The sequence below is a fragment of the Micrasema longulum genome, unplaced genomic scaffold (genome assembly GCF_059751315.1).
Source record: "Micrasema longulum isolate JH-2025_06_02 unplaced genomic scaffold, ASM5975131v1 h1tg001962l, whole genome shotgun sequence".
In the NCBI taxonomy this organism is placed as follows: domain Eukaryota; kingdom Metazoa; phylum Arthropoda; class Insecta; order Trichoptera; family Brachycentridae; genus Micrasema; species Micrasema longulum.
The window spans coordinates 1-102,403 of record NW_028279135.1 but is presented as its reverse complement, the minus strand read 5'-3'; the positions used below and the strand labels follow the sequence as shown (position 1 = coordinate 102,403).

Below are 102,403 nucleotides of genomic sequence, written 5' to 3'. Positions count from 1 at the left end.
ACTAATACATGTACATATGTACACAGCTGGATACAACCTTTAACTATACCGTAGATCCTGGGCTGTCCTATATAAAATCTTTTGCTTGAAAAGAAATCAATTATTTATTCTCAAATATTACCATACAGTTTTTGCATAAAGTAATAAAACATGGTAAACACGGATCACGATCCGCAATGCATTTCATTCGTGAAGCATAATAGTTTATCTCATAGCTTGATGTGTTTATTAATGATCAAACGAATACATTCAATAAATATCATATCGTTAAATAAACTTAGCTAAACTTATAGTTTAAACCAATATACTCTTGTAAGAGTTCAAAATATTTGTTTAAGATACGTTAACTTTGAACTCGGAATCTAATATAAATTTATTAACTATGACGTTATATTTAATACTTTAAACTTGTTAAAACTAGCTGAGAAATAAAAAATATTTGTTGAATTCATTTAAGATTGTCAACTTTACATGGGACTGCCCAAATTATAAGCACTCATTAAATTCAAGGTGCCTATGCCCGGACGAATGACTCGTCAAGTACTTCCTAGTACCTCCGTTTAGTTGCAACAATTCTCGAACTCTCATAATGCTACATTGAATCGACTTCATTTACCTACTCGGCAATAACTATTCTGACGTTGCCCGAAATTTTAAGAAAAAATATAGTTTATGCGAATCAACTCTATTTGATTATTTCAAAGATGGTGAAAAGTAACTTATATTTCTGTTAGGCTATAGTTATGTACTTACAATATATATTTTTAATTTTATTTTGCTTTCTATTAACTTTTATCCACTTTTTATATATTTTTGTGAATACATTTAATATTATGTTTTTTGGGTTGTTATTTTTAAGTTGAAAAAAAATGATTTTTTTCCTCATTAACTTTGTATCATTAAATTTTTTAGCTTTTTTTGTTGAATGTACTGTTCCTATGATTTAATATAGGCCTATCTGTCCTTTTTTATAAAAAAAAAAAACATTTTCTTACTTTTAAATGTTTATTCAATTCATTTTTTCAAATATTACATATACATTACAAATATATATTAAATACGTACATATTATAAAAAAGAAAAATATACCTGAAAGAGACTCATGTCAAAACAGTAGGAGAATCCTGCTCCGGAAAACCCCTTCGGATCAAACCCAACAGATCAATATCCAGAGCAATGTTGTTCAGTATAGCGGTAGCCCTTCCAACAGGCATAACCATGGGCAGGTTGGTCTTGTATATCGGAATATGAAACAATCTATGTTGACGCTGTCTTAGGTAATTATCAGGAACATACAAACCAATGATCATCATAATCTCAGAATTATCGATCACACCGCGCAACAATCGATAAAAATGTGTAGTTAAATACACATTCCTTCTAGTCTCTAAACTTTTGTAGCCAAGCATACCCTAGAGAAACTCAGTCGGGTAGAGCCAAGGATAATACCTGCACTCTCTCATGTAGAGATAACTCAAAAATTTCTTTTGGATTTCCTCTATCATAAGAGAGTACTTCAGTTGATGTGGCCCCCAAATCATCGATCCACTCTCGACTCTACTTCGCGCCAAGGAGTTGTAAAGGGTTCTCAGTATGCGGGTATTTTCGAAAACCCTAGCAGTACGCAGAACAAATCCTAACATCTTCAATGCATTACCACTGATTGTCTCTATGTGTTCATGAAATGTCAGGGTGCTCACAAATCTAACGCCCAGATCTTAACATTCGATGTTCGTATCAGATTCTGGTTATTCATTTTGTGGCGAAAAAATAGAGTTTTTTGACCACAATAAAGGACGTGACTGAACACTTGAAAACATTAGATCTAAGTTTGCTTCGCCTTCCCCATTCAGATATATTAGATTTATTCGCTTGGAGATAACAAAAATCGTCAGAAGTTGTCACCTTTAAGAATAGTTTTAAGTCATCCGCAAACAACAGAAAACGCGAGTTCGAAATTACGTTTTTAATATTATTAATGGAAATTGAGAACAACAATGGACCCAGGTTAAAGCCTTGCGGGACACCTGAGAAAATAATGAAATACTCTGACGCAAATAGACCGTAGGAGGCATATTGGTTTCTATTTTGGAAAAATACCACCCGAAAAATCGATTTCAAAGAGCTTATTTAGTAAGACATCATGGTCGACAGTATCAAAGGCCTTGGCGAAGTCATTATATGAACAGTCTACCTGATGTCCTGCGTCCAGAGCTTCCGTGACGTAGTTTGTAAAAACCATTAGATTGGTTTCAACCAAGCGGCTTTTCCTAAACCCATGTTGTTCATTAATAATAAACTCGGGAAGTGACGATTCTACATATGATAATTTCAAATACCTTCGCTGGTGCAGAAAGAACAGCTACATTTCTGTAATTTTCTACTGATAACTTCAATCCACTCTTATGTATAGGTGTTATTTTTGACGTCTTCAATGTTTCTGGGAAGACCCTCGTATTAAAAGAAATATTATACAAAAAACAGAGTGGTTTTTTGATCAGTTCCACACAACCTTTTAGGAAGAATGTTGTAATAAAATCTGGTCCGAGAGAGTAAGTATTACTTAATGTTTTAATAGTGTCAGCCACGTCTTTCTCATTGATATTTTGAACATCATCAAACTGTTCACCGGTCTGTGAACATTGCTTAGCAATATTAACATCCAGAAGCGGAGGTTTATTGCTATAGATTGTTTTAAAATGACCTGAAAACGCCTCAGCGTTTGTACCCCGAACCAATTTTTTACCCCAGTCAACATTCCCACCATCCGCCCTTTGTGACCTTATATAGTCCCAAAAGATATTCGAATCATGAAAAATGTTGCTTTCCATGTTGGAAATGAACTCACGGTACGCCAATCGAATTCTACGTCTTACGACAGATCTGTAACACCCAAACATTACATAATCACCGGACAGCCAGAAGCTTTCCACTGTTTATGATAGAAATGCTTAGTATGTATGTCTATAACAATATCCTCAGAAAACCACTTCGGATATCGCCTCCCCCCAGTAGCCTGAAATTGTCTAGGGAAGCAGGAATTGAATACACCTTCGACAATACAATAAAAATATTATACCGCTTCATTTATATCTGATATCTTATACATTTCGCCCCAGTCGATACCGTCCATGAAAGAGTACAGCCGGTCAAAGTCGCCTTTATGAAAGTTCCATCGACTCCGACTAACCGTACCCTCAGCGAGAACTTTGGATCGACGGCGACGGGGGGAATCTGCAATCAGATTGTAACAAAATTCAAGTGCGGGGTGATAATTTATATGCCCTTTAATGATTTATTTTTTACACAATATGTAAGCGTGATCATTGTATGAAACCATGTGTATAATATGTCCATGTAAACTTTTTATGCTATTTTTTTTTTCGTTTATCTACTAGTGTTTTTTTTTTCTACACACATTGTTTTTTTGTGTAGTAAAAGTGTATATAAATAAATAAATACTTTTTTTAAATTCATTTATGCTGGTTGCCCTAGTAAAATGCATTGTTCTCGAAAATATCTAACTTTTCGAAAATATGTAAAGTACTCCGCGAGTGGTTCTTGATTTGGTGGTTCATTACTCCGAAATATCGCCTATTACAAATATGTACAGGATATTTTACAATAATTATTCCATCCTTTGAAAGTTTTCACCTTCATCATCCCATTTCGCCGCAAGACCGTAAAAACTGTGCGTGGAAGGTTTTAATGGGTGGGAGAGGGGACGCTCCCTAGGTAGAGGGGGTGTATTTCAAATCTACACCCCCAAGGATTATTTCAAAAAACTTTGTATATTTTGCCTAGTTTTCCACATTAATTACGAAATCTAGAATGACTCACCTAACAAGTAGGCTGAAAATTTCAACATGCGTAGAGAAGCATTTGGTTGAAGTAGTTGAATTTGTTCTTCGGAATGTCTTTTAAGAAAATAATTATTTTATTATTAAATATTATGAATAATGGGTTTCGCCAAAGATCATTAGAAATTTCTTATTATAAATGATACAGAATTTCAGTCATGTATGTCAGTGGAAATTTGAAAAGGAGGTTCGTAAGTTTTGTCTGTGCCAGGCGGATAAAGAAAATATATTCAACCAGAACGCTGGACAAATTTTTTCGACGTAACGGCTACACTTCGGTAAAAATCCTGAAGAAGAAAATTGAGTTGAGATATGTCGGCTTTATAGTGCCTATAGTGGTTGTGTATGGAATAGAACCAGAATCCTGGACGAGTGTTTTCAACTCGATGGCTACAGTTCAGGCAAAAATTGTGAGAAAGAAAATTGAATGTGGATATGTCGGCCTCGTAGGGCAGTGATTACTTTAACAGGTTTGACGTGAAATATTTGTTAAAAAAGTGATTCAACACTACAGTATTTCACTATCCCTGGACTGGTGCCTGAAGCGTAAGACTGATCACCTTGCCTTTTTTTAACGGATCATCGAAATACACTTCATCTGGTGTTCCATTGTAGTGCCCTATCTATCATCGATTGCGAATAAGGAAAATACTTAAAAATTCAATGGGATATAATAGGGAAATACGCATTCAATAACTCGCCTGTCTCGGTTTCTGGCAAAAGTTGGTAACTTCATTTTACGAGTTATAAATAACACTTTTAAAGTTAAAAGATCATCTTAAATCAACAATTCAAATGAAACAGCAAGTTAAATATTATAATATAATCTTTTTTGCATTTATTAAATACGAAATATTTGTATTCATTTTTAAAAATATATTTTTTGATGCCTTTTACAAAGTCATCTCAATTTTCCTCAATTTGTAGTTACCAACTTGTGCTAGAACCCTATGAACTTATTATGAACTGATAAACTAATTAATTTTTATTCTATGAATTACAAAGTTCCACCGAAAAAAAACTTTTATTTAAATGTTTTCAATATTATGACGTAAAACTTTAAAAATATTTAAGTAAAAATCTTCTTCTATCAACTGATCAAATAAATGGGTTCTTTGCGGTTACTTAATGTTAAGTAAACTTTTTCACATTTTTTGGATATTCACAATAATTGAAATTATTTCACTTCTAATTTTAAATTTACCTTAAGATGTTCTTACTAGCCGAATATTTGAACTTAATTAATTAAATAATCCAACAGAATCCACTTTCTCAAATAATAAATACATCCAATTACGCTACAAAAGCAAACTCTCTAATTACCTAAATCTGAATTATTTTGGGTATACCCTAAGGGAAGGTTCGATATTGATTTCAACACACTTTCATTTCTAAGCTGTTTGACTTGCCAACTCGTCCTTTCGCCTTAGTTAAGTAATATTACGTGAGTTTGGCTTTCATCTTTATCAAACTAATACCAACTTCTGGTATTTACTATACATAAATATGGTATTATAATTAAAATAATGGTTAGCTGTGTATACAATACTTTATTCAGTATACCTAATAAACGAAAGGACATTGATTTACGCGCATAATTTGTTTTTGTCGTCCTTTAAATAATACCTGCTTACTCGTAGCTATTCGTGATATAAGATTTGGTATGCACGTACATATTTGGCCTTAGAAAATATGACCACACATATCTGCAACTGAATTGGCTCAAAATCAGATTGCGAAGAGACCATCACAGCACCTCACTTCTATTCACTGTACTTCATAGTCCTAACGCTCCAATATACGTTAATGAAAAGTGTCAACGCTTATAAATTTATGGTTTACCTTTTCGTTGTTGTTTCCATGCATGTTTTTAATTTCGATCCACAATTTCACATTCTTCTCTAACTCATATAGGATAACTAGATTTTCCTTAGTTGAAACTCCTTGATGGTTTTTTGAATATATGAACTCCTTTTTTTTCTCTCTTTTTTTTATTAAATGTAAACCAAATGTTTGAGTTTGCTGTTAAGTTTATTGATGGGCCATGTATTTCGTTTTTTTTTTATTATTATTATTTATTTATTTATTTTTATTTGGGAAAAAACAACAGTTTTACATATATTGTATACAGAAAATAAGAATACATATGAACAGCGGTGTAAGATATTGATATTGATTAAGTACATTATCGGTATCAAAATAAAAGCAATTAGCTAAAATTATGTTTCTGATCCTTTATAATAAATGTGGTGATATACCCATATGTCTGTTTATACTAATTATTCATCCTTACTTAACAAAGGACTTTTGGTCCCATGGAGTTGAAACTTCTCCCTCAAAAAATGTGTAATAAACTATTTATAAGTCAATAAATATAGTGTCCATGCGACTTAACTGTGAAATAATTTCCCATCCACTATCAAATATGTTTATTTACATACAGTAGCTCTCTTTAAATGACGCCTGAGTTAACATCTATATTCCCTTTCTTAATCTTTCCTTTTTCCTCTTTCTTTTTTTCTCTTTTTCCCATCAATATCAATTCATTTATATACTATACACAAATTAGCAGCTCTATTTTTTTTCTCGGTTTCGTTTTGAAACCTTAGTTTATATTAATAGGATTATATTAATAGGTTGGAATAAAATGTAATTTAGCCATAAGCCCGCCACTGTGGATATATGTGTGTATGTACAAAAAGTTAAACAAGTAAACCAAACACATTATTTGGTCGTTTATAAAAAATCGAATTTTAATTAAATTTATTTTAACAGAGAGGGAAAACATTTTAAAAAGGGAATATTGTGCAGAAAAATTAATGTTTCGCTGATGTTTAAATCGAATCAAGACCATCAAGTTTAAAATAATGTTTGGAAAGCACCTAAGTAACTACCTTGAAATAAAAACTAAAATAATTGAAATTCAACAATGTTTGATTATGTCCAAATGCTTGCAGACTGACTGGATTTCCTCCCTAGGGAGTTGTTCATATTTAAATTTATTTCAACAGAGAGGGAAAACATTTTTGAGAGGGGAATATGGAAGTCTGGGCATTTACAGGGCTTATGACCTGTCATTGGCTGGTTTAAGTGGTTTAATAAATCATATTATACAAAGTATTTTGCAAAGAATAATATATGTGAATTACATTACCAGGAGTTACTACAACTCAATTCGGGACTCGAATAATATTATCATTTTTTTTAAATCACATATTTAGAACAACAGAGATACAAAGCAGACTTTTACAACTAAATAAAACAGAACGTATGAGCCAAAAACCTTTTCTTATACAAACGAAATAAATAAATAAAAACGTTTTGAAGAATGGAGGAAGGGGTAGATCTAGAACTAAAGGAGATAAGCTCGTTAACATTACATACTGCGCAGATGATGCAACCATATTATATTTAACCTGAACGAAACGTCCTCATTTTAGAAAGAAAGACAAACGAGCATATTCATTTTTAACACTTCTTCGACTGGAAAAAATATAAAAATATAATACTTGCATCATCTTGAAGACATCAATGTGGAAAATAATATCGTAGACATAATTGAATACATTAGTCGTGCAGAACGGAGGCCTTAAGGGTACCGAGGTTGAGGATATTTTAAAACAATTGAAGGCACACGATGAGCCAATGACCAACGAAGAGCTGGAAGAAATAATCTGCACTAATATTACGAGTATCCCGCCCAAAATCAATTTACCGTAAAAGCAATTGAAAAGGTTCATTCTTTTTACAATATTTGAGTCAATAAATACATTGTGTTTTTAATGTTAAAAAACATTTTTGTTTTTTTATATTTACCATTGGCGTGATTGTATTGTTTTATTTTTTATCTCAACTACCTGTTTTTCTTATTGTATTTAGTACCCACCAACTCATTGTCGAAAAATCGATTTTGTGAACTAGTACACCATACCTTTAATATTTCACGAGATAACTTCAGTTTTCCTTAATTTTTACACAAATTCAAAGTCGATTTAAGGTTTTAAAAGTTTTATTTTTATTATAATTATTATAAAACATACAATACATGAAAAAGATATGCTCTCAGGATATAAAAAAACTCATTTAGGATGGTTTCTAAAAAAAAATGTGAGAATAGATAATATCAGTATATTTTATTGTTACGCGTAAAGTAAATCAATATTAAAAATATAAAAAAATTCGAACGGTATAAAGTATTTCTTTCATTAAAATCTTTTAATATGAAAAACATTGAAAATAAAATAGTTGTCATTTACAGAACTTTTATATCTTAAAACTGTATGAAATATGCTTCACGGGTTATTTTTGTCTATAAATGTTGTTTTAATCAAACTAATGTAAAATATCTCATGTCAATATAAAAGGAGAGCTAGGAAAGCACTTTTTCATATGGGTTTAACATTCAATATTGAAACTGATATTAAATGTCTGTGTCCAGGCGTATAAAGAATACAGTTCTGCGTTTGAAATAGAACCAGAATCTTCGAAGAATGTTTTTGACTCGTTAGCTACTCTTAGGTAAAAATCCAGAAAAGGGAAATAGTGGATTACGGACAATAAAATGTTTCAGTTTAAAATCACCCATTAAAACAATGTTTCATTTTATTATTTATTGACTCGGCGTTAACATTGTGGAATAACATATTGAATTGTATAAATAAAACAACTTTGTTTTAAGTCCACTGAGTTTATATATTTAACACGACATGTTTCGGACACGCAGTACTGTCCATCTACAGGTGTATTTAAAAACGTTTTTAAATACACCTGTAGATGGACAGTACTGCGTGTCCGAAACATGTCGTGTTAAATATATAAACTCAGTGGACTTAAAACAAAGTTGTTTTATTTATACAATTCAATGTTTCATTTATTTTTCAACCTAAAGTATGGTAGGCGAACGCGCCAACCACTAAAGTACGGAGCGGATTTATTTCAACTCAATTTTGTTTTTTATTTATTTAACTTTTTGTACATAATATTATTTGTACATTGGCGGGCTTATTGCCAAATGGCAATTTCTTCCAACTAACCAATAAAATAAAAGTTTTATTTTTATAATTCAAGTTACAGAACATATTCAATAGAAAAAGATTAAAAAGCAAAATATATATTAAAATAGAAATAAACGTAATAAATTACCTTAAATCAAAACTATTACTCAATGGGAAAAAGGAAAAAAAGAGGAAAGAGGAAAGGAGGAAAGGAGGACAGATTAAGGAAGAGAAAGGAGATGTTTCTTCAGACGTGATTTAAACAAAGATAATGTAGTAACATCTTCGATGGTGGATGGAAGATGATTCCACAGTCGAGCCGCATGGACACTATATGAGTTAGAGAAGAAAGAGGAATTCTGGATGGGTATTAAGAAAGTGCCTTGAGAATTAGAACGAAGAGGTAAACCATGAACTGATAAGCGTTGAAATTTTTCACGCAGGTATATAGGAGCGTTAGACCTAGAAAGTAAATTGAACAATTATTTGATTGGTTTCGGGATTACCTCAGAGTAGCCATCGAATCGAAAACACTCGTCAAAGGTTCTATTTTACATACAAACCTGTATTTTTATTGCGCTCGGACACGGGAAGTAAAAAAAGAAACACGTAGATACCTACTAGCTTATTTTCTAAAAACTTTAGTAAATTTGTTTTTTTAATGTTACATAAATAAAATAATGAGAAATAAAAAACCTCTTTCATCATTATTTGTAAGCTCATTACCTACACGTTATTTCCATTACTCTCAACATGTAAACACTTCTGAGAAGAGTCAGTACAATAAATTAAGACGCTTAGAAATGAGTTATAATATCAAAGAGACGGTATTTATATTATTATAATATTACATTAATGTTCATCTCGTAATTAGTTCACAGATATCATATTTCCAGAAAACATTAATTTCTTGAAAACGTATTAGGTACCGACTACTTGTGTTTGAATTAAGGTAGGCACTTACCTAGTTTTTGGCACTAACATATCATAAATAAACCTGTTACTCGTGTAGGTACTACATCTGAGGTATGGCAAATATTGGGTTGCCCTCAACAATTTGAAAAATATATTATAGAAAATCACGATACACATACAACTATTCATGTAAAAAGGTACACTTATTTCCTTAATTCATATTTATTCCTCTGTAACTTGTTACCATATATACGACACTAGCTAGCAGCTGTCAAAATTGAGGAAAACCTACTTCAAAATATAACTAATTGTCTACTTATTCGATAAATTATATTGTGTTTACGAATGAAACGATATATTTGTTCTGTTTCTCACGGTTCCGATGTTATCAAAATAATTTTTAATCACATACGACGGTATTATTTCTGCGTAGGTACCTGACGCGTCGTCGACACTCTGAGCAGGACGAAAGTTCATTAGGAAACGAAGACAAGGAAGGCAATTCCCCACCAATTTATGCCGCTTGTAACGTGTGTATTTAATTATACGTCACAGGTATTTTCCGAAAGAATTTATTCACAAAACTTTTGCTGAAAAATGTTTTAAGGGTCAAGAAATTTAATATATTTTATCATGAAATACGTTATTTCTTTTCATTTATAATCGTTTCACCCCATTAAAATTTTAGTATCTTAAGCTGTCATTTTATGACGTCATATAATGTACTTTACTAGCGCACGTGTTATAAATGCAAGCAATAGCTTGTGCATTAGAGGTTATTATTATGCCACCAAATTTAATAGGATTCTTCATACAAGCTGGTTACAACATTTGTAAAATTAGTTTCTTATAGTCAGAATATTAATAATAATAATAAAATATAAATATATATAATACATATCTAAATAATTTAAAAATATAAGAGTATCTGTCTTTTTTATTGAGATATAATATATAGATGTTACACTCTATACAAATCCGAGGTAAAAATGACCAGCAGAGGAAGCAAGTATCGTCACGTCATATCACGTCGACTTTGACAAGCAAAACAGTACAGTAAAAAGCATGGACTTTTTACATCGGTCCACTGTAAAGCTAGGGTTTCTTAGGACAGCGGTGCCCGTATTTTAACGGCCATAGTGAACGGTGATGCGGTGGACAGACGTCGTAACGATGACTAGAGTGTGGTTTCCTAGGAAAACGGTGTTATCAACACCGTTTGATCAGTTGTAAATAATCTTTTTTATGTTCCTGATTTGGTCAAATGTATCTATTTTAACATTAATTCTCTGTTCCTGAGAATTTACTCTCTCGGGAACAAATACAGTGATGACCAAAAAATAGATGTATTCGCTACAACTTTGTCAAACTTGAGTCAATTATTCCTAAAAACTTTTGAATAATAATTGAGTTTTTAGTATTTCCATTTGTTGTTTATGTTTTTTTTTTTCATTTTCAATTGTATTTTTATATTTGTAAATAACTTATGTAAATGCCCATTGGGCGTTACTAAATACGATTGATTTCTGCTCCTTTCTTCCTTTGTTTGCCTTAAATGAGTGAGATCACAATATTTACGTAAATTTTTACGTTTATCGTAATTTGAAGCTTGATTATAATGAAACAGTCTAAACATAAGTCCGTCAAATAAATAAATAAATAAACAGGGTAATAAATTTGAGACGAAAATACTTACGTTAAAAAACGTTAAAAATCTTTCACTATGTGTGATCTGCTGACATTTAATAAAAAATAAATTACGAAGAGAAATAACATAATTTTAATTCATCAACTTTAAAATGACTCATGCGCGGAAGGTTCCGGGTTTGATTTCAGGTAAGAATACAAAAATTCGAAATGTAATTTTTTAAGCCCGGGTATTCTGTGCTGTAATTCACCATTATAATTTGGCCTTCTGGCCTGTTGTGATGTTTTATTAAAAAATAAGATAGTTATAATATTAAAAATAAACAGATGGCAGAAAATGTAGCTTACTGAACAAACAGAAAAAAGAGAGAATTTGGTTTATTAATTTATAAGTGGATTGTCAATTTTGGGGACGAATAAATAGTAAACAAAATTCTATGGAAAAACTTAAAATGTTTAATAATCGATAAAACTTCGATGAAATTCAGTAGATCGATAGATTTTTTTCGCACTTTGATTTACAGCACAGCACACTCAGGATTAAGAAAAATCACATTAAATTTTTGTGTTCTCATCTGGAATCGAACCCGGAACCTACCGTGCGTGAGTCATGCATCTTAACCACTACACCACGGAGGCCGCCGGGATATTTAATATAGTACATCTGCAAATTTTATGTGGTTTTGGTAGCATTATTCTGAGTGACTGATTATTCTTTTTGTTATTTTTTTTTAAATAAAAATTTATGTTCTTATGATTAAGGGGGAGGGGCCTGAAAAATATGATATTTTGATGGGATATTTAAAGTACTTGTAGTAGTTTTAGCCAAATTTCAAAAATACTTCGTCAAAATTTAAATCTTTTTCTAGGGCTTAAAATCTTTTGTTTTTTTTTTATCTTGTAAGTTAGTGAAAAAAATTCTCAAAGATCATGAAACCACTGAAAATAGTCATCGTTCGAATAGGTATTTAACGTATTTGTAAATATAATACGACCTTATTATGTATATGGTACGGCCATTTTTTGTATCGTTTGATACTATTTTTATTGCGTTAGAGTGAGATGGATATATGATGAACGAACGAACTTACGAAACGAAATTGTGACAGAATAAGCCTTCTGTTTTTTTCTTCATGAATTATAGTTATACAGGTTTATCAAAGATTTGTTTTTTTATTTCATTGTATAAAAAAAAATCCCCTGTAAATGTTTTTTTTTTTTTACATTATTATTATCAAATAATTCTAAATACAGCGATGTTTTCTTAATTTTGTTTCGTTCCCGCAAAAGTGTCAATTGAATACATAAATACATCCATCTCTATTGTTGTGTGTTTTCTTGGAATTGGTGACCGTAATTCTCTATACAATAAGTATATCGTAAAATGAATCATGTTAATTAATTATGCATCAAAATGAAAAATTCGTTGTTACTTAAAAATCTCTATGTGCTTAAATAGAAATAGGATGTTATAATAAGAAAATTGAAAACGAGTCAATTTTTGACTGAATCTTTCTATGATTTTATTTTGAAAAATACATGCGTTTTTTGTAATTAAATGTGAAAACTCGATAAAGAACAAGCATAGAATTTAAGTTTCGAAGGTTTAGGTATTTAAATGATTAGGGTAATCCAATTTCATTCTGAGTTAGAAATAATTAATTTGCCAAGTATCTATGTGACCCTCGGTGCAACGTGAAACAGTGTGTGTTCAAAAATTATATGCGTTAGTAGTCTGAAACCATTCTGACGAATTTTTTTTTCCACACGCGGGTGATGTGCCCTTAATACAAATATTTCAATTTTGGTGTCCATTAATAATTCACTATAGAAAATGGGAATCAAGTTGTGGTAGAGCGTTAAGTCTAGCTTTTCCTTTATTCTGTGGAGATACAAAACATCAGATGCAGCATAACTTTTTTGTTTGTCTGTTAATTTAATTTCACCAATGGGTGAAATTTTCCATTGCCGAAATCCTAATTAATCATCTAAGACCCAAAAGGCCGATCATCTGAAGCCCGCAGGACCGATAAACCGGGGTTCGAAGGGCCGAATACCCTAGCACGTAACAGTTGGAGATAGCCGTCGGTTGCCTGCTACTAAAGCTATAAAAGGTTAATTAAACTAAAATTTAATTCCAAGTACCTACTGTTACAGAGCAGTTGTTTATTTTTCTAGGTGCCCCCTTCAACTCTGGAGACTTTCTTGACCAGGATAGAGGAAGGGTATTGCCGACACAGGAATCCATACCACAATAATCTCCATGCAGCGGACGTCGCTCAAACAGTTCACTACATGTTGTGTCAAACTGGACTTATGGTAAGCAGGTTTTGTTTGCAATAATTAGGTTCATTTTATTAAATTTTTATTTAATGACCATTATAAGGGTTAAATATTTATTTACAAAATTTTCATAATCCCATTCAAATTTATACACCTTTCCAGAACAAACATCCTTAATTTCAAACTCCAATTCAACGTAAAATCTTCATTCTTTATGTAAATTTCTTCACTGTACTCGAGTAGAAAACTTCTTTACTACACTGCACTACTTTAACCTTCTTTAGCCAAAAGTGTTATTTGATTCAGATTTACAGGTTCTAGCGTATCTACGGCATAGACAATCATCTACAACTTAAACATTACATTCCCAAATTTCAACATTTCCGTGCATTCGCTATCATATGTTTCTTAGCATATTTAACTTTACGCCCTACTTTGTTATTCCGATAGATTGTAACCGACTTGTCAACCAGAATTTTTTCTCGAGTATTGATTAGGTCCATCCATACTGCGATTAAGTAAAATAATAAAATAACATTGTAGTATGAATGGAATCATTGACTAAATCAATTATATTAGATTACATCAATAAATTACCGCGGTCTGCCGTTTTGGTAATAATTAGGTACCTATATTGATTTACTTAATGAGTTTGACTATTTTTTCGATGGCAACGAACTCCATTGAATCCTACAGTCCCCAATTACCTAATATCGATTCAAAAAAATTCGTTACTCATTTTCTGAAATATGTGAGCGGTTTATGATAGTCATTGAAGATGGGGAGAAATTTTCTTAGAAAGTAGTAGAATGAAAAGGGTGTGAGTATTTCAAATTGAAACTTTTTACTGAAATCCAATGATGACTTAAGGTTATCTTTTATTTATATTCTATTGCAAAAACGGAAATTTTCATCTAAAGTTGACAAATTTTCTTTGACACTTGACTGGTTTACATTTAAATAACAATGATAACAATTCTATTATAAAATTATTCACGGCTTCTTTATTAGAAAAAATAAGAAATCTTTAATTTGACTGAAATATGTTTTTTAATGGCATTGATTTCAGCTATATTTTCGTGTTTATCTTTTAACATTTTTATGTTAGATCATCGTGAGTATTGTATTATTAGAATATTATTTCACATTAATACTTCAACTCAGATTACAGGTTAAATAACACGGGTTACCAGTGGTAAAACAGTAATATGATATGACTTGACTTGACTATTTGCGTAAAAAATAAACAGGAAAGTAATTTTGTTATTATTTTTATTTAACTTAATTCAATTTATTAATAAAAATATAAAACCAACTATTTCCTACTGTAATCATTCTTAAGATTTGATTTAATTATTTGGTATTCTTCATTGCTTTGAAAGTCTTTGTTTCTATTAAAAAAAGGCACCTTTAAAGGTTACTGAAACAATAAAAAAACTATACTTGCCTAAATGCAAAAAGAAGCTTTGTCCTCGGGCAATAAAATTTTCCGAGAATAATAGAACATTACAATGAACAAAGTAATGAACCTTTTCTTGAGAATCTCTCTTTAATATGAGAACTAAATTTTGTTGTTCTTTAATATTATAATGTTTTTAAAATAGCTTAAAGCTTAAAACGATTGGAATTATTAACTAACTTTAATTAAGAAACCTTTTGAATTCAAAGTTCTTGCTAACAACCAGAAGATTAAATATTTATTTGAAAAAAAATGTAATACTGCCGTAACAGGACTAAAGAGTTTCATACTTAAATATTTAAACTACACGCAACTATTACTTAGGGTATCTCTCTTCATGTTTTCTACGTCAAAAACTTTTTGCAACAAAAACATAGGTGAATTGCGTGTTACAAACTGTTGCAAAATTTACTTCATAAATATTATTTAATATTCTTCTTAGTATTTTTTACACATTTTTGGCATAAATCTATCTTTTTAACATCAGTAATTGTTCCTTCTGTTTTCTAAATAATATGTTCCATAAAAATGTATTACTGAACCAGCATCATCAAAAAACCTTTTTTTTCAGAATTGGTTAACAGATTTGGAAATTTTCGCCACTCTGGTAGCAGCCATAATCCACGATTTCGAACACACTGGAACAACCAATAACTTCCACGTCATGTCAGGATCTGACACGGCTCTTCTATACAATGACAGAGCTGTTTTAGAAAATCATCACATTAGTGCATCTTTCAGGTAACTATAAACATATCTAACAGTGACCCTTATTTTCTTGACCCTATTCAACAAACTCCATAGGATAATAATCGTACAAAAAACAATGATGTTTCAATTTCATTTTCCCATGCGTATTGAATTCAATCATTGTATACATTTATTGCTTAACGAAATCGGTTATTGATGACACCGTTATTTTTCCAAGTTAGGCGTACGTATTCGTGAGGTAAATAATTTATTAGATTCAAATTCGAAGTCGATTTCGCGTCTAGGTAAAATTTTTACCTAGTAATAAAAAAATAATGTCATTTTAAATTCGATTCGTTTATTTTGCTGTGATATGTGTGAGTATTGCATAGGCGGTCAAAATTTAACGCAGTTATGCAGAAAGCAACCAGCCATAGAAAAGTGAAACTGAGATAATAGTACTTTTGTGAAAAGAGTGAATTATCAAATCTACACAATGTTTTTGATTTTAAAAATGATAAACAATGAAAACATAAGTTTTTCTATATTACAAACAATAATCTAATTATGTATTTGACCAGTTTTAATGATTTTTAAAGTAACATAAGATTTTTCTAGTGCTATTGGTGTTTTCTGCAAATTAAGAAGTGCCGTTTTTGTGATCGACACCATTTTCAGAAGGTGATTAATACAGTTCTTTTTATGAAAGCGGTCTAGTTGGTTTTAGCAGAATATAGAATTGACCTTCCTGCACCCGATAACATCGATATCTCATTTTTCCAAAATTGTGGACTGGCTGCTTTCTGCATAACTACGTTCAATTTATCATCTGAATACTTTATAATTTCATGTAAGTTTTGTCTAAAACAGCAAATTCGCAATTCCGTTGTAAAACAAGACGAAACATTAAATGATGTGTATGAAAATTATTGATTTTTACCGAAACTAACTACATTGCGTACATTTTTAAAAACAAATAAAAGACAATTGTTTTCCGTAAAGTAAAAAATGTTTTTCAAATGTTACTTTTTACATTGTAAAGGTGACTTATGAATATTTAAGTGTAGGTACTTTTTATGAGTTTGTGTCTTTTATACGCCACGTTCATTCCACTACCACGATCATAAAAGACACCATATTAAAAATGAGCTTACTACTCAAATCTAGACAAGTTAATTGCTTTCTTTGCGATCTCAAACTCGTTAGCTACGAAAGCTTATAGGATAATTTTTAAATACCCTAAAAACGTGAGTGGAATGTCGCTATACCAAATGCTTTAATGTTTGTAAGACGTAAGAAAAAAAAGCTCTTGGTGAAGAGAATATACGAAATGTTAAAAAAATTAAGTCTTTCATTTCAGGTTATGGAATAAATACGAATAAATAGGTACGAAAAAAACTTAATTTAAATATAATATTTGTCGATCATAAACTGAAAATTATTACAAGACGTTTAATTTAACTATTGATTTTTTATTTCCCTTTCTTTATTTTTCACCACGACAGGCCAGGAGGCCCAATCACAGTGGTGAATCACAGCACAGAACACGCAGGCTCGAGAAAAATAACTTTTTTTTACATTTTTAAAGTAATAAAGGTCTATGAAATACTGTCCAGTAAAAAAATATTGATAATTATTAGTGGCATAAAAAATACTTTTAAATTTGTAATTTTTAACTCTCGCAAAAACGGTGATTTTACTGGCCACGCCCCTAATACGTCACGATTTATGTTTTTTTATTCCTGCCATTGAAATTTGTGTAGAACAATATCACGAATCTTGATGTCACAACAACCATGGCCAAACACGTCGCGTTTTTCTACGAACGTATTTTTATTGATTTTTTTTTTTTCATTTATGTATGAAAACATTTCTCCACAATATCCATATTGATTTTTAAAATACAATCAATTATTCTAAATCCATTTCATATATTTTTATCGGTATTCGTAGTAGTAGTATTCCTTTATTTTGTGTGCTCATCGGGAATCAAACCCGGAACCTTCCGTGCGTGAGTCAAGCATCTTAACCACTACACCATAGAGGCCTCCAAATCTGTTAATAAACCTCGTGAAGCACATTTGGCTACCGTGTATGAGGTCACGGGTTCGATTTCCGATGATCCCAACAATTTATTGAAAATATGTTTTTGTTCCACTACCTCCTACACTTTTTCCACTTCCTATCTATTTCATTGTTTCTGAACTAACACCTAAATCGTAAAACTGATGATCTTGCCTTCAAGGAACAAATTATTATGCCGCAATTAATGTAGGTGTCAAAGCAGTGCCTATGAACTATTGGGAATGAATAATAGTGAGGTGATATGTCTATTACTTACGCTTCAGGTGTCAGTCCTGGAATAAGGAAATACAGTTAAAAAGCACATTTTATAATGACAACTTAATTTCTTCCTTGTTGGTATCGTACTCGGACCTTATGCATGAGAGTCAAACGCACTAGCCACTGCAGAAACAGGTGGACTATTATTATAAATTAGTTTTCAATATACTATATTATCATCACCATTATTAAACTCCTGTGCGCACCCGATGGTGCAAAAGCCACAACATTTATAAAATAAATGCAGCGTTTCACAAACATCTCTTACAAGAAGGTAAGGTGAACAGTTTTTCACTTCAGATTAGAGGTGGTAAAAAAATGTAACTGCTGTTTTTAAAACAGTTACCCTCCCGAAACACCTAAAACATTTTCACAAAAATAAATTAAATCGTTTAAAAAAAAACAAAAACCAAATCACCAAGCGTAGAAGTAAACAAAAAAAACATTTCACTTCGCGAGAAAAATTCGACGCCCCGCCGCACTCCGTATTGAGCTTCACCTTAACTTCAAATCTTTATCCATAATATCTATCTACTCGTATTATAATATCCCAAGGAAGAACTAAATACATACACGTATCGCTAGCCTAAAGCAACAGTGAGACATCTTTGAAGAACATATTCTGACATAATCGGACTTTAAGGTGTGCAAAGGGTCTGAACTGAAACGGTCAAAACTGAATAAAATTATTTTAAGTTGATTATGAATACTATATATTTTATATGTTAACTTCAATATAAAGTTCAATATTTTATTATTTGAAAACATTGATTTATTTTATTTACTAACATATCTGCGTATGTATTTCAAAATCAGAAATATCAGATTTATCTCACTGTTGCTTTGTACTACTGATATATACCCATGAAATCTCCTCAGCCCGTCTCCACTTCACCCGACACACAGAGTACCGTGCCCGTGTTCATCCGTGTCTTAAAAACAAAATTTTAAATAGCACCAATTTGTTTCCGTTATAAAGGAACACTAAAAACTGAAGGTGTTTCCACAATGGAGTAGCAAATTAAACTGAAACAATGTCATAACCAGTTTTAATTTTTAAGATATTTTTTAAAAACCGGAAAACTTCACTGTTTTATAAAAACTGTGAACCTACACCGTTTAAAAATAACTGCGTTTCATAGAAACCCTGTTATAATTTTGCTGGGTGTTGATTTTTTTTAGTTTTTGACCCATCCATCCAGACTCCATTCAAAATTATCAGAGTTTACATACAGTAATGAGGCACTTAATCAGCTCACAATTTCTTTAAAATGCTGACCCTGCCGTTCGATCTTTTTTGACAATTATTCATAATTAGCACGTGATAAACACATGCCTTGAATAATAAATACCATATTTAAAAAAGGGTTTTATATTTAATAAGATAACACACGACGAAGTAATATAACAGGAATGCCAAGTTTACTAAGTGGCTCAATGTTAGTATAAGCCCCCATTAAAAATATAAGTAAAGTAGCCCACCCAATTTAAATAACACATATTCACTTGTTTGCGCTGACAATTTTTTGCATATATAGGTACAATATTGATAATTTAGCGTGGGTAATTTATTATAAATGTTATATTAAAATTAATGTACCTACATATACATATAATACGTATATAATCCGAATGAAAACATAATTATAGGTATAAATAAAATGGCATTTTGTGAATTTAAATGTCTTTATTTGCATTTACTAAAAGTTTTAAGCTGAAAAATAGTAATTTTATTATATAAAATAAGGTTTCTATAAAATACATTGAAAAATAACTAAAATATTTTTTTTAATATTTTTTGTTTCTTAATTGACGAAAACTGAGCAACGGAAAAACTTTAATAAATGGACTTTTTATTCACAACAAAATATTTAAAGTGATAAGAGAAACGAGAAGCCAAAAAAAATAATTAATATACTTTAAGTTGAGAGAAAAATATGGGGGGGGGTGAAGGTTGGGGTCGCACACTACACTAAACTGTTATTTTTTAAACGTCTTTACGAAACAGCTTAATTTGTGAAACGGTAGCTGTTATTGCTACTTTTATAATAAAACCAAAATGCCTATCTCTACTTCAAATGCCAGTCCAGGGACAATCAAATATTGCACGGTAAAACCACCTTATCGACAAACATTTCATGTCGACCCTCCCAGGAATCGAACACAGAATTTCGAGCATAGTAGGAGAGTGCGCCAACCACTTCACCGGGAGGCGTAGGGAAAGGTGGTGTGAGATGGCATGGTAATCGTAATTCCGCAAATAAGCACGCGGCGCCGGCATCGCTATTGATGTCTGGGTTGTGTCCTCAAATGGTTTCTTGTCTGAACTTGTCTGACGCCAACATGTGAAAGAGATTTGGAATAGAACCATGTATGTTTGCTTAAAACCAGTGCTTTCATAATCATGTACCTACTTACTGTAATTCGTTTAATCCTTTTGGTAGATAATTAGCGTAAGATATAAGAAAACTGGTAATTTGATTTAACGAGCTTGGAACTTAAGTTATACTTTTTTAAGTGGTTATAATGTAAAGGTTAAAAAATGTTAATGATTAAAATAATATAAATTATTACAGAGTGAGATGGCATACGAGTATGCCATCTAGCATCCGATAAAAACGAATCCGTTTATCATAATCCTTTTGCGTAGAAAACGGTTAGCTTTACTCCAAAGATGAAGATCCTTGCATTTATTGCTTAGAGCTTTTTAGTCATTTTAGATCAAAAGAATGGTGGCTTAGCTGCTAGCTCTGCCATTTGCGGAATGTACTAGGCTACAAAAAACGAAAAAACTTTTTTAAAATTATATTTGCGCTCCGTGTGCGTAAGTTTGCTATACCCAAAGGTCTTGGGTAAAAAATGATTGCATAAGATTTATAATGTTCTTAATAGTTGCATTTTTCCCAGAATAAAATACTTATGGCATCTCATCCCTGGGCGTTGGGTGAGATTGTTTTTTAAAAGGATAATATTACGGTATTACTGTAGATAATATTCCACTTAAAATAATATTTTTAATTCATTATTTTACTGCGTTATTATTAATAATTTATAATAACCAATTACTGTCGTTTTAATTGAATTTATGTTTTTGAAAAAAGTTACATTTTCAAAAAGCATGCCATCTCAGACCACCTTCCCCTACTATTCTCATCTTTATATTTTTTCAAGAGTATTACCTGAGAGTAGCCATCGAGACGAATCAAACAATCATTCAGGATTCTGGTTCTATTTCACACACAAAATGCATTCTTCATCTACCCGGACACAGACTAATTTTTTAAATTATTATTATTGTAGGGTAATAAAGGACGATGAGTGCAACATCCTGCAGAATTTATCGCGAGACGAGTTTCGTGAGTTCCGCACTCTCGTTATAGACATGGTCCTGGCTACAGACATGTCTTTCCACTTCCAACAGATCAAGAATATGAGGAACATCCTCTCCCTGGCGGAACCCAGTGTGGACAAATCCAAGGCAGTCTCTCTCGTACTTCATTGCTGTGACATCGCTCACCCGGCCAAGGTATATTTTTTTTATAAATTCTTAGGTTTATTCAATCAATTACAAAAAAAAAATAGGGAAATATCACTTTTTAAATTAATAAGTGTCTACAAAATAGTGTCGAGTAAATAAAATATTATCATAATTTTGAATTCCACCGAAAACGGTCCATTGCATTGGCCACGCCCCTAATACGTCACGATTCGTGTAATTTTTTAACATTGTTTGTAACCGTTTAAATTTAAATAAAATATCGTCATGAATATTGACGTCACAATCATCAAGGCCAAACATATCCCGTTTTCGTAAGGACGTATTTTTTAAAGTTGAGTGAAAACATTTCTCCAGAATTTCCATATTGATTTTGAATATACAATCAATTTTTCTAAATCTATTTCAAATATTTTTTTCGGTATTCTTAGTATAGTTCCCTATTCCGGTATTAACTTTTTATTTGGAATTTAGTTAGTGGAAACCATTTTAATAACGGAAATCTTCAAGCAACGAACAGAGCATCATTTGAATTCTGTAAGTCATTTTCATCCACTAATAAATAGATATATTTTTTCCGTAGGAAAATTCAGTTTTGACCTTTTTATTCGCCAACAATGCACAGCCGAGTAAATGGTTTTATTAATATTTTAGTAAAAAAACTCTTATAATCCACCATTTTATTTTGTAATTTCCAGAAAATGTTAACGTTTCTCACAAAAACGGTGAAATGATATTAATGCAATGTTCACAATTTTTTTATTTTTGAAATACTGAATGTTCTTTTAAAAGTATCATAGACGGGTAAAAAAGAACGATTTCGTATGATACATTTTTCTGTTATAATATAGGTAACCAAGTAGTTTCTTCTCAAATACGTTAAATTCCGTATTCTCGTTTGATCTGGAAAATAAACTGAAATGGGGTTCAGCACATTTCACACCCTCAAGGAGTACGAGTGGGTGGAAGAGGTACTATCAGTTTTATGTATTTTGTATAAACCGTAAAGTCCAAGACTCCCTAGACTATATCTGTAGTCTAAATTGAAACTTAACGAAATCACTGATCCTATACGACAGCTCGCTATCTTAAGAATCTCCGATATTTTTCCGAAACGATTTTACTGCATTTTCTCTACGTGCTTAGACATCAGAGTGGGCCGATGATGTATGAAGTTTTTTTTTTTAGATATCAAAGTGAAAAGGTTTTAAAAAGTTGCCTTTTGGATCGCATTGAACGTAAAAATTATTTGAAAAAATATTCCATACTACTTTTGGCCCTCAACAGAAGTTTGAAGTTTATAACTGTCTGAACATTTTTTAATTATCTATATTAATAAAATATTTTTTTTGTTCGTAAAGATATAACTTAATCACATTACAAATTCAAACAAGTTTTAAAACTACCGAAATGCAAAAAGTTTACACTCCGCGGAACTGATACCGTTAAGTGCCTGACGAATATTGACGAAAACAATGGCACATTAAAACAATGCTACCCATTTATTACAAAACAAAGTGCAACTCACGCCCTTGGATGCTTATATAATAAGATTTAATGCAGATTATACAATTTAATTAGACTGATTTTCTTACTTAAATACGAAATGACAGCCGGTTTAGGGCAAAAAATTTACTTTTTCTAAAACTTCGAGCTCTGGTTGAGGGCCAAAAGTAATATAAAATATTTTTTTAAATATTTTTTGCATCCCGAGTAATCCAAAAGGCAACTTTTTGGACCCCTTTCATTTCAAAATTCGGAAAAAAAAATATCGGGCCACCCTATTAGACATACAGTGATAATGGGCACCGTTAATTATTTCTTGAACGCAAATGGCTTTATATTGTCTACTTTTCGACAACATATAAGTCTCTACTGATATGCGGTTAACCGGTCTTTTAAAAGAGTATTAAAGGCTTATTCGATGGTCAACGAATTTAGCATATTTATTTACGGTAATATTTTATAAGTTTTTGAGGTTTAAAAAATACAATCGTTTACCTTTGTCCAACAGCAAAAGTGCTTAAAAAATATATCACAATACCTCCGTCCGCACACGATGGTGTAAAGTGCATTGGTACACTAAATGCAGTGTATATCTATCATCTGTTACATGGAAATAAAGTGTTCCGTATTACGCTTCCGGAGTTAGACCAGGGTCGCGATTATGAACAGCTATCTTCGACGACATAAACTAATATCGATATTTATGAACCAAAGTGTGTATATTTACACGAAAATTTAAAGCATCTTCGCCGGTAACCGGTAATTGAACACGACTTTTCTATGTCTATCGGTTTCAAGACATACCCGTCTCTTCGTCAAGACACCAATTAAACCAACATGCAAACCAACATGCAAAACCCACTCTACACCTTCACCACAAAAATATAAAACCAACACGACATGCATTTTAATAAGCACGTGCACTGATCAGGACAAACATGCACTGATTAAATTATAAAAATATTCTCTTGTTTGAGAATTAATTAAAAAAGTAGAGGGGATGGAGGGAGGGGATAAGCTTAATAGGTTTTATAGGGTGACCATTACAGTGGAACATCGTATAAAGGACTATATTGGAAGTTTGTTTGATTATTGATCAAAGGAACATTATTTTTTAAAGCTTTCCTAATGTGAAATTTAATCAGTGCATGTTTGTCCTAATCAGTGCACGTGCTTATTAAAATGCATGTCGTGTTGGTTTTATATTTTTGTGCAACAACTATGGTAAAGGTGTATAGTGGGTTTTGCATGTTGATTTGCATGTTGGTTTGATTGGTGTCCTGACGAAGAGACGGGTACGTCTCGAAATCGGTAGACATAGAAAAGTCGGTAAGTGGTTATTTACAAATATTTAATAACATTTAGTTAAATGTTTGACCACAAAGTTAATGCTTTAAATATTAATAATAAAATATCTATTTAGAAATTGTTAAAAACCGAACGACATGTTTTTTTAGCGTTGGGATATCCACCACCGTTGGACGATGCTTCTTCTCGAGGAGTTCTTCCGCCAGGGAGATATGGAACAGGAGTTAGGACTGCCGTTCAGTCCACTCTGTGATCGCAACAATACCCTGGTGGCGGAGTCGCAGATCGGGTTCATTGACTTCATCGTGGAGCCGAGTATGGGCGTCTGTTCCGACATGTTGGAGTGTATCCTGGGGCCCCTCCACTCAGGCTGCAAGGGCCAACCACCCCCCCAGGGCTCCCCCGGGGGCCACGAGCCAATACACGAGGAAGCTGATCCGCCCAGACCGAAAAATGGTTATTATACAAAATAAGAAATACCATCAGTATTCACAAGTGGAAAGTCGTAACGTCACGAAATTAGTTATTTAAATAGCTTCTTCTAGATAAACTGTGCTATTCAAAATATGAATCTTATCTGGCATAGAGCAGCACTATCCTGTTATCAGGAACTTCTCTCCAACGATAAGGGGTCGAAGCAAAGTGAATATAAACCAACTTTTATGTGTTTTTTTCAGTCAACTTTACCTAACATAATTCGTATAGATATCAAAAAATTTAATAAGAAATGATCAGTTTTTATCTTCAGAGTAATGCGGGTGCATTTTCACTTTGGTATCTCCCGTGAGAAGCTAGGTAAAATGGCTGGTTATTTATAAAATAAAACCAAATTTTCACCTTACAAGGATATTATCAAACTGTTATTTGATATTTATTGCAACAAAGAGGAAAAATATTTTTGAGAATGGAATATGGAAGTCTAGTCTATTTACAGTGCTTATGACCTGTCATTGGCTGGTTTAAGTTGGCACTTTACAAACTGTGTAACATTCATATTTTATCAACTCTTCCATCTGTTGACTTTTGTGAAGTAAAAGAACTGTTACTTTAACAATGCCCTTATAAGCAATGCAAAACGGTTGTCAAGTTACAATAAAGTATTTATTTTAAAGGTGTTTTTAAACTTACAAATAGCAGGGCTCAAATATAAGTAGAGCTACTCACCCCTTTAAACTTTATGGCTAAAAACTACCTTTATCAGTAATATTGTTTATTTTTTGTTGTCCTTATTTCTCTTTTTTATTATTATTTTAATATTTTACACTGATTATCATGTTTCTTTCAATTTCATGTGGGTACTTTTTTATATTCGTGCGCTTTATAAATATGAATGGGTAATTAAACTGACTGAAAATCACCTGCCATTTTTCATAAATGAGTCATTTAAGTATCAAATCATCATGTTTAAAGTATTTTATTTTTGTAATTTCTTCATTTTTGTTTCAATATAGTAATGTTATTGTTATTATAATATATTATTATAGTGTATATATAGTAAATGCAGCTTTAGAACAGGTATTTTTGTATCTAGTGAAGCTGCTAGGATTATTTTCTTGCAATTCAATTCAATGTCTAATACATATTTTGTTTTATTTTGTGATGCATGTATGTACTTTTATTTTTTGACAATAAACGCCATATTTTGGCACTGAAAACCTGAAATAGTTTTAGATGTAATGCAGCCTTACAAAAAAATACTTTAAATAATAATTGCAATAATTACATACATACTACGGTTTTTGCGAAAAAGTTGCATACTTGATAAATGTATTTAAAAGTTTATAATATCACTAGAGTAAAAAATATGGGTAAAATTTAATTTTCTAGAAGTAGTCAGAGAAATAACATTTACAAGTTCTATAATGTTCAACATTACATGTTTTAAAAGCCTTTACTAATCAACTGTATTGTAGCAGGTCAAACCAAATTCAAGATAAAAAAACCATGGGCAACATGCCTGGGAGAAAATAAGAAAATTTGGAAGGAACAAGCTACTAAAGGTAAAAAATATTTTTATTTGTGTATAAATAAAATACGTATTCACATGGTATTGCATATTGCATTTAAATTTGGGAAATCATCCTGACTAGGTAGTTGAACGTAGTTATGCGGAAAGCAGCCACTCCACAATTTTAAAAAACAAATAGATATTGGTGTTATCAATTTCAAGAAGATCAATTCTATATTCTGCTTAAAACAGCCAGACCACTTTCATACAAAAAACTGTAATAATCACCTTCTGAAAATTCCATGATATCAAAAGTTTCTATGAGATTTCATTCAATATTAGATCTGGCTGTTTTCTGCAACATGCATAATTGAGGTTGTGTAGTCAGCCAGACTTTAAAAAATCACCAAAATTATTTTAAAACATAATTAAATTACTTTCTAAGTTATTTTTTTTTTTTGTGATTCTTTACAATTAAGTACCCTAATATTGTAATAAAATAATATGATCATACATAATGACATAACACACATCAGAGTTTTACAAGGGTTGACTGTTTTCTGCAATATGCACATATAAGGTTGTGTGGGCAACCAAACTTTAAAAACCATTCAATCTGGTATACATATATATACATACATATATAATTGAATTCTTTTTTGGATTATTAAAAAACGAATGCATGCATTATTTATCATTTTTCACAGTAAAAAACATTCCAAGTTGTGTAGATTCGATTATTCACCCTTTTCACAAAGGTGCTATTATCTCCGTTTCACTTTTCTATGGCTGGCATAACTACGTTCAGTTGGTTCTTGGATCAAACTAAGCTGATTTAGCCCGGTAGGCAGTGTTTTCGTTCCCGCTGATAGGTTTGAGGAGGGGCATCAAACTCTCTATTCGCCACACCTCAGTTTGAGCTTTAAAATTTTATCAGTTTAGGTACTAGATCAAGTTTAGTATCATTTTATTTATTTTTTCAAATGTCATTTTAGTAAAAAAATATGAAAAATATTATTATTAAATAATTAACTCTCCTTGTTGCTTTTATTTATTTTATAAACATCGCAAAAATGTTTTTGAATTAGAGGTAAGGATAAGCAAAAATTATTTTTTTCTTTCTGTTTTTTACTATAACAGGTTGGAAAAGTGTATACAAAAATGAATTCAATTAGTTTATACGAAAACGATACTAAACTTGAACTAGCAGCAAAACTGGCCAACTGAGGCGCGACGGATGAAAAATTTGAATCAGTTTGGTCTATCTCAAGTAAGAATTTATTTTCAAGATTGGAAGCACTTTCCTTCAAGATAGCGTCTTGTCATGGAAAGAAAATGTTGTTTTTATGGAAGCAAAAATAAAAGTTAAATGTCTTAAAGCAGTCAACGGAAAGAGCTGTGAAACTAATGCAAGATTTTCACGCCGAAATGATGGCTAAGGAAGAACAGAAGCTGTGTTCAGGAACACAAAAAACTGTATCCTGATGATGAAGTTCAGTATCTTTTTTTTATTTGTAAATACACTACTAAACTGAGCCAATTTTTTTTTTAACCCAACCGGATATCCTTCACAGTTCTTATATTATTGGTTTGTTCATATGAACCAGTGACATCGATCAAAGTAGTGCATTTTTTGTATATTTTTAAGAAACTTTGCCGTACAATTTAATGCTCCAATTTTTACCGCACGCAAGAAAATATTTTTTTTATCCAATTTCCCGTGGGGCTGAAGTTCATCATTAAATTAGATTTTTTTTTTAGATTTAAATATATTTCTTCATTATTCATAGATGTTTTGGTTTATTTTGTCACTTCAGAATAATAAAACATTGTGAACTATCATCCTACCTAGAAGGGGGGAATTTCTCTTATTTTGAAAAACTTTGGGGCTTTGCCGGTACGGGTTAGAATCATCGTGCAGGGATGAGGATACCCATTTTTGGTGTATAAAAGTTATTTTTTACATGATTTTAACTAACATTTATTGTGTTTTAAATACCTATTCCTATCAGTGCATCCCTGTAAGTAAAAAGAGCTTCGCAATTGCGCCGCTAAGCGTAGTTTGATGTTTTTAAAAAATAATAGTTTTATTTGAATATTCATTATTTTAAGCTTTTTTTATTACTCATGAACAAATATTTACCAATAAAAAGTCACACATTATTTTTTACAATGTTTATCTAAACACACTGAACACTCTTTCATAACACAAGCAAGCATTTTGGTTTCGATTTTAATTTACACTACTGGCTTGCGGCCGAAGAACGACTAAATACGCATTGGGAATCACTGAGCGTTTGGGCATCATCTAAGTGCCTTCATTTTTGAGGAATCAAGGGTGATATTCCAAACGCTCTCGCGGCTGTAGAAAACACTTTTATCTCTCGTGTTTCGTATGTAAATAAAAATGTAAGTGTTTGCTACGGCTGCGAGAGCGGTTCAGAATAGCACCGCATAATATAATTTTTTAAATAATTTTGTTATCTGTCATTTCAAGTTTAACGCTCGTAAAATATGTAATTTTTTCATTTTCACTAGCTATGCTAAATATATTTTAGCTTCTCAATGCACAAATTCCCCTGTATGTAATAATATACAAGGTGTATTTCATTTTAGTGGCATTAGATCTAGGTATTGAATGCCATTTTATTGACCATGTGTATTTCTAATGTTAAATTAATCTGGTCCGATTCAATTTCAGATGCTGAAATCCGTGCACAACAAAGTCAAGCTCAAAAAGAAGAAGATCCGCCTGTCGCTTCTGAAGATTGATGTTCAAGTTTCTTTCCTTCCTTCCTTAAAAGATTTTTGTTTAAATAATACTCATATTCATATAATCTGCTAAACAAATACATTATTTTGATCTACCGATGTGAAATGTAAATACAGATCAAGCAACATTGCAGAAAATATGTTATTTCGATTAATATTATTCCTTGCATACTTCATAGAATATTTTGTAAACATTTTATATGTTATGTCATTAGAAGTCATGATTTCGCACAAGCTATAGCCTAAGAAAGTAACACACTTTTAAGAATATTATTCAAAGTTACCAGTTGATTTGTTTTCTTGTACATAGTATTTAAGATGTAAATCATAGAAAATTGTTTCCATAGGAAGTTGTAAAGATAAATTGATATTTACTTTCACAATTGGCGAGCTTTGTAACCTTGACTTAATCATTAAAATTTACATTGCGCCTTATAAGTAGCTAGAAAATATTAGGATTTCCAAATTTCAATTGTATGTATTTATATGATCCAAATATATATTGTTCGCTTATGGAATGTCCATTTACAAAAATGCATAATATGTATGTCATATAAGGTATGTAATATTAAGATTATCACTTATCTCTATTTTTCACACAAAGTATAATAATAAAATATTAGTGATGTACCTATGTCATACCTATGTGTTTATTTTTTAAGTATGAAATTCATTGTTATACTTATTTATAATCCAAATATTATCATGTATTATGGTGTACAATTTACTGGTATTATTTTTGTCAGCAGGTCTGCAAAAACTGTATATTGTACTATTTTTAATTTAAAAATAGCATTTACATTAATTTTTAAATCCTTATGAAAATTCAACTATTGTTACAGTTTATGTATTATTTTATGAAAATTTTCCTTAGATTGGGTTATCCTTATGACCAAGTAAAATATACTATATACTCTGTAACATACCTATAAACTAGATCTCTCATTTTAAATAGATTAATTGCTCATGAGTATATAATATGTATTAAAAATAGATACTGTTTAATATTGAGTACCAACTAGAATGCCTGGATAGAGCTTAAAATAAAATACCTTTAATGTATAAAAAAATGTATACTTATTCATTTTTAAAGTAAGTACTTGTTCATATTACTTGAAATTTAGTTTTTCTTACTGAATCAAATGATCTGTTAGATTGTCTTAAGTGCGAAAATAAATTATTTTCAATAATGATGACTAAATCTTGCCAATTTGCCAAAAGCAAAGAATGTGCTACATAATATATCTTTATTTTATGTGAAAATTTATTTAAGCTGCTTAATTTTTGTATACCCATATACTGTATTTTTTAAGAAATTTATTGACTGCATTGTGGAATCTCTAAGTATAAATCCAATCCATTGGCATTCTTACTATTCTAAATAATTATTATTTTAAATTCCAATAAAGTAGAAATTCAATCTTCAAACCATAGATGTAATTAGCTGTTGTCAATTCTGTAAACACAAAAGACCAGATATAATAATATTACATACATAAAGAAAAAGTTGTTAAAATGTTAATTGATCATTTTTCAGGTTATTCAAACTGAAATATTATAGTAAAATCTCAAGTCACACATTTTAACCTCATTACCTTAAATATGAACATAATAAAAACTGTAAGAGACTAATGAATGAAACGGCATAAAAAAATCATCAAATAATCAAAATAAGTCTTAAATTCAAAATTAAGATTCCTGAAATTCTTAGATTATCCTCGACAGGTAATGATGGCTATTTCCAGTATCATCATCCAATTTGCAGCTAATTTCCTGAAATGTTACTATGAATATAAAATATTACAATGAGGCTAATAAAATAGAAAACCTATGATCAAATGAACCCGATTCCTATTATCACCCTTTAATATCACAATAAATAATTCACAAATTATAATTATGTTAATATCATTTTGTAGATGTGCCGTCCAAATTCTTCATAAAATTTATTGTATTGTTTAGTAATGTCCGTGCTTTTGTGTAATAACGTTCAGATTGAATGTGGTTTATGTGTAATTTTATTTAATTTTTGGCTTGAGGGACCACTCTTACTAACTTTATCTATCAGCGCATCTATTCCTATTTGGCCTTTTAGTGTAGATGCAAGATTATATTTTGTAATACTATGGGTAACCCAGACGAGTGGCCCAAATAGAGACGCGATGTGTTGGTAGATGGTATAGTCTAGTTTAGGTACCGCCAGCTGATCGGGAACATAGCTTTATCAAAATGTAGTGTGTACAAATATATATATAAATATATGTATATTTATAGGTACATGTCTAATTATTATCATTGTCAATGTATGAATAGGTAACTTTATATTCCACAAAGTGGATATTTATACTAACACTTGTATTTGAACATGCAATATATGTAATAAAGGAAGTATACAAAAATAATAATATACATAATCTTGTTACACACATTGTTACAAAATTATGTTTTTATGAAAATGCCAATATTTTTATGGAGTGCATATCATAGCCATACAATGCAAATTGACTAACTGCATTATCAATAAATTATTGAGAAAATTATTTACTTATACAGTCTAAAGCTCTCGATGTTTTTTTTTTGTCCAATATTATATTTAATAGAACCTTAACACAACACTTACAATTGAGTGTAAGGAAAGAGTGAATAATAATATTTGTTTCTGTTGATATCTAGCTGATTGTGAGAAATAAATGTATCTTAAATAATAAGAAGAAAATCTTATGCTTTTGTAATGATTACTTAATTTTTAACAGTAAATCAGTAAAATCACTGAACTATCTTTATATATACCTTTTCTTATTCGCACTTGCAAAAATTTCTTACAAAATAATAATACTCTCTCACCGACTCTTGGTATACAGTCGAACTTGGTCATTGCAAGAAAGATGGGGCCGCTAAATTTGCTCATTGTAAGCATTATTCGTTATACCAGAAAAATGTTTTTTCAAATCCAATTGCCATTACATGTTGAAACTAAGTAAATAAATATACATACAATTCATACAAATAATTTAAAAACAAAATTATTAAGGAAAATTACAATAAATGCTTACAAATAAACCACTTTATAAATTTAAAATGCAGCTAAATTAACATTATTATTTTTCCACAATATTGACACTATGGATAAGGATGGAGAAAACTTTTCACACACTTCAGCATTTTTCGTGCCACGTTCTATTTCACAAATAATTGCCACTTTTTTTACAAATTGTGAGTCACTTCCTCTTGTTTATAATTCAAGGGTTAGTTTTTAACTGATCTAACATCATTCACTCATGTTTATTGTGCGTTAACCATAGAACATTTTCTAAAAACTGAAAAACATTGCAAAAACTCCCAAAACAAGGATGTCATTCATAAACTACAAAATAAGTTGTGAATTGTAATGTAGTGCCAAGCCGGTACTTACTGAGTTCACAAGGGTTGGATTTTTACACGTAATTTCGACCATATGTGTGGTATTTTTTCAATGTTGTAGGCGGAATCATCAATTAGGTACTTAGACACTTTACATAGCGTCATAAACGTAATCCGATCCCGACACTCAGCGGCATCAGACCTAAAGTAGTTGCCCGTTTGGGTTTTACTACTTAGGTTTTTATTTTGAAAATTATGTTTTTAAACAATTGAAGAGTTTTTACTAAACTGTTGACAATATTGTTCGGTATGTCTGAGAAGTAGATTGTTTTAAAAGTAAATTAATGTATGGAGAAAATCATAAACCAAAATGAAAATGTCAATGAATGTTTCCTCATTACATCCGAGATCCCTCTGTTTCCATGATTGTTATAACCAAACTCGACTGGATTTTATTTTCTCCAATATATTTGTTCAATAAGGATTTTTATTAATAGGGCAAAAATCTCATTAGCAAAATATGATTTGTGATTTCAAAAAATGGCTCAAAAATCAGCAATTCATCAAATCAACTCTTCCCTATGTCTACTCTGATTTTATTTTAAATACTGATAACTTTTCAAATGGCATATTAAATTATGGTATATTAATGTGACTGACTTGTTTTGTATACATTGTTAATTATTTCATGCTGAAAATACATTCAAATAATTACAACAGGTCTCAAAATAACTCGTTTGATATTGTGTCAAATATAAAAAAGCAAGTAATAAAATATGGTACTGAGGCCATAATGACCAAAACACATATCCTATATATTTTAAAGTATATAAAAAGAAAATTTAAAGGAATATAAAGGCCTAAAACAGTTTTGCGGGGAATGCATAATTTAAATTGCCATGACAATGTTTGAATATTTTACAAAGCTAATGCATTAAATTCTAAACAACCACATTATGTACTTAATTTAAGTATACGTTTCTGTGTAAAATGTCCAACAATTTGTTTATTTAAAATATTAAACTACTAATAAATGCGTAATCTAATTGCAAATATTTATCATGTATATAAAATAAATTATATGTAAAATAAAATCAAATTTTATAAGTCGTTTTTTTTATTTCACATTTGTATAAAAAATACATAATAAAAATTTAACCCAACATATATTTGTGTGTTTTTCCTAAAACATTAATTTCTATAACTAAGCTCCGGATATCATATTTGTTCCGAGAGCAGTTTAAGGATCCGGATAAGCAATCACCTTTCTTTACAGGGATAGGCTCCCTCAAATAAAACACAGTCTGTTTCCAGTGGGTAGATGTTACTTCCGGGCCGGTAGAAAAGCTAATAGGACAAGGCAGATCAAAAAATGTATCAAAATAGCCGACAAAAAATGATAATTCACCGTCCCTTAAAACACTTAACTTAAATTCAGATGAGAAATTAACAGTGTTAACTGTACAAGTGTTCAAATCAATATTACACAACTCGCAAGATGATGTTAATAAATGTGCCGGATTCACAATGTCAATACTGGCTTCTCTTATTACTTCACTTTTCATACAGTTCATTTTATATCCGTACACATCCGACCAGCAGCTGATAAATTTATGGTGTGTTTCATAATCACCACTGCCCATGAGACTAATATTACATTTATTGGGCAGCAAGATACCCCCAGCCTTGAGGTAATTATCTCGAGCATAAATAAAACTATCTAACATGCCTTCGAACAGCAAAAAGTATCCCATCCATTCGGATACAATAATATCAAACTTTTCAGTTAATTTTGTATCTTCTAGTCTGCCTTTTATGATGTTTATTTTATGTTGGAGGTTATTCTCTTGCACAATATCCATCGCATTGTAAACTATGTCAGACTGGTCTATGGCGATAACTTTTTTGGCACCGGCGGAAGCAGCAAACATGGACAGAATTCCAGTCCCACAACCTAAATCCATCACCACTTTATCTTGAAATGTTTGAGTATTGTTCATAATTGCGGATTGATAAGATTCTGTCCGAACTTTATCAAACAGCATGTCATGGTGTATTCCAAAATGAGCGTAAGTATGGAAGTAACCTTCATCATCATCTATATTTACTTTTGATACGCAATCAGCTTGAGCTGTAGAACCTGATGTATCTCCACCTCCTTCGTTAATAATTTTATGCATGGACTTTTTCATGGTTTCCATGTCTTCTTTAGAAAGAGAGAGAAACGTGTGCGCCTCATTAAGTTTGGCAGTGAGTGACTGAATAGTTCTTTGCAACTCAGTGAAATGAGCTTCGGATAATGTAACCAACCCATTCTCAACGTTGGCGTGAAAAGTTGCTTTTGGAGATTCGACTCCTTCATTCAAAGAATCGAAATCAAATGTAAGCCAATCTTCTTCTCGGATAGGTTTTAAATATATATCATCTAACCAGAGGGGTTTAAGGGCACTGGTAATGGAAATAGCATCGCACTTCGTTGTTCTGATGTAAGTTATTAGTTTTATGTAAGAATAAAAATCCATGTTGTGTTTTATTTTAAGGAATGCAATATCAAAGTTATGGGCAGATTTACAGTGATCATATCCGGCATTTACATTTGGAAACGTTTCTTTGCAGAAAAGACAAACCAGTTTATCGTTGTTTGTTACTTCCATTTCTTCCCATTCGTCTTCTCTGGTAGATTCTTCATCGCTGCTCAGATCCGGCACGTCTTCCATTTTAAATACGGAATCACTATTAATTACTAATTACTTTAATCAGATAATATATTTATACTTAATACACTTTAATGTTTAGATAGTTACTTTTTATAAATACAAAAGTCGAGCTGCGGTATGTCAGGAAATTGAGGTTAAGAACTGCTGACATAAACACATGTGATGAAATGCCTTGCCATAAGGAAAAACTATAATAAAAATCCGTTTTTAGTGGTTTTTCATAGTTATATTTTTGCATAAAGCAACATTGAACTTATTACCATAGCAACAATAATATATGACAATTTACATTTATACAAATGTTAAACATAATCAAATTTAAAATTACTATCATTGTTAGATTGTAGTTTTTATTTATTTATCAAAACTATGAAGTTAAAAATATCGTTTTCAGCCGAATCAAAACACAGCGACATTGTTTCTTGTGTTGGCTGGAACAACCCAGAGGAATTATATTCGTGCAGGTAACAAAACTATCATTAAAATAAAAATTGTAGACAAAATAGAATATCGCATTTTTATTAATTAAAATTATGATTTGTGTCAAATAAAAAAAAATCGTCATCATTTGGTACATATTACATTATCTTCTTCTATTATTATTTAAGTTACCCCATTGGATATTAAATGCAGCATATAGGCATCATCTGTAATATACTTATATTTACATGGAAGTAAGATGATCATATTTGCGTTTCGAGTATCAGCTCGGGTACATTGAAATGCTGCAGTGGAAAATTACTAATCGAATAGATATTTTACATTGACCTTTTGCAGGGAATTAAATCCAGAACCTCAGATATAATATGCTAACCAGTAAACCAAGTTTAGATATTCCAATTTTTGTGGTCAAAAGTTTTGTAAATGCCTAGACTTCCCATCTCTGTTGAAATATACGGAACGAATTGAAGTAAATGTCATATTAACCCGAATAAAACGCAGTGTATATGTTTGGAGGAGGAATGAAAGGAAAAATTCACTAATCTTTACTGCCGAATATAAAGCAAATGGTTTTTTTTTTTAAAAACATTTTGAGTAAAAACATCGCATTGTATTTTTTAATAAATGACAGGTTGACTTTTAAATCCGCATAGTTTGATGGGCCAAAAACCGGTTTCATCACCCTTCCCACAGTGCCATCCTGTTGTTTATTATTTTTAAATCTTATCAATGATAATGAATTTTCCCCAAGAAATTTCAGAGTATTTGAAGTCTGTAAATTAATACTTACATAGATGGGCTAGTTGTCCCTAAATTCTGTAAGTAAATGAGTTATTGATTTATTAGATAGGAAAACTAATACAAGAACCTGTTTACTTTAGATGTAAGTATTATTATGCAAATATTTTCAACAAATTAATAAACAATCTGATTAAATTTTTACAGTGACGACCACACGCTGTTAAAGTGGAATTTGGTTATGGGTGAAGCAATATTAGTGACAACTTTACCTGAAAATTTATTTCCAACATCTATTAATTTATTTCCCAAAATAGGAACTGGACTTACTGGAACTAAACAAAGCCAAGAGAGCATTTTGCTTACTACGGCAGATGGAAGGTAAAAAAATATACATACATACTTCTTTGGCATAGTTAATATAGTCTGTTTTTTTTAAAAAGTAAAATCACCTCTAGCCCTTGTCTTTGTCCCTTGCCTCGTGGTTACTGTGACCATTACATTACAGAGGTCGCTGGGAACTTATGATACCGAAACTAACATTTCTATTAAACTAACCCACAGATGAACATAACATAACACCTTCTATCAAATTATGTATTTCATGAATGAGTGACATATATTTTTAGGATATAATTTAGTGAGAAATGCATGATTAAAAACCCTATTAAACTAACGTGTTTGTACCTCAACAAACATAGAGATACAAATTAACAAGACACCATGAATTCATCTACATTTAAAAAATCAGTCAAAAAATATATTGAATTTATAATTAAAGATCATAAAAGAACATGTTTATTGAATTTTTGATAGATTCCATATACTAACTCAAAATGGGCGCATAGAAAAATCAGTTAATGCCCATGAAGGGGCTTGTTTGGCTGGTCACTGGAGTCCGGATGGAGCAGGTTTTTTAACAGGTTGCTTTTTCTCTCTGATTTTAAATTTATAAAAGACTGTTCTTCTAATTTAAAAAACGATCTAAGATCAAAAATATTTCAATATCTCGTTGAAAATAATATTTTTAAAATATCAAAACTACCAAGAAATGAATCTGGAACCTTGTGTTGACCCCTAGGGACAAATTTCAAAGAACAACTCTTTGGAAAAAGTCAAATACTTTATTTTGAAGGTCAGGCTGTAATCGGATTACATAAATCCTAACAAAAAAAATTTTAGCCGGTGAAGATGGTCTACTCAAAGTTTGGTCTCGTAGTGGGTTGGCAAGATCTATAGTGGCAAGTGCTGGGGTTCCAATATACGCTGCTACATGGGGCCCCATGGGATCCTCCACCCTACATGCACAAGCGAACAGTCTGATAATTACCCATTTACAGGGTAATACAAGAACTGTGCAGGTAAATGTGTGGCATTTCTTATAATGTACATTTTTGGCTTTTACTTTTTCTGTATTCTTCACCCAATATTCATTTGGCATTGCAAAAAAAACGCATTGTATGTAGGATATTATAAAACCGTTTATAAGTAGGTTGGATTGCTTTTCACTTTTTTTTTAATATTTTGACTCTGAAATTTATTTTAAAACTTATCTAGGAAAATTATTTACATATTTAAAATAATGTATTCATGTGCATTTAATGGTCAAACACCATCAACTCCATTTACAAGATTGCTAATATCATCATAAAATAAAAATATTATCCACAATGTCATTACAATAATGCTACTTTTTATTTATAGTGGAAAGCTCACGAAGGTTTAGTTCTATCGGTTGCCTGGAATTTCAACAAAAATCTGATTGTGTCTGGAGGAGAAGATGGAGTCTATAAAGTAAATTTTACCTCCTGTTTTACCAAAATCATTTGTAACTTAATTTACAATAATAGTAAGCCAATATTGATCTGTTAATTTTACCTCCTGTTTTACCAAAATCATTTGTAGCTTAATTTACAATAATAGTAAGCCAATATTGATCTGTTCCACAGAATTCATTACTACATTACTACAGAACCCATATTTTCCACTCATATGATAACATTTATTAAAATCATTATTACTAACCGAGTGTTTTAGATAACCAACACCTGTTTTTTTACATTTGATACTAGCTGTATCAACATAATATGTATCTTGAAGACTTGTACTAAATTATTGAACACTTTTATATCAATTTAAAAATCCTTATGCTTGAATTGACCTGAAACAAGTCACATAAATATTTCAAATATTATAACTTGTACTTTTAGACATGGGATCTGTTTGGCCAGCAGTTATCCAATAGCATGAAACATGATACTCCCATCCTATCAGTAAGTTGGGCTCCAGCAGGAGAGGTATTTGCTATCGCGGGATATAATATTTTAAGGCTCTGTGACGCGACAGGTGTAAGTACTAAATTATGTTAATTTAGCATAACAGATAATATTATATTTACTTCATTTAATGCTGTTTATTTCATTTTCAAACTTATATTTTTTAAAAGATGGAACTGTGGGTATATCAGCTGGAATAACATATATCGTCGGGTTTCTGGCACAAGTTTGTAACTATAGTTTACTAGTTGTGAGATATTGCACTTTTAAAGTTAAATGCTCATCCCAAATCAATAATTCTAATAAAAATGCCAGTTGAATGTTATTAAATATTATTTTTTGTATTTATAAAATATGAAATATTTTTATTTACTTTTTGAACAAAGATTATTTGAAGCCATTTATGAAGACATCTCATTGTTCAAAAATCTGCAGTTACCAACTTTTGCCAGAAACCCGGCGATGTTATATGCCATTTGGTATTTATGGTGACAATTTATGCTTCGTTATTTAGTAAATTTTAAATTCTTAATAGTATGTACAGTAATAAATTTTAGTGGTCTCATTGCTTGGAAAGGCCAACAACTGGAAATATTCAAAGTATTTCTTGGTCATCTGATGGAACTCAAATAGCAGCAGGTTGTGCTAATGGACACATATTATTTGCCCACATCATACAAAGGTAAAAATATGCATAAAATCTTCGTGCATATACATTTCTATATTCATCACCGAAATTGGAATTTTTATTTATAGGCAAATCGACTGGAAAAATTTCACGTGTACCTTAACTGGTCGTAAAACCATCACTATCAAAGATATTGCCATCGATACAACTGATCAACTAGATTTTCCTAACCGAATAATTCAAATAGCGATGGGCCATGGTCATCTTATAGCAGTAACAGCTAAGCAGTGCTACATTCATTCTTCCATTAGTTGGAATACTCCTGTTATCTTCGATCTAAAAGAAGGAAATATTTGCATGGTCCATCTCTCTGAAAGGTTCGTTTTATTAACTACTCATATTTTTCAATGCTTTCATTTTTTAATTGAATAATAAATAATTCAACCTCTAACATCAAATATGCTATCTTAAAGATTTATTTTCCATTCTTGGCACTGTTCATCTGAATAATTTATGTTGTTCTACATCTACTACTCAAATTACCTATAAATTATTGCATTATTTCACATTGAATTACCGCTGAACAATAAGCCTCAATTTGTATATACATATTTTTTTTAAATAATGTAAAAAGTTTAACAATAAAATTAGTCAAATAAAATATTTTTTATGCTTTAGATGCTTCTGTTTAGTAGAACGATCGAGTGTTAATGTGTACAGTTATTTGGGCCGGCTCATCGCAAGTCCTCGCTGGGGATCTATGAGGCTCGATATACTGTCAAAAAACTGCATTACACTAGGACCTGATATTATGGCTGTGGTCGATCAGAATGATCCGAAAAGTTTGTAGACTTATTTAATCACAAAATACCACATATTTCCTTTTGCTAAGCTACCAATTATTTTAACTGATAATTAAATTGTTGCAGTTATCCACATGTTCGACCTTCCAACTGGTCTTGCAGTCCGTAGTTCTGCAGATCACACCATCACAAGTACTTCACATTCCATGCAAGTTTCGCAAATCTCATTAAGTCAATCTGGACCGATAAATGAAAGGCAACTTTCAGTCATAGATTTCAATAAAGACCTTTACATTGCATCCGTAAAAGAGAGCAAAATAAAATTTCATAAACTAGGTAAGTCTCGACAAACTAACAATATTAGAATATATTTCTAAAAATTAAATATCCTGACAATAAATCATTGTTTTGACGACCAAGCTGTTCAAGTTGGCGGTATGTGTTGGAATGAGGATGCAGCTGTATTAGTGGCTCTACAAGAAGGAAGATTGACGCTATTTGGATGTCCACGTGCACCTGCATTCCTTGGTTTTACAACAATTCACAGAGATGTCAGGTAAATTAATGAAAACCAGAAATGTCCCCGAAAAAATATCTTGGTAAAATATCAATAAAATGTAAATAAGCGTGTAGAAGATATACCTAAGCTTAAGAAAATATTTCTTTTGATAACAAGTCAGCAAAATGGGGTAATCAAAAAAAAAGTATTATATCAACCTGACTGTCAAAGTATTTTTTGGGCATATTTACATTTTGGGAGTTGTCTTCAGCAGGTAATATTGTAAAAGAAAGCGATTTTAGAAAATTGTAAATATCTATAAATATTTCAAATGAAAAATTTTGATGGTTACAGTCTGTCAATAAAGAGTAGAAAACAAGGGAGGGCGCCACTGTTGTTTAAATGGCAATACTAAAAATAGAACATATGCTGGAAATGTAAAGCTGTGTATCCTACAATTTTGTAAAATATTAATTACACAAAAATATTTTTTCATTGCAATATAGATAGGTACCCACTGATCTCAAAATTAAATGAAATACAATAAATAACATACAAACATAACTTAATAGTAAAATATTTTTATTATCGAAACATACAGTAAAGATAGAATTGTTAATGTTTTTTAACACAAGTTGGTAGAAAAAAAATAATAACATGTAACTTTAAATATAATATAAGGTGGTTTCATATAGACGGTGACATTCCTCGTGTTTTAAAGATTTGTATAGAATACAAACGGAAAGACCGACGGACACTCTTCTTTATAATATATATAGATAAAAAACATATTTAAATCTCATTGAGAATCAGATTCAGAATCTAAAAACTCAACACCCAAAAATGGATATTCTTCTATAATACTGAGTACAGCTTCATCTTCCATGTTGCAGGTGTCGCTGTCACCGTTATTTACTTAAATTATCAAGTCATCAATATTTCCATACAAGGTGTTTCCATCCTCATAATACTTTTTTTCAATTTTTTCTACATGTTGGCAACAATTTCTCCAGTTTTCGGAGCTTATGTCATGAAATGCATTTTCCAGCGTGCACTATAATCCATCTTTTACCTTTTGAAATTTCATTCCGCACTCCACTCACATTCACCGATTGCCAACATTTTTTCAGTTAATATGAAGAATGTATATAACTTTCATCTAAATAAACAATATCTTTTCTCAGCTCTTCCGGCAACATTCTATTATCCATAATAACTTTTAAATACGCTTCTCTCTTCGCTGCAACATTTGTTTTTACTATAAGAATTTCACGGTTTGTCTTGCATTTTTTATATACAAAACCAATCGACATTAAGGTTTTTCTTAAATATTCGTGACTACCATCAAATTCCATGTCTTCTTTTAATACAGCTAACAAACTTCTCAAAGTGGGAACTTCCTTTCGAACTGTATAAAAAAAATGTACCTTCTGACGAATAGCACTGATATCAAAATTATCTAAAGCTTTCGGAGGGCGACCCTTTCTTATTTTGCCTGGAGTTTGGAATTTACCCCCATTTGTTTCACTCTTCTTGACAATTCGCCTGATGGTACTTTCTGATTTACCTGCAAAAAGATTTATAAAAAAAATATAACTATGAGAGCCAACAATATTCTATATTTATGTAAATAAAATAAAATAATAAAACATGTTTGAAAAATTTTAATAAAATGCATTCAAATTGTTATTATTCAAATAAAACTGAAAATATTTTTACTAAAAACATTTTTTTTCTATATCGTTTACAGTATTCTGCATTTACAGTGTCATTATGCTTAAAGAGAACTGTCAAAACAGCATGTAAACAGAATCTCAAATAAAAAGTAATTTTCAAGTGTTTTCAAGCAACAGTGCTCAATATATCATTTCAAAGTGTTACAGAATTAAAAATAAATAAGTAGCAAAAACTTCAATACATACCAGTCATCTTGGAAGTTCGCCCATAAACGTCCGTTATATCCATTGAGATTTTTTCGGCTTTGCATTCTTCCAAACAACGTTGAAAAACGTTAAAAATTACCTCCCTCCACTTATTATTGTTTTATTCATGTTGATAATAGTTTTTATAATTAGTGAAATTTTTAAAATACATAAAGCCAATTTAAATATCAATATCACATGAAAACTCGTACGCCGACGCTTAACAAAAAATGTTCGATACTTTTGACAATTAAATATTGGTGTTGCCAGTCTACAAATTTCGTAGTTCCACTTTTAATATTTTCAACTCTAAATTGACAAGCTGTAAATAATACCATGTCCATGAACGTATTACAGTTGATTAAATTTGCCAAATGCTTCAAATGTTTTAAAACAAATAATTCAATATGTATTATTTTCTATTAATTTATTAAATGTATGTTTCTCAAAATGTATTAATTTCATTCTGACTTCAGTGACCTGGGTAAGAATCCTACACTGGTGAATATCGAAGAAGGCAGAGTTGTGATAAGGAGAGGGGATGGCTCTCTGCTTCACATTGCTGTATCACCATTTCCTGCACAACTTGTAAAGAAAGTAGCGGCCAATCAATGGTCTAAGGCTCTCAAAGTAAGAAAAAATTCAAGACATTCATAAAGTACTAAGTAATCAATTTTTCCTTATATTTCCTTTTATTATAGCTGTGCAGAATAGTTAAAGATGAATCATTATGGGCATGCTTGGCTGCATTGGCCTGGGAACACAGAGAACTAGATGTAGCTGAAGAAGCATTTGCCATTATAAAACAACCACATCAAGTGGAATACATACAAAAATTAAAGGTACATTGTGTAACAAATAATTTCATCTGAACATTCACATATTTATTATGCATTTAAAATAATTATGGTTGAAAAAGAGGGGCTAGGAAGAAGGGTACCCTTTAGTACAAGAACATATAAATTAAGAACCACCTGCATTGTAATATTTTATAACAGAAGATAATCAATATATTGTGTATATTCATTTAGTTTTGAGATAAAGTATAATATTGTAATAAAAAATATATATTTCATTTAAATTATTTATTGACAATTCTTGATGGAATTCCATTGTAATGGTGTACAGTAGGGCTAATTCAATAGGTCACATTTGACACTTCATCAAAATTCAATAACACAACCTTGTAAGTGCGGTAATAAAATATTATTTATTTTTTCAAATTTAGAACTGCACAATTGCCAAATTTTTTTTAATTACGATTATATATTTATTGTAAAAATGACAAAAGAAGGTAATTTTACAATTTACTTTCACTAATAAACCATTCTAAACATAATAAACTTTTTCTGTTCTAAATGTCGTTACAATGTTGAATCAGTGAACCCTTTTTCTTACACTAGGGATGTTACCCAGAAAAATCGAATGTTGATAATTTTGTTAAATAATGTACTTATCTTATTTTGTTCCTTAAATTTACGATAGAAAATAATAATGGGACAGGGATTCGACTTTTGATTTTTTAAATTTTTTAAAAAGTAACTGAATTTAATTCACATACATTATGTTTGAAGTCCGAATCGATTCATTCACTTTAATCGATGTTTTTAAGCAGGTCACCTCACTATGAAGCTAAAACCGACAAATGTCAAATGTGACCTATTAAATTGGCCCTACTATAATAACTTATATTTGCATATGTTATTAATTTAAAAAATACTTGGTATACTTCCACTTATTTATTTTTAAATGTACCTACACTTAAGATAATATTTAGATTTATATAAATTATCCTTACACTGTATAATATTCACCAGTCTGAAGATGCCCATTAGAGGGTGAAAGCGCTAATTGGTCAAAATAAATAAGTGGAAGTGTACCAAGTATTTTTTTAATTAATAACTTATATGTAAATATATAAGTTATTACATCAAAAAAAATATAGTTATATTTATGTTTCAGAATCCATCATCCTTTGAAAAGCAAGATATCTGAAGAGAGATTATGACTATATTTAGTATACATGCATAAACTTGCATATTGTAGTTGCTCATAGTTTCATGGATATACAAAATAACATATTGTAATGATACTTAAGTTTACATTTTTGTTTGTTGGTTTTTTTTACTTCATTATTAATATTATTATTACAACAGATAATTTATGAAGTGTATTTTTTTGTGAAAATCGCCTCAAGGGTGCTATAAAATAAATATCCCAACACTTCTTGCAGCTACAGACCGCATGCCCATGCATTGGGATTCTTGACCCTATGATCTACAAAATGTATCTAAAACCTGTCAAGAGCTAGAAAAATACACATACTAAATAAATAATTTTGCAGTGTTATTATTAATTTATTAAAATAAGAAGAAGAGTTTAATTTAAACTTCGCTGGTCTGTATTTAAACTGTATATTTATTTTTATGTTTTTATATCATGTTACTGTTTGTTTTTGTAAAATAAATAAATATATAATAACTCTACTAGTCTCAGGTATTCTGAATTACCCATCATCAGGTGTAAATATTAGATATATCACAAGCTGGAACAATTACCGGATAAGATATAATTGCCAAAGGTACTAACAATTATAAAGACATAGAAGGTTTAGAGTTTATCAAAATTGATTGGTGTTTCATTTCGGGGAATGTAGAAGTATGAGTCTTATAAATTCTAGATATCCACACAAAAAAATTCTGTCTTTGATAAACAATAGTTTGGAATAAATTCATTTTGATTTACAAATAATTGTCATAAATACATATAATTAAATATGTAGACTAAAATCTGTATTTGATTTAAACTTATCAAGGTTCAAAATTTTATTTGGAGTAAGTATTACAAAATAAAACACTGTAAAATCTTATAAAATGTATATTAACTATAAATTTGGATTCAACTACAATACTAAATAACAAATTAAAAACTTCATAATACAAAAACCATGAAACAATAATCGGATGTACACAAAATCAAACATCTTGTAGTCGATTTAAAATCCATGAATGCACTTTATATAATTCTGGTCGTGTTACAGTATGATCTGTAAATTCTTCTGTGATGAATTCGCCTTTAACACCAAGGTTTGTCAAGTTTTGAAATGTTTCTTTTCCTGATTCTATAGGAACTAAATCATCACTCTCTCCGTGAAACTGGAGAAGTTCAGGGGCTGGAATTTAAATGCTTTTTTATGCTTTCTAATGTTTTTTTACATTTTTTATATATTTTATATGTTTACCACTACACCCCCATCATAATTGTAACTTTTTTGAGGGAATCGATTTTATGACACAAAATACCATAAAAATTGTGAAATATAATTGTAAAAAAACTAATGACTTTTTAAAAGTAGCAAAAAACTAATAAAGAGTTTTTAGTTCACAATTTATAAAAATGACATTATCTTCATGTCAGTAAACAGTTTCTACACTCAATTAACTTATTTGTTGGGTAAAAGCTAAAACAATGTGTTTAGGTTAGATAAACTAAGTAAAAAAAAAACTTAGAAAAAGTCTCAATGTTCCTCGGTAAAATTACTGTTATTTATGAAAATTACATGTATTTTACTGCACCTTTTGTCAAAATTACGTACTTTTACATCCTTATTCGGGAGTAAGAATTTGGTAAAATGGTATTTTAACAGATACTTTTTAAACAATGTACATACTCTAAGGTACATACATACCTACTTAAGTAAATAGTATGATAAAACGGGGTAATAAACTCTAGTTAGACAGTCACGGAAATCCACACGACCTGAGAGATCATCTATTACTATCACAATTTTTTCGTTATTATTATTAGGTCTGTTAAAATTTACTATATGCTTTTTTTAAAGAAACATTTGCATTCCTATGCTTTACCAAATATTTAAATTTTGGGGGCCATTCTTAACGAGTTGTATATAACTCACTATTTGAAAATGGGAATCAAGTTGTGGTAGTCCGGAATTCAAACCTCAGGCCTTTGATCTACGAGTCCACAACACTAACCACGGGACCACAATCCGATAAAGTAAATCTACTATTGTTTATATAGTTGCAATATTAACAAGGTTTTGGACTCTATGTGACTTACCTAGGACTCAAAATGGACAGACAATTAAAATGGACAAAACACATAGACGGACTCACTAAAGTAATGGCATCACTACATAGCCTCTTCTACAAAATTAAAGATTTTGTACCAAAAAAGGAAAAAATTATGATGTACGAAGCCTATGTCAAAAGTAAATTGAGTTACATGATCGCCTTCTGGGGAACTGGTAACAAGACAGACATAGCAAGAATACAACACAAGACAACAAAATAAAATTCTTAAACTAACATACAACCTACCCTACCTGACCTCTACGACTGAACTGTACAAAAAAACACACCAGTTTGACATAAACTACTTTACTAAAATTGAGACCTTAAAAATTGTGCACAAAATAACACTGGGAAACATACAAGACGATGACATAATATTAGTCAAAAATGCTGACATACATAAATATAACACCAGACAACAACAACACTATCATATTGAAAAAGCAAAGACAAACACAGGACAGTCAAAAATACTACATAATGGACTTAAACACTACAACGACCTACCTTACTACTTGAAAACTTTTACTGGAGACAAATTTAAAATCAATCTGAAAAAGCACATGATGACTGAACTAACTAGACTAGACGAGACATAAAATGACTAGACAATATTAATTTTTTAATGTAAACCTAATGGGTTTTTTTTAAATTGTAAATAAATAAAAAAATAAAAAAATTGATGGATCTAGTATTTTAAAACAAATAAAATAAAAATTACACATAAAGTCAGAATTCATTATTTGAGCCTATAATATTATGTTAGTTCTTCGTATGTTGTATTTTTCTACCTGTGTTATGAACAAACTCAATGTGTACCTACATTACAGAAATATTTTGCTACTCCAATAACATGTTAAAACAAATAAAATAATATAGACTATGATTTTCAAAATTAAATAAAAAACATGAACACCATAGGATTGTAAAAACTTAAAATTAAATGTGTTTTAGCAGTTAAATATAAAATTATATGTAGTGGGTAGTAAAATATTAACAATATTAGATTGAATATAAATAAGTATTTTAACCCTGTATCACTGACGTATGAGCGTGGTATGTCCCTGATATAATTTTTCATACATAACTTCGTTATGCGCAGGAATCTGTCCTTGTCCATTTTGGTAGGTTCTGTCGAGAAATGATTCTCGCCATTCCTTTGTAAAAATGTGAACACCACTGCACCATGCGTTGAATGCTGGACAATGAATATCTAGTACCGCACGTTCCTAGCGACTCGCGTCGTATTGAAGCTCGTCCCCCACGCGCAGGCAATCCTTGGCACGCGGCGAACCAGGTCAGACCTATGTCCGACCAAACCAAATTTAAAGTGTTACAATGTTGCTTTTTGTTGCGTCTCAGACACACGTTTTCACAACAGAGGTCACTAAAGTGCTCAAATTGATCCCATCGTCACAGCCAGTACTTGCGCCCCAAATCCCATTACGATCTCAGTCGCGAACCCCGGTTCTTGCGCGAAACAATTTCATAGCGCATCTTTAAAAAAAACTGTTAAAAGTGTTCTATGGACTAATTTTGAAATGATTGAAACTATGATGCTTGATTTAAAAAGCTGTTAAATGTGCCCCGTGGACTAATTTTGAAATTTATAGGAACTGCGGTTGATTGATTTAAAAAGCCGTTAAAAGTGCTTCCTGAACAATTTCGAAACTTATAGGTAGGTTGATATAAAAAGCTGTTAAAAGTGGACTGATTTTAAAATTTACAGAAAACCGTGGTTGATTGATTTGAAAGGTTAGAAGTGCTTCATGTACTATTTTTAAATTTATAGAAGCCGTTATTGGTTGTTTTAAAAAGCTGTTAAAAGTACGCTATGCACATAGCAAAAAAGCCACCCGACAACAACTGACCATAGTTCAGTTTTGTTCTCTTTGTGCGCAATGAACAATTAAAAGAAAACATACTATAATTCCACTGCGTTCCGGTTGCCAAAGGACATTCTTTTGAACCACACCTGCCGCAAATATTGTTCGTTTGCACCCTGCCTGCCCAAGGTCCTAGGAAAGAACTCAGGTATCCTGCACTTCAATGGAATAACATATACTGTCATTTCAAACCCAATGGTGGATCTTCACAACGAAGTTCACTGTAGTATTGCCCGATGTAAAAAGGCTAAGGTAACACTATCTGTCGGGGAACAGCGAGAACTTATTGAAGTCCCTAGTCCTTATCATTTGTATCACGGACAAAGAGAATTGTTTTGTAAAGCAACTATAAATTCTAATAGAAACTGAATGTGTCATCCAATGAGGAGTACTTATATGAATATACAACATGGATAGTGGACACAGAGAATTAAATTAGTTATTCTTTTTAATTATCAAACATAAATATAAAGAAGAGCAAAAAAATCTGAGATATTATTAAAAATAAGTACTTACTGCTTGTAGGATTATTTTGAAGGTGTTTATAAACAGCAGAATCTTTATTAAGAAAAGAAGAAAGAGCAAAAACTCCAGCAACATCAGTATTCCATCTTAATCCAACATGAAACGCAAGAGCACCTCCCATAGAAAAACCACCTGAACATATAATATTATTGTTAGTCTTATAGTGTACTGTTTTTCTATAGGATTCGATTCCTTACAAAGAAAGATGAAAACATGAAATATCTACTTCACTGCTAAAAACATAACTGTTCCTGGATTGGTATTTGATGTGAAAGACCACACATTTATAACAAATGATCGACACACGCTGTAATTGATGTACCAATTAAATGCATTATGTACCATTAGGTGAGCGTAAAGGTATTTATTAATTTTATTTGTTCTTTTATGTATTACTTTTTTATATTAAAGATAATGTTCCCTCACCGGGGTGTCCCATGCCGAGGGAGACATTGTATATAATTTTGAAACATGCCTTATTAAACATAATTAAATCATAATCTCAAATAAATATAAAACATAATAAAAACACATTTAACTGACAAATAAATACATCTTTCTACCTATTTGGACTGATGCACTTATCAAACTGTGCACATCTTCCCACTAGTAATTGTGTTTGGTGTCATGAAGGGTATTGAATAATTTTTGTATGCATTCATCAGTAAAACTTTTGCATAAATTTGTTTGTTTGTCATAACATAAGGTTTTTCCTCAATGTCGAGGGAGCTCGTACTGACTGAGGCTTTCAGGATAATCTTTACTAAAGCTTTTTGTGCAATGATAAATAGAAGAATTATTATTTTTACTTTACATACCTACAATAATTCTGTTATTTGGAATACCACCATCATTTTCATTTTTAATTAACTGTTGGATATCTAATCCGATTTCTTGAATGCTGTCAGAAACTTCAGGAACTGAAGAACTAATGGCAAGTCGATCAAACCAAACATTACTTAATTCACCATCAAATGGAGTGTAGGGCTGCAAAGGTGCAGTAGGAAACACAACCTTTATATGGGGAAATGAGAAGTCTTTTCCTATCGTTGCAGCTACACCATACCTCATAGCCTCTGCTGTCGAACCTTGAATAAATAAATAATTAAATTAAAAAAAAAATTAAAATACCACTATTTATTTTTAATTATTATCATAACCTACCAGATCCATGAAAGAAAAATACTGTTCCAGTGTGCTTGCCTCCAGTGTTTTTAATTACGTGAACGGGTTTTAATTGTCTTGCCATCACTGCGTACCATTTTCGGAAAATCATAATAAATATTAGAATCGACTTAAAAGTAAACCTTACGATGTTTATATTATGCTTTTGGCGTAATATTGTAACCTCAAAACTAATGTCGATACATGTATTTTTCATTAACTACAAATCGGTTCTGTTGAAAAGGAGAAAGCCCTACGAGTAAACAACCATGCAATTCACTACAATTTTTATATTAGTTTTCAGTGTTTTCACCTGTTTTCAGATTATCTTTTTTAATTAGCAAAGCGTTTGTAATTCAAATCCGACAACACAACCAGAGACCAGATTCACAGACTACAGAACTCAGAGACTCAGAGATATTGTAGAACTATGACAGAACAGAACTACCGATGAAAGTAGTCGACTACATTCGATGGGTAAATGTAGTCGACTGAAAGCCCGAATGCAGTAATGTAGTCGAATGAATTCACTCAGAATAATGGGTAGCCTCCTCCCAAGCCAAGGGAAGACACTTTTTCCTATTGAAACCAAATGTAACAGAAAAGCCTTGGTTCTCCAAAGTGATTCTGAAAAAAATTGAGACATCTTCTATATGCAAAATGCGCAATGGACATTGTTGTAATAGTTCTCATTTGTTTAGAATCCATGTCCGGGACTCTGCCATGTGCGAATGTCAGCTTGAGGAGAAAGATCTAAATCATATTTTCTTTGGATGCCCCATAAATGATTGTTATCCTGAGTTCCTATCTGACCTTTCCAAAATCAGCGCCCCATTCCTTACTAATATTTTAACTCTTTTGTCCCCACCCAATAAATGTATTTTTTAAAAATATGTAAATATGTAGCTATAAATGGTATTAAGTTGTAAATAAGTCATATATTATGTAAAGTGTATGTTACATTAAATACTAACACACTAACTTGTATGTAAAGTACTAGCAATGTGTAAATATTTTAATAAGACTATCTCAAACTTGACACTGCCTAGAACACCGCAGTTAGGGGTGAAAAAAGCCAATAAAAAACTAAGAAGAAGCAGATTATTTTTTATATACCTTATAACATCATTTACCAACAGACAGTACTTGTTTTCCGAAAATCTTTTATTAAATATATACGAGGAACGCTCTTACAGAACTTTTTTAAATGGAAATTTCGTGTCAACCATCCTGGAAATTTAACCGGAAACATATTGCATGCTAGGCAAACGCGCTGACCATTAGACCAGGCGGCGTATCTGGAAAAACACAATTATATTATCGGTTTTCAAAAATGCCGCCCGTGTTCAGAAACGCAAGCAAAAATGAATTTTAAACTTTATACATTATTTTCAGATTATCTTGTCTATGGTTTGTGAAGGAAGTCTGTGGTTTTGGCTTGTGAAATTATTTTGCCTTATGATGTGATTATGATCTGTGTTATTTGTTATTTTGGTTGATTGTGAAATGTTCTATTTGTCGCAGTTTCTTGACGGCTTCTCCTTTTCTGTTTTTGATTTTGTCAGTGTCTAATAAAATCTGTAATCCGATAAATATAAAACTTTTTAGTAATTTGGGGCAATTTATTGCTTGTACTAAAATCTCTACCGCTTGGTGCTAGCCTTCATTCAAGGAAACAAAATTACCTGCTGTACTAACATTTTTTGAAAGTCAATAAATTATGTCCGATAAAAATCCTTCCTTAGTTGCGGTTCTCCAGTTACTGAGAAAATATAATTTAAAGGTAAAAATGAAGGCTTATTATTGTAGTCATATTTATAAGGGTGGAAATCTAGTGTCTTGTCTTCAAACAATGCATTGTCAGAACATTCTAATTTATTTCTTATCAGAAATATCTGGACTTGTATATTTTATTTTAGGGGACCGAGGAGTTATTAAGAAAGGAAGCAAATTTAACTGATGTTACTCTTCCGTCAATCGATGCCCAATCGGATATTGAAATTAACAATGCTTTATCAGCCTATCATAGTGAAGGGGACCCCTCTTCTTACACTTATGCATTTGAAGGGTTAAAGAAGTTCGTAGAGAGCTCCTTGGATATATACAAGGTACAATTAAATTTACTATTGCAATGCCCTTTTGTTTAATTTACAGTGAAATTAAATCTCTTAGGGGTTTAATTACGTGCTCAAGTCAAAGTACATGATTAATTATATTTTACAGCACGAATTGTCCACAATTTTGTATCCAGTATTAATCCACTTGTATATGGAGTTGATCTTAAATGATCACATAGAGCATGCCAAAAACTTGCTTGATCAGTTTGGACCAGAGCAGGAAGTGTTTTATCAAGATGACATTAAAAAATTCTCACAAATAACGAGCAAAACTCAAATCAATAAAGATGACCTGGCAGAAACATTTAAGTAAGCACAGTTGATCCTTACTATTTCTAAAATATGTGAAAAAAATATGTTTGCAAAATTGTTGTAATTATTTAAAATCTAATTTCAAAAAATATAAAAATCAAACATTGAGTTTGATTTCGTCGCCACAAAAGCAGAATGGATAAAAGTCGAGGACTGCCTAATTTTTTATAATATTTCCTACCAGATAACAACATTACACACATGCATTATAATTCCATCATCATCATTCCCTTTCCGCACCTAAAGGTGCATAGGGCACTGCATTGGTATACAAATCGCAACAATCAAGATCATTTTTGTTACATGAAGGTAAGATGATCAGTCTTACGACCAGGGATTCTAGTTTAAAAACACCTTTTTAAATAAATATTTCATCTCAACCATGCCAGGAATCGAACCCGAGACCTCTTGCATGGTAGGCAAATGCGCTAACCACTACACCACGAGGCCAACAAATTATGTAAAAGAAGCATTAAAATTTTCATATAAAATATTATTTTCATGGAATTTATTGTTAATTTAGAGATAAAAAAGACTTAAAACAATTCTAATTTACCATGCATACTAAAAATTTAATGAGTTTAAAACCTTGATAAGCTTAAAATATTTCAATTTTTGTTCAACAGCTCCAATAAATTTGTCATTCAAATTTCTCGAGACATATCTTCGCTTCTTAAGAGACACTTACATGAACAAAAAAACTCTTCAATCGTATCAAACATTGTCAATAATCGACTTCATCTGGAGTTATATGAAGGAGGAGCAAGAAATAGAAAACAGGTTCTTGCCACAGCGGGGGGACTTATGGGAGAAGCTTCCAAACATGGTGAGTGATTATAATCTTGAATTTTTTTGTTCTGTAAATGTATAACAATTTTTATATAATCATATTTACCACTCCAAATCAAATTCATGATCCTAAAATTATAATCAGAAAGGGCTCCCCTGAGAAGGGTGGGTGAAGGGAAAACGGGGGTTATATTCGAATTCAGAAAGTAATTTTACGTAAGAATTCCCCCCCCCCGCAGGAATGGTGTCAAAAATTATTTTTTTTTGCAGACCAGTGTTATTAGAGTTCAAGCCAGGACGATGCTGTCACTACCAAAACTTATGACCCTAATAAAGATTCGGTATACATAGATCTCATTGAATCACTATTTCAGTGGATTTTTTTTATTAGTTATATGTATTAAATCTGATTTTATTTATTTTTAGATAATCGTACCAAAGTTTACTACGGGTTGTTGAAGGAGCCTGATATTCAAAGTCTCACTGTACCCGTTGAGGAAGATGACGAAACAGAGGAAACTCCGGACAAACCTAAAAAAAAGAAAAGCAAAAAGGATCCCCTTTTTTCAAAGAAAACAAAATCTGATCCTAATGCACCCCCTGTTGATAGAATGCCATTACCTGATTTGTGAGTACATAATATTCTAATTATTTTTTTATATTTTTTAATGAATTTGTCAACCCATTTCGGTTATTCTTTTATTTTAGGTAAGTTATTGGGAGAGATGTATGATAAAAACTCAGATGACATTTATTGATGTAATTGTATTTTATAATAATAAAAATAAGTATATAGTTTTACTCCACCTTTATTAAATACTTTTAAACACTTTTAATAAAAGTGGAATAAAACTATATATGTATTTTTATCATTATAATTAAAATGCAGTTCCACCAAGAAATGTCAGTAGAAAAACTCAATATAGTAATTGTATTTAATATTGTTTAATTTTTATTCAATATTTAGGTAATTTCTATTTGTGTGTAATTATTTTATTAAATTATTATTTATTGTTATCATTGATTATGTGAAGATCTTTAGTCTAACCATGTATTTTTTACGGTATTGTTTTTTTTTTTTTGTAATCTTTTTTTATTTATAAAAGATACATTTGGGTTCTTTTAATTTACCCAAATATTTCAACTTGGTGGCCATTTTCAACGAGTTGTAAATAGCTCACTTCTAGAAAACGGGAATAAAGTTGTGGTAGAGCGGGTTGTGAACCTCAGATCTTTGATCTGTGAGTCTACAACACTATCCATGGAACCACAAAATGATTTTTTTCTGCCTAAAAGTTGATAGGAAAATATGCACTTTTGTTCTCTTCAGTAGAATATATGTGTACATGTGTTGTATATGCCCATATATTTTTAATAATATGTAAACATGTTTTTTTTAAACTTCTTCACTAATTTTTATTTCTTCCTTTTGTTTTTATTTTTGCTTCAAGTACAACCAAAGCCTACAGGGTGTTTAAATAAATAATTTCAATAATTATGAATTACTATCATTGACATTTAATACATGGACAATGCCCTATAGAGTAAAATATTTTAAAAATCAGTGACACGAAAACGTATCCATAGTTACTAAGTACTGTTTAATTAAACCAGAGCTGCATTCAACGAGCATGCATATGCTACCAAAAATTGAAGGATACTCATTTTTGGTACTTAAAAAAGTTTGTATTTTAATGTTAAAAATCAACATTCGTTTTTGGTGGATCCCAATCAGGTTCTTTCCTTGAATTCTTATAATTTCTACCCATTTATTTCTTGTCACTGGATTTTTAGGAATGAAAAAAAATATTAACAAACGTTTATTATATTTTAAAAACGTATCCCTATCAGTGCACCACTGTAACTAAAAAGAGCTTCGCAATGGCTAGGCATAGTTTTTACGTTTACAATAATTTACGTTTACAATAATTTACGTTTACATTAATTGTTTTAAGCTTTGTTTAATCACTCATGAACAACAACAAAAAAATTTACAAAATTTATCCATGAAAAGTTACACAATACACAATGTTTATCTGAAAGGTTTTTACGCATTTTCATGACACAAGTAGGCATTTTTGTTTCGATTCCAAACGTTACGCCTAGCTGGTGGTCAAAGAATGACTAAATTCGCGTTGGGCATAACTGTGCATTGGGCATGGGTTACGTATCATCAGTTTCGAGGGCTAAGGGCATGTCTATGTATTATTATGTCAATGATTACTATTATATTGAGAAAGAGCATGGGAATCATTATTATTTAAGCATTGTGTATTTAAATTGTGAATGTCACAATTTATCACAGGACATTATGAGCCCATTGCTGGTGACGTGAACTAACTGATATTACATTTCTGTAATCAGTATAATCCAAAATCTTTTTTTCCTGGTTCTTTTTGTACAAAACATCAATGTTCATTAAACTTATCAAACCAGTCTATTAAAAAAAAAAATAGATAAAAAGCCCATAGAGTTAATACTTTGAAAACAAAAGTTTGACCACTTTGTCGCTTTATTTGCGATGGGCTCATATGTAAGTCCCATGGAGTTGGAACATAGTATTTAATATGTATAATCATGGTAATAAATTAGTGCAATTTGAAGGACTGTTTTTACACTGTCAACAGAAAAGAAACTGACAAAGTGGAAAAAGCCCGAGCTCTTCGGGAATCATCAAAAAGAGTTGCTCTTGGTCCCGATTGCTTACCCTCTATTTGCTGTTATACATTGCTGAATTCTTTACATAATGTAACATGCGCAGATATATCCGAAGACTCCAGTCTTTTAGCAGTAGGCTTCAATAACTCTTCTATAAAGGTACCCTGTTATTTTCATCTAAAATGTTTTGTGTCCAATTTTAAAAATACGATTCTATGATATATATTATTTGTTAAAATATGTATTCAACAATATTTATTTGTAATTTTAGGTGTGGTCTCTTACTCCAAATAAACTAAGAGTGATGAAATCTGTTGACAAATTATCTGATATTGATAGAGAAGCCGGTTAGTACAACAAAACATACTCGTAGCACTGCCAAACGATAAAAAAAACTAGCTGCAAAAATATAATTATGTAGTTATTTAATTAGTTTGACAAAGTTGATTTTTTTACCTTTGGAAAAAAAACTATTTTTACTATGCATTATCATTTCCACACAATATAAAAGACATTAGGAAAATAACAATACCTTAAGTTTAACTCCATTCGCACACATAGGTAAATTTTGATATGAGGGATAAAAAGGAGTGATGTTACATTTATAGAATCGGATATTTTCTAACTTTACAGCCGCAACATCTTTTATTGTCAAATAAAATATGAAACTAAACTGACTTATTAAACATTTTTTCTTAAAATAAAATTGTTTGGTAGAAAACGTCATTTTAATTGTATGGTGACTTTTTGATGACAATAATGTACAAATGCTGTCGGTGAACAAATAATTCATTTAATGAGTTTGTATAATTTTTTTTTTGTATGATTTAATAGTAAAAAAATTAAGATGTATTTGTTTTAGTTGACGTTTTAGTCCGTATGATGGATGAAAGGTTAGGGGAGACTAGTAGATCACTTCTCGGACACTCAGGACCCGTGTACAGAGTGTCATTTGATCCATACAAATCACTGCTTCTATCCTGTTCAGAAGATACAACAAGTAAGAAATTGATTTTGTCTAAACTAAATTTTGTAACCATATTTTAATTGGAAAGCAGACACTTCTGGTTATATTTGTTTAATTGTGTACCAATATGACTTCACTGTTATAGGCGAATATGTATTTAAATTTAACCGTGTCTTTTTAAACTTAATATTGGTGGACTGTTTTGTGTGTAATGATTTAAAATTCTATCTACAAGGCCAAAAATATTTATTTTAAAAGACCTTTCTCAATACCAATGAACTTTATACAATAACAATATTTTTATTTTGATGTGCTCAAATAATCTGAATGACTAAATAATATACAATTCAATTTAAAAGTCTTTATGGAACCGAAATGATATTATTTTTAATTTGGGAAATGCGACAATATTTTTTGCCGCAAATAGTTATAGATTTAGTAGCAAACTGCAAGAAAGTTTACTAATTTGATGGCTGATTTTTGGTAAATAATGTTTTATTCTGTTTATCTTTCAGTTCGGCTGTGGTCTTTGCATGCGTGGAAATGTTTAGTTTGCTTCCGTGGCCATATGTATCCTGTCTGGGATGTCAGATTCTCTCCACATGGACATTATTTTGCTACAGCCTCACATGATAAGACTGCGCGCCTCTGGGCCACCGATCATCATCAACCTCTGAGAATATTTGGTGGACATCTCTCTGATGTTGATGTAAGTAACTCTCTACATAATATTTTTTTGCTTTAACAACTTCTGAAATATAATTATGAAGTACTGTAAAACTCCAATTATCCGGTTTAATAAGTGCCTGACGTTATTCGGATATACAGAGATCCGGATAATTAGATTGACCATTAAATGAAGGCACTGTTTTGAAAGAAAACGTAACATTTACTCGAAGATCTTCGAATGAAAATGTAAAATTTACTCTAAGAATGTTCTAAAATATCTGTTAAATTGGATTTTTTCATCTTTCAGTGCATCCAGTTTCATCCTAATTCTAACTATATAGCAACTGGTTCAAGTGATCGCACAGTTAGATTGTGGGACTGTGTGACAGGAAACCAAGTGAGAATCATGTCTGGGCATAAGGTTTGCAAATTTGTATAAAAAGTCTAGTAAAAATATGTTATTTATGAATTTTAAATTGTAAATATCAGTTCAAAAATTATATTCAACCATATCTATTCTGCCAGTCACAAAGTAACCTGATGGTCTCTGATGAAAATTATAAATAAAAGTTGAATTAAACTAAATAAGTATTTTTATTGCTATAATATATATATACACAATATCTATTTCATATGAAAAACATAAGTTCTATTATTAACAATATTTAAAATCGTCAGAGCTAGAAAATAAAATTTGCAACTGATTTATTTCTGCGGCATTAACCTTTAATCACTTTGCAGAGTATCATCAATGTGATATCTTTCTCAAGTTGTGGAAGGTATATAGCAACGGGCAGTGGGGGAGGACAAATCCTTATATGGGATATTTCACAAGCTCATTTGGTGGCCGAGTTTGCAAGCCATTCGGCTCCTATTCACGCCTTGGCTTTTAGTAGAGATGGAACTATTCTAGCTTCAGGTATTTACCATAATATAACATATCATTATACAATTATTGCATTGCATAAAATAAAATAGCTATGTTATATCTTAGTGAAATTTGGTAGATGCATGGAATCTAATAAATTAAACTACATATAATGTAATTAGGAATTATTTCACTGACTCTTAGTTTACCAAATCATGCAAATTGTACTAACCAGTTAAACCATCAATTTTAATGACACATTTATTCATCATAAAGCACATTAAAAAATATGAAGTATTACTTTTTAAAAAAAATTGCATTCCTAACATGTTTATAAATATGTATGTATACTATAGTTTATATTAATGTTGATAAAATATTTCGCAGGTTCACTTGACTGCACACTGAAATTGTGGGACTTCAACTTATTAAATGAGGAGATGGCAAATGAAGAGAATAATGGATCACATAATCCGGATGTTAAAATTGGTGATAGATACCTCCTGCGGTCATATGCCACTAAGAGTTCACCGATTATTTCCGTACACTTTACAAGAAGAAATTTGCTGTTAGCTATAGGAATGTATGAATTTTCTTAAGAATTTATTTTATTTTAGGCTAGTACATATTTTTCGGTAAAATAAAAATTTATACATACATATATACACTGTTTGAATTGATAGCAAACTCAACATTTCAACCCGCTGCTCATTTTCAAACTTTCCAGGGGATTAAATATTTTGTTGATGTAATAATAATAATACCCTTTTCCAGAAGTGTCCTGTTTTTTTTTTCCATTGTAATAATAATCATTTGCATTTTTACAAAATACTTCAATTTTTAAGTTTTGTAAAAAACTGTGATCAAATTCAAATACATATGTACTTAAAATCTCCTGTGTTCTGGAAAACAGCATAATGTTGATTTGATGAAGAATAATCTTCAGTGAGCTCCCTATAATCAACCAAAATTCATAAATATTTGTTTGTCTTATATACCTTTGCATAAAATTATCACATTAACCAGTTAAGTGCCGTGAGTGCGTTAACATGCTCTCCGTTTCCGTGCTCGAAGGGCCGGCCATACAAAAATAGTGCTTAAAGCCTCTATGCACTTTACTCGTCGAAGTCAAGTATTTCTAATAACTTTAGTGATATGGATAAAATAATATTAACTACTGTAACTAGAACATAATATAAAAATAATGTAAATGAATGCCTGTTATGCCCAGTGAGATGTTCATATAGAAAAGAAAAAAAAGTTTTATGCGAAATAAATATAAAAGTATAAAAATAAAAAAAATAGTAAAATTAATTTAAGTATAAATTAAAAATCTACACTATACTATTATAAGCTTGATTTTCGTTCTTTATGGAAAGTGACTAGTTTTTTTGTGTTTTTCCGTGGAGCAAAATTATAAACTAATAAAAAAACAGAATTTTGGAAAAAAATTGATCGGAACCAGCATGAACACGATCACAATACTAGAGAAAAGAACAAAATTAGACTTCCATTTAAGAAAAAGGCAAAGTCACAAAATTCAATTTTATTTAAAGCAATTAAAAAGTATTACGAAATGGAAAAAAATATTTATGAAGAAAAAAACATATCAAAATTTAAAATAATGGTCAAGACATATGTGAACAATTTATAAATTAAATATATTTGCAATGTTATTATTAGAACACACATAACAATATGTATGATATGTGTGCCCTACTTTAAGATTTAAATATAAAAAAATTAAAAAAACCATTGACACATAGATAAGCCCCTGAGCCCTAAAAAAATATGGCACTACTCATGCACAAATGCTTAGTCATGCCCAACGCGTATTTAGTAATTCTATGGCCGTCAGCGAGGTGCGACATTCCGAATCGAAAACAAAATGCCTGCTTGTGTCATGAAAGCATAAAAAACCTTGCAGATAAACATTGTAAAATGGATTGTGTAACTATTCATTGGTAAGCAAGAAAACATTTATTATGGCCGATTTCCCGTAGGGCTGAAGTTCCTCATTAATATCAAGATAACATGGTTTAAAATAATTAAAAAGTACAAGAAAGAAAAAATACAATTAATAAACGTGTAAAAAAGCAGTCTAGAGTTCAAAATCCAGTATGCATGTATTTAAAAAATAAAAAGTTTTGCAAGCTTAAATAGCATTTAAATATTTAAAAACTAGTATTTTTGACCCAATTTAATTTTACAAATGAATTTATGAGGACATATTAACTATATAGTCATAGAATCTAGATGGACTAAAAAAGTCCTGGAATGGCGACCCAGAACAGGCAGAAGTGTCTGCAGACCTTGGATGAGGTGGTCTGATGACATAAGACAGGTCGCGGGAAGTGGTTGGATGCGGTTGGGTCAGGATAGGGAGATGTGGAAACTTAAGGGCGTTGTTCACCATTGGACGAGAGACACCTGATGATGATGATGACTAACTGTAAAAAAGTCATGTGAAAACTTGTAGTTTTTAATGAATGGATAAATAAATGGTTAAATTTAATGTAAACTCATTTATTATTTTTTTTGCAGAAAAATAAAAATATTATTGATTTATAATAAAAAATATTGTGCATATTTACTACTATAAAAAGCTTTGAAGTAAACTATTCCTCTCTTGAGTAATAAATTGAGTAATAAGATTAATAATTGGTTCGTTACATCTGGCGACTTGCGCTCGCATTGCCTGTTTGATATCTTCCTTTACACCCTTATCTGCGCCACGAGTTCCTATTCTCCTTTGTCCTAAATGTTGTTGAGCATTTGGGAGAATATCCAGTACAATGCTTCCTCCTTGTTCACTCCACAAGTACATTAATTCTTCAAGTATATCAATATTAATTATATACGATTGGAAGAGTGGATAATGAAATACACCACGTTGACGAATTGCATCTAGGAGTCTGAGCAACAAAGCTTCTTCTTGGGGCCAATCTAGTTGTAACAATACGATCATATTTCCCGCAGCTAAGTCACTGATACTTCCTACTGCCTTAATGGAATGCAAAAGAAGCTTGGCGCAGTAATGAACGATTGCGGATTTAGTCAAAGGAAGGAAATGTAAATGTCTATGAGATCCACCGACAATTAGACATGGCTCTAATTGTCCTTCAAGTATAGGCATTTGCGTGAAAGCTGATAGAGCATGTTCCAAGCAAGTGGAATATTGGGACTGACAGTATGCTACGGAGGCTCGGGTCAAACTAGAAGCCAAGTTTACATCTGTTATTGGAGGCAGCGCCTCTTCAAACCTTCCTTTGTACAATGCAATTTCTTCCATAAACTTACCCAGCCATGGTTTTACTTGTAATTGATTTGTTAATTTTAAAAATTCTCTTTTAAGAATTTCATTTGAATGCAAAAGTTCCCAACAGTTAGCCGCGACTAGAAATATATTGGAAGCAGCTCCTGTAATCTCTATTTCACCTTTCCTTCTTTTTGACAGGGGCAAGTCAGGGTCAGAGAATGCTTCCAACAAGATTAAGTTTCCTCTATTAGCATTGTGTTCATGTAGTGCTCGTAGGAGGTGTATTGTTCCACAGTACATTGCTTGTCTGCAATCATCGTCATTTCGATGTGGTAAGAGTTTCTGAAAATAGCTGTCCTTACTTAAACTATTGGCATATGTAATCAAATAACTATCCCATCCCAACTGCTTTCCAGTCAGTTCTAAAACATCAAATAATTTCTGCCACGGTTCTATAATATCATTTTCTTTTCCCTCATATAAATAAGTATTATAAAAGTCTATTGCTCTTACTAAAAGTCGAACCAGGAGTCGTGGCGATTGTGGGGTTTCTAGTAAAGGAAGTGTTTCTACGACTAGCAACCTTGCATAGCAATTTTCAGAACTGTGTTTCTCAGCACTCAAAAGTGTTTCTACTAACCGCCCTCCATGAGTGGCTACTGCGTTCGGGAATCGCTTTAGTAACAATAGAAGGAGTCTGCAATGTTCCATAGTATCTTCACTGTGCTCTGCGCTAGCCAACAATATTTTATGTTGTACATCTGGTGATATTCTTTGAAACATCTGAGATAAAAAGTTGTTTTCTGGACCCTTCAATGATGCTGTAATGGCATCTATTTCGGGCCAAAGTTGATTAGGAATCTGGGGAGAATTGATTAAAATGCTAAAACAATCAGCACATTCCTGTAAGCGTCCAGCAGCCTTTTCCATCATATAAGCTTCAAAAAGCACATTAAAATTTGTGGGGAATAGTGTTTTGGCTGTCAGCATCCAAGCTTTTGCCGCAAATGGGTCAGTATTCAGATCTTCCTTCGCTCTCATTATAATATATTCTTCGTCACTCAATTCCATAGTTAAGGAAGACATTGTCAAAAATGACATTGGAATCAATGTTTTTCACCACGGTAGTGAAACCGCTTGATAAAAAGATAAGTATAAACTTGTTAATTCTACGTCAATATTAGTATAAATTTGAATTACAAAGAGTACATTTTAAGGTCTATGTGTTTGGCACTTTAACGTCTTGTTCTCTCTGCCCGTCATAACAATTTAACGATATCCGTAAATCTGTCTGTGAATTTAATCTATAAAAATAATCAAATAATGTTGTCAGTTGTTGTAATGTCTGACAACCAGAGACCCAGAGATTATTGCAGAGACCACCCAGAGACTACATATATAGACAACACCACAGATCAGACAAAAGCACAAGGCAAAATAACTGGGGGTTCATCGATTTTTTTATTCAGATAACGAATATAAATATACAATATTACTACTAATACAACTTTTATATTAATTAAATACATATAATTACATTTACGATTCCCATTAAGTTAAAAAAAACAATTCTTTTATACATAACGGGGTGTAACGTCTTACAATAGTTTGTTTATTATATTTTGAATTATTAATATTTTTAGGATAACATAAATTACAAATATATATTCGCTGTTTTTAATCAGTGTTAATCTTATTTTATAAAAGATTTTCGGAAAAAAGGTACTGTGTGTTGGTAAATGGTGTAATAAGGAATTTAAAAAAATAATTGAAAAAGCTGAAACACAGCAGGTTTCTGAAAAAATATTATTTCAAACCACGTAGTGAGAATTTGAATCGGGTTGCGGTCCCGAGGCTAGCGTTGCGGACTCACGGATCAGAGGTCCGAGGTTCGAGTCCCACTCTACCCCAACTCGATTTCCATTTTCTAATAGTGAGTTATTTACAAATCGTTGAAAATGGCCATCAAAATTGAAATATGTGGGCAAATTATAAGAGCGCTGATATTAACTTTTTATAAAAAAATTATTTTAAAAATTTAAAAAATGAAAAAGGGTGAATCAACAAATTTCTTCTTTAAATAAATAAAAAAAACATGTGACGTGATGCTGATAGTTATTATACATCTATCTAATTTAATCAAAAGTATGTAAAACGGAAAATCCATTGGGTATGATAAGGTCGCTGTGGAATATCTGAAGAGTGGTGGCCAGATCGTGGGCACATGGCTGCACAGACTTTTCAATCTCTGCCTAAAGGAAGGACATACGCCTTTGGATTGTAGGAGGGCAGTTGTCGTGCCTTTATATAAGGGAAAGGGATCTCGTGCGGAATGTGGAAACTATAGGGCAATCAGTCTTCTGAGTTCTGTCGGTAAACTGTATGGGAAAATTATAATCGAGAAAGTAAGAAGGGTGACGAAAGAAAAGTATGGGATGTGCAAGGAGCCTTTATGAGTGGACGTGGATGCACGAATCAAATTTTGCGCTGCGAATGCTAACGGAGAAGTTTTTGGTAAAAAGTCAGAAACTATTCTGCGCATTTGTCAATTTGCAAAAAGCGTTTGATAAAGTAGATAAAATGAAATTGTGGGGCGTGTTGGAAAAGTATGGAGTAAACAATAAACTTATACGTGCAGTATCGTCTCTCTATGAGGAGAGTTCAGCGTGTGTAAGAGTTAATGGGGGATTTACATTTTGGTTTGCGATCTCAAAAGGCGTGAAACAGGGATGCGTAATGTCACCATGGTTGTTTAATATATGCATGGACAACTATATGAAAGAGATAGAATGTATGGGTATTGGAGCAAAAATTGATAATTTTTCAGTAAGCTGTTTGTTGTATGCCGATGATGCAGTTCTGTTAGCAAGCAGCAAGGATGATTTGCAGTAAATAGTCTCTAGAATGTAGGATGTATGCCTGGAGAGCGAATTGGCGATGAACGAAAGTAAATCAAAAGTGATGGTATTTGAAAGGAATAGTGAGGTTACTGACAGCATAATAAATGTAAACAACGAATGTCTCGAGCAAGTAGAAGAATTTGTGTATCTGGGAAGCATGTTTTCAAAAGATGGAAGAATAGAAAAAGATGTTGAAAGAAGAGCGAATGCGGGCAACAAAATGAACGGAGTACTAAGCACAGTAATTTTTAATAAAAATATGTCAATCGAAGCTAAACTGGCAGTGCACAACGGAGTTTAAGTCTCAACACTTATGTATGGAAGTGAAACATGGAACTGGCAGAGGAAGGATAAAAGCCTAGTGAACGCGGTTGAAATGCGACCTCCTAGACGAATGAGTGGGAAATCAATGTATGACAGGGTTACGAATGATGAAATCAGGCGAGAGTGTAAATCTGCGTCAAGTATAATTGATAAGATTAAGAAAGGGTCTCTGAGATGGTATGGTCACGTAGAACGAATGGACGACGAAAGAATAGTAAAACAAGTAAATATGGCGAAAATGAACGGCAACGTGAGACGAGGACGACCAAGGAAGACGTGGCATGATCAGATAAACCTAAATCTTAATTCTGGTCATGTCAAAAGCAGACAGAACCGAAAGGTATGTATGACAAGATGTATGAATGTGGAAGAAGCTAGGAATGTATGTCAGGATAGACGTTCGTGGCGGTCCATTCTTTCTGCCTATCCCACAGGGAAATGACGTGATGGTAGTAGTAGTAGTAGTAGTAGTAATTTAATCAATATTTCAATCAAAAAAGAAAAATTTTTTTTTGAAAAAAAAATTGTATTACGGAGTATTAACGCAAGCACATTTTTTTATTATTTTAAATTCTTGAGCCGCGACGTGCTGCCACCGGTGGCAATTGTGGGAACCTCTGGTAATAATTTTTTTAACAATACAATGCGCTGGTGATACGCTTTTTCGTTCTGGGATGTAATCGTAGAATATTGATGTGCAAATCCCTTTGAAAAGTATTTATTTATTTTATTTATGCTTTATTAAGTTAGTTCATAACATTTTAAGAACTAATATAAACTTTTAATAATATTACAATATTTTTATCAAAATTTCTCAATTACATATTTTTTCAAATTAAATTTAAACATTTCAATTTTTCTATTTCTTTTATTTCTTCAGGTAACTCATTGTACAGCTTCAATCCCTTGTACAATGAGTTTTGAGATTCTGTTTTTTTCCTCATTGGTAATATTATCTTTTTTTTACCCCTTGTTTCATATGTATGACATTGTCGGTTAAATTTTATTATTGTTTTTATTTTATTCATCCCCTTAATTATTTTATGTATAAAAATTGCCACATTATATTTAATTTGTTGCTTTACTGTGAGCAAGCCAATTTATTTGTGCATTCTTTCAACATTAGATTTTTTTAAAAAGTATAATCCTCATTGCTTTATTTTGAAGAATTTGTATATTTTGAATTTCTCCTTCATTACATAAAAAAAGAATGGAAGAACAGTAATTTATGTGTGGACATATTATTGTTTTATATATAAGAATACTACTTTTTAAATCTATTACATTTCGTAATCTTCCTATAAATGAATTTTTTTGAATTAATTTTGTTACATATTGAGTATGTTTTTAAAAATTTAAATATCTATCCAAGTAGACCCCGAGATACTTTATTTCGACTACATATTTTAAATTCATATTATCAATATTGATTTTGTAACCCTGGGGTATTATTTTTTTCCCAATATTCATATATTATGTTTTTGATATATTTAATTTCAATTTATTTACTTTTAACCATTTTGATATATTTCCTAAATCGCAATTAATTTTATTTATCATTGTATAATAATTATCTCCTGATATGTAAACTAGTGCATCATCTGCAGAAAGTTAGATTTTACAATATTTTAGAGATTTACCGATGTCATTTATGTATATGATAAACAATATGGGCCCTAGCACTGAGCCTTGGGGTACTCCTAAATTATTTTCTATCAGATTTGAAATAATATTTTTAACTTTCGTTATTTGATATCTATTATTTAAGTAGCTTCGAAACCAATTTAAGGCATTTCCTATTATTCCAATTAATTTTAATTTTTCTAATATTCTTGTCAATAGTCTCAAATGCTTTTTTAAAGTCTAGAAAAACTGCTAATACATATTTATTTATGTCGATTTCTTCTTTCCAGATATCAATTACTGTATTAAGAGCTGTTTCACACGAATGATTGTTTCTGAATCCAGATTGCTCTGAAATAATTGTGTTCATTTTGTCTAGAAATTCAATAAGTTGATTTTTTACAATAAATTCCATCAGTTGTTCAAATTTTGGAAGCGTGTTGATAGGTCTAAGTAAGTAAGTATATTTCAATATTGTACATCTGTTCTGTCAATCATACTACAATGTTTTCCCCTTTTTGTGTACGAGTTTTTACTATTCATGGCGTTTTTGAAAAGCGTGTAGTGTAGCAATATAATCAAAATAGCAAAGTATTTTCTTCTTTCAGATTATACTACTCGTATACTAGAACAAACTTTTTATTGCATGAGTCGTTTTTATTTGCATGAAGTAATTCTTATATATTTGTCTCCATCGAAACCATGATGAAATATGACTCGAGTCCAGATGAAAAAATAAAAACCCGGTAACCCGTTTATGCAAAAAATCAATAAAATCAATTGCGGCTTTACAATAAACTATCCAACACGTCTTGCAGCTACAGAGCGCAAGAACGGTTGAGATTCTGGAAGAAATATAATAATATATATTCTTTGTATAGGTTTAATTTTATGTATCGCTATGGATGAAAAACACTGGTTTAGAAATATATTTTTTCATTTAATCGACTCATGTATTGATCAATTATCTAGTGCTAGCGCGTTCACAAAACTTACACAAATACATATTTACTGTACAGAATATTCATATGAAAACGTTAATATTAAATTTAAGTCAAATGTGCTCTATTTTTTTAATCCGTTTTGAATTAGAGCGAAAAAAACAATCAGTAAAGAAAATGTCAAATATTTATTAAATAGCAAAACCAAAAAGATCTGCCGCAAACGGCGAAAGAAAACTAGCCCTTTTATTACAATTCGAACAAAATATATTATTATAAATGAAAAATGTACTCGTGTAAAAATAAATTAACATATTACATTTTCTTAACTAATTGTATTTTTTTTCCTATACACAACATCCAACACGGATAAGAAAAAAATATATAAAACATGACCTTTTTAAAATCAACAACCTGTAGATTTTAAATGTGTTTGTGTAAGTTTTGCGAATGCGCCATCTCTAGTTAATCGACCAGTAAATAAATATTTGTCGCATGAGGCAAACTTGGCAGTTTACAATGGAGTCCTGGTGCCTGAGAGTGAGGTATAGAATTCGAAAAACAAAGATGAAAGTAAGCTGAATTCTGTCCAAATACAATCTCTCGGCGAATGTATGCTAAAACAGTATATTAAAGGTAAACATGTCAATTCATTTATTATGGATACGGCCTAAGTCAATTACAATAGTTACACGTAAGTACGAAGAAACATACGAGTATATGCAAGAAACTGAACAAAAAGAACATAAAACTATGTAGCAAAAAAAAACAAGGGCAACACAATAATGGTATACAATATATTCATAAACGCGATAAACATGTAAGATTTCGAGCCAAACCATACCAATCCATCTTAATCTATTGTATTAGTGGCGATGAGATCTATGAAAAGCCGGAAGATCTATACCAAAGAATTCCAAGTTGTGTGACGAATTGACTAATTTACACATTCTGGACATTGGGGCATAAAAACAAAAGTTGCTATTAGAAGATTCAATAAATAGCAAATTTTGACTATGTCGAGATTCTTGCATTATATAAGGCTGAGGACAAGTATTATCGACTAAATCAAGATCCTTGCAATATGATGGAGTGCTGTGTTGGTTTGAATATATAGAGCGAATGGATGGAAAAAAAACAGCTTAAGGGATTTACCACACCAATGCTTGTTAATGATTGAAGAAAATAAGGAATACCGAGAAAGACATGGCTTAACTTGAAAAAGACTGTCATTGATGAAGAAGACTGTCAAAGAATTTGTCATTCAAGTCAAAACTTAGACAAAAATTGATTTTTGTTTTTTACTCACACTTCGAGGTCTTTGGTAATCTTTAAATATAAACACGGTGAATATTTTGTTAATTATCTCTGTCTATTAAGTTAGTATTCTTTGTTTATTCTCTAATGTAAAAACATTTCAAAAAGTATATTGTTACGTGTTAAAGTAAAATACTAATTATTAAGTGTCCTCGGCACGGGTAACTCCAGTGAGGTCATATTATTTTTATTATTAATTATAGTTTGTAAGAGAAAAATATGAATGAATAAAATATAGTATTTTTATTAAGTTTGAGCAAGATTGTGTGTAACAACTTTTTTTCATTTAGGGTGAACGCTATGAATTTACACCTTTCTCATTTAATGTAATTCTTAACCTTGATTTGAGTTAGGGAGGTATAACCCTACACTCCAATAGTTAGATGCATTTATTGAAACAATAATTGAAGGCAAACCATATGAACTATGCAATGTCTTAATTGTTTAATGTCCCAACTTACCCTTGCACTCTGTAACTGCAAGACGTATAAGAATATTTGAAATCATGATTTTCAAGAAAAACGGCGCTATACTAAGAATCTAATATAATAATATTATTATAACGATCATAACATTTACCAAGTACCAGCAGTACATGGATGATGGACGTTGTCGAGTACCCGCTTTAGATAGCCATAATTGTCTATACTTGTAGTCGATGTTTTATCTAATCATTTTGTATCTATATCTATTGTATTTATCTTTGCTTTAATAATCTCCAGGAATTTTTTGTCAGGTGTCAGCTCGGTTTTTAAATTTATTCAACTTTAAAGAATGGATAAGTTATAACTTGACCTCTCAGGTGAAATTTCCATCTACCTATTAGCCGCTGGGCATAAAACAAGTTAGAATATTATTTGTGTGCCGGCAAGTTCACTAGTCACTTTCTTAAATTTAAATGTCCGCTTGCATTTAGTGTTCCTTTAATTTATCGTGATCGATACTAAATAATAATATAATAATTAATTTCAAACATAAATAAAGTTTATGTAATTTTGTATTTATCTTATCTGAATACCGGATTTATGATAACATCAGTAAGATGTCTTCATGTGCAGTAAGATGCAATTATTTTTGTATTTGAAATTTTATTCATAATGGCTTAGTAGGAATATCTACTATTTAATTATTTTTATAGGTTTCAGTTTGTTGAAAGGAGATAAATAATAAGATTAAAAAAAAACATATTTTTGTCTGCTGTCACACTTGAACCTTAATTGGATTAAACCACGGGACCTAATAATCTAATGATGCAGGTAAGGTTTTATTTGATTAGTGCAATAGCAACGCTTACAAAAGTAATTACAAAGTGAAAAAATTGTGGACAGAAATTATAATTAAGAAATTATAGTGTCTGCCCACAATTTTTTTTGTCTTAACATGACTTTTATTTTCAATATTTGTGTTTTTGTATATACCTTAGTAATTTTGGGGTATTCTCAAATGTTAATAAAAATAAACAAACTTTGCTATGAAATGAGAGTTGAACCTTGAACCTCAGGTTCGGAGTCTGTGACTTTACCATGGGACCACAACTTTAAAGTCCAATCTATTTGCCCATATTTTATGAATTGGACTTTGATATAAGAGCTTTAGCCATTAAAATATAATGAAGTATCTTACATCCAAATTCAACAGACATATCACATCTATTGCAATAACTAAAATTCAGTGAATTCTGGATCATTATTAAATCTTTAATCTTCACTTTCTAAAGAAAATGGGATTTGGAATTTTGATATTTGATTTACATTTTTTTATTGTATTTTTTTTAATAAGCATAAAATTACAAATGTTTTGCACATACATAATTAATAATAAAATTTCTACATCTCTACGTTCTCTAATGTTTAGAGAGTGTTACAAATGAATTGAAAATTTTTAATGGAATTCCTCCAGTAAATGTCTACCAAGCATTAAAATTCACAACTAATATGAAAATGTAAGTTACCTAATTGACGTACTACCTAATTTATTCTTAATGCTCACTTCTTGTCAAGCTTTTTACTAAAGAAAATGATATTCAAATACCATTTAAATGATAACTAAAGCAGTTTTTCCTATGCCATAAAGAATTTAACAAAATTCAACTTAATTTTACTATTACTAGATTTGAGTTCATACTCATAGATTAAATGAACAAAATCGAATGCTAACAAAATACGATCTTTCAGGCAAATGTGTCCTAAAAATATACACGATAGATGCACAAATGTTGAGATCCGTACATTATGTAAGATTGAGATAGCATTAACAACAAAGTCAAGAAAGGAGCTCTGTGTTGGTTTGGACATATAGAGGAATTATATAATATGCTCTATAAGTTATCCATTACAATAAAAATAATTAATAGTTGACAATCAATAAATTGACTGAGCACAGGCGCGTCTAGAGGTTAAGCTGTAAACTTTCTTATTTTCTTCTTCTTTTTCCACTCCCAAATTGAGCATGTGGACATCGCCAGACGCCTCCATAAGATCCTATCGTTATCCAGTATTTTTACCTCCTCCAACATCAATTCCGCGTCCCTTAATTTCGCTGAATAAAGCTGAAAGATCGCCATCAACGGTCTTCCAAGACGGCGCCCGTAGGTGAGAAAAGGAGATAAACATTTCAACACCTAAAACAAGACCCGAGATGGCCGTTCTTAAATTTGGGTCAAATGTCAATAATACGCTACTTTAAACTTAATGCTGAAAGTTATTAGAGTCGTTTTTTCTTTGCATTATTCGAATTGGATGCTCTTATCTCCCGAGTCTAGTAGAAGAAATCTAAAACGTTATGAACCTAAAACGCGTGCGCGAAAATTCAGACGTTTACTATGGGAACTAGACGCAACTAAACAAGCAGCATCCCGCGTATACAATGAATACTATCAAGGACAAGATACTTATATATTGAGTACATATGTTGATATAGGAAATACGCACACGTAGCTAGTAGCTATAGTCCTTAAAATATAGCTTGATTAGAATGACAGCTGTCAAACTAATTTCATTAGTGATGGGAAATTACTGATCACTGATCAAATCGATTTTATCAGTTATTTCATGCAATCATGAAACTCTGTTTCCAAAAATTGATATAAAAAACGCAAAAACAAGCCTATTATAGTGTGTTTAACACAATTATTCACCAAAAAATGAGACATTTATACCTTTTTCATGAACAACATCAAATGATTTTTTTTTTATTCGATCAATTTACATTGATCAATTTGTCCCATCTCTAACGTTTTTGAAAAATGGTGTAACCTTGTAAAAACATCGATAATAATTAGGTTTAGTTTAGTTTTTTTTTTGTTTTAAAGCTGATTTTATACATTAATGTTGATTTATGTTTCAAGCATTGTATTAAAAAAATTAATTAACACGCCGGATACAAATGATTTTTCGTGTGTCAATATAAATAACTCCTTTGACGTTACTACAAAGTTATGTCGTCACTTTTTCTCAGTGAGAATTTTAGGAATACATATTTGTAGATTTAAAAAAAAAGTGATATTTTTTTTAGTAAAATACATATTATTTTCAAGGGATGCGCCGCATCCACAGCATCTATGGACGGAACGCGCCTGATACCTGTATTTATTTGCTATGTTATTTTGGATTCGGTATAAAAAGGTTTAATAAGAGAAACTTCAAGAAACGCCTCAAACATTACTTTGTATTCCCAGAATCCTGAACTCCCTGTATTTTATTGATTTTATAATATATATTTTTATCATTTTTCTTTCCTTGGTTTCTATTTCTCTCTTCTTCCAAACTCATTATCTGATTCCACATTCCTCATCCTTTAATATGTATAACATAATGTACTTTTTAAAAATTAATATGTGTAAGCCTTATCTCCCCATTAAAAAAACAGCTGTTATTTTGAATTAATTGGGTTAATTAGTTTCATGTATGTATTATTTTGATTGTGCTATATATTTTCCTTTTTTAGTACAAATTTTTGAGCAACTCTTCTTTTGGCCAGTCTGTTTTTTGGTTGGCTGGAAGATATTTCTTTTAGCAATAAGTCCACCAAAGTAAAATTATGTCAAAAAATCTAATCAAGTGTATTTTATTTAAGGCTTCAAAAATGTTTCATTGGGCTTTTGGAGGAGTAAATGGTTCTGTGCCTCGTAATTTTGGACCGGAGTGTGCTTATTACATCACAGGAAAACAGCAAGTTATTGAAACCATCATAGTGGTTTCCATTTGTCTGTATTTCGCTGTAAGTTACTTACATATGAAGTAATTATATATATTTTGACACTGTGAAGCCATCACTGCTTTTGCCCCTGAAGTTTTCAATTTCTTCCAGTTGGTTCTGAATGGCTTTTGCATTAATTAATTCACAGTGGCAATATTTACATTCTGTCACTAGTATGATATTTTTGTTTTTTAACTATTAATACATTATTTAAGATTACCACCTTCCCAAAACTGGACATCCCTGAAGTAAAGCCTCATATACGAAAAGAACGAATTGGAAAGAGAATCCTTCTAGTGATGATGACATTGTTTTGGGGGATTGAAATTGGGTTTAAATTTTCGTCTCGAACTGTGATATATCTTTTAAATCCTTGCCATGTCACCACTGCTATCCAGGTGTGTAATGATATTTCTAATTAGGTATTTTATTAAAATATCAATTAAAATGAAATAATATAATGAGGAAGTTCAGTGACTTTTTTTTATTTGTAATAGAATATTAAACTAAGTAAAAAAAAATATATTTTTATGTATCGTATCAGCGCTATGATTTTTTAAACGTTTGTATTTCTGAAATAACTTCGCGTGTGACGTCAGAGGTTGTTCTATGACAGTTCTTCCGATTGGTTCGTTTACAGTGACTAAACCGGATATCCTTCAAAGCTCTCATATCATGAGATAGTTCATGTGAACCAGTGATGTCATTCAAAGTAGTGCGTTTTTGTTAAAATATATATTATTATTTTTCGTACATTTTTAAGAAATTTTACTGTACAATTTAATGCTCTAATTTTTACCACGCGCAAGAAAACATTTTTTGTATCCAATTTCCCATAGGGCTGAAGTTCCTCATTGTCATGATATTTTTCTAGATATTTCTTCTGGCAGCTCCTCCTAGTAAGTTTGCAACAGGAATGTTTCGCTTTCACATAAATTATTTTAATGGTCCTCTTTTGGCCATGCTTCTTCCAGAGACTGAGTCGAGAACGGTAAGACAAATTCAAGTAGCTGTATATTTAGTTGACCATACCATAATTGGTAGATAAAAATATTTCTCTGTTTGTTAAACATTTTTAATTAACAACTGGTTTTATCAATATTAAAAGAATTTATGGAATATAGATGTTCAAACATAAGCAGAATGGGGAATGTTAGTGTGTAAAATGGCCACTTAAACCAGCCAATGACTGGTACAAGCCCTGTAAATGCCTAGACTTCTATATTGTCCCTTCTATAAAATGTTCTTCATCTTGTTGTAATATATTATTTTTTAAATTTATTTTACTACCATCAAAATGCATAAAACATACGTATTTTAGATTGGAGCAGAAGCCGCGCTTTACTGGATTCAACATGGAATGATGTTAGTAATTCCATATTACCTTCTTCGATTAGGGGGTATGGTTTTTTTTATTATTTACAATGATTTAATTAATAATCTTATAATAAACTGTATTATTTATTATATTAATTCTAGGTGCCTATAATCTATCCAAGCTGACAGATTTTAAGTGGGAAATATTCAGCTACAGTATTAATCTGTTGTATCACTTTATAATACTACAAGGTTTTGCCATTGTAAGTATATTTATTATACAATAATGTTTTAAAATTCATTTTAACCGTAGAGTAATAACCTAATAAAGTTGCCCATACGGAGGAAAACATTCTATAATATATTATACTATATTGCAAGGCGCAAACCGAAACCGTCCATTACACCTTTGTTGTTAAACTTAAAACCAAACCAAAAATGTTGAACCCTTTTTTTCTATGCAATAGCCTCCCTCCCTTAGGCTTACTTCTTTAGAGAATTATTATTTAGAGATTTCAACCTTATTCTTTGTAGTTCTTTTAGTTATTTTAAAATAAAATTTTAATTGGGTTATAATTTTCATAAAAATGTAAGACTTTGTTTTTATACTTGTTTTGTGTCAGAAAATTAAAAAAAAAGTGTTTTTCAGCCATCCCAGGTAAACCTGAATCATATGCTGTGTCCCGCTGTAAAGGATCCTTTTGAAGGTTTATGGTATCGCATAGCATCTTGCTTCCACCAAGGTTTACTGTGTCCTTTGCTCTGTAAAATATTTTGCATTGTAGCACCATTCTTTATTGTCAAGTTTGGCCCGACTAAGGCCAAACCGTCGCTGGACTCTGACATGTCTTTAGTGAAACGTGTTACTGGAAGTAAAGAATGCCCGTCTTGTAAGAAGCCGCTGAACGTTTATGAAAGTAAAGCATCAGACCACACTCATAGTGATTAATTTAGGGACATTTATTTATTATCATATTTATTTAGTTCATTGACAATTTAATTGAAAGTTATTGATAATAAATATAAACAACTATAATAGAAGAAACAACATACTGAGATGACAAAATAATTATGTTTATCTGTTATCCTGAAATAACTTGTTTTTGCCACTCGGGTATATTATATAGGTCACAGTAACAGATTTTATTAAGTACAATTTATAAGTAGTACTAAACTACTACTATGTACTATATTTAGAAGTTGTAGTTTTGCTGTTTTAAACATCGCCGTCTGTTCTATAATAAGGTTTTACATTTAAAATGTTACATGCTATCATTTAAGATAAAGGATTGATGAATTGACTGTCAATTGGAAAAAATGTGTAGTAAGGGTTTAAAACTTTATGTATTAGAAAATCATGTTTGGAGTGTAGTAAATTAAGATTTTGCCTTATGAGACATTATTTTTCCAATCTAAATAATCACCTTTATAGTATCTATGTATATAATTATATAAAATTTGTAAATATAATTACACACCTCTTGTTGCATCTTTTTATTATACACATAGTTATTTATTCTAGAAATAAGATTTTGGTGGAAAGTACTAGACGAAGTCTCACAGATAGTAAGCCAATATTGCTATATTATATATTATTATAGTAGTAGTAAATTTGGAGAGCAAAACTGTTTGAAGTTTTACCTTTGCTTATTAGTTGTTACCAGAAGCATAGTCAAAATATGTGATTATTGTTTTTTATTTATAATTGAAGATACAAATTTGATGTTTTATGAGTTGAAATACACCTGACTATTGTTAAAAAGACTGAACATCTAATGCATGTTACTAGAGGGCTAATAATGAATATCCGCTAAGTTTGATGTAACAATATTTGAATTAAACATACGGAATTACATTTATTCATTTGTGCTCACAAGTTATCTGATAAATGATTAACACCCCATCTCAGTAATTTTAAACATGTATATTGTAATGAATAGCTTTTATGAGTTTAAACTATAATATTTAATCTAATAAGGCCCAGTTTTAAGCTTAAAATATAAAAATATTTTCAATAGAAAAATCATAAAAAATAAGTTTTTTCGTGTGTGGCGCTAGTGTCATATTTTAAGTAGTATTCCACGATTGTGCCATTCCACTACTAGTCCAACTGTGCAATAAAAGTTTATTGTAATTTGGCATCAAATTGTCCCGGAAAACTCTGATAATAATCAATAATAAGTAAACATATTTTTTGTATACCTTTTCCTATAAAAAAATCTGAACAACATGGCAAAGTGAATCGCAAAAAATAACTTACCGCTTAAGATTAAAATTTGAATTTAGATGTTTAATCAGGTGCCCTAAGAATTGGGCCTTAGATTTTGTAATGATTGAGTACTAATTAAAATGAATTCAATTGTATTTTTTGGTAATGTTCCCTTATAGGGAGCCATCCACCTAAAGTGAGAATGCATTGCAAGTACTATACTGTGGGAATAGTCAAATAAATTTATTTTCTTATTGTAAATCCTTATTTTCGTTTAACCTTTAATTTATTGTGAATTTAATTAAATTCACATTAAGCTAATTAGCTTGAATATTTTTAGCAACAATATTTTTAAGGAATGTTCAATGTTCAAACAAAGCAGAATGGTGAATGTTAGACAGTGTGTTAAGTGGCCACTTAAACCAACCAATGACAGGTCATATGCCCTGCAAATGCCTAGACTTCTATATTCCTCCTTATATACAATGTTCTTCATCTCTGTATATTTTTTAGCTCAAATGGTTAATTACTTGAAGCCAATGACCTTTCACATTAAATTTTATTTTTACAAATTTACCTGAAAATTATTTATACAACAAATTTCTTCCATCCTAATTTAACAATGTCTCGTAAACCAAAAAAATTGCTTTGTTCCGTTTCATTATCAGCTAAATCAACTTAAAAATTAAACTACATTAATTAAATTAAAAGGTATATTGATTGGTTTCTGTAATTGTTTTGTAATGTTTTTACATATTTGTTTAGTTCATTCATAAATTGTATGAATGAACTAAATTATTAATTAATTATCAACTTTGCGGATCCAAGACAAGAGACATTATTTTTTGTTAAATATCTGAAGTGCAAGTTATAAACCAGTTTTTAAAAAGTGGTCAGTCATATATGTATTTTGTTTTAAGATAGTAAAATTTTCCCTCTATATAATATTGTAAACCTGTTCTAAATCTGTTTTTATACTTATGTACCTATATAGTTTTCAAAATTAATGTTATTCTTTAAAAAGCAGCATTTATAATTTGTTTGTATTTTCTGATTTTTTAAAAACTTTGGTAAACATTTAAAGTTTACTAGAAAATGCGTAGAAATAAATCACGTATTTTATATATGTATGCCTTTTTTTGGATAGCAAATTTTAGTGAGTGTTTGAATATTTTTTCCATTTAAGAAACCATATAATTATGGTATGATAACACATTACCATTAGAGCAAATTTTTTGTTTAAAAAATAAACATTTGTGTTCTTATGGTTTTACCTAAACATTTCAATTTTGGGGGCCATTTTCAACAAGTTGTAAATTAATCACTATTATGAAACCGGAATCAAATTATGGTATAGTGGGGTGCCTTGGACATTTGATTCTTGAGTCCACGACACTAGCCACGGGACCACGACCGAATTTGTATATTATGTGTTCAAATAATAATAAATGTTGGTAATTCTGTCCCTAGGAGTTTTTGTCATAATTATTATATTTACATCGTCAGTTGAGACAAATACATGAAAAGATTGTTTTCTTTCTTTCTTCACTTATTATGCACATAATATTTCTAGTTTTCTAATCATTTCACTTAAATTTTAATTCCTAGGATATAAATTTCTACTGTAGGATAGAGCCTAACAAATATGGTATGTTTAAAAACATTTAGCTTTGATACTGAGTTGAGTTACTTTGCAAAATGTACATTACATATGGGGGGTACTATTTGCAAACCCGGCAAAATCCATCCTTCTTTATTTTGAGCACATCGCAATAAACTGATACAATTCTTAACTTCAACTTTTTATTATAATCAGTAAATGTTTTACACGTAAGCAGTGATGACATAAGCATGATTATGTTAAGAAACACTAGTGAAATAATACATTTAAATTATACATTCCAACTTTACAATACTCAAGTAGGTAGCCATGTTTGCAACAAACCCGACAATTTAAAAGTCAAGTTCTTACAAATAAAATCATATTTTTAACTGAAAATGTTATAATTATTGTAAAAAATTGTATTCTGGATAAGTTCCAATTAATATCTCGCTTTTTTAGATTTTGGATTTTGCCAGGTTTGCAAGTAGTACTAATTAGCTAGCAAGTAGCTAATTTTCAAGAAAGTTATATTTTACTATAATCATTTTTCAATGCAGTTTGCTTATTTTGATATTTAGTATTAATTGTATGAAACATTGGTAGTATTAATCTCCCCCAAAGAAATCCTCCTAAATATTGAATTATGTTAGGGTTTCCTAGGACAGCGGTGCCCGTATCTTAACGGCCGTAGTGAACGGTGATGCGGTGGATATCCGTCGTAACGTCGACTAGAGAGTGGTTTTCTAGGGAAACAGTGTTAAAAGGTGTTGATAACACCGTTTTCCTAAGAAACCACACTTTAGTCACCGTTACGACGGTTATTCCCGCATCACCGTTCACTACGGCCGTTAAAATACGGGCACCGCTGTCCTAGGAAACCCTAGCTTTAGTCTATTTCCTATAAATAATTTTAAAAAACAGGATGACAAGATAAGTTAAATATGGGTTTTTTTTAATAACTTTGACTATGTTCTAATCTTTACAGACGAGTGATGGATTTTCACCCTCTTAAGATATTATTTAGACTGATCTCTAATTTTTTTTAATATTTCATTAAAAGTTTTCCCCTAACTAAAAGAGATTTTAAAAAGTCTTAAGGTAGCTGTAGAGAAACCAGTTAAAATTCAATAAAATAAAAAAACTTTTTTCTTTTCCGATAATTTGGTGGGTAATTGAGACATGCTTATGGAGGGTGAATTATTTAATATTCATAAGAAATAATTACTACTAATCAATAGTTAAATTTGCAGCTCAAGTTTTTCTATTTAAAATATGTATGTACATATAGGTCCTTGTAATAATACTACACACATAGAAAATAATAATATTAAATTGTTCCAGTACTTGTACTAAAATTTCTAGACTTGTCTAGAAACTGTAGAATTTAATAGTAGAGTATTAAAATATTTAAATTGTATCCAAATTTTGAATGAGATGTATGTTGGAAAGCAACATTCTAAACATAAGCTTTGTTACTTCTTTCTTAACCTTGAAATTTTCTGTTCTTAACTTGTAATTTTTGCCAATTACTAAACACAATTTAAATAAAAACTTCAAAAAAATTTTGAGCATGCACTCAAAAGGGTTATTTTCATATTCTTCGATCTTATTTACAGATACTGTCCATATGTATAATTTAATAAGGTGGTGGACTATGTAAATTTATGTAGGTTGATACAGTCAAATGTTTTTCAAAGAGAACAGTTATTTAAAAAAAAAAAAATCAAGATATAAATAATTCATGGGTACTGATAAGTTTATCACAATACGTAGTTCATTTTCACTCACTAACAATCACAGTGTGTAGATTTGTTGTATTCTTACTCGCCAGATGCATGCAAGCATTCTCACGGTGAAATGTGTTTTAGCAAATTGGTCCACATTTATTGAATGATAGGAAAATAGTTTCACCGTTATTGTTTAAATAAAAATTTGAAAAAAAACAGATTATTTTTATTTTGTATCCTTTGGAAGTAAATAAAACTAAAATAATATGAATAAGTTGAAATATATTCTTTAATATAAGTTGGTACAGTACTAAAACTATAATCAATATCACCAAAAAAAAGCAATTCGTAATTTATGTACAGACAAACAGGTCTTAAGAAATTATTTTTTGATTAAGGTTATGATGTATTCATTATTTAAATTATAAAATATAACAAGAACTAACGAATTATGTTTTTTATCCATTGGAAGATTCGTCAATTAATAATAAATCCTCGAGCGTAATTGATTAAAAATAGTGAAACGTAATCAGCATAAACAAACCATCTGTTGATTGAATAATAAAAATTTTAGTAACTGAATAAACATTACATGTAACACGACTTTACCCTTGAATAATAAATTGAGATTCATTATTTTGTAAGACTCGAGAAAATTACATTTTTAAATTATAAAAGTAGTGCCACACCTACCTAGTTTTAGTACTATTAAATGCACACGAAAAACAATTACATACACAAAACTAATATTATTTGTAGTACTAGAAATGTTCCAATTCCAGAACCAATTTGTATTGCATATTTACACAAGCAAACTACATACTTGGATTCAGCTAGGTGTCACCAATATATATTATTGACAATAAATGACTAGACTTGGCATTAAAAAAATCTTAATGTACCCTAACATCTTTGGCTCCAAAATATAATTATATAAATTTCTGGATGTTACATTTTTATTGAATAATATTTAGAATATACATAATAAAATAATAGCATACATTAATATTATTAACAACTTGATAATAATAATATCAGTCAAATTGTCTTAAATTTCCTAAGTTTTTATCTCAAAACAGATTTGGTAAGTATCTATGGTACACGAAAAGATATAAGATAAACTTTTTACCCAATGTTTGCCAGATTTGCATTGAATTTCATTTTTCAGTTGAAATACACAGCAAAAATTGGCCAACATAAATCTATAATGCATATAGCCCGGCAAAGATAAAAAATGATGGCCAATAGGGCCCTGATTACAATGGGAATTTAACAGAGTTATCTTCAATTGTCTATAAAGTAAAATCGAATTTTCTGTCTGAAAATGTGTATATTTGCACGAAAATTTTAAGTCTCCTAACCTGTAATCATAGAATTAAGAATAGTACAGAAACCGCATATGCACATAAAACAGAAGACGACTAAACTACTCATAAATTAGTAGGTTTACATTTTAACCCATTAGTTTCTTTGTAGACGTCGCTCAGTACGCAACTCCTGATTTGAATTCAACTATGCCGTGTTGTGTCCTTTAAAGTGTAGAAATACTGCTAGGATCTTAAAGAAACAGGACGGTATCACATTTCATGTGTAATTAGCAAACTAATGTTTAATGTGGGAGGGTCCGATGTCTTGCAGGGTACCCGCTGGCACAGCGCGGGTTTAAACTGTGTAACTCGGTTATGGCGGCTGCCGTGGTGTAGTGGTTAAGACACTTGACTCACACACAGAAGGTTCTGGGTTCGATTCCCGGTGAGAACACAAAAAAAAATAAAGTGTGATTTTTCTCAAGCCTGGGTGTACTGTGCTGTAATTCACCACTGTAATTGGGCCTCAGGGCCTGTTGTGGTGCAAAAAAATTGTCATTAGTAACAATATTAAAGTGATCAATTAACTATTTTAAGTAGCAAATGCATTACTTAAAAATTAAATCTGTCAGATTGTCGAAGAAACATAATGGAAATTTCGTTATTGTTGCTGGCCCTGGGGTAGTAATTTTTTTTACCCTACTTTGCTCATCTAAAAAGAAAAATAATGAAAATTGGACCATGGATTAAACAACTCTGTGGTGGACATTTGACCGACATTATCTTCAAAACATTAAATATTATTTAACATGATATAAAAATATCCGTTTTACGTAAAATAAAATTTGTTTTATATTTTAAGTTCATTAATTCAATTACTCTTATTAAATGACCCTTTATTTATCTACTCTGTTGTGTCAATCAATATTTCCGCGTGCAAAATAAAATTTTAGAGAAATTGACAGATTGCTTTTTTTTACCTTACATTTGTGTTATGTTTTTTTTCCCATTGTGCAACATTACGCGGCGACATCACGAATGCGCGCGGCGAAAGTGGGTCATAGTGGGGGAATTATTGGACACAGTCCGATGTATTCAAATATGATTCTACGCTCCTTCTAGACTATTCTTAATTCTATGCCTGTAATTTGTAATATTCAATTTTTCATATGGAAAATGCAATTTTATAGGCAATTGAAGATAACTCTGTGGAATTCCTATTGTAATTGGGGCTCAGAGGAGAATAAACAATTGTTTTTGGGACAAAATGTACTAGTATATTATTTAATTCTTAATTTTGAATCAACAAATATGAATTTCACAAAAGTCATTGACATAGGTCGAAAAATGTCTGCCCTTAATAAGTTTCCAATTTTACTGCAATACAATGCAATACAGGCTTGTACATTTCTGTAGATTGGAGTTGATTGTACTTAATTAACAAATTTACCTATTTGTTTTATTTATTAAAAATTCACATGCAATTATGTACCTAATAGATTGAGTTTCTCTTCTCTATTGACATTTCTTGGTGGAACTGCATTTTAATTACAATAAAAAAAACACTGTATTTAATTTTTTGCACTTTTATTCATAATTTTTACCAGTGACCGGGTCTCACTGTGACTGACATCATAAGACTGGTGGGAGAATAACAAATGCTTATGTTATATACAAATGAAAGCTGGGGTTGTTAATCATGATTTCATATAATTATGGGAATAAACAATAAATTTAAGCAAGCTTAAGTAGGTATTATGTGAATTTAAGTATTGTTTAAATGTATGTAATAAGAACAGATGTAAAAAAAAAAAGATATATATATGGCACTGAAGATGTTAACAGAATGGACAATTCCAGAATACCTTACATTGCAGCTAAGGAAATTCCACCTGGTACAGTCGAAAAGATGGAGAGACAATTGGAACTTAATGTCCCAAGAGTAGCAGCTGAAGCTGAAGAAGTTTTATGGTAACCATGATTAAATTTTGTAAACACTATAACAAGAGCCCCTGGTTGATAGTTCTCTCCAATGCGCAAATAATTTAATTAGGAACTAGAAAACAGAGGCGAGTGTTCTACAGCATTCTGTAATAATGAAAATTTGGATAATCGTTAATTAATAATAAAGATAAAAGGAAAAGAGATGCTATCTCAGGGCTCATAATCAATTATGCTGTGGATCATACAGAGCCCGAGTACACGAGGCAAACGGGAAGATCGTTCAAAAGACTTCCAATATTGGAGAAATGGGGAAAGAAAGGAAAACTCCGCATTTTCAAACCACCTTATAGAATCAAATTATATTTTTGATAAAAATATTCATGTTAAATTTCTTTGCACATGCAGCAAAAGTAATAAAAAATTGATAAACTTAAAATTTTGGAAATAAACTCCTTAAAGAATCGCATTAATAAAATAATATTATCAATCAGATAACACACATTAATTCTCCATTAAATTACAAACATTTTCCATTAGAATGAACTGCTGGGAATTTTGCTTTCAGAGAAATAACCAAGTACCCTCTGGGGTACTTACTTCGTACTGGGTCACGGCTGGAGCGCACATTCGAAGGAACTATTAACCAGCTGCTCCGGTTACAAATTTTGAATACATTAGATTGAAATACGTTTTTACAAAAAAAATTATTTATAGTTCCTTATTATATACATTCAAACAACACTTAAATTCACATAATTATTGTTACATAACACTTAAATTTGTTTAATTTAGTTTATTCCAATGGTTATATAAAATTATGACTGTTAAATCATGCCTTCACTTGTATATAACATAAGAAATTGTTTAGTCTCCCACCTGTCTGACGATGTCAGTCACTACGAAACCCAGTCACTGGTGAAAATTGTAAATACAAGTGGAAAAAACTAAATACAGTATTTTTATTATTCGTACTTAATCTATTGAGTTACTAAATCTCCCTTTAAAGTTCTACATGAACATTAAGTCTACTCTTTGTAAGAGGGTACAGAGTCTAAATAAATTTAGCCTGATATTTACTAACAATTCAAAAACATTTACAAAGCAGATTTTGCCATTTAAAAACACATAGTGTATTCAGCCATCAACTTAAGGTGAACAACAAACAAAATAAAACATGCAATGAACTATTAATTTCATTCAAGCATATTAATTTTCATTTGGTAAGTAAAATGGAAAGGAGATTATGGTTTATGAAAATAATGGTTTGTATAAATTACGGGACAGCTTGAACGTTTGATTAATTATATTAGTTGAAAGAAAGACCATTATAAGTTTAAAAAAAGGATAACGATTATTTTAGTGGTTACTATGTAAGTTTGCTAGCCATACTAAATATGTACATATACAATATAAATATATACACATGAAAATAATTTTCCATCAATAAAGGCATCAACGGTTACTAAATTATTACTATTATGACACCTTACAAGATAACTTGATATTAAGAAAACCATACAATCCTTTAAAATAAATTGGAAAACTTTAAAATAAATTATCAGTAAAAAATGACTAGATTGATATTGTTTTAAATACACCGGAACCTCTTTTTACACTGTTTTGAAATAGCACGGCACAAATAATTAAATTTAAAAAATTTGAACATTCACAAAAAAGTATGCGCAAGGGAAGGGTGATAGTGAATAATCTTTATTACGATTTTTTTAACAATTTTGTTGTAATGCTATATTTTTTAATAAAATCAAGGTAGGTACGATAAATAGAAAACAATTTCTTTTTATTTTAAATCCCTAAATTATTTTTATATAAGGAATGATTGTATTGTATTGTGTATTCTTTTTGTCCATCATTGTTCTTTAGCATACTTTTTTTACATTGTAGTGTATGGAACGTCTCCCGTAAAAAAAAAAACATTTGTGATAGATGCAACTAATTTTTGTTGATTCAAATATATCATACATGGCATAAGTTCTGTTGTCTTTTGCAGATATTTAAAAGTTGAATATCTTTGTACCTACCAAGATTGAATTATAAATTCTTTAAGTGACTCGACTTAAAAACACATAGATAAACTGCCTTTTATATATTATGTGTAAATAATAATTATATATTTTTTTCATTTATTTACTTAATAGTAATCAGAAAGAACATTTTTGATTGAAAAATTTAGATTTGTGGAAGCGCTCGAGGTTATGAATACTACGTAATACTGGGTGCAAGAAGGCTAATTGGGAAAGAATGCAACAATTTAATTAAACTGCTAATAGAAACAACCCTTACACGCAACTCTTAAATGGTACGGATATTAGTAAAAAATATAAATATATCACAATGTAAATGAGAGTAATTTATAAAATGTAATAACTACGAGTATAATATATATAGAAAGTATTTTTAGGAGCTAATAACAGATACATAATGCTTCGATACATGCAAAGAGTTTTGAATACCAGTGAAATTACCCTAGTAAACATATTGTCCTTGTTTAGGAGTGGTTTTTACCTAAACTTGTCAAAAATAATACTTGTAACTTTCTCTGTTCAAAAAACTATGTTAAACAAATTTAATAAACAGATAACACTTCAACGAGTCCTTAGGTTTGATTGTATGGGCTGAGAAAAATAAATGTGGCATTGTGAGTTAGCAATATATCCCGTAACAGTAAATACTTTAAGGTTACTAGCATATTGTAGCAGGCAATTTTATTTAAGAAGGCCATATTTTGTACTATGTAAAATACCATTTTATTGAAAAAATAAAAATGCTTGAAAGAGAACTTAAATACGAGCTTATTATTATTAATATGTAAGAGAAATGCACTAAAGGAATGCAACAATCATAAAAAATTTCATTAATTGTTTTTGATAATACATACAACAATGTTCAGTCATGTAATCATTTTTTAAATAAACACCAATTCAGGGGGAAGGATTTGATTTGTTTTTGGTATACATGTGTGCTTTTTAAGTAACTTCAACATCAATTTTGGAGAAACCATTTTCACATAATAGTGTTTGTATTAGTTCATTTGTTATGCAAATTAATATTTATGTAAAAGTGTGGTAAATATGTAATAATTAATTTTCAATAAGAACATGATGCATTTTAAACAGCTCCCCTGGATAATAGAAAGTCTTGTTATAACACATTGTATGAAGAGTACCTACCTAGTGTACAATGCTAACCATCATACGGAGGTCCTATATAAACCATAGATACTTCTGTATTTCCGTACACTGCAGAAACTGTTGGATATAACTTTTTCTTTGGCAAACCTGAAAGTAAAATGGCATTATGTTCATCTTTCTTGATTTCCGTGTTTTAAAGATAAAATTGATACAATATTTTGGTTTATATTTTGTTTCACTCAAAAATTACTATTAAAATACTACATATCTTACCTCTAAAAGCAACTCCTAAAAAATCATTATTTCTTTCAAAAGAAAGTGTACTGTTTCTGCAATCTAAAATTACTCTGATTCTTTCTCCAACCTGAAATGCAAAAAAGAAGTACCTACTTATACCATTATATGCGTATTTTGGAGGAGCTGTTTTAAGTTCTTTGTGTTAAATGTTACATATTTTGATAAAGTTGATGGTGCTTTATTGATTATATTAAGTTAAAAATCATTAAAAATATTTGTATGAAAGTTAAATGCTTTTTCAAAATTATTTACTATGGATTATAATCAAAATAAAAAAAATGTATGAAATTTTAATGGTTTTAATATAATGAGATTTGTCTATATTTTAGCATCGTTAACATTCATTACTCTTCATTTTTCTTTTTATATAAAAGAGTACTTAGCATAAATATTAGGTTGGGGAAAAAGTAATTTAATATTTTTCACTTTATTTCAATACTTTATAAAAAGTGTTACAATCATCCAATTTAAGTCAAATATGCGCTGTTCTGTTCGATAACTTATTGCCAACAATAATCGAATTTCATAATGCCCCTCTCGTAGAAGCCCTTGTCTCTATTGGCAAAAAAACTCGGACAACCAATTTTCACAGGCCTCTATTGAGGCCAAATTTGTACTCCCAAGCGCGTTGGCCCTAGACAGGAACAGGTGGTAGTCACTTGGTGCCAGGTCTGGACTATAGGGTGGATGCATAAGAACCCGAGCTCCGGGAGCTTCTGGCGTGTCATCAAAGATGTGTGCAGCCTGGAGTTGTCCTGATGAAACAAGATTCCTCAAACCGAAAGAGTATCGGCCCCGTATACATCGCAAATTTTTTTGGTCACTTTTGATGCGGTTTTCCCTTTCAGGTGGTAAAAAATGTCAAATATGGCGAATTTCTTCCTTTGAGACCTCAATACTCGACGCACGATAGTTCACAACTGAACCAACCAAGCGCAATACTGTTTAGAAGCGTTTGTAGTAAACACTCACACCTTTACAACGCTGTACCGTATGATCCGATGTGCCCAATAATAAACGAGATATATTTAGTTGATAAAAAAGGGCGCGAAATACAAAATTACTTTTTCCCCAACCTAATATTATTGTGTTATAATAAAAGTTATCCCCATAATGTAATTGAGACACATTATATTTACATATTTTTACTGATATATTGAAACCGTTGTATAAATTCTATGTGTTTTGTTTTTGTGAGAAAAAATAAATAAAATATATCTACTAAAAATAAATAAGTGGAGCATGTGGACATCGTAAGTTGCCTCCAGGAGACCCTACTGCTAGAAAACACTCTCGCCTCCTCCCACCTCCCCTAGCTCCATTGAATAAAGCCAAAATATCATCATCAACAGCCTTCCAGGAAGGCGGGAGCCAGCAGGTGTGAAGAAGAGGCAACTCGTTCCACGTCGCACCCTCAAAACACTCATAGGAGGCTGCTGCGTGCATTCTCTTCGGGCACCTACTCCCAAAAACGGAAGTTTGGTATTTTGAGATTTTAATTATTACAGAGAGGCTAATTAGGATCAGGACAGTTTTTGCTGCAAATAGTCTATATCTTTTTAGTATTAAAATCTATACAAACTCTGATAATTAATTAAAATGTAATCTCACTCGTTATTTTTTTTAAAAGTAAGAAAGTTATTTTTAAATATATTATTAAATTTAACTTTTATTTCCTTGGATGCGTATTTTTGTTTATTTCATTATTTTAAGGTGCTGTACATAATATAAATTGTATATTGGTGGATTTATTACCAAATGGCAACTTCTTCCAACCAACTGATAAAATAAAGGTTGTATTTAGATAATTTAAGTTTTCATATTGCTCTAAAAAACTTTTTATTTATAAAGTATTATTGTAGCATTATTTTTCTTTTTCATTATTACTTAGTTAAATACAAGCCACTTTATTTTTATGTTAAATTATTCTCAACTTTACTTATATATACATACATTTAGAACATAAGATATTCTCATGTTGATTGTTATCTTTTATTTGTTATCATATAGATAATGTATTGATTCTTTTTTACTTTTTGTTGTTTTTTTAATATTTTATTTTCACTTAATTGTTTAGTTTGAATTATTCTATGATATTTCATATTATATATTACATAATGAATTGTTCATTGCTGTAATTATTTATGTTAAACTTTTTATTGTAAAAGCTTCTTTGAACCGTTAATGTATAAATAAATATTAAGACCCGGGCGAGTGGAGTTTTCCTGCAGTTTGTAGATTTTCTTTTTTTTTTCTGAAGATAGCCAATAGATTTTTAAAGAAGAACTGCATCGTCCGCATACTCCGAGTCGCACAAATTTAGGGGAGTTCATTGTGGCATTGATTTACATAAGATAATAAAATCCATCAAATGATGAATAAGAACACTGTTCTGCCTAACTGCAGTGGAGACCCCGAACCTGAAGAGCTGCCGATTCACATACGGCAATTTCTGTCTACTATTACTAATGTTATACATTTTTTAAATGGTAAAAATGTGCACAAAACATATTCTTTGTACAATAAAAGTAAAAAGCTTTGGTACCATAAATTTTGTTTTAAAAATACAGATTTTTACGTACCTGATATTTGGCAGGGTTGTTCAGCACAGGATAGTTTCCTTGCGTATCTCCATTGTGCAGCAAGTGATTATCAACCAAGTTCCAGCCCCAGCTCTGGTCATCGGAGCCGAGAAGGGCGACGTATCCTGGACACTGGAGAGGAGCTTCCTTGGTCGCTATACCTATTACAGCTACTGTCCCCAAAGGACCCTCCCATATTACTTCCCACGCATGTCTGCCTTTTCTAAAACCTATCTTCCCTCTGGCAGCATCTGTGCTCTGTGCCACGGGATTTCTAAAAATTAAAAATATCCAATTTAGAGACATTCATCAAATTCCACTCGTGCAAAGAAAATACACTAGTATATATATAAAACAAGAGTACAAAACAATAAAATCTAATATAAATAGGGCTTGATGTTAAGGTTATCAGAAATTGAAACAATACAATGATTTTATTCAAAACAGCAAGACAACTGGATATGAATACCATGTTAAACATTAAAATGAGCATAAATAACACATGCATAAACAAAAGGACAAATGTTTTTAAACAACCTGTGAAGAGTAAATCCATTTGGTTTGATATAAATATTCCTCGAACAATCGTTCGGATTCCATGCGTGAAAATATGCCCGCAATTTTGATCTAAATGGTGGTATCGTAGATAGTAATTTAGACTTAATAATTTCTTCTGGAAGCCTTCGCATACATTGGAATCTCCAAACCTCGTTATTTCCATCAGAGAGAACTCGATACCATGCTTTGCAGACAAGTGAACAATTCCGTAAATCACGAAGATCTAAATATATGAAAATAAGATCAAGTATTTGCGCATCCATGTACTCAAGGCCGACATGGCGACGCCTTGCATAACTCATTTTCAGAAGCGGTTTAATTATTTACACATCGCCATTATAAAATATAATAAGTAGTAAATAAACTAGCTGAGGGCTATTTATTGCTTGGAAAGGAGGTTGACACTGATTTGACAGATATTTCCATAGAGAAATGTCACACATTTGTAGAAAAAAAACAGTCTTTAATCAACACCGGCTCGACACAAGGCCCCGGCGGTAAAAAAAATTGGCCACCTATGTGGGCCACATTTTTTGAGACGCTCGGGTCTAAGAAAAATATAAGTTCCAAATATCTTATATATTGGTATTTTCAAAAACCTGACACAAATGTTGAGTGTTCAAAAAAATGACCAGACGATGTTATATAATTTATGATTGTAAATTGGCAAAGTATTTTTAGCTGTACCAATAATTCGCTTCGAATAATTGTTGACAAAAGAGAAGACTCTTGAGAAGATTTCTCAAAGAAAACTCTTTAAAGTAGGACAAGACAACATTGACAGACAGGACTAAGACATTTTCCTAATGATAGATGGACAGGAAAATGGGCTACCCCCACCATCGAACTTATGAATGCGCATATACAGCACAGTAGAACAATAGCCACTTGTTCTACGTGTGCGCGTCTCTCCCGTGCATGTTTTCTGCCGAAAATTTTGCGTAGATGGAATCCTGAATAAATTACAAAATTAACACGCATTTACGTCTGCTTATGACGCATCAATAAATATGTTCAGTGCTACAGGAAATAGGATATGAAAAACGTTTTCTTACACGCGAAAATGAGCTATGTCACAAGTTCTCGCTAGTCAACCGATCAATTACAGCATAAGATAAATTTCCAATTTCTGGTTTTGAGCTAACTCACCAGTCGGAAACTCACCGTGGACAACTAGTGACGTCACGGGCGGAGTAATTTCAAAATTACAAAACTTTCTAAAAATTGTCACGATGCTAATACGATACATATTTTTTGCTTAAATATATGGTCTTCTAACAAATAAAATGTATTTTAAAAACCTTCGAACTTCCTCATTGCCCAACCTCCAGGGACAAACAGTACAGAGAAAACACGGCAGAGGTAATTTTAGCTGTTATGAACAATTCCATTAACAATAAATTGAATAATAATACATCTTAGTGATATTTTCCGTGAACTGGCTGGTGATGCGAATCTTTATCATGTATTCGTTTGAACTACAGTCTAATTGTTGTATTGTCCGTTCTGCGAGGCTGTTCACGGAGCTGAAATAGAACAATAGTGTCTTTCATAGAACTCTGCTTATGGAATCCATTAAATATTCTTAGTACGTATTATATTTAAGTATCTAATAATCTTATTTCTCAAAAACTTTTTATCAAGACCAAATCGTATGTGTTTCACATAAAACATGAAAGTGATTAGATACATTTTGCATTTAAGACACTGATCCGACATTAGCCTTTTATTTTCCCGGATGAGACACAACATTTAAAATGTTGTTTCTAGATCAATCGAGCTGTTTTCAGGTTAAATTTTTCTCAGCCTTCTTTGGTATAAAATCGAAATCGTTAACGGTTATTCATGGCTATGTGAAGTTGAAAAACAACATTTGAAATTCCCTTTCATTCATTGCCGTGCTGTTTTCAATCCAAACTTTTCTCCGACTTCTTCAGTATAAAATAAAACTTTCTAACTGTGTGTCATGGTAACGGTAATTTATGGTAAGAAATTATATAGCAAGGTATACAAAATTGAAAGAAGGGGACAATATTTTTTCATCGTCAATAAAAAAAATGCTTTAACGAGGTAACGCAAATTCTAGTCTATTTTTATTTATATGTATATGCAGTTAAGATGTCATCCACGAAACATATTGGTTTTAAAAATTATTGTTATTTATTAACCACCAAATGTATTGGACTATGTTACATTTAGTAAGGAATCCCCAAACTACCCATTTCAAGACCTGAGACTAGAATGTACTTGTGAGCAATGGGAAGGGATCCTTAGCTATCAAAATACAACTCCTATGGTGATAGTATTAATCTTACAATAGGGAAATATAAGTTTTTTGTTACAATTATGAATTAATAAGGGTAAATGAAATACTTCAAAGTCAAAAAAAAAAAATTTTGCATTTATTAGTAGCATGAAAAATATTTTTTAATTCATCATTTTGAATTCCCGCGAAAACACTTTATTTCATAGGCCACGCCCGTGTCACAAACCGCATTTAAGTTTGACGTTCTGTCATTTTTGTATGCAGAAACTGTTGTGTATTATTTCATCTGAGTTTATTTACATATAATAGTGATTTTACAACTATTTTTTGTGCATTATATCTAGAATAAAGGGTTTTTAATACTGTATAGTACCCAAATGCAGGATTACTTTGAAGAAAACGTCAGAAAAAATGTTTTTAAATGTGCCCAAAGATGCATCAATACGAAGAAAATAGTGCTTCGCTATGAAGAGAGATATAGAGAAAAATAGGATGTTTACTTCCAAATACGTTATCTATTGTTGTGAAGATCACTTTAATGTAAGTATTATTTAAAGTATCCGTTTATTTTTATACGTATTTTGTTTGTTATTGATCACGGAAATTCTGACATTTCGTATAACCTAAAATTTATTTTATCGCTACGCTATCGATATATTATACTTTTCCACGTTCATAGCGAGCATTTTTATTTATCCAATGAGTCTCAGGTCATATCGGTATTGTAATGATATTTATTCAAGTGTATAAATAATATATTGCTATTCATTTAAGGGTTTCTATTTATTACAGTTGGAAAAGTATCTGGAGTGTCCAAAGAAAGCCCGAATGAGCAAGTCAAGGGTCAACTCCATGCTAATCTCCTTTTTTGACCGTCGCGGTATGGTTCACAGGGAGTTCGTATCCCCTGGATAGAATGTGAATGCCATTTTTTACGTGGACGTGCTTGACAGGTTGCACAAACACGCCTTCCTCATGAGGCCAGACATCGCTGATTCTTGAAAGATTCACCACGATAGCGCGCCATGCCACACCACGCTGTTGGTGAGGGAGTTTCTGACCAAGCACAGGGTTGCCACGTTGCCTCACCCCCCCCTACAGTCCAGATCTAGCACTGCTGGACTTCTTCCTCGTATGTTTTTTTGTAAATGCCCCTTGGGCGAAAAAAAAACCAGTACATAATACATATTATGACCATATCATATTCTTGAAATAAAAAAATGATATCAAAATGAATCTTTAATTTATAATAAATAAAAATTGTGTATTGGTTGACCATTACAGCAAACTTTACTTGGCATTTGTTGCTATAGAGTTCGACCAAATGGACTACGCTCAGATATTTTAAGAGGTAACAACCGTCATCGCAGCCGATTGTGATTGATTGCAAGTAAAAGAGAAATGAAATAAATAGTTAAAAAATCAATTAAATTTCAATGCTGACAAAACCAGCTTTTATTTGTTATATAAAAAAGGTACAATATTACGAACAATCAGAATATATAAAAAAGAAGAAACATAGGGTACGTTGACAATATTTTTTTAATTAAATTTATTTGGGAAACAGAACATTTCTACCTACATATTTATAGTTCATAACATCATATTATTTATTGCATGGATGACTTTTGACATGTCTATCTTCAAGTATTTGTTGAATTCAGTCATGCCATGTCTTTCTCGGTCTTTCTCTATTTCTGCATCCATCAACGTTCACATTGTAAATATTTTTAGCCGTTCTTTCGCTGTCCATTCGCTCTACATGTCCAAACCAACGCACAGCTTTTCTTAATTTTGTTGATAATGCCTACGACAGCATTACATAATGTACGGATATCGACATTTGTGCATCTATCGTACACAGTTTCAGTACACATTCGCCTGAGAGATCGCATTTCAGCCTACTCTACGCTCCCATACATCAGAGTCGGGACCAGGACTCCATTGTGAACTGATAATTTTGCCTCTTGTGGCAAACATTTATTTGCCGAGGTTTATTTAAGTTCATAGTTCACTCTGTTCCCGGCACTCACCCTCCTGTTCCTGGTTCCTTACTTCGACGATGAAGCCATGACAAAAGAACAACGGCGTGCTTGCAACCTCCTGAAAATAAATGATTATTTTCACTGACTTTTATATAACTGGTCATACCATCTTAATATGATGTTGAAGTTCAATTCTATGGATTTTTTCATATGGGAGTTGCATTATTTTTTACTTTGCTTATAATATACAAGGTTTATATTTCAAAAAGAGGATTTTTCTGATATTATATTACTTTATTTTAGCTAAACTGTTGAAATTCTATGGATTAAAAATCTTTTACCTCTTTTTTAAAAGTTGGTATGCAATTTAAAAACTGTAAAAGGCGTCAAATATTGTTGTTTTCAATATATAACTATTTGTGCCCATTTTACACCTTTCTTTTCTTCATATTATAAAATATTAATCTGGGATATTAGATTAAATAAGTTAATATGATGGACAAAATACTTGTTTATACCGAAAACTTTTATTTGCCCATTAAAAATATATTAGATATTTCTGAATACTTATTATGACAGGTCGAAAATACGGTTTTATTTTTGCTTTCTCAAAACAAAGTACAAGTCAGATGATGAACATTTTGTTACATTGCTACTAACCTTGAGCCGCTGGACAATTTTCACATACACAAGACTCCACTATTTCCTCCCTTTCATTTCGTATCAAAGTAACAGAATATTCTTTATTCTTCGGATTTACTAATTTCTCTGATAAATATGTTTACAAAATGTTGTATTGTTTGTGTCTTATGTTTAATTGAATTGTGTTCGTGTTGCGCGCCCCGCGGCTATCGGCAAAACCGCCAATATGGGCGGAGCGTAGGTACCGGTATTTACGACACCTGCGGCTGACATGCAGCGCTGCCAATGTTAATTTTCCAAATTCCCCATAAATCTAGATAAAATTACCCAAATGGGGAGAAAACAAAGTCCTCATAATCCCAAAGTCCCACATAATTATCTCAAGAAAGAAAAAAATTATATAATATATATATATAATAACATGAAATAAAAACTGTCTAGAATCGTGAGTGTAGCCAGGGCCTCCATTGGTAACTTTGTCATTTATGCACATATAATATTACAATATGTTTTAATTCAAACAAAATAGACTTAAGGTCTTATCATCCTCGATATTTTGAGGGGACGTTTGTGGGCTCTTAAGAAGAATTTAAACAAATTTTGTTAATAACCTACCTTCGGATTATCTTGCGCTTTTTTATTAACAACTATTTATATTTTTTTGCACAAAACCGTATTTATTTTGAAAGATAATAAAACGAAACGCAAGCAGTCGTTCGTAGTAGTACCCGACGGCTGTCATACGTCAAACTGTCATTTAGCGATAAAAGTAGTCGACTACATTCAATTACTTCAGTCGAATGAAAGCCCGAATGCAGTTATGTAGTCGAATGAATTCACTCGACTACAAATATACCAATAGGCGTGCGTTAAATTCATTCGACTGCAAATAGACCAATGGACGAGCCTCACGCCGACTATCGAATGAATTAGTAATTTCCAAACTAATGAATTAAATCGAATGAAAATATACCAATAGGCGTGCGTTAAATTCATTCGACTACAAATGGACCAATGGGCGAGCTTTACGCCGACTACTTTCATTCGACTACTTTCATCGCCTATGACGTAATGGGCGCTGGATCTGGCGGACGTGATAGTTAAAATAAAATGCTTTTGTTTTTTCTAGTTATGTCAGCACAGGTAAAATAAAAATGTATATTAATATAATTCATATATAAGGTGCATCATTTAACAATAAAATAAAGTGACGTTTGTTTATAGGTCTGTTGCTAGCCTATTTGTGTACTTAATAATAATAAAATTTATATCAAATCCACCCGATCTGAAATATCATCACAATAACAGCTGATTGTAGTTTTACATGCGTGACCTAAACAATAAATATGAAACAAAAATATTTTAATTTTCATCCTTTCTTTGGCAGATAAATATTAGGTTATGTCAAGTAATGATAACCACAGACTATAATTATACCCATGTAAATATTTTAAATACCATAAAGTAAGGATCATGGTTTACATTATTTTTATTGCCATAGTTAAAAAAAAAACAAACTGACGTACATAACGTTTGGATAATTTATATAGCGCCATTTTTGTGAAAATCACCTCCTTTGTAGGTTTATAATTTGTTGCTCTACGGGTGGTATTTTTTAATTTTTAAACCATGTCTCCATTTTCCCATTTGTTTGTTTGAAAATCAGTATTAATTTGTTAAAAAAAAATAATTTTTTTTTGTTTTACTTTTTTATTAGGGTTACTTACAATAAACACACGACTTTTTTCGTATTCACGTCCCGGCTTTCTAGAAATAAAATCCGTATTAGAACGTGACTTCTGTTTTTCATATAATATTATTAGTTTAAGTAAAATAAAAATTCAAAACATTTGAAAATATTCTAGAATGTAAACAACTTGAAGTTTTCATACAATGTAGGTATCGTTTTTTGCTTGTGTTCATATTGTTATTCCTTTCTATTTGTGTTGTTTTTAATTTTAATTTGTAAATCCATGTCACTTGTTTTTGGCCGATGTATCACATTTTGGTAGAAGCCTCTTTTTTATAAAGGAAAAAAAGTATCTAGCATTCCAAAAGCATGGATATTTCTCCCGAAAAACGGAGTTTGTCTTTGAATAAATTTCTGTGTCTATTGTCTATGGTATACCGGAAATAAATGATTCATTCGAATGATTAATTTGATTATTTCCTTCATTCGATTACTAATCATTCGAGTAGTAAATTTAGTCGATTATTTTCATCTCTACTGTCATTGTTTTCATTTTCCGTTAAAAGGGGATCCCCGAATTACTATTTGAAGTTGGTATTGTGTTGCTATTAAAAAAATATCGATTTCAGTCATAATAATATTAATGTTTTAATCACTTACCATCAAACTATCGATGTGTCAACTGAATAAATATTAATAAATGTTAAAATCCCCGTTTAACACCAAACCCCACAAAATCGCCAATCGAGTTGAGATTCCCCGCAGTTTGGGGAATTCCCCACAAATTGGCAATCCTGCTGACATGGTACCTAGATTGGTAGGGGTAGTACGACCCCCTCCACTCTGGGCCATTCGGCGCAGCTTTACAAAATTAAAAGAAGGGGACAATAACAATGAAAGCTCCACCAAGTCGGACGCTTTAAAAGGCTGTATATTTCAATTAAAAATGGGTTAAAATCTAGTCCCTAAACGGTAGACAACGCGTTTTTCTCTGTCTCTCTGCCCTGAGTGTGCTTTCGCTCCATCTTCACTCCGCTCTGCCCGCCGACTACATTTGCCTCTCTCGATCACTTGGACTGGGTGGAAAGTCCTTTTCAGGGCTATTGAGGTTGACTTGTAGTCGGTGCAGTCGTGCCCTTATCTTCTGGCTTCGCCTTTTGGCTCTGCTTGGAAGGGCGGCCTCCCGTTCCCCACATAAATTTGAATGGCCAGAACTGGTTGAATTCAACACGATTCATGTTGCAATTAAATCATTTTAAAGCATTTAAATGTATGTCATTCTATGTAGAACTAGGTTGTGATCCGGTGGCTAGTGTTACTGACTCACAGATCAGAGGTCTCCAGTTCAAACCTAGTGGGGTACAGTGATACCACAACTTGATTCCCATTTCCTAAAAGTAAGTTATTTCCAAATCGTAAATGACCCCTTAATTGAAAAATTTATTAAAAATGCAAATATTTCATTAAAAAATATATTTTTTGAACAATTTGTAAAGGTGACAAAAAAAGAAAAAAACTTGCAGCAAAATTTTCTAGAGAAGCCCTTAAACTCTATTGCATAGAACAAAAGGATTTCACATTTTTGGTGTGGTTTTTAGTTTAACAACAAACACGGTTTGTGCTCGCAATTGTCGCCGCAAGTTCCGACGACCCGTTGTATTGCTGTAATCTGTAGCTAAGTTCATCGTCAATATTAATAGAATTGTTTTTCTCCATATGGGCGACTCTATTAGGTTATTGCTCTAAGAAAAAAAACGTAATGGTGGTTAAATCAATAACAACATTGCGTAAAATATTTTAATCGGGTTGTGGTCCTGTGGCTAGTGTCTCGGACTCACGGACCAATGGTCCGTGGTTAGAATCTTACTCTACTCCAACTTTATTTCCATTTCCTAAAAGTGAGTTATTTACAACTCGTTGAAAATGGCCCTAAAAATTAAATATTTGAGTAAATCATAAGAACGCAAAAAATAAATTATACACCGTTCATTTAGTAAATAAATTTTACTGGCCGACATGAGAAAATAAAAGGCTAATGTGTAGACTTGCTAATGGTAGTCTCGGGTCAGTGACTTGAATGAAAAATTAAACTCATGACTTGCATATTTTATGTGTAACATTTACAATAGTCCAAATCAGTTTTGATGAAAAGTTTTTGAGAAAGAAGATTAATAGATATATTTAGGAGAAGTTTTACTATTCGACTGATATTTATTGTAACGTGTATTTATTGTATATTTATATATTGTGTATTTACTGTACGTTATTTTGGGGCCAGACCTCGAAACTTTAGAGAAATATTCCTCATGTTAAACTTTTTTTTAAAAATATTTATTTTACAAAAACCGTTTTTTTCTTAGTAATTTTAAAATGGCGTAAATCCTTCATTTCTTGGAATAGCATCTGTTCCACAAACCCTTACCCAGTCACTTCCACTGTCTGCGCCTTGTGCGTATCGCGTAGGGGAGGGGTAGGGATTTGTGGAAGGGATGCCAGTCCGATAAAATAAAGATTTGCTGCATTTTTTTATTATAAAAAGAAAGTGTTTCTGGAAAACATTTATTAGGATTTTTTTAAAGTTTACCACGAGGAATGATCCTCCGAGGTATCACAATCTGGCCCTGAAAAACCGTGTATATGTAATAAGAACCTTTAATGCATTCCTCATTGGGCAATTTTCTCTGAAAATTTTCAGAAATCTATTTTCTTCTCTGAAAATTTTTCTCAAGAGTGCTGTGGATTGAAATAAAACTTTATATTGTCAAATATTATTCGGAGTGTAATCGAGAATTTGTATACGCTGCCCTAGTTCTTGAATGTTCAATAGACCATTTTGCAAATTTTCCTTAAGACATTTTATTTGTTTTTAAAGTCAAATAAATAAAATCAGTAGGTGGATATTGGCACTAAAAAAATGCTGAAAATACTGTTTAATAATAGAAAAAAAATTTTTTTTTTAGCTACATGGACGCGTAATAAGATAATGAAAATATTGGCATTCATAACACAATTATCTAAAAACTGTATATTAAACATACAAGAACTAGGGCGGCGTACCGCTAAAAATAAAACTTTGCTAATTTAAAAAAATAAATTATACCATATCGTCAAGTCCATATTTACACGAGAGCCAAGAAACCTTTTATAGTTTTTTCAAATACATAGATTTGAATTGTTAAATATCGACATTGAAAACTTAATAAAAACTTATAATAAGCGTGCCCGTGTGGTCAAATTAAATTACAAAAACTTTAATACATTTTGTTCATTTACTATTGATTTGAGCACATTCACAAAACTAATAGATATAAAAAAAATGTTAACATTCTAGGACATAGATTCTAGAATTCATCACAATATTTTGGTATATTCATCTTAAAAATAAAAATTCTCTATTCATGGTTTATCAAATATTTAATAAAAGTTCAATTTTTAGAAAAGGCACGGGTGACATTTATCACCGTTTTTCACTGCTTTTACAATCTTTATTTCTATTATAATCATCTTTCTTCCTCTTTACATCAATAACAATAGGTTTTAAGAATGTGCGATCTCTGCAGCCGAACCTCAATTGTCCGGATTCTCGTTTACCTCCGAAGCCACCTCCTAGTCTTCTGGGTTTCCATCCTGGCATGGTCCTTTCTACCTCATAATCTACGAGTATCTCAGCATTATCCATGAATTCTTTATGCATTTTCTTATAAGCCGTGTAAGTGGCCTTTGAAGAGTCATATTCCACAAATGCGTAACGTTTAGATTTTCCTGTGACAATATCACGAACCAAACGGCTGTTAACTATTTTTCCAAATTTAGAAAATTCTTCAACTATTGTGTCCTCAAAAATAAATAATTAAAGTAAACATTTAGTAATGCCCAACGTTACTTACACATTATACAGTTTAGTGAAGATTTTATTTAACTATAATAATAATATATCGTGCACTATATTATGTCTTCTTCCATTCATATATATATTTTTTTGTATTAATTTATTTGGATTATTTTCTCTCTATATCTATATCAAATTCAAATGTGAAATAAGTCATTTTCAATTAAAACCAAGAATTATTTTTAGACTGATTTTCACACTAAATATTAATCACAATATTTTTTTAAAATTGTGTGTTAATAAAGGATTGATAAGTTGTTTGAATTAGAAAAAAAAATCTTAAAGTTGGTAAAAACTAGCAAGTCGGGGACGGGTGTAAGTAAAATATTTGTTTTTTTTACCCAAAATAAACAAATAATAAATACTATTTAATTGAGTAGGTAAAATAAAAAGTCTTACTTCCGTTGTCCTGGGATTAAGTCTAGAAATAAATATAGTATGATGTGCCTTCCCTTTGACATTTTTATTTGGAGTGTAAGTTGAATTTAAAGCTCTCCAGATTCCATTATCATGAGGCTCAACATCTGTACCTAAAAATAATGGCACTGGATAACATCACAGGTTGAACATGGAAATTGTAGCATTACCCGTACATCAATAACTTAGCTAGGTTTATATATTTTTTTAAATTAAAAGGAATGAAATAAATACGGATGTTTAAAATTAGAAAAGAGCACCATTCAAAATAAGCCAATGTAGGCTGATTTCAGGGATAAACACCGTCCTCGAGTACAAATGGAATTAGAGATGAAAATAATCGACTAAATTTAGTAATCGAATAATTAGTATTCGAATGAAGGAAATAATCGAATTAATCATTCGAATGAACCATTTATTTCCGGTTCCAGACAATAGACACAGAAATGTATTCAAAGACAAACTCCGTTTTTCGGGAGAAATATCCATGCTTTGGGAAAGCTAGGTACTTTTTTTTCAGTTTTAAGAAAAAGAACCTTCTACCAAAATGTGATAACATCGGCCAAAAACAAGTGACATAGATTTACAAATTAAAAACAACACAAATAGAAAGGAATAACAATATGAACACAAGCAAAAAACGATACCTACATTGTATGAAAACTTCAAGTTGTTTACATTCTAGAATATTTTCAAATGTTTTGAATTTTTATTTTACTTAAACTAATAATATTATATGAAAAACAGAAGTCACGTTCTAATACGGATTTTATTTCTAGAAAGCCGGGACGTGAATACGAAAAAAGTCGTGTGTTTATTGTAAGTAACCCTAATAAAAAAGTAAAACAAAAAAAATATTTTTTTTTTAACAAATTAATACTGATTTTCAAACAAACAAATGGGAAAATGGAGACATGGTTTGAAAATTAAAAAATACCACCCGTAGAGCAACAAATTATAAACCTACAAAGGAGGTGATTTTCACAAAAGTGGCGCTATATAAACTATCCAAACATTAGGTACGTCAGTTTGTTTTTTCTTTTACTATGGCAATAATAATAATGTAAACCACGATCCTTACTTTATGTTATTTAGAATATTTACATGGGTATAATTATAGTCTGTGGTTATCATTACTTGACATAACCTAATATTTATCTGCCAAAGAAAGGATGAAAATTAAAATATTTTTGTTTCATATTTATTGTTTAGGTCACGCATGTAAAACTACAATCAGCTGTTATTGTGTTGATATTTCAGATCGGATGGATTTGATACTAATTCATTCGATGGTCGGCGTAAAGCTCGCCCATTGGTAGTCGAATGAATTTAACGCACGCCTATTGGTATATTTGTATTCGATTTAATTCATTAGTTTGGAAATTACTAATTCATTCGATAGTCGGCGTGAGGCTCGCCCATTAAGCTAGGGTTTCCTAGGACAGCGGTGCCCGTATCTTAACGGCCGTAGTGAACGGTGATGCGGTGGACAGCCGTTGTAACGGTGACTAGAGAGTGGTTTCCCTGGAAAACGGTGTTAAATGGTGTTGATAACACCGTTTTCCTAGGAAAACACTCTCTAGTCAACGTTATGACGGCTGTCCAC

At 31.1% G+C, this 102,403-nt stretch overlaps 9 protein-coding genes and 2 long non-coding RNA genes across 17 annotated transcripts; 5 read left to right on the top strand and 6 right to left on the bottom strand.

Annotated features, from left to right (window-relative positions):
• Positions 1-13,594: 13,594 nt before the first annotated feature.
• On the top strand, positions 13,595-29,354 carry Pde1c (Phosphodiesterase 1c; the record flags this gene model as incomplete). The annotated part of the gene is made up of 6 exons (XM_088238756.1): positions 13,595-13,735; positions 15,730-15,899; positions 21,492-21,717; positions 24,651-24,957; positions 26,418-26,501; positions 29,151-29,354. Coding segments are annotated over 6 exons (999 nt in total), but the record flags the coding sequence as incomplete, so codon positions are not given.
• A 4,326-nt stretch (positions 29,355-33,680) lies between these two features.
• Art3 (arginine methyltransferase 3) lies at positions 33,681-35,471 on the bottom strand. Its single transcript, XM_088238755.1, has one exon. It carries the CDS (start codon positions 35,296-35,298, stop codon positions 33,736-33,738), a length of 1,563 nt encoding a protein of 520 aa, XP_088094881.1. The 5' UTR covers positions 35,299-35,471; the 3' UTR covers positions 33,681-33,735.
• A 95-nt stretch (positions 35,472-35,566) lies between these two features.
• Oseg5 (intraflagellar transport protein Oseg5) lies at positions 35,567-44,938 on the top strand. Of its 2 annotated transcripts, none has more exons than XM_088238753.1 (14): positions 35,567-35,762; positions 36,685-36,858; positions 37,294-37,400; positions 37,660-37,838; positions 38,182-38,271; positions 38,688-38,825; positions 39,311-39,435; positions 39,510-39,758; positions 40,060-40,223; positions 40,311-40,520; positions 40,605-40,740; positions 43,082-43,235; positions 43,307-43,447; positions 44,568-44,938. In XM_088238753.1, exons 1-14 carry the CDS (start codon positions 35,668-35,670, stop codon positions 44,598-44,600), a joined length of 1,995 nt encoding a protein of 664 aa, XP_088094879.1. In that variant the 5' UTR covers positions 35,567-35,667; the 3' UTR covers positions 44,601-44,938. The 2 variants fall into 2 exon arrangements, with proteins under 2 accessions (XP_088094879.1, XP_088094880.1); XM_088238754.1 differs by lacking the exon at positions 35,567-35,762 and adding an exon at positions 36,442-36,557.
• Positions 44,939-45,468: 530 nt separating this feature from the next.
• On the bottom strand, positions 45,469-50,768 carry LOC148273400 (lysophospholipase-like protein 1). Of its 6 annotated transcripts, none has more exons than XM_088238760.1 (5): positions 50,588-50,767; positions 50,275-50,361; positions 49,929-50,198; positions 49,102-49,242; positions 45,469-45,777 (listed from the first exon to the last, which is right to left on the bottom strand). In XM_088238760.1, exons 2-5 carry the CDS (start codon positions 50,357-50,359, stop codon positions 45,581-45,583), a joined length of 693 nt encoding a protein of 230 aa, XP_088094886.1. In that variant the 5' UTR covers positions 50,360-50,361; positions 50,588-50,767; the 3' UTR covers positions 45,469-45,580. The 6 variants fall into 6 exon arrangements, with proteins under 6 accessions (XP_088094886.1, XP_088094888.1, XP_088094884.1 ...); XM_088238759.1 differs by lacking the exon at positions 45,469-45,777 and adding an exon at positions 47,649-48,003 and having other exon boundaries at positions 50,588-50,746; XM_088238762.1 differs by lacking the exon at positions 50,275-50,361 and having other exon boundaries at positions 50,588-50,768.
• An 899-nt stretch (positions 50,769-51,667) lies between these two features.
• On the top strand, positions 51,668-59,315 carry Taf5 (TATA-box binding protein associated factor 5). Its single transcript, XM_088238764.1, has 12 exons — positions 51,668-52,057; positions 52,194-52,382; positions 52,498-52,700; positions 53,330-53,529; positions 53,919-54,120; positions 56,120-56,309; positions 56,422-56,497; positions 57,013-57,150; positions 57,633-57,826; positions 58,094-58,207; positions 58,528-58,705; positions 59,042-59,315. Exons 1-12 carry the CDS (start codon positions 51,995-51,997, stop codon positions 59,251-59,253), a joined length of 1,959 nt encoding a protein of 652 aa, XP_088094890.1. The 5' UTR covers positions 51,668-51,994; the 3' UTR covers positions 59,254-59,315.
• A 1,849-nt stretch (positions 59,316-61,164) lies between these two features.
• Positions 61,165-63,292, bottom strand: IntS10 (integrator complex subunit 10). The gene has a single exon (XM_088238763.1). The coding sequence runs from the start codon at positions 63,012-63,014 to the stop codon at positions 61,251-61,253; it is 1,764 nt and encodes a 587-aa protein (XP_088094889.1). The 5' UTR covers positions 63,015-63,292; the 3' UTR covers positions 61,165-61,250.
• A 6,430-nt stretch (positions 63,293-69,722) lies between these two features.
• On the top strand, positions 69,723-78,917 carry LOC148273397 (transmembrane protein 164). The gene is made up of 8 exons (XM_088238765.1): positions 69,723-69,820; positions 70,157-70,274; positions 73,093-73,236; positions 73,431-73,613; positions 74,090-74,206; positions 74,537-74,615; positions 74,695-74,795; positions 75,182-78,917. The coding sequence occupies exons 2-8, from the start codon at positions 70,266-70,268 to the stop codon at positions 75,479-75,481; spliced, it is 933 nt and encodes a 310-aa protein (XP_088094891.1). The 5' UTR covers positions 69,723-69,820; positions 70,157-70,265; the 3' UTR covers positions 75,482-78,917.
• Positions 78,918-85,453: 6,536 nt separating this feature from the next.
• Fsn (F-box synaptic protein) lies at positions 85,454-90,341 on the bottom strand. Its single transcript, XM_088238766.1, has 4 exons — positions 89,888-90,341; positions 89,351-89,624; positions 86,745-86,835; positions 85,454-86,618 (listed from the first exon to the last, which is right to left on the bottom strand). The coding sequence occupies exons 1-4, from the start codon at positions 90,208-90,210 to the stop codon at positions 86,524-86,526; spliced, it is 783 nt and encodes a 260-aa protein (XP_088094892.1). The 5' UTR covers positions 90,211-90,341; the 3' UTR covers positions 85,454-86,523.
• A 1,751-nt stretch (positions 90,342-92,092) lies between these two features.
• On the top strand, positions 92,093-94,245 carry LOC148273395 (uncharacterized). The gene is made up of 2 exons (XR_015824589.1): positions 92,093-92,714; positions 92,967-94,245. It is a non-coding gene; the product is annotated as an uncharacterized LOC148273395 (long non-coding RNA).
• LOC148273394 (uncharacterized) lies at positions 93,601-95,560 on the bottom strand. The gene is made up of 2 exons (XR_015824590.1): positions 95,417-95,560; positions 93,601-94,277 (listed from the first exon to the last, which is right to left on the bottom strand). It is a non-coding gene; the product is annotated as an uncharacterized LOC148273394 (long non-coding RNA).
• A 4,326-nt stretch (positions 95,561-99,886) lies between these two features.
• LOC148273393 (U11/U12 small nuclear ribonucleoprotein 35 kDa protein-like) lies at positions 99,887-100,910 on the bottom strand (the record flags this gene model as incomplete). Its single annotated transcript, XM_088238752.1, has 2 exons — positions 99,887-100,326; positions 100,780-100,910. Coding segments are annotated over 2 exons (509 nt in total), but the record flags the coding sequence as incomplete, so codon positions are not given.
• Positions 100,911-102,403: the final 1,493 nt, after the last annotated feature.

Bases quoted from the DNA above. Each gene is read 5' to 3' on its own strand.
- Oseg5 (XM_088238753.1), top strand. From the start codon at position 35,668: ATGAAGTTAAAAATATCGTTTTCAGCCGAATCAAAACACAGCGACATT. The intron at 38,272-38,687 runs GTAAATTTTACC...TTGTACTTTTAG, and splicing joins GAGAAGATGGAGTCTATAAA to ACATGGGATCTGTTTGGCCA. The intron at 40,741-43,081 runs GTAAATTAATGA...TTCTGACTTCAG, and splicing joins ACAATTCACAGAGATGTCAG to TGACCTGGGTAAGAATCCTA.
- Fsn (XM_088238766.1), bottom strand. From the start codon at position 90,210: ATGAGTTATGCAAGGCGTCGCCATGTCGGCCTTGAGTACATGGATGCG. The intron at 89,625-89,887 runs GTTGTTTAAAAA...TTTAATTTTTAG, and splicing joins AATGGATTTACTCTTCACAG to AAATCCCGTGGCACAGAGCA. The intron at 86,619-86,744 runs GTAAGATATGTA...TTTTACTTTCAG, and splicing joins TTTAGGAGTTGCTTTTAGAG to GTTTGCCAAAGAAAAAGTTA.
- LOC148273400 (XM_088238757.1), bottom strand. From the start codon at position 50,491: ATGAAAAATACATGTATCGACATTAGTTTTGAGGTTACAATATTACGC. The intron at 49,243-49,928 runs GTATGTAAAGTA...TTATATGTTCAG, and splicing joins AAATAACAGAATTATTGTAG to GTGGTTTTTCTATGGGAGGT. The intron at 48,004-49,101 runs GTAAGTACTTAT...GGTCGGACATAG, and splicing joins TCAAAATAATCCTACAAGCA to GTCTGACCTGGTTCGCCGCG.
- Taf5 (XM_088238764.1), top strand. From the start codon at position 51,995: ATGTCCGATAAAAATCCTTCCTTAGTTGCGGTTCTCCAGTTACTGAGA. The intron at 52,701-53,329 runs GTAAGCACAGTT...TTTGTTCAACAG, and splicing joins GACCTGGCAGAAACATTTAA to CTCCAATAAATTTGTCATTC. The intron at 58,706-59,041 runs GTATTTACCATA...AATATTTCGCAG, and splicing joins TGGAACTATTCTAGCTTCAG to GTTCACTTGACTGCACACTG.
- IntS10 (XM_088238763.1), bottom strand. From the start codon at position 63,014: ATGTCATTTTTGACAATGTCTTCCTTAACTATGGAATTGAGTGACGAA.
- LOC148273397 (XM_088238765.1), top strand. The intron at 73,614-74,089 runs GTGTGTAATGAT...ATATTTTTCTAG, and splicing joins ATGTCACCACTGCTATCCAG to ATATTTCTTCTGGCAGCTCC. The intron at 74,796-75,181 runs GTAAGTATATTT...AGTGTTTTTCAG, and splicing joins TACTACAAGGTTTTGCCATT to CCATCCCAGGTAAACCTGAA.
- Art3 (XM_088238755.1), bottom strand. From the start codon at position 35,298: ATGGAAGACGTGCCGGATCTGAGCAGCGATGAAGAATCTACCAGAGAA.